Source organism: Staurois parvus, unplaced genomic scaffold (genome assembly GCF_062004578.1).
Source record: "Staurois parvus isolate SC_StPar_1 unplaced genomic scaffold, SC_StPar_1.0 ptg000824l, whole genome shotgun sequence".
NCBI classification, from domain to species: domain Eukaryota; kingdom Metazoa; phylum Chordata; class Amphibia; order Anura; family Ranidae; genus Staurois; species Staurois parvus.
The window spans coordinates 42501-163266 of record NW_028318620.1 but is presented as its reverse complement, the minus strand read 5'-3'; the positions used below and the strand labels follow the sequence as shown (position 1 = coordinate 163266).

At 47.3% G+C, this 120766-nt stretch overlaps 2 protein-coding genes and 2 pseudogenes across 2 annotated transcripts; 2 read left to right on the top strand and 2 right to left on the bottom strand.

The window, feature by feature from the left end:
* Window positions 1-6631: 6631 nt before the first annotated feature.
* OXTR (oxytocin receptor) lies at window positions 6632-66860 on the top strand. Its single transcript, XM_089655135.1, has 2 exons — window positions 6632-8102; window positions 64111-66860. Exons 1-2 carry the CDS (start codon window positions 7199-7201, stop codon window positions 64359-64361), a joined length of 1155 nt encoding a protein of 384 aa, XP_089511261.1. The 5' UTR covers window positions 6632-7198; the 3' UTR covers window positions 64362-66860.
* On the bottom strand, window positions 17328-17429 carry LOC149443925 (U2 spliceosomal RNA; annotated as a pseudogene).
* Window positions 66861-86181: 19321 nt separating the features above from the next.
* Window positions 86182-105550, bottom strand: LOC149443923 (caveolin-3-like). Its single transcript, XM_089655134.1, has 2 exons — window positions 105359-105550; window positions 86182-86724 (listed from the first exon to the last, which is right to left on the bottom strand). Exons 1-2 carry the CDS (start codon window positions 105548-105550, stop codon window positions 86383-86385), a joined length of 534 nt encoding a protein of 177 aa, XP_089511260.1. The 3' UTR covers window positions 86182-86382.
* Window positions 105551-115374: 9824 nt separating this feature from the next.
* On the top strand, window positions 115375-115489 carry LOC149443922 (U2 spliceosomal RNA; annotated as a pseudogene).
* The last annotated feature ends 5277 nt before the right edge of the window (window positions 115490-120766 follow it).

Below are 120766 nucleotides of genomic sequence, written 5' to 3'. Positions count from 1 at the left end.
TAAGAGCCTCGTCTCGGCACCGTCACCCTCAGTTATTTTCTCCATATGCTATTTTCACCTTCAATATTGGAGGATCTCAGATGAGCCTCGTCTGGATGGTGACAATTGTAAGAATTGGTCTTCTTGATCTCTAACTCTTCCTCTCAGTGAGTTGATCTTTTCCCCCCTTGTCACAATTCTGCCAGAGAATCTTAAAATAATGAGCCATCACCTTTCCTCATCCTGAGAATTCTTATATTTTCCATTTCAAAAAAACTTCAGGTTACAGGATAATGAAAAAAACCTCGGAGGTATTGCAGGCTGCGGCTCTCTAGTGGCTGAGGAACTAGAAGTCTTCGCAGGTCTTTGGCTTTGGAAGGGACATGGGTCACCGGTGGAAGACAGCAAGTGAGCTGCACAATGGAAAATATTGTTTCCCAGCAAACAGAACATTGTCCAAGGGCCCCAAACTCTGACTAGATAAAATCCCTGGTGGTTTTGGGCACTGCGGAGTTGACGTGCCATGTACAACCTCCAATACAAGTAAATGGCTCAAAGCAGCCGTACTTGGGCTAAGGGCTTCTGGAGCCACATTTACCCAAGTATATGCATACAGTACTTCTACCCAGAGGCAAAAGTGGCGCATCCAAGGATAAGCTCTGTATGCGCATGCATGGGTGAACCCCATCGCGGCAAACATTGGCATTTATCTGAGCACAACATTCACTTTGGTGGCTAGTGCCAGTAAAAACTCTAAATTTTGGAATTTCCTTCACAATTTAATACTCAAATTATTTTGTAAATGTGACATTTATAGTGCCCTTATGGGGCTTCTGAATATTAAGCGGGCAGCTTCCAAGCACCAAGGAGTTATACAATCTCTTCAGATAGTGAAGGCTGGACTTGGATCTGGGAACTGAAATGTATGAGTTCAAAATGAAGTTGTATTCTAAACACAGATTGAATGCCAAAACCAATGCGTTTCGGGGGCCAGGCATTGTCTCCTTTATCAGGGCTTAAAGGGTGTGGAGTTAGAATGAAAGAGCCGCGTATGTGTCAGCTTCAACAGAGCCTTAGTTGTCAACTTCGACATATTTCAGCAGCTGGTTGGTACTCTATAAGCCACAGGTGTCAAACACAAGGCCCGTGGGCCAAATCCGGCCCTACAGGCCATTTCATGTGGCCCTTGCAGCTCTCCTGCAGGTACCCCCTTGTCTCCGCCCCCACCTTGTCTTAGCAGTCGGCAGTAGAGAGGAGAACTCCTCTACCAAATCCTGCACCTCTCAGTGCATCAGCAGCACCCCTTCATTTCTGCCTCCCCTGGTCTCAGCATTCAGCAGACTCTGGTAACTAACTCCACCTTCCTCTGGTCCTCCTCCAGACCCCTGCACCTTCTGCTTTCCAGCTCTGCCCCCAAAGGTGTAGGATTCCTTACATCTGATTTAATGAGGGTGGGGTGCTCTGGACATCTAGTCTTACAGATACAATTGGCGCTTTGACGCCAACCATAATGCTGATATGGCCCGCGATGAAATGGAGTTTGACACTCCCGCTATAAGCTCTGATGAAGGAGGGGCAATAAGTTGCCAATTTATGTTTGTAATAAAACTCCACTCCTCCTCTGGTCCTCTTCCAGACCCTGCACTTTCTGCTTTCCAGTTCTGCCCCCAAAGGTGGTGCACGGTGATGTTAGGGAGGGTGTGGGATTCTTGACATCTGATATAATGGGGTGGGTGGGCTGCTCTTGACATCTTGTCTTGCAAATACAACCGGCCCTTTGAGGGCAATCATAATTCTGATACGGTCCGCGATGAAATGGAGTCTGACACCCCTGCTATAAGCCCTGATGAAGGGGGGCAGTAAGTGGCCCCGAAATGCACCCATCTGTATCCAATTTATGTTTGGGATAAAACTTCCTACATTTTGACGTGGTGCTTCAATCCCCAAATTCAAATACAGCATTAAAAAGTCGTCAGAAGACCAAACCCCTTCCCAGTCTGTTAAAACTAAAAGCCAACCGGCTGGAGCTGGGTTGGCAGCCATGTTTGGTCTATCAGTGGAATTCATGCCATGACTGCAATTCGACTTTCTCAAAGTTATTCCGTGACGAAGATGTACGTTTCATTTAGAAAGCTCTAAAATTTTAATTGCCGGCTATATAGCTATCAACATCCTAATAAAAGGGTCCAGGGTGACGTCGCTGCATCTGACCTCTTCCGTACTGGCCGGGACCTCGGCGCAGACAGGAAGCCTCATCAGCAAATTGGATTTTGTCAGATTGTAAGTTATCAGTGGAGAGAACGAAATACAGAAGCAAAAAGACGTTCTCAGGACTTGTCTACCATAAAACGTTCAATCCATGGGGCTCTTAAAATGCTAAGCTCTCCATTGTGCTCCATGCTGGAAAAGCTGGGGGGGTGGGGTATGTGGAGGGGGCTGGAGGTCACTCCAGGAGGCTGGGAGAATTGTAGGGGCAACTTGGGTGACTGGAGGGCAATAAAGGAATTGGGGGGCACTGTGGGACACTGTTAGGGTACTATGGGCGGCTGGAGGCTCTGCAGCAAGGTAGGGGGCACTGCAGGAACCTGGGAGGCACTGTGGGAGGTTGGTGGCTACTGAGACTCTTAGGAGGTACTGTTAGTAATTTTCAGGCGTCATCTTTCAATCCCTGGTCATCCTGCTAGAAAAGACCTTGTTCAGGCACTTCTTGATATAGGGTAACAACACTGTCCCTGTCTCCCTGATAGGCTCCTGTGTTGTCACCTTGTCACAATTGTCACAATTGTGTGCTATTTCAGCACACATCCCACAAGCTTGGTCTACTGTTGTCACCATCAGGAAACCCGCCCTGAGAAATGCCATGCAACCATCCCTGGAATACATGTAGACAGGAGCGCCATCTAGATTTGTGGTTCTCAACCACTGGGCTGGGGCCCACTGCTGGGCCGTGGCCTCCCTCCTCCCAGACCTCCAGTTAGAGTTAGACCTCTAACCTCCCACAGTGCCTTCCAGCACCCACAGTGTCACCCATCTTCCCATAGTGCTCCACAGAGCCCCTGAACATCCCACATTGCTTTCAGGCTCCTAAGAGCCCTAAGTTCCCACAATGCCACCCAAAATCCCGAAGTGCTTCCTAGCCTTCTGCAGAGCTTCCAGCCCCCCATAGTACCCTCAGTCTCCAGCACTGCCCAATAATGAACTCATCTACAGTGCCACTGGAAAGCCCCCAGCCTCCTGGAGAAACCCCTCAGCCTCGATCCTGCACAGATGTCCCCAGAATCCTGCAGATGAAGACTACAAGCGGCTATTTTAGCACACATCACACAAGCTTGGTGGACTGTTGTCACCATCAGGAAACCCGCCCTGAGAAATGCCATGCAGCCATCCCTGGAGTACATGTAGACAGGAGCGCCATCTAGATTTGTGGTTCTCAACCACCATGCTGGGGCCCACTGCTGGGCCGTGGCCTACCTCCTCCCAGACCTCCAGTTCGAGTTAGACCTCTAACCTCCCACAGTGCCTTCCAGCACCCATAGTGTCACCCATCTTCCCATAGTGCCCCACAGATCCCCTCAACCTCCCACATTGCCCTCAGGCTGCTAAGAGCCCTAAGTTCCCACAATGCCACCCAAAATCCCGAAGTGCTTCCTAGCCTTCTGCAGAGCTTCCAGCCCCCCCCCCCCCATAGTACCCCAAGAACTCTAAAACTGCCCCACAGAGCCCCTGGAAAGCATCCAGCCTCCTGGAGAAACCCCTGCACAGATGCTCCCAGAATCCTGCAGAAACCTCATCCTCTACAGGGGCACCAAGTCTGCAACCCTCCATCCCCAACCCCCTCAAGAACCCTCTACAGTGACACCCAGCCCCATCTAGAGTCTTCAAGCACTTCAACACATATTTTTTCCCATACTTTTATTGTGAGAGTATAAACTCTTTTTGCTGTTGTAATATTTGGTACAAAGTTATGAGGTCCTGATCTCTGGAAGGACCTCTGGATTAGAAGGCTTTCGAGGTTTGAGGTGGAGTGATCTATCCGTGAAATGTGCAGCAAAGGGCTGAGCAGATACAAACCCCGAGAGGAATCGCCTGGACGGGCTTTATTTAGAGGCTTATTTATCCTCGGCTTCCTTCCACCACATCCAGATCTTATCTGAGAATGTACAGATGTTGCATAACTTGGCTCTCCATACATCTTACATCTGAATTCTAGCCAATATAAGGTGAGCCTGCAGGTGTGTGGAATCCTGCACTCTGGAATGTGGTGACCCATCACCCCCCCCCCACCCCCGTCCATATGGGAAACATCTCCTCCCGTGCCCCGCTCCTAACACGCCATGCACAGTTGGAGGAGCATCTTGTATAAATGAATCTTTGGCTTCTGTTCAACAACTTCACCGGAGGAAGAGACGCCGTGCTGTCACGCAACCCTCCACCAATTGCCAGATTGACCGGCCCTCCCGTGGTCATACATTGCCTCTTTAGCAGAGATCTGCAGAAGACAAAGCATGGGTATAAGCCGAGGGTCGGTGCCTTCAACATCTAGAAGGGACCGTTGGCACATCTGGGCATGCAATCGCTTTCTTCATTGCTCCCAAGACCTCCTGCTCTCTATCTCCTTTGTCACCTCCTCCCATGCTTGCCTCTGAGACTTCTCCAAAGCCTCACCCATCCTCTGGAACTCCTAAACCCCTAATCTGACTGACTATCTTTTACTTTGACCACATTCAGGTGATCCCTGAAAACCCTTCCCTTTAGAGAAGCCTACCCTACCCCCACTTTTTTTTTCTCCATCAGCTCATCCCCCAGAGGTAGTACCCTTTGTATCACTAGACCCTCCCTTTTAGATTGTAAGCTCTAAGGAACAGGGCTCTCTGATTCCTCCTGTATTGCATTGTGTTGTAACTGTACTGTCTGCCCTCATGTTGTAAAGCACTGCGCAAACTCTTGGTTCTATACAGGCCCGAACTGGCCATAGAGCACACCAGGCAATTGCCAGTGGGCCAGGGCCAGCTGGATAGGAGGGGTGGCTGGGTGGCACATCTTCTGCTGCCCTGGGCTCCTGTATGCTCCCCCGGTGGTCACCCCCCCTCATTCCCTCCAGCACTGCTGCCGGGTTCCCCCCCTCCCTGCAGCTGCTGCAGGGGATCTGTCTGGATAGACTGCCCCCAGTGCTTACAGTTCCCCCACCACCACAGATCGGAGAGGAGAGAGAAAGCTGGTTCTGCCCCGCCCACCCTCCCTGGTAGTCTTGTGCCTTCTCTCCCCCCTTCCTTCCTTCCTTCCTTCCTTCCTTCCTTCCTTCCTTCCTCCCTTCCTTCCTTCCTTCCTTCCTTTCTTATAAAAGTAAAAATAATACCAATATTTTGAATAACGTTAATACAAAGAATAATAATAGAAATAATAATAATACATGTAAATGTGAATGTACAATATATATAAATATATAGATATATATTTATTTATATATATATCTATATGTAAAGTGCTGCGTAAATTGACAGTGTTATATAAGTACCTGTAATAAATAAATAAATAATACAAATATTAATGATAATACAAATGATTATACTAATGATATGAATATTGATATTACAAACAATAATTATAATACGTATAATATGAATAATGATAAAACTTATAAGATGAAGAATGACAATACAAATATTAATGATAATGCAAATAGTAACAATACAAATGATAATAATAATATGAATAGTGATAAAACAAATAATAGTATTTTAATTAATAATAATAATGCAAATAATATGAATAATAATAATACAAATAATATTACAAATAAAAATATTATGAATAATGGTAATACGAATAATTATAAAAATAATATTTCCTGGTTAAAATGTCCTGATAAGAATAAATATATAAGAAAAATATATCCAAAAATAATTAAGTGTAAGCCACACACTATGCAGTCCAATTATACAGGGGTGCTCACAATGATCGAATTTTATTTATTTATGTAAAAACTTTATCCCAAAAGGAAAAAAAAATAAACTTGCTGTTACTGCTGAAAAAGTGTTATCCGGACTTCAGCTTTACGTGGTTATTTACTAATATAAAGTCCACCTAAATCTACTGGTCCATCCAGCACCGCCCCCTCCACTGACTGACAGAGCTGCGGTCCAAGTTGCTCCTCCATAGATGCAGTGGAGGAGTTGATGTCGCCCCCCTAATGCAGGAGGTGTGTTAATGGCCTGTCACCAGGTGAAAATAGAGAAACAAACACCTGGAGAAAAAAAAAAGAAGAAAACTGATGCAGCCAGCACATCTAATGACTGGTAAGCTGCAATATTTGACATTTTTTATTTTGGGTTTAGTTACGCTTTAACATCAACTGTAACAAAGAAGGAAAACAGCACGGAGGGATTTGTATCCTGAGGATGAGAAGCGTGGGCTCTGGATTTGGCGGTGATGGTGGGTGATCTCCTCCTGCGCCCCCCTCCAGCAGGAGTGTATCAGCTGTGATAAGACTTTTCTGCATCAGCACCACTCAACTGTCCATCCAGCTGCATAGACACAAGCATATCCTGGGGCGACATCTTGTGACCGGCATGAGGAACTGCATGCTGGCTACTCACCCCCCCCACATCCCTCCTGGCAGTTTTATTCATTAATCCTTATGTGAGTTGTCAGAGAGTGGTGTGGCTGCTGGGACTGTCTCCTCCTCACTCTCTGCCGGTCTGCCAGCCGGAGTGCACCTTCCATAGCAGGCTCTGGGTGCTGCCCTCTGCTCCCTCCTGGGTATGAATTGGGGGGGGGCTGCACTATTCTGCCACAGGGATGAGGAATGTCTAATCTAACTGAGGCTGGGGACTCCAGGCACAATTCCCTCCCCTCTCAGATTACAGGCACTCTGAAACTTGGAGTTTCTCATTGCACCTCCTTGCACAGGAGATACGAGCTGGGCTGCACAGCTGGTCCTAGATGTGGATTATTGGAAGATCTGCCCCTGGACTGGGAACCTTGACCTAGCGCATGCATGCAATTTTGGATTATTATCACCAGGAAGAAAGATACTTTTGGATATTTTAGGAAGAGGGAGGGGGGTCTACAAGTTCCTTGGAAGGCGGAGGAGCTGCCAGAAACTCACAACAGCTTTGGTTCCTCAGCCAGCCGCCTACTGGCATCTTCTACCTGAGGCTCCATAGGCACTCATAGCGAGATGGTATAGCTTTTTATTGAGGACCTTGATTGCGGGATCATGGAGGGCTTTGGCAATGAATGTATGAATAACTCATGGGGGAACTCCAGCCTGGAGAACAGGAACCAGAGTGTGAACATCACCAGGGACCCTCTGAAGAGGAACGAGGAAGTGGCCAAGGTGGAGGTGGCGGTACTGGCCATCATCCTGATCTTGGCCCTGGTGGGGAATATTTGCGTCCTGATAGCAGTTCACATCAACAGGCACAAGCATTCTCGCATGTACTTCTTCATGAAGCACCTGAGCATTGCGGATCTGGTGGTGGCCCTCTTCCAGGTTCTCCCCCAACTCATCTGGGACATCACCTTCAGGTTCTATGCCCCGGACATCATGTGCAGGTTGGTCAAGTATCTGCAGGTGGTGGGAATGTTTGCTTCCACCTACATGCTCCTGCTGATGTCCCTGGACAGGTGTCTGGCCATCTGCCAGCCCCTGAGGTCCCTACATAGACGGTCTGATTGTGTCTATGTCCTGCTCACCTGGATCATCAGCTTCCTCCTGAGCATTCCCCAGATTGTCATCTTCTCCCTCACGTCGGTGGGCAATGGGGTTTATGACTGCTTGGCTGACTTCATCAAACCTTGGGGTCTCAAGGCTTATATCACCTGGATCACTTTGTCCGTCTACATCATCCCGGTCCTGATCCTCAGCGTCTGCTATGGGCTCATCAGCTTTAAGATTTGGCAGAACATTCGCCTGAAGACAGTCTGTGAGAGCAACCTGAGGCTGAGCAGCAGCAAAAGGGCCACCCTGTCCCGGGTCAGCAGTGTCCGGCTTATCTCCAAAGCCAAAATTCGCACAGTAAAAATGACATTCATCATAGTGCTGGCTTATATTATATGCTGGACCCCTTTCTTCTACGTCCAGATGTGGTCGGTCTGGGACCCTGAAGCACCCAAAGAAGGTAAGGGGTGACTACTGAACCCAGGGTTGGGATATGGTCCTTTGGTACCCAAGGCAAAAAGGCTAAAGTGTTCCCCACCTCAATGAAAGGTGTAGCACCTTAGATTCGGTTGCAGGCTTTTTGATCCCCTCTGATAAAAAGGTCCCAAGGCAGCTGCCTTTCTCTCAACTCTTCAGCCTGGCCCTGGTTCCACCATCATTAGAATTTGATTGCACAGTCCACAGCATTCATGGGCAGATCTCTCACCAAGAGTGATGGGCAACCAATGAGCGCTCTTACGAACTGCTGAACTTGGCAGAACTTTACCTCCATTGGGCTGCTGGAACAGTGCCATGTACTTGTCTCTATTTTTATGGAGAAAAGTAATGGGAAAAAATGGTAGATAGCCTATCCAACCCAACCATCGCTAGTTTATAGAGCAGCAGTTCACAACCTTCAACACAGAGGAACCATTGAAATGGCTTTCCAGTCTCAGGGAACCCGGCTACAAATGGTTATATCTACAATTCATGATACATCAGTATGATGGTCAGTGGGAAGAATGCTCCTTACATTGGTGGTCAGTGGGAAGATTGTTCCTTACATTGGTGGTCAGTGGGAAGAATGTTCCTTACATTGGTGGTCAGTGGGAAGAATGCTCCTTACATTGGTGGTCAGTGGGAAGAATGTCCCTTACATTGGGGATCAGTGGGAAGAATGTCCCTTACATTGGTGATCAGTGGGAAGAATGCTCCTTACATTGGAGGTCAGTGGAAAGAATGTCCCTTACATTGGTGATCAGTGGGAAGAATGTCCCTTACATTGGTGGTCAGTGGGAAGAATGTCCCTTACATTGGAGGTCAGTGGGAAGAATGTCCCTTACATTGGGGGTCAGTGGGAAGAATGTCCCTTACATTGGAGGTCAGTGGGAAGAATGTCCCTTACATTGGAGGTCAGTGGGAAGAATGTCCCTTACATTGGTGGTCAGTGGGAAGAATGCCCCTTACATTGGAGGTCAGTGGGAAGAATGCCCCTTACATTGGTGGTCAGTGGGAAGAATGTCCCTTACATTGGGGGCCAGTGGGAAGAATTCCCCTTACATTGGTGATCAGTGGGAAGAATGTCCCTTACATTGGGGGTCAGTGGGAAGAATGTCCCTTACATTGGTGGTCAGTGGGAAGAATGTCCCTTACATTGGGGGTCAGTGGGAAGAATGCCCCTTACATTGGTGATCAGTGGGAAGAATGTCCCTTACATTGGTGATCAGTGGGAAGAATGTCCCTTACATTGGGGGTCAGTGGGAAGAATGTCCCTTACATTGGGGGTCAGTGGGAAGAATGCCCCTTACATTGGTGATCAGTGGGAAGAATGCCCCTTACATTGGAGGTCAGTGGGAAGAATGTCCCTTACATTGGGGGTCAGTGGGAAGAATGTCCCTTACATTGGGGGTCAGTGGGAAGAATGTCCCTTACATTGGTGGTCAGTGGGAAGAATGTCCCTTACATTTGGTGATCAGTGGGAAGAATGTCCCTTACATTGGGGGTCAGTGGGAAGAATGTCCCTTACATTGGTGATCAGTGGGAAGAATGTCCCTTACATTGGTGGTCAGTGGGAAGAATGTCCCTTACATTGGGGGTCAGTGGGAAGAATGTTCCTTACATTGGGGGTCAGTGGGAAGAATGTCCCTTACATTGGGGATCAGTGGGAAGAATGTCCCTTACATTGGTGGTCAGTGGGAAGAATGCCCCTTACATTGGTGATCAGTTGGAAGAATGTCCCTTACATTGGTGGTCAGTGGGAAGAATGTCCCTTACATTGGTGGTCAGTGGGAAGAATGTCCCTTACATTGGGGGTCAGTGGGAAGAATGCTCCTTACATTGGGGGTCAGGGGGAAGAATGTCTCTTACATTGCTGGTCAGGGGGAAGAATGTCCCTTACATTGCTGGTCAGGGGGAAGAATGTCCCTTACATTGCTGGTCAGTGGGAAGAATGCCCCTTACATTGGTGGTCAGTGGGAAAAATGCTCCTTACATTGTCAGTGGGAAGAATTACCTTCTTACAAATAGCTAAAGCGATGAATGGTGTCAGTGGGAATTTACGTGAGAGGCAGATATTGCTCATTGCTTAAGGAACCCCTAGCAACCTCTGGAGGAACCCTAGGGTTCTATGGATCCTGCTTGATAACTGGTTGCTCTAGAGAATGCAGCAGAAGGAGTGAGACTCCAGGGAACAGCGAAGAAGCATTAGCAGAAGATCTCACCAGAGTCTCACCAGCAACTAGGGAGAGATTGGGTTTGCCAGCTGTCGATTATACAATCTTCTGACCGATCTGTACAATCTGGTAGCACAGGGTGGATGAGCTATTCCTCTTATGATGCATTCAGGGGGGTATCTGCTGGTTGGGGGTTACATTGCTGGGTCTTTGGTGCCTACACACATTACAATATCATCTTGCTGGGAATTGTAGTTCTTCCACAGCTGGAGGGATCCAGGCTCCCTTTTCATTGTGTGAAGACTTGCTGGGACTTTTAGCTCTTCAGCAGCCGGAGGGATACAGGCTGCCTAGTCTTTGTGGGTAGAATTGCTGGGATTTGTAGTTCTTCTACAACTGGCGGGATCCAGGCTCCCTTTTGTTTGTGTGAAGATTTGCTGGGACTTGTAGTACCTCCATGGCCAGAGGGATCAGGTTGCCTATTCTTTGTGGGAAGACCTGCTGGCACTTGTAGTTCTACCACATTTAGAGGGGTCCAGGCTGCTTATTCTTTGTGTGAAGACTTGCTGGCACTTGTAGTTCTACCACATTTAAAGGGATCCAGGCTGCCTAGTCTTTGTGGGTAGAATTGCTGGGATTTGTAGTTCTTCTACAACTGGCGGGATCCAGGCTCCCTTTTCTTTGTGTGAAGATTTGCTGGGACTTGTAGTTCCTCCACAGCTGGAGGTATCTAGGCTGCCTATTCTTTGTGGGAAGACCTGCTGAGAGTTGTAGTTCTACCACATTTAGAGGGATCCAGGCTGCCTAGTCTTTGTGTGAAGACTTGTTGGGACTTGTAGTACCTCCATGGCCAGAGAGATCCAGGTTGCCTATTCTTTGTGGGAAGACCTGCTGGGAGTTGTAGTTCTACCACATTTAGAGGGATCCAGGCTGCTTAGTCTTTGTGTGAAGACTTGCTGGCACTTGTAGTTCTACCACATTTAGAGGGATCCAGGCTGCCTAGTCTTTGTGAGAAGACTTGTTGGGACTTGTAGTACCTCCATGGCCAGAGGGATCCAGGTTGCCTATTCTTTGTGGGAAGACTTGCTGGGAGTTGTAGTTCTACCACATTTAGAGGGATCCAGGCTGCTTAGTCTTTGTGTGAAGACTTGCTGGCACTTGTAGTTCTACCACATTTAGAGGGATCCAGGCTGCCTAGTCTTTGTGAGAAGACTTGTTGGGACTTGTAGTACCTCCATGGCCAGAGGGATCCAGGTTGCCTATTCTTTGTGGGAAGACTTGCTGGGAGTTGTAGTTCTACCACATTTACAGGAATCCAGGCTGCCTATCTTTTAATAATCGTGTACAGTATATTATCTGTTCTACATCTAAGCTCCTTGTAATATTCGGCACGCCGTTCCGCTCGCTGCGCCCCGCGCTGGGTTATAAATGATTCTATTATCATGAGCATTGCTGACAATTCATCTCTCGGTGTCCAAGTTCTGCGCCTATTATCGGAGTCCGCCGGCTGCTCCTTGGATCAGATTCCGTCCCGCAACCTTTTACAGCATACGCGTAGCGTGGAGTTAGGCTGGGAGCGCCATTCTCCTTGGGGGCGTATTGATAAAGAAGTGAATTTTCCGTGTTCAGAAAATACATCAGACACCCGCGTGCGATTAATCGGAGTTTACAAGAGTGCCGTTGCGTGCAACCATTCACCCGTATGGCGGGCTGTACGCACGCACTCCCCAAAAGCGCGGTAAAAATGCATTTTTGCTGTGTTTTTGCGGCTTATTAGTGTGAAAGTAGCCAGTGTCAGAATGCCCGTCGAAGTCCCGCTGTAGGTCGCTGATCGCCACCATTACTAGTATATGCGATTCACTGGGGAACATTTATCAAGCAAGGTATTATTATTATTATTACAGGATTTATATGGCGCCAACAGTTTGTAATATAAAGGAAGGCAGTACAGTTACAATACAATTATTATTATGAACTAATAATTATTCTATTATATTAATATTATATATTATTATTATTATTGTTGTTATTATTAATAATAATAATAATAATTTTTACATTTTTAATTTTAATATTATTATTAATAATAATATTGTTATATTATATATGTTATATTAATTATTAATAATTATTATTATTACAGGATTTATATGGCACCAACAGTTTGCAATATAAAGGAAGGCAGTACAGTTACAATACAATTATTATTATGAATTAATTATTCTATTATATTAATATTATATATTATTATTATTATTATTAAATTTTTATTTTTAATATTATTATTATTATTATTAATAATAATATTATTGTTATATTATTATATATATTATATTAATTATTAATAATTATTATTATTGCAGGATTTATATGGCGCCAACAGTTTACAATATATAGGAAGGCAGTACAGTTACAATACAATTCAAACATCAAAAATGCGTTTAGAAAAACGCAAAACGAACTGCGAAAAGCACTGCAAAATGGACAAAAGGCAAACTGCATAGGTGTGAACGGAGCCTTAGTGAATGAAGTTAGGGCAGCACAGTGGCTAAATGGTTAGCACTTCTGCCCGGCAGTACTCGGTCGTTGGTTTGAATCCCAACCATGGCACCACCTGCCTGGAGTTTGCATGTTCTCCCTGTGCCTGTGTGGGGTTCCTCCCCCACTCCAAAGACATGCTGGTAGAATAATTGGCTCCCGTCTACATTGTCCCTGTGTATGTATGAATGTGAGTTAGGGACCTTAGATTGTAGGCCCCTTGAGGGTTAGGGACCTTAGATTGTACGCCCCTTGAGGGTTAGGGACCTTAGATTGTACGCCCCTTGAGGGTTAGGGACCTTAGATTGTACGCCCCTTGAGGGTTAGGGACCTTAGATTGTACGCCCCTTGAGGGTTAGGGACCTTAGATTGTACGCCCCTTGAGGGTTAGGGACCTTAGATTGTACGCCCCTTGAGGGTTAGGGACCTTAGATTGTACGCCCCTTGAGGGTTAGGGACCTTAGATTGTACGCCCCTTGAGGGTTAGGGACCTTAGATTGTATGCCCCTTGAGGGTTAGGGACTGATGTGAATGTACAATATATATGTAAAGCGCTGCGTACATTGACGGCGCTATATAATTACCTGAAATAAATAAATAAGTGAAGCTCTGCTGACTTCCACCATCCAATCATGTGCAAGCAAAATACTGTTTTTGTTTTTTTTTCCTTGCACATGATTGTTAATTCTCTGCGAAGTGAACAGCGGGCAGCACAGCAGCTAAACGGTTAGCACTTCAGCCTGGCAGTACTGGGGTCCTTGGTTCAAATCCCAACCACAGCACCACCAGCCTGGAGCTTGTAGGTTCTCCCTGTGCCTGCGTGGGTTTCCTTTGGGTACTCCAGTTTCCTCCCACACTCAGTAGCGTATTTAGGTTTTGTGCTGCCCTAGGCAACACAAAAATCGTCTGCCCCCACAGATACCGACGAACACCCCCCCTTCCCCCTCCCGTGGAGAGAGACTGACATTGCTGACATTGACCAACAACACCCTTGCCCCCCACCCAGGACAGCCTTCCACTACCCCCCCGGCGATAGAGAAAAAGACACTCATCTTCACAGCTCCGGACATCCCCAGGAAGGAAAGTCAGGATCTACATACACCATCAAGCAGCCTGCAGCCTCCCTCTGATCCAACCTGGTTCCCATGGTGCACATGTTCCTTATTCTGGGGGGAGGTGCTGCTCCCCTGAAAACTGCCACCCGGGTGCCCACTGCGCATGCGCGAGAGGAGCTGCGCTTTGTGAATGGCCCCGTAGTCTTCTGGGACCAGTCACATGTCCCAGAAGACTATGGGGGGAGAGGACAACTTCCGTTTCCGATCGCCTAGGCATCGCAGCGGAAGTAGATGCGGGTACCTGTCAAATTCGCCCGCTCTCCAAAGGTGCCAAAGGTACCAATCCTTAATGGGGAGTGGGGAACAAAGGCTTAAAGCGGAACGTCCCCTTTTGGGTGGAGCTCCTCTTTAAAGTCGACAAACCAGAGACATCGGGTTCACATTACAGTTTGTCTCTTCAAATCCCATCTTCTTTCAGCTGTCAGGTTGTAAAAAATGTTGGTGGAACCTCCGTTCGTGTCATGTAGAACAGTGATGGTCATCTCCATCTAGCAGACGACAAGCACACTACTTAGTTCAGTGTTATCCCATCAGAGCACGCATGAGAAGCCTCCTGTGAAAGGGGCCCCAAGGTTTCGACTGCCTAGAGGCCCCCCCACAGAGTTTAATCTGGTACTAATAGGGCCCATATTGGGTATTACCACCATTAATACAGAAGTATGGAGATTTAGCACCTCTTCTGATGTACATACATGTACTTCTGATGACAGTACATGTATGTAGGCATGTTAAAATAATTCTACAAGTTATGTGTGAGTTTGTGTTTCCGTATGTTTCTTCATCGTGTTCTCTACCTTCCAACTGGCACCTTTCCATGTTTTCGGAGCAAACGGTGATATATTTATAAGTGGGTCATTCAGGGCTGTGGATAAGGGGGTACCACCAGTCCTCCTGTACGGGGCCCAGGCCAGCAAGGGGGCCCAGGCAGCTGGATAAACTGGATGTGAGCAGGGAGGGTGATTGGCACGCCAGAAGTGGCAGGGCAGTTACTGGAACCAATCCCTACATCCCGTGCCCCCACCCTCACAAAGCTGCCGGCTTCCTTCCTTTCTTTCCCCCCGGCAGCTGCAAGAACACAATGGGATCCTTTAGGATGGAGAGTGGGGGAAGGTCACATTTACCAGCTCCTTCCTTTCCTGAATAAGCACAATGAGTGATCGTACCAATCACTCACTGTGTTCGTTCATAACTGAAGTATAGAAACTGTGTTTTATTGGGGGAGGGGCCTGTCAGGCTGGCTGTATGGGGCCCCGTGGTTTCTAACAGCAGCCCTGGTGACATGTGAAGTCAACATCTGATGGTCTGTTATCACATTGGGTCCCTAAAGTCTTTACAGACCTTGTCCTCACCAGTGCTAGGCAGCAGAATGTGTTTCTATTACTGTTGCCATAAAAACATTGTTTTGCTGAGCTGAACCACTAAAATTTGGGGGAACCAGTGGATCACCCTTAGGGTCCTTTCACATGGGTGGTCCGATCAGATCCACCTTTCAGTTTTTGAGGTGGCTCTGATCAGAAGCTCAGTGTTAGTTACCTAAAAAAGCATAAAAGGTTTGCGTCCTTTTCTGTTTTTTTGTTTAATCTACACGTGATGGATCCGAGGTCAAAGGATGTATATGAACCAATGTTTGTTTACATCACCTGCCCATATGGGGCTGGTTTTTAGGCTGGAGGAAAAATCTGACATCTTTTCCATGCTGCTCCACAGGAGAACGGAGTGCAGCAGAGGATATGTTCACAGATCATATGATGACCAAAATGGGTGCTGCCCTTGTTAAAGGGGCCTCAAGGCTAGACTACAGGGGGGATTTGAAACTTACTCTGCTCTGAGATTTGGCCACTTGCTGACAGCCAGCAGCCATTCTCAACTAGGGTTTTGCAGAACTCTAGGGTTCCTTCAGAGGTTGCTAGGAGTTCCTTGAGATGTGGCCAATTGATCTCCTTTCAAAAAAGTAGCCTTTAACACCCAATAACTTTTTTTGCAGTCTGTAAGGAGGGCATTATTCCCATTGACCCCCAATGTAAGGATGCACCTCTCCATCTGACCACCAATGAAAGAGGGTCCATCTCCCAATGTTGGTCAATATGTGAAGGCCCTTCTCCCACTGGTGGTCAACATGAGAAGTACTGTTCTCCCACTAGTGGTCAATATGATAGGACCCTTCTCCCACTTGTGGTCATTATGATAGGACCCTTCTCCCACTACTGCTCAATATGATAGGACACTTCTCCCACTGGTGGTCAACATGAGAAGTACTGTTCTCCCACTAGTGGTCAATATGATAGGACCCTTCTCCCACTTGTGGTCATTATGATAGGACCCTTCTCCCACTACTGCTCAATATGATAGGACACTTCTCCCACTTGTGGTCAGCATGAGAAGGACTGTTCTCCCACTAGTGGTCAATATGATAGGACACTTCTCCCACTTGTGGTCAGCATGAGAAGGACTGTTCTCCCACTAGTGGTCAATATGATAGGACCCTTCTTCCACTTGTGGTCAGCATGAGAAGGACCTTCTTCCACTGGTGGTCAATATAAGACCAATCCTTTCCCCATTTGGTTTTTTTTTTTTTAAGTCCGTAAGTGATCACAAAAAAAGTGCAAGTGCGAACACCACACGAAAAAGTGCACTTAGGGGTGTTCTTGTCCTACCCCCGAAGGGGTTGAACGGTTACCCTGATCCCCCGTGGCACGAAGCTCCTGACAGGGACAAGGTTCCCATTTGGTCCTCCTGGCCAAAAGGCCTGGTGGACCACCGTTCCTTATGCCCAGCCAAAGCCGGACATCCAGTACTAGGTCAGGGGGTTCTCCCAAAGAGAAAACCCCCTAGGGATCAGGGGAGGAAGGAACCAAAAAGGCCACACATCCTCCCCCTAGACTTCAGGGTAGGCCCGAGGACCCACACCCTCCATCCGTGAAAAACACACACATAAGTAAAGCAAAAAGTGACAAGATGTGGGAGTGCATAATAAATAAATAAATAGAAAATAAAAAAGTGGTACCGTGCCAAATTGTGCACAGACCAGGCCCTGAGGCCCGTAGCAAAAATTGCCCTGGACTTAGCCAAAAGACCTGGTCCTTAGGGCGCTGTGCAAAAAGAGGTGAAAAACAGTGACCTTGTGCCATCTTCACACCGTGGGGTCCCACACCCAAGTGTTACTAGTGACACCCCTGAGAGCATCTTCCCCAGGGGGCACTGAGTTTGCGGACTTTTTGCGTCCTCAGCCCCAGGCCAGACCAAGGCAGACCCGTCCAAACCAGGAGGTACTGGGTCTTTCCAGCTTTCCCAGAGGAATTACTCCCAAGGCCCCAGAACGAATCATGGCGCTCCCTGGTTTCTGTCCCTCCGGTCCAGCCTTCCGGACCCCCATCATACCAGTGAGGGTACTATACAACAGCCAGAATGGCCGGTAGCACCCCCACTGGACACTGATAAGAACAGATACTACACTTGATCTTAGCCAAAAGGCCGAGAAGCGGCCCACTGGTGGTCAATATGATAGAGCCTTTTTCCTGCTTGTGGTCAATATGATAGGACCCTTTTTCGACTGTGGTCAATCGTCTCCCAAGGGTGGTCAACATAAGGGGACCTTCTGCCACTGACCACCAACATAAGAGGTCACTTCTCCCACTGATTACACTAATGTACTGGGATTTTATATATAAATTTAAGCATGGGGTTCTCCAAGGCCTGAAAATTATTGCAAGGGTTCTTCTAGGGTAAAAAGGTTCAGAAAGGCTTCCCTGTGGCACTAGGAACATGTAGTAGCATCTTATAGAGATAAATTGCACAAGATTGGAGCATTTTGATACAAACTCTCAGCACCTGAGTAGTGAAAAGGACAATCTTGCTATTCAACTACGTCTATTCAGAGGTCATTCATATGTTGTCATATAAGCAGGTGATGATATCTACAGGATGGCAGCTCTCTCTAGACTGTGAAATCCTTTACACAATCTTATAGGACAGAGGTGATGCGCTTTCTCTCTGTTCTGTACTGATATGATTGAAGCATTGTACAATAATGCTAGATGGATGTTATTTCTGTAGCTGTCACCTACCTGGTTGGAGGCCAAAGTGACAAGAGAGCTCCCTTTGTGGCTATGGTCCAAGAACCCCTGGAGGTGATGACAGGGAGTGCAAGGCTCAAAGAAGCAAGGGTATAGAGGTTTGCTGATGGCTGCTCCAGGATTGACCCAACTGGAATGTCTTTAGACTGGTGGACAAACGCGTTAGCAGATACAGAAGGAAGACCAGTGGTAGGCAGGTCAAGCTTCAGCAGTGGACGGTGTGATGCCACCTGTGGACAAGGACGTAGTGATAAAGTGGTCAGAAGCAAAGCCAGGGTCATACACGGTAGGACAGTAGGATGGAGTTAGCAGAGCAGTCATGAGTCAAGCCAGGGTCATACACAGTAGATGGAGTTCTTAAAATGAGTAAAATGAGCCGATTTCACAACCAGAAGTCAAGCAGAAGGAAAATAAAGACAAAGGGTGAGTCGGTAAAAGGAAATGAGGATAAATGCAGAAAACACAGTTTGTGGAGCTAAAACTGGCCATACACGGATCAAATTTTAGATGATTCCTGTTCAATCAGTTGAAATTTGTTCTGTTGATGTCCCTGGTGGCACCACCTGGCTCCAGAAAAGTGAGTTTCCAATTTACTTGTTGTAGGAGTCGGGTGGAAAATGCTTGGTCGAAGAGTGCCTGCATCTCTTGTAGCATACCTGCAGTCTCTGACCATCTCCTGTAGCATACCTGTAGTCTCTGACCATCTCTTGTAGCATGCCTCTAGTCTCTGACCATCTCTTGTAGCATGCCTCTAGTCCGTGACCATCTCCTGTAGCATACCTGTAGTTTCTGACCATCTCTTGTAGCATACCTGTAGTCCCTGACCATCTCTTGTAGCATGCCTGTAGTCCCTGACCATCTATCGTAGCATGCCTGTAGTTCCTGAGCATCCCATGTAGCATGCCTTTAGTCCCTGAGCATCTCTTGTTGTATGCCTGTAGTTTCTGACCATCTCTTGTAGCATGCCTCTAGTCTCTGACCATCTCTTATAGCATGCCTCTAGTCCCCGACCATCTCCTGTAGCATGCCACTAGTCTCTGACCATCTCTTGTAGCATGCCTGTAGTCTCTGACCATATCTTGTAGCATGCCTGTAGTCCCTGACCATCTCTTGTAGCATGCCTGTAGTCCCTGAGCATCTATCGTAGCATGCCTGTAGTCTCTGAGCATCTCTTGTTGTATGCCTGTAGTCTCTGACCATCTCTTGTAATATGCCTGCAGTCTCTGACCATCTCTTGTAGCATTCCTGTAGTCCCTAACCATCTCTTGTAGTATGCCTGTAGTCTCTGACCATCACCTGCAGTCTCTTGACAGCTTCTTAATAGCATTACATCCACTGAATATTATGTGCTGCCCTTTAATGATGTCTGGGGTCACGCCTAAGGTCCCTCATATCAAACAGGTTAAGCACTAAAGAGTTACTCCACTTAGCATTTTAGAAGAAGAAGGGATAGGACATGGAAAATTAATAATTATGTTCCACCTGTCTTCAGTCTGTTGATTGACATATTTTGCTCCAAACTCCCCATCCCCACACCCTTTGTGCCAAAATCCTCCTGCTGAGCAATGTAATGAAACCTACTGACGTTCATGGAATGATTCTAGAATGTAGCCGGAGCATGTGACCTGGGACTTTGACCTGGCAGATAGACGCAACATGGAACATGTAGTATTCAAGTGCTACAGATGAGAAAACCTAATTCAGAGGAAGGTGCTATAAATGAACAGGTGTGACTTATATCTGAGAAGGCTCACCATAGATTTATGGTATACACAAACCTATTTTTTTTTAAGAACATGTCTGTCCATGTAGACAGTGCCATGTTTGCTCTCGAAGATTGTAGAAGCCCAAACTTAGGTCCGCTCAGACAACATCACGATAATCCCGTAAATTTGGTACTAGAAGGAAAAAACCTTCTCATGTAGCTAAGGTGGCTGCCAGGTGGATTTGAAGGTACTTATAGGGACCATAGGATCTTTAGCAAAGAATTCATTCTGAGGAAAAGATGTTTTATTTAGACAAATATTAAAAAAAATCAGTCCATTGGGAATTCATTCCTAAATACCCTACAGTACCTTGGAGTACCTTCAACATCCACCTGGTGAGTGCCTCTGCTACATGAGAAAAAAAACAAAGACGAATTTGTCCATGTAAAGAGTGATGCCATCACACTTGAGGATTGGAGGTGCCCAAACCTCGGTCCAATCAGAGGATGTAATGATGGTAAAGTAAATTTAGTAGTAGTAGGAAAAAGGATGGAGGATTCTCATGTAGCAAAGGTGCCCACCGGGCGGATTCTGAAGGTACTTATAAGGACCATAAGGTATCTAGGAAAGAATTCCAAATGGCTGGAGTTTTCTTGGGAAAGAATATCTTTTTTAGACAAATCTCTGTCCACTGGGAATTCAGTCCTAAATACCCTACGGTCCCTAGGAGTACCTTAAAAATCCCCCCCGCCGAGTGCCTCTGCTACATGAGAAGAAACCTAAGAAGAATATAGTATGTCTGTCCATGCAGAGTGACACAGTTGCTCTCGAGAATTGGAATCACCCAAACCTAAGTCCAATCAGAGGATGTAATGATGATTAAGTAAATTCAGTAGTAGTAGGAAAAAGGCTTGAGGTTTCTCATGTAGCTAAGGTGCCCACCAGGTGGATTTTGAAGGTACTTATAAGGATCATAAGGTATCTATGAAAAAATTTCCCATGGATAGAGTTTTTCTTGAGAGAGGATATCTAATTTCAATAAATAGATAAATCTCTATCCAATCGGGATTTCTTTCTTATATACCCTACAGTCTCTATGAGTACCTTCAAAATCCACCTAACGATTGTCTCTACTACATGAGAAAAAAAAACATGAAGAAGAGGATATAAATGAATAGACATGACTTACATCTGGTGAGACTGCAAGTGACTATCAATTTATTGTATACACAACCTCATTGTGGAGTATGTGTAGAACATGTCTGGCCATGCAGTGAGTGCGGCAGTTCCTCTCGATGATGGGGGGAGCCCAAACCTTGAAGACGTAATGATGACCAAGTAAATTCAGCACTAGTCGGATAAATCCTAGAGGTTTCTAATGTAACAAAGATGCCTACCAGGTGGCTTTTGAAGGTAATCATAGGGACCATGGAGAAGATGTCTGTCCATGTAGGAGTGTCGCAGTTGCTCGCAAGGATTGAAGGAGCCCAATCTAGGTCCACTCAGAGGATGCAACAACGACCAAGTACATTTGGTATTAGTAGAAAAAGGCTTGAGGTTTATCATTTTGCTAAGGTGCCTGCTGGGTGGATTTTGAAGGTACTCATAGGAACTATAGGGTATTTAGGAAAGAATTCTCCATGGAGAAGATATCTGTCCATGTCTGTCCATGTAAGATCCTCGCAGTTACTCTCGATGATGGGGGAACACAAACCTAGGTTCACTCAGAGGACCTAACGATGACCAAGTAAAATCAGTACTAGTCGGATAAAGCCCAGAGTTTTCTAATATAATAAAGGTGCCCGCCAGCTGGATCTTAAAGGCACTCATAGGGACTGTAGGGTATTTAGTTAAGAGTTCCCTATGGAGAAGATGTCGGTCCGTGTAGAGAGGGTCACGGTCACTCTCGAGGAGGTGCCCAAACCTAGGCCTCCTCAGAGGATGCAACAGTGACCAAGTAAATTTGGTACTAGTAGGAAACGGGCTTAAGGTTTCTCATTTAGCAAAGATGCCCACCAGGTGGATTTTGAAGGTACTTATAGGGACCAAGGGTATTTAGGAAATAATTCCCCATGGATAAAGTTTTTCTTGAGAAAGGATTTTTTATTCAGATTAATAGATAAGCCTCTGTCTGTCGAGAATTATTTCCTAAACACCCTCCAGTTTTCAAAAGTATCTTCAAAATCCACCTGGCGGGCGCCTGTGATACCAGAGAAACCTCAGGGCTCTTTCCTACAAGTACTGATTTCACATGAGCGTCTATGAGTCTTTCTCTGCCCAAAAGTGTAGATGGAGTTACACTTTAAAGAGGAGCATCACTAAGAACGGCTTGCACCTAAACCCATGACATAATCCTGACAGCATTTTTTAAAAAATGGCTTTAATGGCAAGCGTTTTCATTTTCGGTCCTGTGTGTGGCCACTCTTCCTCTTCCGCATCACAGCTAAGCAGCAATGAACCAGGAAAAAGGATCTTTTCAGAGTCCTCTGCCAGTCAGTGACTTAGTGGTGGTGGTGGTGGGATCCTGAAGCCAGACATAGCCGGGAATTTAGCATTTTTTTGGAAGTCAGCAATGGCGGCCTGTTTCCAGTTTCCTTTAAGCTGTAGTTCTTAGTCAATGGCTTTCTAATAGTTTCTATAAAACGATAGGTCAGTACAAGTTTGATTTGTTGCTGCATTCATGCCACTGTATGTTGTTGCACCTATTAGGGGATATGAGTGCTGCTTCAGTGCTTCGCGATGCGGTAGTGCTGCCGTTCCGTTGTAGCTGTCACATTTGTGTCTTGTCACCATTTCTCAGCTGGAATCAACATAATGACAGTCTGCTCCATATGTTTAATTACAGCAACATTCAATGTACGCAGCAGAATGTAAACTTTCCATCTGCAGGGTCCCGAGGAATATGATGGCGGGAGGAGGGGAGACTCCACTGAGTCCTTCATTATTCTCACTATAGGAGCTTTTCGCTGTACCACGACGGCAGCTCCCATCATTGTATACAGCACACTGGCCTGGCAAGGCATGCTGGGACCTACAGTACACTGGTACCTCACCCTTTAATAATCCTTATTGTGGACCTTCACCCCTTTTCTGATGTTCCTCTCTCCTGCCTCCCTAGAACACAATTGCCAAAAAAGTAAAAAAAAAAGTAAAGTGTAGCACCCCTCTAGATAGCTAGTTACATTTTTTTTTAGTTACAGATGCTGAGTAGCAGCCTGGGGTCAAATTTGAGTCAGGGCTGAGAGGCTCTGCAGGTCAGTACCTTGTTACCTCCGCCTGCTCTAGAATCTTGGAGAAGATGCTGGAAGCAGTGGGCAGGGGTGAGGAGGATCTGGCCTACACACTCAGGGCACTTTGGCCAGTCCCAAAGCAGGAGGCTTGGCATGGGGCCAGGGCAGCCTTTAAGTGTGACTGAGCCTGCTCAGCAGCAGAAGAGTTCGGGTGGAAGATGTAAGAAAGGCTGAGATGCAGGAGCCTGACAGGGGGACCAGTGGGAAGAAGCCTACCTACAGGCTGCGATATGGAAAGGAGGATCACTCAGCCCCATCGGTGGAGCCAGGGAAGGAGCCAGCCCAGAAGACCTGAAGGTCATCAACTCAACCAGCTCACAGGCAAGGACTAAGTAAGTAATCCTACACCCCCTAGGCCAGTAAAGGGGAAAGAGCATTCTGGTAGGAAATCTGACTAGCTTCTTACCCGGGACTTTTTAACTTACAGTGTCAGTCAGTGGATCTTGCCCAGGGATTCCTCCAGACAGCTGGGTAAAGGAGAGGATTTATCGGGGTCTAGGGTGGTTCACCGGGAGACTTGAACTTGTATATAGTTACCAGGAAGTTGTCCTCAGTTTACTGTTCCTTGGGCATCCCATACACCCCTTACCCCATCCAAGTTCAATACCCCTAATAAAACAAACAATAAAACAAGCTCATGGACTGTTTACTGTCTTCAGAATGCAAGTCTGTGGAACATGCGTGTTGCCTGGCTGTGCACGACAATAGAGGGACCCAAAACTTCAGCAACTCCTAAGGGGGTAGTGTTACAAAAGTAAATCCTGTTTTTTTCCCCTAAAGTCCAGGTCCTTAATTCTTGCCTAGGTGGGATGACGCGCCCAGACCCCAAGCGTGCGCAGGAACGATGCAGGTCACTCTGGGATCTCATGCATGTAGGTGGTCCAACCATCTGTCTCTTAGGATTTCAAAATCAAACATGCCAGCTTGTGGGATCTTGTGCATGTGCAGAAACATCGCACGGGAGCTCGGAGTGAATTGCGGTGTTCCTGCATATGTGTGGTGTAACGGAACCGGACCCCGACTGCGCTAGGGTATTTCCGTTAGACTCCCGCTTCCCTGTCCGAACATTATCCACGGACACCACCGCTGACCACACAGGAAATAGACAGCACCAGACAGGAAGTAAACTGTTTATTTTAACACAAAAACAAGATATATACACAGGGCGGGGAAATACAGACAGGAACAGGAAACACATCAGCAGGACGTCCCATCAGGGGGAAGGGCTGCCGGAAACACCCCCCACCAAACCAAGACACACAATAGAACAATGGGATACACCATGTGGCAGTAGACAATACAGGAACACATACATCCCATAATAGTTTGCTGGCAAGCAAGACACAATAGAACAATGGGATGCAGCACCTGGCAGTGAACAATGAACTATCCCCACATGTCCACACAATACTAGGACAGACCACCCTGTACCCCTAACAGGCACAGGGTGGCTTACACATAAGAGGAATATGAGGAGATGATACAGGGGTCCCCCCACCCCCAAAAGTCACTCCCATCACACGTGGGGTCTGAGTGTGTCCGTCCCACCTAGGGGAGAATTAAGGACCTGGTCTTTAGGGGGGAAAAGTATTTTTTCCAGGTGGATGATGTACTTGGACCCCACGCCTGCCAGTTTACCGGCGGGGCCCACGGTGCGTCTGTGTAGGTGTAAGGGTTCTGCTGCCTGTGCAGACGATCTGCAGTTATCTACCAGGTTTTATAGACAGTACAGATCTCCCTAATGTCAGCTTAGACATGCTGCTTTCTATCTCTCAGCACAGCAGAGAGATACAAATCAGCAGGCCTGTTTAGTAAAACAGCACATACTCAGTGCTAAAAGTTCCCCCCCAGTGTCAGAATGGCCGTCGCAGTCCCGCTATAAGTCTCAGATCGCCGCCCTTACTAGTAAAAAAAATAAATAAATAAAAATTCCAGTAAATATACCGCCATTTGTAGACGCTATAACTTTTTTTTTTAGCACAGATATGGAGCAGAATACATATTGGCTTAAATTTATGACATTTTATTTTTTTTAATTTTTTTTATTGGATATTTATATACCAAAAAGTCAAAAATACTGGGTTATTTTTTTTTTCAAAATTGTCTGTTTTTTTGTTCATAGCGCAAAAAATAAAAACCGCAGAAGTGATCAAATACCACCAAAAGAAAGCTCTATTTGTGGGGAAAAAATGACATAAATTTCATTTATGTACAGTGTCGCATGACCGTACAATTGTCAGTAAGGTAACGCAGCGCCGTATTGCAAAAGATGGCCTGGTCAGGAAGAAGGGTATATCTTCCGGAGGGCAAGGGGTTAAAAAAAAAAAAAAAAAAGCAGTATATTCCTTTTAGGAATTATAACAGAAATTAAACTCTGTAGCAGTTGATGTCGGTAATTTATCTTCAGTCTCTGTGGAGACTTATGGGAAATGCGGTGTGGCAATCATACATGCAGAAAATGTGATTACTGGGGGCATTCTGCGTACTAAGAGGTTGCCATAGTTACAAGGAAGGTTTTCTGAAGTTTTAGAAAATTTGTTTTTTTTTCTATTATATACATAATTGTGTTTTTTGTTTTTTGGCAAAAGTGGTGTTTTCCATTAAACAACCCTTATGTTCACCTGTGTGTTCCTGCAATGGTCATGCTAACTTTTTCCAGTTCAGCAAGTGTCATTACCTGAAAGCTTTCTTTTGTTAAACTGCCTGAAAGTTAAAATCAGACTTGCAGTTGGGAGGAAAATAGTGGAGATAGGTAGATTACTGAAGTTGGAGAGCTCAGGGTGGTTGTAACCAGTGTGGTGATGTTGATAGTGGACCAGAGAGAAGACAGGAGTCCGGCCAGTCCCATAGAGTGTGTATGTGGTTAGTTAGATCAGTGGTTCTCAACCATAGGCCCATGGCCCACTTCCAGGCCGCGGCCTACCCTCTCCAGCCAGCTGCAGATTCCTTAACTCCCATAGTGCCCCCTCAAGCTCCCATACTGGCTCACAGTTCCTCAAGGCACCCTGAGAGCCCTTGGTTTCCACAGTGCCTCCCATAGTGACCCAAATTGCCCCCAGGCCTCCTGAGAACATTTGGCTTCCACTGTGCCCCCCCCCCCAACCTCCTACAGTGCCATCCAGCCTCCCATAGTGATACTCAACCTCCCTGAGTGGCCAACAATGCCCCCAGGCATGCTATGAACACTTGTCCTCCACAGTGCCCCCCAGCCTCCAACAGTTGTCCCCATCCTGCTGAAGAGCCTCCAGCCCTCCATAGTGCTCTCAACTCACCATTAGTGTCCCACAATGCCCCCAACCTTCCACAGTGCCATCCAGCCCCCCATAGTGACTCTCAACCTCGCTGAGTGGCCAACAATGCCCCCAGGCATGCTATGAACACTTGGCCTCCACAGTGCCCCCCAGCCTCCAACAGTTGTCCACATCCTGTTGAAGAGCCTCCAGCCCACCATAGTGCTTTCAACCGACCATTAGTGTCCCACAGTGCCCCCAACCTCCCACAGTGCCCCCCCAACCCCCTCCACACACCCCTTCCCAAGTGACACCCAGGCCCATCTAGAGCCTTCAAGCATTTGAATACATATTTGGTATCCTCATACTTTTATTGTGTGAGTATAAACTTTAATTTTTTACTGTTGGAGCATGGAAGGTTTTCCAAGAACTTACCAGGCCCTGGTCCCTGGTTGAGAACCACTGAGTTTAGAGGACTCACAAGACTCTCTGTAGAGTTACCCTGTAGCCTACACCTCTTTCCCTGCAGTAAGTGATATACTGTATCACTGTCACCTGACTAATGTTCTTCCCTTGCAATTTTTGGGTTTGAATCCCAGTTGAGACACCTCTTGTGTTAAGAGTGCAAGTTTCCTCTCATAACCCAAAACTATACAGGGAGGTTCATTAGGTCCAGGTTCAGCTGGAGGTTCATTAGGCGCAGATGCAGCAGGTCCTAGAATATACAATATATAGATAAAATTATTGGGCCCCGCCCTCCAAATCATGTGATTCAGGTGTTGCAATCCCCTCCAAATCATGTGATTCAGGTGTTCCAATCCCCTCCATATCATGTGATTCAGGTGTTCCAATCCCCTCCATGGACACAGGTGTATACAATCAGCCCCTAGGCATGCAGACGGCTTCTACAAACATTGGTGAAAGAATGGGTCACTCTCAGGAGCTCAGTGACTCCAAGCGCGGTCCCGTGATAGGTGGCCACCTGGGCAATAAGTCCATCCGTGACATTTCCTGGCTACTAAATATTCCACGCTCCACTGTTAGTGGGATTATAACAAAGTGGAAGCCGCTCTCCCACAGTACACACAACATGGAAATGCAATTATTTTAGTAAATATAAACTGCTAAATACCTTTTCTCATCAGCAGTATATAGCAGTCTTGTGGCTTCTATCAGTGTCCAGCAGAGCACTAGATAAAGCTTGTAGGAGGAGTTTTCTTTCTGCTCTAGGAGGATGCAGAACCCCTGACCTTTGTCTGATCAGTGGTGGACCCTGCACTGATCCCAAGAAAAAAAAATACCTCTCTAGCAATACACATCAAACTGAGGATGTGCAAAATGCCTACGGTTCAGTCTGTCTTATCAGGAGATAAGAGGTAATTGCTTGAAAAATGGGAGGAACAGGGAAGACAGGATCAAACAGCTTTTTTACAAAATGCAGAGGATTAACCCCTTAGGTTCCACAGTGAGTACAACAAGCGTGCGTCACTGCATCTACAGACTGATTGTACTGTTGTGGGTATAGTAACACGTTAATGCTTCTGGGATCAGAGAAAGTTGCTCATCAGTTGTAATATAAAGGTCCTACAAGTGAGGAGAAGGGCTCAGCTGACACCTCCATGGTGTTGGGGGAGGGGAGATGAAATGGCGGGGTGCAGCTTTTCCTGTGTGTAGCTCTATAATGGAATTGTCTGTTTTTTCACTGGGATGGGAAATTCTGCGCCTTTGTAAATTGGAAGCTGACAACTTATCCCGCGTATCACACTTCTGGCAATTTAAGTGGAGGAGACAATCCATCGGTGTCACATTTTCTTGTTAGCGATCCGTCAGCGCTGGGTACGCGGAGCGTTGTCACCTCTTTCCTGAATTCTCTGGATTATGGGAGAAAAAATAATGGCTATGCTTGCAAGAAACAAAGCGCATCCCGAAAAGGTCTAAATATAGAGACTCCACGTTGCGGGATGCAGAGCGGTGTCGTTACGCTGAGATTCGCTCCTCAAATTTGAGGTTCACTTCCCTGCAGAGATGAAAGTAGAGAAACTTACACTTCTACTTTGTATGGAGTTGAAAGATTCTAGCAGATCCTTAGCGGATGGTGGTGACGCACAGGCACAGGGTGGCTTATGGGGGTGTGCATGGTTGCTGTTAGAAATAATGGGGCCCCATAGAGCCTGTCTGACAGGGTCCCCCCTTGCTCATATAGCCTGCCTGACAGTGCCGGCCCCCCACATGGAGGAGGGACTTTAAATACCTCATTGTGAATGCACAGTAACCCCGCTAGCCGTGGCTCCCAGCGGTTATGAAAGGTCCCGGAGCTGCATCAGTTCAGAAGCAGGGGCCAGGCACACAGAGGAGACCATTTCCTCATGTTATATAATAATCCTCTGTGCCACGGCTTTTTGGGAGCAGGAGGAGTAATCCTCTGTGCCACGGCTGTTAGGGAGCAGGCAGAGTAATCCTCCATGCCATGACTCCCAACAATGTAATTTACGTTTCAGCCTGCCATTGGGGATATTATAGGCGAGGCTGTAATGTTAACTTAATTGTTGACATGGAAGATTACTCCACCAGTTCCCATAAAACCGTGGCAAGGAGGATAACTCCGCCTGCTCCTGAAAAGCTGTGGCGCAGAGGATTACCCTACCTGCTCCCTAACAGCTGTGGCACAGAGGATTACTCTGCCTGCTCTCAAAAAGCAGTGGCACAGAGGGTTACTCTGCCTGCTCCCTAACAACTGTGGTGCAGAAAATTACTTCGACTGCTTCTGAAAAGCTGTGGCACAGAGAATTACTCCACCTGCTCCCAAAAGGCCGTGGCACAGAGGATTACTCTGCCTTCTCCCAAAAGACTGTGGCACAGAGTATTACTCTGCCTGCTACCAAAAAGCCGTGGCACAGAGGATTATTCTGCCTGCTCTCGAAAAGCCATGGCACAGAGGATTACTCTACCTGCTCCCGAAAAGCCGTGGCACCGAGAATTACTCTACCTGCTCCCTAAAAGCCGTGGCTCAGAGAGTTACTCCACCTGCTCCCAAAAACCCATGGTACAGAGGGTTACTCTACCTGCTCCCTAACAGCTGTGGCACAGAGAGTTACTCAGCCTGCTCCCTAACAGCTGTGGCACAGAGTATTAATCTTCCTGCTCCTGAAAAGCCGTGGTACAGAGTATTACTCTACCTCTTTGTCCCAGGCCCTGCTGGTAAACTGAAGGTGCCTGAGGAACTTTTATTTAATCATTAGAAGCCACAGCCTGTGGTATTACTGTTCATGAGGCCAAAGGTATTTAAAGAGTCCCATCTCTGTCCTTGGACCCCCTGCTGAACTGATGGGGCCCAGACCCATTACAGGAGGGCCAGCTTAACCACTTGATTCCGGGAAAGGCATTGAGATATGGGCTAGTTCCACCACCCAGAAACATTCTGGACTGCAGCCTCACCACATAATTGCCTGAATGTCCTCTCCCTGCGGCCGGCTCACCCACCTGCCCCTGCTGCTATTATCCTCAAGAAAGGGCACAACATTTGAGGTGCAGCAGGTCTGTCCCATTCATAACATCGCAGTACTCCTCCCTTCCCCCACCTTTCCACACCGTCCTACCTTATTCACACAAGATGGGAAGCATGGCAGGTCTGGACATAGGAGGGACTTTTCATGTTAGGAAGCAAGTGATTGGTTGTGGGTGATTGGTTGCAAGGCAGCAGGGCAATCCAAGCAATCATTCATCCGCCTTTAGCATGTTTTGCCTTTCATTTCTATTTTTAAACTAAATTAGCCATTTTACGAGGTAGAGGGTCACATATGCTTCAAGGCAAGGGTGTCAAACTGGCGGCCCTCCAGCTGTTGCCAAACCACAAGTCCTATCATTCCTCTACCTTTGGGAGTCATGCTTGTAACTGTCAATCTTGCAATGCCTCATGGGACTTGTGGTTTGGCAACAACTGGAGGGCCACCAGTATGACACCCGTGACTTAAGGTCAGAGCACTGGAAAATGCTCTCCGATTGGATGCTGCTGCTGAGAAAATGGCCGTACCCAAAGAGAATGGTACAATCTGCGTAAAACTTGTTGCAGATGCTGAAGGACTTGGCAAGAACGTTGTATCACCAATAAATCTCCATGCGCCCAAGCTCTCCCATCTTGGTGACAGATTCCCTTGAAAATGGAAAAATTCCTCAACAATGAAACTATTAAAGAATTACTCAAAAATCCTTTTTTTTAAAAAAAAAAAAAAACCCAACGTGCCACCTCGTGTGCCATGTGAAATAATCACATCGGAGCCATCACATCCCGAGCACACAATCACAATGGTATGCCCTCCTGTCTATGGAGGATTTAAAACAGAACAGAGCTGTGGGAGTGGCCCAGAAGGCCCCGCCCACTACAGAAAACCCCAGAAGGGGTGGAGACAAGGCCAGTCACTCTACACAAGAAAACAGAACAGAGCTGTGGGAGTGGCCCAGGAGGCCCCACCCACTACAGAAAACTACGGGGGCGGAGACAAGACCAGTCACCCTGCACAAGAAGAGAGAGCAGAGCTGTGGGAGTGGCCCAGAAGGCCACAAATAGATGCACAGTTACATATTTACATTGTTACATAATACACTGTAAAATGAGGGGTTCACTTTTACTGCCATGGACACCAATACAGGAGGGATGGGGGGTAACACTTTCACTGCCATGGACACCAATACAGGGGGGATGGTGGGTAACACTTTCACTGCCATGGACACCAATACAGGAGGGATGGGGCGGGTAACACTTTCACTGCCATGGACACCAATACAGGAGGGATGGGGGTAACACTTTCACTGCCATGGACACCAATACAGGGGCAGTGAAGGGAACACTTTCAGTGCCATGGACATCAATACAGGAGGGATGGGGGGGGAAACACTTTCACTGCCATGGACACCAATACAGGAGGGATGGGGGGTAACACTTTCACTGCCATGGACACCAATACAGGAGGGATGGGGGGTAACACTTTCACTGCCATGGACACCAATACAGGGGCGGTGGGAGTAACACTTTCACTGCCATGGACATCAATACAGGAGGGATGGGAGGGTAACATTTTCACTGCCATTGACACCAATATAGGAGGGATGGGGGGTAACACTTTCACTGCCATGGACACCAATACAGGGGCGGTGGGGGTAACACTTTCACTGCCATGGACATCAATACAGGAGGGATGGGGGGGGTAACAATTTCACTGCCATGGACACCAATATAGGAGGGATGGGGGTAACAATTTCACTGCCATGGACACCAATACAGGAGGGATGGTGGGTAACACTTTCACTGCCATGGACACCAATATAGGAGGGATGGGGGTAACAATTTCACTGCCATGGACACCAATACAGGAGGGATGGGGGGTAACACTTTCACTGCCATGGACACCAATACAGGAGGGATGGTGGGTAACACTTTCACTGCCATAGACACCAATACAGGTGCGGTGGGGGTAACACTTTCACTGCCATCTCTCCCATCTTAGTGACAGATTGCCTTGAAAATGGAAAAATTCCTCAACAATGAAACTATTAAAGAAAAAATCCTTTTTTTTTTAAAAAAAAATTCCCAACTTGCCACCTCGCGCGCCTTGTGAAATAATCGCATCGGAGCCATCGCATCCCGAGCACACAATCACAATGGTATGCCCTCCTGTCTATGGAGGGTTTATTGTTTAATAATCACACACGGTTTATGTGTCAGTCAGCGCAGCGATGATACGGCTCAGATATAGATGGAGATCACATTCCACACATAGCGGACATTCTTCCCTCCGATGGAGGAGAATGGACTCAGCAAGATCAGACACGGTTCTTACGGTCCATCCAGTTCTTAAGGTCCATTTATGGTTGTAATAAAAGGCCGCTTTGGGCCATTAGCTCCATTTTGTTGTCTGTGTGGTTACTTAGGTTTAAGGGGGGTGGGGTAGGTCTTGGTTCAGTGGGACTGGATCCAGCCATCTTTAGTCCCCTGTTCATGTATTTTTGGGCAATTGTATGATCGTATCGTATGATCTAGTGTCGTACAAGAAAAATGTTGTCACTTGCCCCTTCGGTTGTCATCGCCTGAACTGTTGTGATCGGCTCTTGAAAGCTAACGTTCAGGTTATCATACGATCGCTCCTCGTACAATTTGTTTATTGTGTGTATGGGCCTTTTCTCTACACGTATCCATAAATCTCTGACATGTCCAGGGGCGGACTGACCATTCGAGCACTCGGGCACTGGGTCAAGAGGGGGCCCCATGAAATGCCCCTGGTACCTTTTGTAGGCTTTTTTGGGTGTGCTTTGAGTGTGGGCAAGGACAGAGGGGCCCCATGATCCCCTATTGCCCGGGGGGGCCCCATGAGTTGTCAGTCCGCCCCTGGACATGTCACAATATGCAGCAACAGGAACATTTCTCAGGAAGGTTCCACCTTTCGTCATTAATAAGTCATCCCTGGGCTCCTGTCCGCTGACTTGGCCTAGGCTGAGATGATGGAGGGGTTGTCCACAGCTCAACGTTCTCTTGATTCCTCCCACAGACTGTGAACACCAGACCACATCTGGAGGGATTTCGGTTTCCCATGCAGCTGTGAGTTACGTATTTCAGTAACAAATTATCGTCTCAATGTGTATTTGGATACACGCCAATTCAAAGCCATTGCGGCTACAGACTGTTCGGTGATTGTGGTGGGGTGTCAGATCCCAGATTATTTTCTATGGAGGGGCTATGAAGTCTTAAAATATATCCAAAGCCAAAACTTTATGTTCAGTTTTGGATGGAATAGGGAAGGGTTAGAACCCCCGGCAAGCTTTTATTGTTCCACTTTTTCCCACTCAGAGTCACTGGGACAGAAAATGATGGGAAACAACATTTTACAGTTGTCACCTGAACGGGAGGTGAGAGGCAACTCACTAAGAGGGGATTTCCCTTCACTTTGGGAAGATACACATAAGAAGGGAAATTAAATATCCCCAATCAGATCTTTACTGTGGGGAGGGCTTGGTGAGGGAGAGCTCTGTACTGGGGGGGGGGGTGCTCTGTACTGAAGGGGAAGGTAGGGGAGAGCTCTATAATAGGAGGGAAAAAGTGGGGGGAGCAATGAACTGCGGGGGGGGGGGGACTCTATACTGGGGGTGAAGGGGAGGCAGGGACTCTGCACTTATGGGGAAGGTGGGGGGAGAGCTCTATACTGGTGGGAAGGTGGGGAGAGAGATCTATACTGGGGGGGAGGGGAGGAGGGGGGGGGCTCTATACTGAGGGGGAAGGTAGGGGAGAGCTCTATGACGCTGGACGTCCCCCAGCCAGGAAATGAGGACGGAGCTCTATCTGACTTGCTGCAGCTTCTAATGCACATTGTGAGCCGCTCAGAGTGTGCAGTGACATCAGAGGAAGTAATTTCACTCCAGGAAAGGAGCCGGTACACCTGTGCAAGACTGAATGGGAGGAGCCGGTACACCTGTGCAAGACTGAATGGGAGGAGCCGGTACACCTGTGCAAGACTGAATGGGAGGAGCCGGTACACCTGTGCAAGACTGAATGGGAGGAGTCGGTACACCTGTGCAAGACTGAATGGGAGGAGCCAGTACACCTGTGCAAGACTGAAGGGGAGGAGCCGGTACACCTGTGCAAGACTGAATGGGAGGAGCCGGTACAACTGTGCAAGACTGAAGGGGAGGAGCCAGTACACCTGTGCAAGACTGGAGGGGAGGAGCCGGCACACCTGTGCAAGACTGGAGGGGAGGAGCCGGTACACCTGTGCAAGACTGAAGGGGAGGAGCCAGTACACCTGTGCAAGACTGAAGGGTGCGCTGGAGGTCATGTTTAGGCCCCAGTTCACACCTATGCGGCCGTACGGGCCACGTTTTGTGCGGACACGAGAGCCCGTTCATTTGAATGGACTCCCGTGCCCCGGGATACGCAGGGAAAGAAGTCCCTGCACTTCTTCCGAAAATGCAGCCTGCATGGGTACCTCGGTTCCTGGTACGGTTGTGTTTTCCAGTGCAGGCGGCGTTCCATTAGAACTAATAGCACCCGCGGGTCCGCATTCCTCTGTGCGGGTGGTGCAGCTGCACGGATAATAGAGGAAGGGTCATGATTGGCTCTCTTGGAGTAGCGGTAAGTTTGTCGTTTCGGCTTTTCTCTGCCCAAAGCACAGTTTGCCTTTTTTTTGGAAGTCAGGCAATTAACCTTCCACTCGGCTCTGACAGTCGCAGTGTGCGTCCGATCCCGCTGCCAGCCTTTCCTCCATTAATCTGGCTGCCCGCTAAGGATCGCTGCTGATCCGCAGAGAGGGATGTAATGAAAGGGGGGGGGGCACTCAGCATGATTGGTGGGCAGCTGTTGCAGCAGGTAATAAGGTGCTGGAGCCGTGCCGCGGCGGCTGCAAACAGACTTTTCGCTGAGTGCATCATTGGCGTCAAACGCAGGTTTGTAACATCCTATTTATCAGACATCCGCTGCGGGAACATCGGAATACAGGAAACATGGAGATCCTGATGTTTATTTAAAGCTGAACTCCGGCCACAAAAACTTTCATTCAGCTTTATTCCTCAATAGCTGCCAAGGATATAAATCCACTCTGCGCGCATCGAATGCCTTTGCAAACCCAGATGTTACCTTGTAAAAGTAGCAGTGACATCATCATCACTGTGCTGTATGTAGACTGTACACAGAGCAGAGCTTTAGGAGGGGTCCAGCAGGCTCCACCCATTACAGAAAACTACAGGAGGGGGTGGAGACAAGGCCAGTCACCCTGCACAAGTAGAGGGAGCAGAGCTGTGGGAGTTGCCCAGAAGGCCCCACCCACTACAGAAAACTAGGGGGGCGGAGACAAGACCAGTCACCCTGCACAAGAAGGGAGAGCAGAGTTGTGGGAGTTGCAGAGAAGGCCACAAATAGATGCACAGTTACATATTTACATTGTTACATAATACACTGTAAAATGAGGGGTTCACTTTTACTGCCATGGACACCAATACAGGAGGGATGGTGGGTAACACTTTCACTGCCATGGACACCAGTACACAGAGGATGGGGGGTAACACTTTCACTGCCATGGACACCAGTACACAGAGGATGGGGGGTAACACTTTCACTGCCATGGACACCAGTACACAGAGGATGGGGGGTAACACTTTCACTGCCATGGACACCAGTACACAGAGGATGGGGGCTTGATTTGCAATCTTTTGGCGATGGAGAGGTTCCTTTGTGTTGCTCTGTACACATTGTGACAGTGTGGTGATCAGTCACCCGGGATTCTCAACAATGCAGGTTGAGGGGCTCCAGGGTAAGTGTTTGATATGGAGGAAAGTGGCTTTTCACTCTCCTTTGTTTCTAAGGTCTGTTTTGGGAGCTGGAGCCTGGAGATTTCAAAGAGATCTGGGAGGGATGAAATCTCCAATCCTGGGACCAGGTTTTGGGAATGGCCAGGAGACTGATGGCACAGGTGTGTGCAGGCCTCTTCATAGAGTCAGGACCAGAGTTCTGGGCTCCACCCCGGCAGCTAGGAGTCAGCAGGGCTCCACCCTGGCAGACGGGAGGTCTCTGCCTTGGAGTCAGGTGGAAGACAGACTAGCTGTGTGCTAGTGGCTATAATTTGGGAAGGGTCTGCAGGAGACTGACAATGAACTGTGTGTCAGCCAGGAGGCTGAATCTTTGTTTTGTTGGTGGATACCCCTGCGTGGGAAGCATTATGTTTGAACTTTCATTTAAATAAAAGTGGGCTAGAAAGGCCCTGAAAAAGAAAGCGAGTAGCTGTTTGCGTTTCAAAGCTCTACCACGTTGAAGCGAGTTCCCACAACATATACAATGATTTTCTTCATCTGTAGAATGAAACTGCCGGTGGGCATGAATCGCACCGTCACACCTCTATATACGGGTGTCAGTTGTTTGTAGAAGAACCGGTATGTCTGTTCTCCTGACGTAACACTTTCACTGCCATGGACACCAATACAGGAGGGATGGGGGTAACACTTTCACTGCCATGGACACCAGTACATAGAGGATAGGGGGGTAACACTTTCACTACCATGGACACCAATACAGGAGGGATGGGGGGTAACACTTTCACTGCCATGGACACCAGTACATAGAGGATAGGGGGGTAACACTTTCACTGCCATGGACACCAATACAGGAGGGATGGGGGTAACACTTTCACTGCCATGGACACCAGTACATAGAGGATAGGGGGGTAACACTTTCACTACCATGGACACCAATACAGGAGGGATGGGGGGTAACACTTTCACTACCATGGACACCAATACAGGAGGGATGGGGGGTAACACTTTCACTGCCCTGGACACCAATACAGGGGCAATGGGAGTAACACTTTCACTGCCATGGACACCAGTACACAAAGGATGGGGGGGGTAACACTTTCACTGCCTTGACCACCAGTACACGGAAGATGGGGGGGTAACACTTTCACTGCCATGGACACCAGTACAGGGGGAGTGAGGGGGGTAATACTTTCACTGCCATGGACACCTATACAGGAGGGATGAGGGGGTAACACTTTCACTGCCATGGACACCAATACAAGAGGGATGGGGGGTAACACTTTCACTGCCATGGACACCAATACAGGATGGATGGAGAGTAACACTTCCACTGCCATGGACACCAATACAGGAGGGATGGGGGGTAACACTTTCACTGCCATGGACACCAATACAGGATGGATGGGGGGTAACACTTTCGCTGCCGTGGACATCAATACAGGAGGGATAGGGGGTAACACTTTCAGTGCCATGGACACCAATACAGGAGGGATGGGTGTAACATGTTCACTGCCATGGACACCAATACAGGAGGGATGGGGGTAACACTTTCACTGCCATGGACACCAATACAGGATGGATGGGGGGTAACACTTTCACTGCCATGGACACCAATACAGGATGGATGGGGGGTAACACTTTCACTGCCATGGACACCAATACAGGAGGGATGGGGGTAACACTTTCACTGCCATGGACACCAATACAGGAGGGATGGGGGTAACACTTTCACTGCCATGGACACCAATACAGGAGGGATAGGGGGTAACACTTTCAGTGCCATGGACACCAATACAGGGGCGGTGGGGGTAACACTTTCAGGGCCATAGGCACCAATGCAGAGGAGGAGGGGTTAACATATACTTCCATGACCTCCAATACAGGGGGGTTGTCGTACTCCACCTTGTCAGTATGCATTGCGATACTCTGCAGCAGGACCGACAGTTTTGGGCATTAAGGTGAGAAAATGCGTCACTCTGGAAATGTCGGCGAGCGCACTTGAAGCCCTCTATCACTTTCCAGGTGACCACCACTGCCATAGACAATGTTGGGGATTCTCTGGTCATTGGGAATGGGGGCTTCATTTGCAATCTTTTGGCGGTGGAGAGGTTCTTTTGTGTTCCTCTGTACACAAATACAATGATTTTCTGTAGAATTAAACTGCCGTCGGGCATGAATCGCACCATCACACCTCTATATACGGGTGTCAGTTGTTTGTAGAAGAACCGGTATGTCTGTTCTCCTGACGTCTGACACGGCACGCAATTCCCCATCTTTGGATGTTTGTAGAAAGGATTAGAAGGCTCGTTTTCATTCAGCGGCTCGCCCCGTGTAATTTTGTGCCCTCCAAACCACAAATCCCAATATTTCTGGAGCTCTTAAATCCGACTTCTGTTCAGCACAGGAAGTTCCCAGACCTCATCGTTTTTCGGTGTCTCAAAGACAAGATTACCGACAATCCGGCAAAGGTCTCGTCCTCATAGTCGGCGCAGACGTCCGTCAATTGCTCTAACCTTTTCAGGATCCAGAAATATGTTTGTCACGTAGGCCGGGGTCTCTGACCTCAGACGCTCCAAATCAGCGCACAGAAACACTTCTTTATCCTTTAAAGCTGGTCTCCAGGTATGATCTGTATAGTTCTGTTCGTCCAGCTTGGCACGGTGCAAGTATGCACATCTCATACCTGATGGGCCACTGCGGAAGGTGATAATCACTGTCGTAGACCATGCTACATGCAGCGATAGCTGCGATCTTTTGCATCCTTTGCCGAGGAGCTGCACTTTCAGAACGTGGGGGGGCTCTAGCTCCACACTGCCACCGTTCACAGAATTCCTTGTCCGGGGTCAGTAGGGGGCCCCATGAGATGCCCCTGGTACCTTTCATAGGCTTTTTTGAGTGTGGGCGAGGACACAGGGGACACAGGGACCCCATGATCCCCTATTACCTGGGGGCCCCATGATTTGTCAGTCCACCCCTGGACTTAAGCATTTACAAAAAAAAAAAAGAAGTTAATTGGTTTCTATGCAGAGCTGCACCAGATTTTGCACTTTCCAGTTTTAGTAAATCAACCCCACTGTCTTCTTACAATTGAAAAGACTGTGAAAACATCCTCTGTACTGTGATTATCTAAACTTCAATTGCATTGGATTCAACCTCTGTGTCTTTCATGAAGAGTTAAGCTGCCTGTGGATAGTGCCAAGTCAGCAAGTGCCTACACTGTTTGGACAGACTGGATCTAAGGAGGTATGTCAATGCATACAGTGGATTTTGTTTTCAATGAATAGGTGTACTCTGATTCAGTGGTGTATTCAGGTTTTGTGCTGCCCTAGGCAACACAAAAATTGCCCCCCCCCCCCTTCACGGAGAGACCTGACAACAACCAACACCTCCTTCCCCCATGAATAGAGCCTGACACCTGAGAGAGCCTTCCACTACCACCGCCCCCCATACATTGGCAACCCCCCACCCCGGGAAGAGATCAGACACTCAGCTTCACAGCTCCGGAAGTCCCCAGGAACAAGAATCAGGCTCTGCATACACCTTCAAGCAGCCCGCAGCATCTCTCAGATCCCACCTGGTCCCCGTGCTGCGTGTGCCCCTTCTTCCATCCCTTCTTTCAGGGGGGCGGTGCTGCCCCTCGAAACATGCTGCTGCTACCCTGAAAAATGCCGCCCTAGGCAAATGCCTTGTGGTAAATACACCCGTGCTCTGATTGGACAAGGAGGAGTTTTTGACATCACTGCCCCTCTCCACCTCATCCAATCAGACAATGCCTCATATTCATTAATAAAATGTTCCTGTGATTGGCGGCAGTGCCAAGCGAACTACCCTCAGTGGTCAGTGTGTAAAGGGGAAACCGCCAGGCTAAGGACCCGGAAGATTGTGGCTATCACTGTAGTAGCCTGAGGAAGGGGACACGTCCCCGAAACGCGTTAGCGTGCCGACTCCTTTCAGTCGTGAACTCTGCAACCACGTTGGACGATCCCCAGTGGCTATTTGCCGGCTTTTATTCTGTTGTTTGTTTGGGTTTGCGCCCCGTGTGTTCTTTTCCAGTTTGTGGCTTGATCTCCCTGTCGGACGAGGGCTGCATCACCAAGATCATGTTCCGAGAGCATTTGCACTTTTGATGCCTCCACCGGTACACTAGTGATTACCCCTGTGCAGCGCCGGAGACGTGGTTTCCTGTTATCACTGTAGTAGGGCTGACTACTACAGTAATGATCAGCTTCCCCAGCTGCCCCTCAGGTATGAGATTTGTATATGAACATGGGGCCAAGCTGGTCCAAGGTGTGTATGCAATACAGGCCATAGCGGGAGGTCACCATTAAAAGGAACCCGATTGCCCAAGTGGGCTTTGCCTTCTTCTCTCCACAAATACCCGGTGCTGTGGGGTACGGGGGTGCATGTGACTTCCCCTCCTACCTTCCCTGTGGCAGTGTTGGTGGTTAGTGATTGGCCGCTCAAGCAGCCACAACTGTCACTTGGGGGTAGGAAGCGTGGACTGAGAGCTCACCTTCATGTGACTCCACGGGGGGGGGGGGGCTCTCCTGCTATTCCCGTCTGGCAGCCAACTGAGTGGCAACAGATTAAAAGCCACAAACAAAGCACAGGGTCCGTGTACAGTCAAATGCCTCCATATCTAAGGAAGTATGTGTGAGCGGACAGCGAGCGCCGGGACCGACTGTGAGATCCATCCACAAATCACAGTCTACCTGCAGAGATGTCAATGCCTAAAGCTGTAACTAAATCCCAACTATACTACCAGGAAAAAGAAAGACGGGGGGGGGGGGGGGGTGGGAGAAAGGATGGAGAAAGAAAGTAGAGAAGGAAGAAAGTAAGGAAAAAGGGGGGGGAGGGGAGATGGGAAGGAAGGGAGGAGGGAGAATGATAGGAAGAATGGAAAGAGGGAAGAAAGAAAGGAAAAGGGGGGGGGGAGAGAAGGAAGGGAGGCAGAGTATGGAAGGAAGGAAAATGGGAAGGAGGGAGAAAGGAAGGGGGGGAAGAGAAGGACGGGGGCAAGAGAAAGGAAAGGGGGGGGGGAGACGGGAAGGAAGGGAGGGGGGAGAAAGATAGGAAGAATGGAAAGAAGGGGGGAGGGAGAAAAAAAAAAGAGGGAAGGAAAAGGGGGGGGGGAGAGAAAGAAGGGAGGCAGGAGTATGGAAGGAAGAAAGATGGGAAGGAGGGAGAAATAAAGGAGGGAATGGAGAAAGGGGGGGGGGCGAAGAGAAGGAAGGGGGCAAGAGAAAGGAAGGAAGGGGAGGGGGGAAATGGGAAGGAAGGGAGGAGGGAGAAAGACAGGAAGAATGGAAAGAAGGGGGGAGGGATAAAGAAAGGAAGAAGGGAAGGAGGAAAAAAAAAGAGGGAAGGGAGAAAGAAAGGGGGGGAGGGGGAGAAGGAAGGGAGGCAGGAGAATGGAAGAGAGATGAGAAAGAAAGGAAGGAGGGAGAAAGAAAGGAAGGGGGGTTGAAGAAAGGGAAGGAAGGGGGGATGGAGAAATAAATTAAGAAGGGAAGGAGGAAAAAAAAAAGAGGGAAGAAAGGAAAAAGGGGGGGGAGAGAAGGAAGGGAGACAGGAGTGTGGAAGGAAGGAGGGACGGAAGGAGAGAAGGAATGAAGAGGGTTGGAAGGGAATAAAGGAAGGAGAGAGTGAAGGAAGGAAGAGAAAAGAGGAGGAAAGAAATAATGAAGAAAGAGCAAGAAAAGAGGGAAATGATGAAGAAAGGAAGGAGGAAAGAGAGGGAGAGAAGGAGGAAAGGAAGAAGTAAAAGGAGGAACGGAGGAATGAAGAAAGTAAACAAGAAAGGAAGGAGAGAAGGAAGAAGGGAGGGAATGAAGGAAAAGGGGAAGGAAGCAACAAAAAAGGAAAGGAAGATTTAAGCAATGCATTTTTTGTCGGATTGGACAATGTCTGTGTGTCTGTTTGTGTGGCTCAGGGTAGAGCGGTGGCTCGCTCCTCGGTTTGAACTTCCACTCACAAAGCCTTTCTAAGCTGGAAATGTCTGTGAAGAGAAGCGTAGACATAGTGCTGTAGAGCGAGCGATATGAACACTGTTCGCTTTTCTTCCTTCTCCCATCAGCCGGCAGAAAAATCATAATTTGTTTTCCGTTTTTTGTGATTTCTTGTGTATCACATTGTATTGGTATTGTTCTGTCCCCCTTTGTAATGTACAGCGCTGAGCGAACTATCGGCGCTTTATAAATACTGTATAATAATAATAATAATTTATTACTTTACTGAACGGCTACTTCCAGAAAAACTCCTGAAGATTAAACTTGTCGGAGGAATTACTTTTCCTTGTATACATTGCTAGTTACTGTACTGAGGCCATCAAAGGTCCCACCAGGAGGTTCTCTACAGACCCTCTGGCATCACGTGGTGGATCGCTTTTCAGAAGCATTTGACAGGCGGTTCAGAGGCAATATGTTGCCTCCTCACTGCCTGTTTTAACCCTAGAAAGGCCGCAGCACTGCAGCACAGCCATGTTCATTACAGGCGGTGGCAGGGCGGTAGCACCACAGCCCCGTTTACTTGAATGGGTCACATTTGGCGGTGGTACTGACTGCTGAACGTGCAGTATACTTTTTGTTGTGCCAACCACAGCCATGGCTATAGGTACTAACATGGCAAGTGGTCATGGTAGCTCATAACTGAATGGTTGGGAGAGGAGAAAAACCATGGTCCAACCTCTTATTTTTACCCCAACCCCCCCCCCCCGCTTTCCCTAGTTGTCCGTGTCCTACACCATGACCAGGTCTCAGAACGTGGAGCACGCGCTCCTAGTCCCGCAACGGAATGTAGACTATTATTCCCTTAGCTCAGGACACGGTTCTGAGGAATGCTAGTCTACAGATTGCAATCGGGAACATGGTGGCCATTAAAGACATAGGAAGGAAGCGGGACAGTTGCATGGTTTCTGCAGAGTTGGCTTCTAAATGTTACTAATTGCAAACAAAACATGTTGTGCAATCAGGATGTTGTTAGAAGTAATATACAGAGACGTCACAATATAACAAAAGCACCTAAAATGATGAAAAGATACATTAGCGGGGAGCCACGATAATTGTGTACGGTAGGTCACTAACTGGCTCACTTAAAATCAAATAAACAAAAAAGAATTGGCGCGGAATATACAGAACTAATTATATGTTCTGATGAATGATCAGGAAGGGATGGGAGAACATCACCCACTAGAGTAACAAAGACAACAAAGAGCCAGCACAAGAAGATCAAAAGAACAATGTTCCAATTATCATAGCCAACTATCAACAAAAACAAACAAACAAAAATACCCAGAACAATAAAATATTGTACCTTTCATTAAAAACCGCATGGGAAGAGGCTGGGCTAGGAATGTGGTCTAGCAGCTCCATTAATTAGTGACCTTTCTCAGGTCAGAGGGCCTGAAGTTGGCGTTGACATGGCCAGGAGTGGAGGGAGATTTGGAATACAGTGTGCATAGTGGGGGGACTGGGGATATGGCATGGCCATCAGTGGGAAGGGGGAGTACTGGGAACATGGACTGGACAGTAGTGGGGAGAACTGGGGATATGGCATGGCCATCAGTGGGAAGGGGGAATACTGGGAACATGGACTGGACAGTAGTGGGAGGAACTGGGGATATGGCATGGCCATCAGTGGGAAGGGGGAGTACTGGGAACATGGACTGGACAGTAGCGGGGGGAACTGGGGATATGGCATGGCCATCAGTGGGAAGGGGGAGTACTGGGAACATGGACTTGACAGTAGTGGGGAGAACTGGAGTATGGCATGGCCATCAGTGGGAAGGGGGAGTACTGGGAACATGGACTGGACAGTAGTGGGGAGAACTGGAGTATGGCATGACCAGTGGTGGGAGAGGGAGGCTAGAAATATGGTCTAACTGGTGTTGGTGGAGAATGACTAGAAACATGGTGTTTTCGGTAGTGAGAGAAAGAGAAGAAGAAAATGGGGGCTGGAAATATGGCATGCCCAGTAATAGAAGGGGAATGTGACATGGCTTGGCCAGTATCTGGAGCTAAGAGTATGGAATTGGCAGTGCTGGAAGGGGTGATCCGTCATATGGCACAGCCATCGGTCAGAAGGGGAAGACTGGGAACATGGAGTGAGCAGTGGAGGGGGAACAGGAGTATGACATGACCAGTGGTGGGAGATGGTGACTAAAAATATGGTGTTACTGGTGGTGGGGGAGAATGACTAGAAATATGTTGTTGCAGGTGGTGGGGGAGAATGACTAGAAATATGTTGTTGCAGGTGGTGGGGGAGAATGACTAGAAATATGTTGTTGCAGGTGGTGGGGGAGAATGACTAGAAATATGTTGTTGCTGGTGGTGGGCTGAGAATGATTCAAATATGGCGTTGCAGGTGGTGGGGGCGAAAGACTAGAAATATGTTGTTGTTGCTGGTGGTGGGGGAGAATGACTAAAATATGTTGTTGTCAGTGGTGGGAGAAAGGGAAAAGGAATATGGTGCTGCTGGTGGGAAACAAGGGCTGGGTATATGGTATGGCCAGTAATAGGAGGGGAATGTGACTTGGCCAGTAGCTGGAGGGGTGACTAAGAGTATGGATCTGCCAGTGGGGAAAAGGTCAACTGGTAATAAAGCATGGCCATCAGTGGGAAGAGGAAGCCTGGGAATATGGAGTAGACAGTGGAGAAGGAACAGGAGCATGGAATAATCAGTAGTGGGAGAGAGTAACTAAAAATATGGTGTTGCTGGTGGTGGGGTAGAAGGACTAGAAATATGGTGTTGTCGATGGTGGTAGAAAGGGAATAGGAATATTATGCTGCCGGTGCTGGGAAACGAAGGCTCAGAATATGGACAAGAATAACCCCCTATGGGACTTTAATGCAGCAAACATATCATTACACATTTACTCAAAAAGAACTCTTTTGGACCTTCGGGAAGAGCAGCCAGATACTCAATTTTTCACTATGACTTTGGGACAAACAGCCAGATACTCGATTTTTTGCTATGACTTTGGGACGAGCATCCAGATACTCGATTTTTTGCTATGACTTTGGGACGAGCATCCAGATATTCGATTTTTCACTATCACTTTGGGACGAGTAGCCAGATATTCCATTTTTTGCGAAGGCTGAGAATATGGCTTGGCCAGTAGCTGAAGGGGAAACTAGGAGTATGGCATTGTCAGTGGTGAAAGGGACAACTGGTAATATGGCATAGCCAACAGTGATAAGGGGGAACTGGGAACATGGAATGGATAGTGGAGGATAGAATAGGAGTACAGCATTACCAGTGGCGGGAGAGGATGACTTGAAATATGATGTTGCCAGTGGTGGGATAAGGGGAATAGGAATATGGCTTTGCTGGTGGTGGGAGACAAGGACTGGGAATATGATGGGACCAGTACTGGGAGGGGAGCGTAACTACGAATATGGCTTGGCAAGTAGCTGGTGGGGGCAGGGGGGACTAAGAGTATGGTATTGCCAGTGGTGGGAAGGGGGACTAGTAATATGGCGTAAGTGTTTATGCAGAGAGTTGGGAATATGGTGTGCTCAGTACTGGTAGGGAGGAATGGAAATACAGCCTGGTCAATGGGGATGGGGTGGTGGAAGGGATTATGGTACTGGCAGTGGTTGGAAGGGGGACTGGATATACAGCGTGGCTAGTGAACGGACTGCAAATATGGTGTGGGCAGTGGCCCAAGGGGGAATAGGTATACCCGCTAGGTCTGTCTGTGAACTCTTTGGACAAAGTGATAGGTTCCCTTTAATGCCTGAAAGCCAGGATGACCCCGTCAAAGAGGCCTAAAATGCCATCCCCGGTCAAGAACAGGTTATAGTATTTATGACCTCATAGCCAAGATCAAGGAAACCCAATCCAATGAAAGTGTTTCCGCCATCTGTGGCCCCTGGGGGTATTTTCGTCACAAACAGACATGTGTGTTTATATCCCGAACTCAATACATTTATTTTCATACATTTTGTTGCGTTTTGTTTAGGTCATTTTGGTAAAAGAGCGAAAAAACGTTTCAAGACTTTTTCTAAACACCTCCCAGAGTTATTCCAAGTGCTTCCAATAATTATCAGATACCATCTCCAAAATCAACACTTCCCTTCTGGATAAACAAACGGGCTCCTTTCTGCCCCTTGTGATCTTTTCACTGCCGGAATTTCCACTAAGCCAGCAGAATCCACTCAAAAGGCTTCAGATGCCAAGCGTTTCACAAGCGTTCGACCAGCCCAGGGGCGGACTGACCATTTGGGAACTCAGGCACTGCCGAGGGCCCGGGGTCAGTAGGGGGCCCCATGAGATGCCCCTGGTACCTTTTTCATAGGCTTTTTTGAGTTTGGGCAAGGACACCGGGGCCCCATGATCCCCTATTGCCCGGGGGGTCCCATGAGTTGTCAGTCCGCCCCTGGCCCAGCCATTCCGAACTATGGCCACAATGTGCTCAATGCGGTGGATCCTCAGCCCCATCTAGTGGCCATAATGCAGGATTTTTCCTTATTGAGGTTTTTTTAGGAATAATACTGCATTTTGGCCACTAGATGGAGCTGACAATCATAGGAAATCTCTGTATAAAAGAGGATTCCCCCCCCCCACAAAAAAAAATTAAATCTACAAGTTGGATCGCACCAATGGGGCAGCACAGCGGCTAAACGGTTAGCACTTTCACCTGGCAGTACTCGGGTCGTTGGTTCGAATCCCAACCCCAGCACCACCTCCCTGGAGTTTGCATGTTCTCCCTGTGCCCGTGTGGGTTTCCTCTGGGTACTCCGGTTTCCTCCCACACTCCAAAGACATGCTGGGAGGTTAATTGGCCCCAGTAGATGTATGTATGAATGTGAGTTAGGGACCTTAGATTGCACACTCCTCGGGGGCGGGCACTGATGTGAATGTTCAATATATATGTAAATTGATGGCGCCATAGAAGTACCTGAAATAAATAAATAAACCAAGGCAGACATATTTATAGTCAACCATGAATCCCTCCATAGACACAATTGGGGAATGAGCATAGCCATCTGGGGATGGGAAGTATGCTAGGAGGAGGAAAAAAGGGGGTGGCCAAAAAAGAAAACTAATGCAGCCACCATATCTAAGAACCAGTAAGCTGCGATATACGACGTTTTTACTTTTGGGTTCAGATACACTTTAAGCCCCCCCGCCTGCACAAAATCGCTAATATCTCCCGCGCCGGGGGAACCAACGCTCAGAGCGAGGCCTGGGAAAATCGTAGCCATACCCCTTGACAGCCTCATAAAGGAAATCTGACAGTAATTGCGCCGTGCCTTGGCGCTCAGGTGTAACGGTGGAGGTAAGAATGGCGTAAATCCATCTAATTATCGCTCAACATATTTTTGCCGTCCCACCTCCACCTTTCTCCTCCGCTGCTAAAAATACTCAAAGGAGCCGTGACGTCAGTGATGGTCTTTCAGCGGCTTATGAGGAGCCCCCCGGGAGAGATGTGAGGCTGAATCGGAGCAGCCGCCTTTCACGCGAGCTGAGGTTACATTTCAATGGCATGTTTCATCTGTGGGCGCTCGGCGGGGCGGGGGGGGGGAGCTTAAAGGAGAACTCCACAGGCTTCGTTTTACCTGTTAGGGACAGTATTAAACCTAAAATGTAACAAATTGCATCTTACCCATCGTTAGATGTGGCGGCTGCATTTGTTTTCTTTTTTTCTAGACTCTGTTTTCACCTGGTGATCTGGCCGGTAACACACCTCCTGTATTAGAGCGCCCCCACTCCGGATGAAGGAGTACAGGAGGCACCTTTGGACAGCAGCATTGGTGATCTGGCCAGTAACACCTCCTGTATTATAGCGCCCCCACTCCGGATGAAGGAGCACAGGGGGCACCTTTGGACAGCAGCATTGGTGATCTGGCCGGTAACACACCTCCTGTATTAGAGCGCCCCCACTCTGGATGAATAAGCGCAGGGGGCACCTTTGGACAGCAGCATTGGTGATCTGGCCGGTAACACACCTCCTGTATTAGAGCGCCCCCACTCCGGATGAAGGAGTACAGGAGGCACCTTTGGACAGCAGCATTGGTGATCTGGCCAGGAACACACTTCCTGTATTAGAGCGCCCCCATTCTGGATGAAGAAGCACAGGGGGCACCTTTGGACAGCAGCATTGGTGATCTGGCCGGTAACACACCCCCTGTATTAGAGTGCCCCCACTCCGGATGAAGGAGTACAGGAGGCACCTTTGTACAGCAGCATTGGTGATCTGGCCGGTAACACACCCCCTGTATTAGAGTGCCCCCACTCCGGATGAAGAAGCACAGGAGGCACCTTTGGACAGTAGCATTGGTGATCTGGCCGGTAACACACCTCCTATATTAGAGCGCCCCCACCCTGGATGAGGAAGCATAGGGGACACCTTTCGACAGCAGCATTGGTGATCTGGCCAGTAACACACCTCCTGTACTAGAGCGCCCCCACTGTGGATGAAGGAGCACAGGATCCACCTTTGTAGAGCAGCATTGTCAGTCTTGGGGGAGTCATCTGCCCACTATGGCCAAGACCAGGCACAACCACACTGACCTTAACCAAATAGTGGGCCCTTTTTCTTTTTTTTTTTTTTTTTCCCCATATACCACTCCTTTTGTTCTTGCATATTAGGGAGAGTGTTCTAACCCAATTGCAAAGAACCATGGTCACCCTAATTTGCATACCAAGACCCATTTAAAAGCCTTTTTTGTGTTTAATTTTTCTTTTTTTTTTTCAATGTTTCTTTGGTTGTTGCATATTAGAGAGAATGTTCTGATCCAATTGCAAAGGATCGTGGTCACCCTCATTTGTATATTCTGGTTGTACGTTAGGGAGAGTGTTCTGATCCAATTGCAAAGGTCATCGTAATTTGCATACTCCCTCAGGATGTGTGGAATTATTCAAAAATATGCAAATTTGTCTGACACATTCCCCAACCAGAAAACCCCTACTTTTTCCCAGATGCCCGCTCGGTTTGTTGGATTGGACATGCACTGATACAATGGATCGCCATCACTCACTTCCACCAATAATGATGATGTTTGACCATTCTATTTTAACTTAGGGAGAGCATTGTATCTAATTAGCATATTTGCTCTCTCTCCTTCTGAAATCCTGCTCTAGACAATGCTGGAGGTCCTCCAGCCAGGAAATGAGGAGGAGCTCTGTCTGACTTGCAGCTTCTAATGCACATTGTGAGAAGCTCACAGTGTACAGTGACATCAGAGGAAGCCATTTCAGTCCAGGAGAGGAGCCGGTACAACAGTACAAGACTGAAGGGAAGCATGAAGCTGTTTTAATTCAGTGACTGCCAGTGAAGGTCAGGTACCCATGAGGGGCATTCTCCACCATTAGGGGGGGGTGTCATCTGTCTACTGATGGCAGATATGCTGTCTGGGTTCCGGTCCAAGATGAGGACATGGGGGGATGGGGTACATGCTGTCTGCTCTCAGAAATGCATCCGTTTAGGGAATGCCCAGCGGCCGGCAGGTTACTCTGCAGATGTGATTCTGGTGCAGAGAGAGGCAATTCTCCATTATCTGTATTCCTGGTGCTCAGCTCTAATGAACCGCCAAGGTTTTATCAGTAGACCGCTGTCATTACTGGAGGGAAGGGGGGGTGGAATGTCCAACTGTTGCCATTACAAGAATCACCGCACGAATAGATTGAGTTTATTTGTGAGTCCCTGTGGCCAAATTTCTTCATTGATTCTAATCCCGAACTCTGTACAAGAAGGAGGACTTGTCAAGCTTGCCGCAAAGAGAGGAAGAGCATTTGAAGAGCAAAGTTAAAAGTCAACTCCATCAAAGCGGGTTTAGAGTATTGTACCATGATAGTCATGGATGATGCAGAACGTTTTAGAGCTTGGATGATTTCCTTTAAAGGCTAACCTATTAAAGATGTAAGATTTCAGGGGAACTTAGGGTTCCTCAGGGATCCAAAAGGTATAACGTGTGATGAAGGGATCTAAGTTATTCCTCATATTAGGTCAGTGATGCCACAATCGATTGGCTTGGCACTGACAGCTTCCTCCTGGGTTTGGACAAACATGGGTTCACATTGAAACCAAGCTCACCCATACGTATTATATCTCTCAGAGTTACTCAAAGAGTAGGATATCTCCATCAAAATTTCAATTTCCTCCCAACTTACCAAAGCTGTGCTCTGATGTTCAATGAATCCATTCAGGTAAACTTAGGGTTCCTCAGGGATCCTAAAGCACATTTGTGAGGTCAGGCACTGATGTCGGGGGGGGGGAGGCCTGGCTCACAGTCTTCGCTCTAATTCATCCCAAAGGTGTTCTATGGGGTTGAGGTCAGGACTCTGTGCAGGCCAGTCAAGTTCCTCCACCCCAAACTGGCTCCTCCATGTCTTTATGGACCTTGCTTTGTGCACTGGTGCGCAGTCATGTTGGAACAGGAAGGGACCATCCCCAAACTCTTCCCACAAAGTTGGGAGCATGACATTTTCCAAAAGGTCTTGGTATGGTGACGCCTTAAGAGTTCCCTTCACTGGAACTAGGGAGCCAAGCCCAACCCCTGAAAAACAACCCCACACCATAATCCCCCAAACTTTACACTTGGCACAATGCAGTCAGGCAAGTACCGTTCTCCTGGCAACCGCCAAACCCAGACACGTCCATCAAATTGCCAGACAGAGAGCGTGATTGGTCACTCCAGAGAACATGTCTCTACTGCTCTAGAGTCCAGTGGTGGCGTGCTTTACACGCATCCGATGCTTTGCATTGCACTTGGTGATGGAAGGCTTGGATGCAGCTGCTCGGCCATGGTAACCCATTCCATGAAGCTCTCTACGCACTGTTGTTGGGCTCATCTGAAGGCCGCACCAAGTTTGGAGGTCTTTAGCTATTGACTCTGCAGACAGTTGGTGACTTCTGCGCACTGTGTGCTTCAGCATGGCACCCTCAGCATGGCCTTGGATAGGGTGGTTAATTAGATATAAAATAAAAGTGTTATTAAAACATTGGCACTGGTAACAATATAACCAATATAGATCATACTAAATCACAATTCAGCCTGCTGTCTAGAGCAGTGGTGTAACTAGGACCTTCAGGGCCCCGATGCAATAAACTATGAAGTGCCCCCCTGACCCACGGTCAGAGCCCTTCCCTCCAAGCCTGGTGGTGGAATGCCAGGGCCCGGTCACAAGTGCAACCTTTGTGACCCTGTTAGTTCCGCCACTAGTGTCAGTAGCTTTTTTTTATTTTTTATAATAAATAAAATATTTTTTCATTTTTTAAATTTTTTTTCACAATTTTTTTTCTTTCCAGTTTTTTGGAGCCCCATTGGGGGAACTTTGGTAAGATATATGGGGTCTAAACAGACCTCTGACATCTCACCTTTGAGACAGAGAAAGGAGAATGAGAACACAGCCCTCAATCTCCCTCTGTGCAGCCTCAGCTGCACTGAATGAATGGATAGGAATAGCTTTGTACAGAGCTTCCCATTCATTCACAAACTGAAACATAGTAAACACATTTAAAGAGTGAAGGAGAAAAATGCTAAATAGGAGGAGCTGCGCATATAGAGGAAACGATCTCTCCATGTTCCTCCTGCAGCCGCCGAAAGCCTATATAATATTTTTTTTTCTTCTTTTTTTGTTGGTCTTGGTAGTTGGCAGTAAAGAATATCACTTACTCTCCATAATTTCTGCCTATATACATCCATGTAAATGTAGGACCACCAACTTTACCTTCTTGGACCTCCCAGAAGTGTTCTGTTATTGGATTTGAAAGTCCAATTTCCCCCAATGGCATCCATGAGTCAGATATTTAATATTATTATTTTTTTCTTCTTTTTTGTTGGTCCTGGTAGTTGGCAGGAAAGAATATCACTTACACTCCATAATTTCTGCCTATATACATCCCTCTAAATGTAGAACAACCAACGTTACCTTCATGGACCTCCCAGAAGTGTACTGCTATTGGATTTGAAAGTCCAATTTCCCCCAATGGCATCCATAATGAGTCAGCTATTTAATATCATTTTTTTCTTCTTTTTGTTGGTCTTGGTAGTTGTCAGTAAAGAATATCACTTACACTTCATAATTTCTTCATTTATACATCCCTGTAAATGTAGGACCACCAACTTTACCTTCATAGACCTCCCAGAAGTGTTCTGCTATTGGATTTGAAAGTCCGATTTCCCCCAATGGCATCCATAATGAGTCAGCTATTTAATATCATTTTTTTCTTCTTTATTTGTTGGTCTTGGTAGTTCTTCCTCTGTCGTCTTACACGTTTTATTGAATCCTGCTCCGATACGTTGTGTCTAGGGTACAGTCATAACATTATTAGAGCAGGACTCAAGCTCGTAAATTGACGTAAAGTGACGAAGGAAGAACTCCTGGGACCAACAAAAAAAAAAAAAAGAAAAAAAGAGAATGATATCAAACTGGTGACTCATTGTGGAAGCAACTGGGGAAAATTGAAAGCTTTACTGAAGAAACATTGGCATCTTTTAAGATTACATGACAATATAAAGAATATTGTTGGCCCACCGTAGGCACTACAATTTCAAAGGATTCATTGGTCCACAGTGAAATTACTTCTTCAATGAAAAAAGAAAACAACCTGGCCGAATGGGAAGGCATCTATATGGATGAATCATCTACCATGGATCTCAACTTATTTGTTGAGCTCCATGATATTGTAACAAAATACGATAGACTTGGATCCTTTTTTTCTTGATTTTGGAGCTAGAACTCACCAATATTTGGCAAGCCTGTATCTCATACATAGATGAATGTTTCTGTCTCTTTGAATGCTTTATATTTAGGCCTCATTTACACTTGTTTTGAAATGTGGCATTGGGTATGTTTACTTAAAGCACTCTGAATGCCATTGAAAGCCCCTCTCACTAACTAAATGGGCGCTTCGCTTCAAAAATGACACTCCATGTCACTTTCTTGGTGCTCCAAAGCCTCCATAGAAGTCTATCACAACACTCACCTGCAACATTTGAGAGGCTTTTATTCCGAGTTAGCTTTGCTTTGTTTTGGAGGTATTGTAGGTATGAGATATCCCAGGATCAGTGCCGTCCCTAGGCGGGTGCGGGGGGTGCGTGCCGCACCGGGTGACACTGGTCCCTCTCCACGAGCTCCACAAAAAGGAAAGTATTAAAGGAAACTGATAATCCCCGCAAGATAAATCTGCATATTGAGCATAATGGATTGGAGTCCGATCCATTATGCTGCCCAGTCCACAGATCCAATCCATCTTGTGGGGATCGTCGGCTTGCAACCTATACGGGGTTAACTGATCTAGGTAAGGCTGTGATAGCAGGACCCTCCTCCATCTGACATCACTTCTCGAGCATGTGCAGACCGGACCGGTGTGGAAAGATCAATTAACCCCGTATAGGTTGCAAGCCGATGATCCCCACAATATGGATGGGTTCTGTGGATTGGGGAGCATAATGGATCGGAATCCGATCCATTATGCTCAATCCGCAAATCTGATCCATCCTGCGGGGATCGTCAGAGGGGTGACACCAACCCTAGGGAAGCCCCTGCCCAGGATGCGCTAGGAAGCCAAAAAGCGAACTGGATAGTTATCATCAGCAGTCATTTATGGTTCATATGTATATATTCTGGGAGTGTTGGGAGCAGACATCATATCTGGTGTGGAGCAGCAGGAAGGTAAGCGGGGTACAGACTGGAGAGGAGCAACTAGTAGACAGCACATGTAGTGTGCAACATGGGAATGTTATAGCAGAAGGTGAGCGGTTATCGAAGAGAGAGGGCATTGGGGTGGAGGATCAGCAGAGCTGGGGGACCTGAGGAGGAGAAACTAGCAGATGTTGCATGTGGTACGCAGCGTGGGAGCAATATAATGGGAGGTAAGCCGGGACCAGAGAGAGGAGACTCAGTAAACCTAAAGATCAGCAGAGTTAGGGGTTACTACTGAGCGGGGAATCAGCAGAGCTGGGGGTTACTACTGAGCGGGGAATCAGCAGAGCTGGGGGTTGCAACTAAGATGTCTTCTGAACGAGAGTGCTAATAAGCTGGGGACCTGCTGAATGGGGGTACTAATGAGCTGGGAATCATCATCAGCAGTCACTTCTAGTTCATGTGTATATATTCTGGGAATGTCTGGTGCAGATGTCACATCTAGTGTGCAGCGTGGAGCAGCAGAAAGGTGAGCAGGATCCGGATCAGAGCAGAGAAACTAGCAGATGGCACATGTGGTGCGCAACATGGGCACGCTATAGCGGAAGGTGCGCAGGGACCAGAGAGAGAGGACTGAGCGGCAGGGGATCAGCAAAGCTGGGGGAGCAGAGTAGTAGAAGCTAGCAGATGTCACATGTGGTGCACAGCAGTGGAACAATATAACAGGAGCTGAGCGGCAGGTACCAGACAGAGAGGAGGATCAACAAACCTGCGGATCAGCAGAGCTGGGGGTACTACTAAGTGGGGCTATCAGTGGAGCTGTGGGTACTACTGAGCGGGGCATCTGTTGAACAAGGGTACTAATGAGCTGGGGATCATCATCAGCAGTCACTTCTGGTTCATGTGTATACATTCTGGGAGTGTCTGGTGCAGATGTCACATCTAGTGTGCAGCAGAGCAGCAGGAAGGTGAGCAGGATCCGGATCAGAGCGGAGCAACTAGCAGATGTCACATGTGGTGCACAGCATTGGAGCAATATAACAGGAGCTGAGCAGCAGGTACCAGACAGAGAGGAGGATCAGCAAACCTGAGGATCAGTAGAGCTGGGGGTACTACTGAGTGGGGCTATCAGTGGAGCTGTGGGTACTACTGAGCTGGGGATCTGCTAAACAAGGGTACTAATGAGCTGGGGATCTGCTGAACGGGGGTACTAATTGAGCTGGGGATCTGCTGAATGGGGGTAATAATGAGCTGGGGATCTGCTGAATGGGGGTATTAATGAGCTGGGGATCTGCTGAATGGGGGTACTAATGAGCTGGAGATCTGCTGAATGGGGGTACTAATGAGCTGGGGATCTGCTGAATGGGGGTACTAATGAGCTGGATATCTGCTGAATGGGGATATTAATGAGCTTAGGATCTGCTAAACAAGGGTACTAATGAGCTGGGGATCTGCTGAACAAGGGTACTAATGAGCAGGGGATCTGCTAAATGGGGGTACTAATGAGCTTGGGATCTGCTGAACAAGGGTACTAATGAGCTTGGGATCTGCTGAACAAGGGTACTAATGAGCAGGGGATCTGCTGAACAAGGGTACTAATGAGCAGGGGATCTGCTAAATGGGGGTACTAATGAGCTGGTGATCTGCTAAATGGGGGTACTAATGAGCTGGTGATCTGCTGAACAGGGCTACTAATGAGCTGGTGATCTGCTGAGCAGGGCTACTAATGAGCTGGTGATCTGCTGAGTTGGGGTACCACTGAGCCAGGATTCTACTGACCCCCTTTAAAACAGATAGAAAACAACACACACAGGGCATTTTCCAAGTTCAATAAAGCTTGTTGAAATACAATGTATATGGTTCAGCTGGACTATGATTGTTTTTTTAATCTCAGTAAAACTCGGGTGACACTTTATCGGAGTAGAAGAATAGTCTATTATGCCATGTCGCCAATTAAGCCCTTTTTTTTTTTTTACGATGGATACGCAAATAAAGGTGGGGGAAGGGGAGAAAGAGTTGCTTGTTGCCCAGTTCTTGCCTATCTTTGCCGAATATCTAGAATCACCCACCCAGCCCTTTCGTGGGAAACAGGACATCTATTCTGATTTCTATTTAAAGCCATCCATGTTCCAAACCAGCCCTGGCTCCGAGCCTCACACACCTTATCAGTCAGTTATTATCAGTTCCTATTCAGTCGTATTGTTTCACTTATCACCCCTGATATTGTTAGGGGGTCGGAACTCATGGAAGTCGTAAGATCTTTATAAGATTGGACCTTGTGTTTTTGATATCCTATTTAAAAAGGATGACGGCAGCCAATGGGCAAAGTCCTGATTCATGTCGCCCTTCCTTCCTTCAGGTCACATAGGGTCACTGGGTACTAGGACAGTAATAGATTCTGCACTACAGAATGTATTTTTTTAGGTGCGTCCCTCATAAAATGCATCTTTTTTATTGTCCTATAGTTTATATAGGTGAGCAGGGGCGGACTGACCATTCGAGCACTCGGGTACTGCCCAAGAGCCCGGGGTCAGTAGGGGGCCCCATGAAATGCCCCTGGTACCTTTTTATAGGCTTTTTTGAGTTTGGGCAAGGACACACGGGCCCCATGATCCCCTATTGCCCGGGGGCCCCATGAGTTGTCAGTAGGTGAGCATACTATATATTATTCTTTTGCCTTTGTCCTTCCTTTTCCACGTCATTGGCAAGCAGTTGGAATACTTCCACATGTCCTTGGCAATTGATAAGAACCTGAGCAGGGTTCTAGCCCCACACCACTCCTCCATTTTCATTTTATAACCCTTTTTATCATGGATTTTCAGCTTTTTAACCATAGCATCTTGACTCTTTATCTCAGAATCCTGACGTAGAACTCTACTTTTATTGATTTCCTTGGTCGGGGGTGCTACACTTTCCGTATGTGTTCTCTAAATGTGTCTAAAAACCAGTCGCCAGCCACCACATTATCACCTCGCTCCAGTTTATTATGCTCCTCATTTGTCCGCCTCTGTACGTGATTATTAGTCTGCGTTCTGCTTTATTGTTATTAATTATGTGGTTAAATATTCATATGTGGAAATCGTGCGCCGTAGAATTCCCTTCCATTTAATGCTCTCTCTGAACTCCCTGTTGGCACTTTGGAGATTAAAAAATAAAGTGCTTGAACCTCTGTGTGTGGAAATGCACTGCCATCTACAGGGCACTGACAAGGGAGCGTCAATGTTGAGGGCTGTTGATGACAGTCAACTTATGGAGGGTAAAAAGACTTGTTCACAGTGCATTAACCCATAACAACCAATCATATTTCAATGAACAGATTATTTCTGATTGGTTGCTGTGGGTTGGTTGTCTTTATGCTACTATATTGAACAGGTTTGAATAATTTTCTAAAAATCGTTCACCAAACACTCAAGCTTGTGGACACCCGACCACCACTCCTACCAACATGCAGTACATGACAAAAAGTCTGTAGGTCCCCCTACAAATGATGAGGTTCAGGTGTTTCCAGTGAAGGGTACTCTTATGGCTACATCATACAAAGACATTTTAGAAAATTGTGCTCTTCCAATTTGTGGTAGAACCTTTTTTTTGCCCTGGTACATAAAGCCAGCTCCATAAAGACATGGTTTGACCAGTTTGGTGTGGAGGAAATTGAGTGACCTGACCTCAGCCCTACTGAGCGCCTCTGGGATGAATGAGGAGTGCTGGTTTTGAGCCAGGTCTTCTCTTCTTTATATGCAATTTAAAGGGAGTCTGGGCTTTGCTTATGCAGGGCAGCACGTTCCTTTAAATCCTGCAAACTGCTCATATTGACCTTCACTTTTCTCCTCTTCTGACCTTTTTGTCTGCTGGATTGAAGTCTTAGAGCCCTGTTGTAGCTCAAGTTGGAGCCTGCAAAGCTCCAAGGACACTCTACCTGCCCCCATGTAAAAGCACTGGGTTGTGGCAATTGGCTGCTCAAGCACCGTTGACTGTAGGAGGGAAGAGTAATGAATAATATGCTGTCCATATCTTCAAGTACTAGGTTTATCACACCACTCTGGTGCAGTCTTTCTCAACCAGGGTTCTATGGAACCTTAGGTTTCCTTCAGATGTTTCTAGGGTTCCTTGAGCAATTCACAATGTCCACCTCTTAGTTATGCAAACATTGACACCAAATATCTTGTTTTCTATCCATAAGAGGGGCATAACCTCTTCTGACCACTCTTGATAAGCTTAGATTTGATCTGAAACCAAGTTCATCCAAACATAGAAGTTAGCTGCCATTTCTCATTGACCTAACACGGGCACGTGGCCATATTAGATCAACATCGCCAACCTAATAGGGTCATGTGTCCACATTAAGTAATTCATATCATGAGCTCCAAGGACCCTCTACCTGCCCCCACATAAAAGCCCTGGGTTGTGGCAATTGGCTGTGAAGGCACCATTGGCCGTGAAGGGAAGAGTAATAAGTAATAAACTCTCCATATCTTCAAGTATTGGGTTTATCACATCACTCTGGTGCATCATTTCTCATCCAAGGTTCTCCAACCCTCGTTCCCCAACCAGGGTTAGGTCAATGATATTAGGAGCATCCCCACCCAGGGAATCTTCAGCTCACAGCTCATTGGCCCAGCAATGACAGCTTACTTCTGGGTCCAGACTGAACCCAAGCTCAACCCTACTGACCACCAATGTAAGAAGAACTCTTCCCACAGACTATATCAGACTATTTACATTAAGCTGTAGATAGAAATTATTGTCAGGGATTCCATGAAACCTGAAAGTTATTTTAAGGGTTCCTCCATGTAAAAAACGAAGGTTGAGCAAGGCTGCTCTAACGGAAGAATGGAATGGCAGGGAGTAAAATGAAGGTGAGTATATACAGGGGGGCATTTAGGTGAACCGTGAGTAGGGGTGTATTTACCACAAGGCAAACAAGGCACTTGCCTAGGGCGGCATTTTTCAGGGAAGCAGCACCTCCCCCCAGAAGAAGAGATGAGAGAAGGGACACATGCTCCAAAGGAACCAAGTTGGATCCAAGAGAGGCTGCGGGCTGCTTGATGGTGTATGTAGAACCTGACTCTCATTCCCGGGGATGTCTGGAGATGAAGAGGAGTGTCTTTCTCTCTATTGCCGGAAGGGGGGTAGAGGGTAGTGGAAGGCTCTCCCAGGTGGGGGGCAGGCATGTTGTTGGTCAATGTCAGGCTCTCTCCACGGGAGGGGGGAGGGTAGTGGAAGGCTCTCCCAGGTGGGGGGCAGGCATGTTGTTGGTCAATGTCAGGCTCTCTCCACGGGAGGGGGAAGGGGTTGGTGTTGGGGAGAGGGTAGTGGAAGGCTGTCCTAGGTGGGGAGCAGGCATGTTGTTAGTCAATGTTAGGCTCTCTCCACGGGAGGGGGAAGGGGTTGGTGTTGGGGAGAGGGTAGTGGAAGGCTGTCCTAGGTGGGGAGCAGGCATGTTGTTAGTCAATGTTGGGCTCTCTCCACGGGAGGGGGAAGGGGTTGGTGTTGGGGAGAGGGTAGTGGAAGGCTGTCCTAGGTGGGGAGCAGGCATGTTGTTAGTCAATGTTAGGCTCTCTCCACGGGATGGGGAAGGGGTTAGTGTTGGGGAGAGGGTAGTGGGTAGTGGAAGGCTGTCCTAGGTGGGGGGCAGGCATGTTGTTGGTCAATGTTAGGCTCTCTCCACTGGAGGGGGAAGGGGTTGGTGTTGGGGAGAGGGTAGTGGAAGTCTGTCCTAGGTGGGGGGCAGGCATTTTGTTGGTCAATGTTAGGCTCTCTCCACGGGAGGGGGAAGGGTTTGGTGTTGGGGTGAGGGTAGTGGAAGGCTCTCCTAGGTGGGGGGCAGGCATGTTGTTGGTCAATGTCAGGCTCTCTCCATGGAAGGGGTTTGTGTTGGCCGGTGTCCAGTGTCTGTGGGGGCAAACAATTTTTGTGTTGCCTAGGGAAGCACAAAATCTAAATACACCACTGACCGTGAGCCATGCATGGGCAAATCACAGGTTGACTTACAGGAGAAGCCTAGCCAACCGTTGTTTACGTGAAATTTTATTCTTGTAACCTTTTCACATTAGGGACCAAAAGATTATCAGAGGACCGCCTGTGCCCTGCATTTCCTGGATCTCATAAGATAAGAAATGTTAATGCTTTCCCAGGGCAGCTAATCTGATGCAAAGTTTTATTGTCCCTTTTCCATTGTTCAGGTTTGTATCCACCTTTGGGCCTCACGTGTGGTTTTCACGATGGCCCCTTCGATAAAGGAGGACAGCACATGTGCACGACGCCCATAAATCTTCCTGCATATCGCTCAGTCTAATCCATGTGCAGATTTATTATCACCATTCTTTAATGCCTCCTAATCTTTGTGCAAATTTAAAGCCCCGGAGCAACTATAACTGCAAATATTATCTGCTCGTTATATTCAAACTTTCCCCTGGAGGGTTGTATTTCTAGGAAGAGTCTCTGCAGATGGCTGACCTCGGACATGTTTCTACAAGCAGTACAGTCTCTGTTTTTCTCTAGACTGAATGTAGATCTTATTCCTGCCGTACGTAATGTTGTGTACCTGTAATTATTATTATTATTATACAGGATTTATGGCGCCAACAGTTTTCTCAGTACTTTACAATATAACGGGAGGCAATACAGCAACAATACAGTTCAATACAAGAGGGTTAAGAGGGCCCTATAATGGTCTTTTGTCTTTGGTATGCGTCTTTAAAAGAAAAAAAAAAAAATCAATTCCACTTAGTGAAGCTGGTCATGGAACTGTTGGACCATCTCACAATTATTATTATCATTATAAAGGATTTATATAGCACCAACGGGAGAACCAGTTCAGGTACAAAACAATTCAACACAAGAGAGATCAGAGGGCCCTGCCCTGTTAGAGCTTACCATCTAAAAGGGAAGGTCAAGTGATGCAAAAGCTGGCAGGGAAAGTTATAGTTAGGATTGGCCTCCTTGAAGAGATAGGTTTTCAGGGATCACCTAAAGGTGGGCAGAGTAGGAGATTGCTGGATAGGTTGGAGTTAGGAGTTCCAGAGAGGCTCTGGAGAAGTCCTGGAGCATGGGAGGAGATAACAAGGGAGGTAGGTGGCGGGAGGTCTTGGGAGGAGCAGAGAGGACGGTTTGCTTGGTATTTTGAGACAAGGTTGGTGATGTATCTCGGGGTAGAGTTGTGGATGGCTTTGTAGGTTGTATTTAGTATTTTGAATTTTATGAGTTAATGAGTGGAAGTCACTGGAGGGATTGGCCGATGGGGTAGCGAATACTGAATAGTTGGTAAGGTGAATGAGTCTGGCAGCAGGATTCATGATGGACAGAAGAGGGGATAGTCAGTGTAAAGATAAGCCAATGTCTAGTCCAGTGTCTTGTGACCCAGATTTGTCCATAAACAGGACCGAGCAAGGTGAAAGCTTGGGTTCTATGTCTCGGTGAAAGTTCTCAGTCATCCTGGCCATGGCATAGCTAGTAATAGTCATGTTCAGTTGGACTTGTGCAATCTTGAAGATGTTTTGTAGCTTCTCCGAATCCCTTCTACAATTCCAGTGTAAAGATAAGCCAATGTCTAGTCCAGTGTCTTTTAGCCCACATTTGGCCAGGACCAAGCAAGGGGAAAGCTTGGGTTCTATGTCTCGGTGAAGGTTCTCAGTCATCCAGGCCATGGCATAGCTAGTAATAGTCATGTTCAGTTGGACTTGTTGTGCAATCTGGAAGATGTTTTGTAGCTTCTCCGAATCCCTTCTTCAGTTCCACTGTAAAGATAAGCCAATGTCTAGTCCAGTGTCTTTTGGCCCAGATTTGGCCATAAACAGGACCGAGCAAGGTGAAAGCTTAGGTTCTATGTCTCGGTGAAGGTTCTCAGTCATCCAGGCCATGGCATAGCTAGTAATAGTCATGTTCGGTCTTACTTGTGAAATGTTGAAGATGTTTCGTAGCTTCTCCGAATCCCTTCCACAATTCCAGTGTAAATCTTGAACCTGAACCCTTCTCCATCCCGTTGTTCCACACTGTCTTTAAGGTCCAATATAAATATTTGTACAAATACATTTAATGACAATAGATATATGGATTTACCAAGAGGCCCATTGCCACCGGGAGAAAGATGATAAGAAATCCAACATTTTTTTACGGTTGTCACCAAAAAGGCAAATCTTTGAATAGGGACCCCGGTTTCAGTGATAACTGTCTATGATGGGCTTTAATTTCACTTTTGAGAAGATATTTCTTCTCAATGAAGCTTTCAGTGAAGGGAAATTTCCCCAAAGGGACACAGACAGCAATAAATTCACATAGCTGTTAACATCTGCTGCTATAACCCCAACAAAAAAATGAATTGGTATAATTTAAGAGCTCATTTACATTGGTGGTTGAGGATGCAGGAAAGGTGGTTGAGACACATTTTTACTGCCCCTTGACTACTATACTTAATCTGCAAAGGCAGCTGAACGGGGATTGTACCAGGGGCAGACTGACAACTCATGGGGCCCCTGGGCAAAAGGGGATCATGGGGCCCCTGTGTCCTTTCCCAAACTCAAAAAAGCCTATGAAAAAGGTACCAGGGGCATCTCATGGGGCCCCCTACTGACCCCGGGCCCTCGGGCAGTGCCCGAGTTTCCAAATGGTCAGTCCGCCCCTGGGTTGTACACTTGCAGCAAAAAATGAACCGCCCTGTTACATCTGGCAGGCATTACTGCCGCCACACACAACCCATTCAAGTGAATGGGGCCACGCATCAACTCTCTGCAACATATCACCTCCTCACCATCTGTCAAATGTTTCTGAAAGGTGATCTATTGCAGGTCGCTTTTCAGAGAGGAAGCAAAGACTGTCTCATGTGTAAACTAAGCCTTTGAGATAGATAGAGGGAAACAGAGTAACAGCACTAGGCCATCAAGAGCGCCATCAAGTGGATAATATTCAAAGCTCTATATTTAAAGGATAAGTTCACCTTCGGGAACATGTATGTTCCACCCGTTTTTAGCATGTAACATGTTTCCTTTCCTGCAGTGAATTCCGCACCGCATCAGAATCGCACCCCATTCATGTGAACCGCTGCTGGTGTAACACCCCAAAATCGGTCCGCAGAACGCAGTGCGATGTGCAGAATCAGATCACATAGGTGTGAAAACCCAATCCGATTCTAGTATGGACCAAAAAAAAAAGGGTCCTGCACGTTTTTGGTGCGGTGCGACTTGAGGCATACAAATGTCCGGCTCCGATCGCACCGCACACAAATCGCATGTGATCTGTACAGGAATGGATCATATGTGGATCATATGTGATATACCGCACCACATGTATGTGAACCCGGCTAATTCTTTCCTGCAACTATTATTTAAGCTGAAAACAATGCATTTCGGTTCTTTTTGGATGTAGGACCTAAAGGTGGAAAACTGACTTTCAATAATGCATGGGGTCTCCAAACGTTTGAGTATGAGGGCCACACACTATATTTATAAATATTTATGGGCCAAAAAAAAAACACTTAAATAAATGAGTCCCCTTTTACATTGGAATCTGATTGGAGTCCCCCCTTACAGCAAGGTCCCAATCAGAGTCCCCCCTTACTTCAGGGTCCCTATTAGTGTTCCCCCTTACATTTTTGTCCCCATTGGAGTCCCCTTTATATCAGGTACCCCATCAGAGTCCCCCCCCTTACATTAGGGTCCCCATCAGAGTTATCCCTTACATCAGGGTCCCCATCAGAGTCCCCTCTTAAATCAGGGTCTTCATCAAATTCCCCTTTACATCAGGGTCCCCTTCTGAGTTCCCCCTTACATCTGGGTCCCCATCAGAGTCCCCCCTTACATTAGGGTCCCCATCACAGTTTCCACTTACATCAAGGTCCCCATCAGAGTCCCTTTTACATCAGGGTCCCCAGTGGAGTCCCTTTTACATCAGGGTCCCCATTGGAGTCCCTTCTTTCATCTGGGTCCCCATCAGAGTTTCCCCTCACACCAGGGTCTTCTTCATTGTCCCCCCCTCTTACATCAGGGTCCTCATCAGAGTCCCTTTTACATCAAGGTCCCCATCGGAGTCCCTGCTTACATCAGGGTCCCCATCAGAGTCCCTTCTTTCATCTAGGTCCCCATCAGAGTTTCCAGTCACATCAGTGCCCCCCCCTCACATCAGGATCCCCATCAGAGTTCCCCCTCACATCAGGATCCCCATCAGAGTCCCCTTTATATCAGAAAGGAAAAATGTCACCAGCACACCTAGGATCACCAATACGGGTCCAAAGGTTTTAATGAACGATCACATAGTTACAGCAAGGCAACGTTTCGGAGTCTCGCAGGACCTGGTCACATGCCTGATGAAGGGGTCCTGAGAGACTCCGAAACGTTGCCTTGCTGTAACTATGTGATCGTTCATTAAAACTTTTGGACCCGTATTGGTGATCCTTGATGTGCTGGTGACATTTTTCTTTGCTGATTCTGTTCGGTTCCAGCCGACGGTCGCTGCAGCACCCACTTATACACACAGACATCTTTAACGCAGCAACGTGTGCGTTTGGACTATACACTTACTTCCCTTTATATCAGAGCCCCCCCTTACATCAGTATCCCCATCTGAGTCTTCCTAACATCAGGTCAAAGCAGAGACCATAGTTAGCCTCTGCTGACCTCAATCCCTAATTAGTGCCCATTGAGGATACCACACTGACCCTAGCTGGGGGCTGGATAAAACGTTGCAGTGGGCAGGATGTGGCCCGCGGGCCATAGTTTGGAGACTCTTGCAGGGGCGGACTGACAACTCATAGGGCCCCCGGGCAATAGGGGATCATGGGGCCCCTGTGTCCTTGTCCAAACTCAAAAAAGCATATGAAAAAGGTACCAGGGGCATCTCCTGGGGCCCCCTACTGACCCCGGGCCCTCAGTTTCCAAATGGTCAGTCCGCCCCTGGACTCTTGTATTAATGTAACATGATACTTATTTGAAAGCCAAGTCACCTTGCTGTACCTTGCCTCACCCAAACGTATTCCCTTTCTCTGTTTCCCGCAGCCTCGTTGTTCATCATCGCCATGCTCCTGGGGAGCCTGAACAGCTGCTGCAACCCTTGGATCTACATGCTGTTCACCGGACACCTTTTCCACGACCTCTTGCAGCGCTTCCTCTGCTGCTCGGCGCGGTACCTGAAGTCCAAGCAGCAGGGCAGTGACCTGAGCGCCAGCAGGAAGAGCAACTCCTCAACGTTCGTCTTGAGTCGGAAGAGCTCCAGCCAAAAGAGCATCACTCAGCCATCCACAGCGTGACCCCCCCACCCTCACTTTGTACCAGGTTGGGTTTTCTCCAGGTGGTGCCAATGATGGACACAACAGAGGACAAAGCCTTGGGGACACTGTGGGTTATCGTCCTTGCTATGGAGTTGATGGTGACCCCAATCCAAAGAGAGGAGACTAAAAGAGTAGAGTGTATGGACAAGTGCACCTTCTGGATGAACACTCAATGCGACTCTTGTGTGGCTTCTTGTTGTTTCAATCGATGCCAGCAGCTTACAGTCTTGAGAATACATTTCTCCTGTTATACATACCAGGAGGTCCCCGAAATCCCAGCCAGAAACACAAGGAAGCCATGGGCGAATGGAGAGGACACTCACGGAGTCCAGGTGTCATTAGAAAGAAATTATTCCGGTCTCCCTTTAGATGTGCATGTACCTTCCTAATTCTTGATGCCCATTGGTCATAGCTGCTAGGCGTTCCTGGTTTCTAGGCTTTGAAGATCTGAAGGGGTCCCGGAATGCCAACAAGTACGAAGAGAATTAGAATCATTGCTTTGGGGTAGACATGTGCGATTTCTTTCACAACGAATCAATTTTTGGCCGAAAATGTGATTTTATGAGTTTCGGATGTATATGAATCTCCGAATAGACATAGGAACGAATGTGAACAAAGCGTTATAAATTAACAAATGCGTTTGTTCCATTCGGATGGCATCGCATGCTGCAAGTAGTTTGGGTCCACGGGGAAATGAATTCAGTTTTGGAATCCGTTCAATAATTTGGATTCGAGTAAATTTGAATTTGCAATTGTCACAGTCAGTTCAGTTCCACGGTCGAATGCATTTCTTAGGTTTGAAAAATTCGAAGTTATCGTTATTTGATCCTTTGCGTCCAAAAATATTGAATCTTTTCGAATAGTTTTGATGTATGAATGTCGAATCCGCCTGATATATCAAAACAGAAAACTAATACGAGGTGGCTTCAAAAAGTTTCGAGGTTAGTTTTGTAACACGCCAACAGATGGCAGCACAAGGCTGTACGTCACAGGGAGCACTGACCTTCATAAGTCAGTGTGCCAGAAGACATCGTCCTGTGTACATCGGGAGCTGTGCAACTGGTGCTATTCTGACCACACGCGTGGTTATGTCTGCTATTTCATCATGGCAGCAAGTCAGAACAAAGAGAAAGCGTAAAATTCTGCATGAAACTGAGCAAATCGCTGGATATCCGCAATGTTGTCAAAACGGAGACCTTTGAGCTGGATCTTCATCTCCAGGAGGACAATTCCAGGGGTTGAGCTCGTTGAAGGTCTTCCCGATCTCTCATCATCTTTCAGAATTGTACTTACACTCTTGAAGCGCACGTGCCACTCAAAACACCTCAAAACGACTCATTTCAGCATCGCCGTAAACTTGCCGAATCATGGCAAACGTCTCTGCGGCAGATTTGCCCAGTTTTGTGCACAATTTCACGTTTGCTCTTTATTCTAACTTGCTGTCCATGATGAAATAGCAGACATGGTAATGCACGTGGTCAGAATAGCACCAGTTGCGCAGCTCCTGATGTATGCGGGACGATCTATGTCTTTTGGCACACTGACTTTTGAAGGTCGATGCTCCCTGTGACTGTGGGTGTAGCCTTGTGCTGCCATCTGTTGTTACAAAAGTAGTCTCCAAATTTTTGATAGCACCTCCAAAAAAAGCTGTAAAATCTTTCAAATCCACCCGGACCAAAGAATATACGAAATGAATGCTGAAGATATGAAACAAATTTGGCTCAACATAATGGATTTGACTAAACGAAATTCTTCAATGAACGAACGCATCTGAAACTCAACAAAATGAAAATTTCTGGTGTGCACATGTCTACTTTGGAGTTAATTCTAACAATATAGTCCAGCCTTTCTCAACCTTTTTAATAATGGAGTATCTCTTGAAATAACTTGCCGGTCTCAGGGAACCCCTACTAGTAATTGGTACATCTAAGCTCACAGTACTTGATGGTCACCAGGGGTATTGTTCCTTGCAATTGTTCTTATTGGGCATATCCTCCATTACAAGACGCCAGAACAAGATGATTGGTACCAGCGGTTACTTATCTAAGAGGCAGAAAATGCTCATTTCTCAAGGAACCCCTAACAACCTATGGAGGAACTCTAGGATTCCATGGAACCCTGGTTGAGCAAGGCTGATAGAGTACATCAACATGTAAAATGTAACATCAAATATTACCTTCTGGTAAACACTACACTCAAAACAGAAGCTTCACATATTTCTACAGAAGCAGGTTTTATGATTTGATAGAACATAACCAAAAGACAACTCCAAGCATGCACATCTAAAAGGATCCCCGGGATATGTTTCTCATCCAACTACACTTGTGTTCGTCAGCCACAAGGCAGGAAAGTTGAACTGAAAGACATTTAAGAAATTCTGGTACTCTCAGGGGACAGATGGAGAAAGGGAAAAGTGAAAAAGCTATATTTGCAAATTTGCCTGCATTGCCAGGATATATTAAAGGATCTAAAAATGCGGTTATTCCTTCAAATGATTGGTGTTCAGCACAAGGTGAAGGGGCCTGTTAGATTGGGTGGACCTGTGTCTGAGGTAGCAGTGAAATCACTGGCTGAAAAAAAAATGAATGGCCTGAAGTTTGGCTCTATTGGCAAAATAATCGCAAAACTTCTTGGTTGCCACTAGATGGGTTCAGTTACCTCCAGGGCCAGACTGACAACTCATGGGGCCCCCAGGCAATAGGGGATCATGTGGCCCCTGTGTTCTTGCCCACACTAAAAAAAGCCTATGAAAAAGGTACCAGGGGCACCTCATGGGGCCCCCTACTGACCCCGGGCCCTCGGGCAATGCCCAAGTTTGCAAATGGTCAGTCCGCCCCTGGTTACATCACGGGTCGCTAGAGCAGCCTTTCTCAACCTTTTCACCCTGAAGGAATCCTTGAAGAAATGTTCAAATCCCTAGGGAACCCCTACTAAAATGTATATCATAGTATATGAATGTGATCAGTAAATGGTAAGAGAAATGATCAAAAATAATGGCCAGAAAAGAAGGGTTCTGGAGAAGTACCCTTTGTCATTATTGGTCCATTGAAGAGTTCCCCCTTACATTGCTGGTCAGTATAGAGGTGACCCCTTTACATTGGGTGTCAGCGGAAAATTGCCCTCTTTACATTGATGGTCAGTAGAGGTTGTAGATCAAGGTCCATCAATGTCCAAAGCTGAAGGAACCCCCTTCAACCTCTGGAGGGACCCTGGTTGAGAAAGGCTGATGAAGAGTTCCCACATACGTTGCTGGTCAGTATAGAGGTGACCCCTTTACATTGGGTGTCAGCAGAAAATTGCCCTCTTTACATTGATGGTCAGTAGAGGTTGTAGATCAAAGTCCACCAATGTCCAAAGCTGAAGGAACCCCCTTCAACCTCTGGAGGGACCCTGGTTGAGAAAGGCTTGTGAAGAGTTCCCCCGTACGTTGCTGGTCAGTATAGAGGTGACCCCTTTACATTGGATGTCAGCGGAAAATTGCCCTCTTTACATTGAAGGTCAGTAGAGGTTGTAGATCAAGGTCCACCAATGTCCAAAGCTGAAGGAACCCCCTTCAACCTCTGGAGGGACCCTGGTTGAGAAAGGCTGGTTAAGAGTTCCCCCGTACGTTGCTGGCCAGTATAGAGGTGACCCCTTTACATTGAGTGTCAGTTGAAAATTGCCCTCTTTACATTGATGGTCAGTAGAGGCTGGAGATCAAGGTCCACCAATATCCAAAGCTGAAGGAACCCCCCAGCAACCTCTGGAGGGACTCTGGTTGAGAAAGGATGCCCTAGAGGGTTGTTCAGGGGAACAAGGGAGTTCAGGTAACTTTTCTAGTCAAGTGACATCTACTATTTCTCTATTAGGCTGTCACTGGTTCCTGGGGAATTGACAGGGTACAGTCTTAGTGATGTCACTAGTACCTACGACAGTCTTTCTCAACCTTTTTAACATGGAGGAACCCTTGAGATAATCTTCTGTGCTCACAGAATCCCTGCTAATAATTAGTGTAGTTACAGCTCACAGTATTAGTGTGATGGTCACTGTGAAGAAGTCTCCCTACATTGGTGGTCAGTGGGAGGAATGCCCCTTACATTGATGGTCAGTGGAAAGAAATCTCCCTACATTGGTGGTCAGTGGAAAGAAATCTCCCTACATTGGTGGTCAGTGGGAAGAATGCCCTTGCATTGGTGGTCAGTGGGAAGAATGCCCTTGCATTGGTGGTCAGTGGGAAGAATGTCCCTTACATTTGGGGTCATTGGGAAGATTTCCCACCTTACAGATAGCGAAAAAGATCATTGGCGTCAGTTGAAATTAATCTGAGAGGCAGAAGTTGCTCCTTGCTCAAGGAACCCTTGCCAACCTTTGGAGGGACCCTAGGGTTCCAAGGAGCTGTGGATGAGAAAGGCTGCCCTAGAGTATGGACAGTATAGTCTCAGTCTTGCCCCTAGGGTTCAGGGAAATGACATCATCTGGTCGTAGCACTCTCTTTTTCCCAGTAAATCCTCCAAGATGACCTCATAATTGCTAGTCCACTGACCATAAAAGGCTGCCATTTATCATAGTGTCATGGCATCAGGTGCCTACCCAATGGACGGTCATTTATTATTAGTAAAACATTTCTTGGATGTTGCCGTGGCAATAAGCAATTGAAAAAAAACCTATCCCTGCACCATCCCATCTGCTGTCAGTTTCCGGCATCATATGTCTCCATGTATAGGACGTATAGAAAGTCACGTCTTAAATACGGCACCAACACCTTTCCACATGTAGTCCTCACACCACCGATATCACCAGATTTCCTTCACCTGCTTTGTATTTATTGGACACGTTCCTTGACAGCCACCGGCAGCACTGAATGACACAACGCAGATCTCACGTGACAAGGATCGTTACATTTCCTTTTTAAAAAAATTATAATTTTTGGTTATAAACTAATTTGGGTTATTTTTTTTTTTACTAAAAAGATAACTGAATAAATTTTGGCCAAGATTTATGAAGAAAGATTATTTATTTGCAAAATTTTATAAGAAAAACACTTTTTTTTCAAAATTTTTGGACTTTTTCATTTATAGAAAAAAAAAAAAATCCCAGCGGTGAATAAATACCACCAAAATAAAGTTTTATCTTTCTCAAAAAAATGCTAAAAATTCATATGGGTACAGTGTTGCATGACCGCACAATTGTCATTCAAAGTGTGATAGCGCTGAAAGCTGAAAATTGGCCTGGACAGGGAGGAGGTGAAAGTGTCCGGACTGGAAGGGGGTTAAAGCGTCCGGACTGGAAGGGGGTGAAAGTGTCAGGACTGGAAGGGGGTGAAAGTGTCTGGACTGGAAGGGGGTGAAAGTGTCCGGACTGGAAGGGGGGTGAAAGTGTCCGGACTGGAAGGGGGGGGGAAGTGTCTGGACTGGAAGGGGGTGAAAGTGTCCGGACTGGAAGGGGGGTGAAAGTGTCCGGACTGGAAGGGGGTGAAAGTGTCCGGACTGGAAGGGGGTGAAAGTGTCCGGACTGGAAGGGGGTGAAAGTGTCCGGACTGGAAGGGGGGGGGGAAGTGTTCGGACTGGAAGGGGGAATGAAAGTGTCTGGACTGGAAGGGGGGAAAGTGTCCGGACTGGAAGGGGGGGAAAGTGTCCGGACTGGAAGGGGGGGAAAGTGTCCAGACTGGAAGGGGGGTGCAAGTGTCCAGACTGGAAGGGGGGGGGGTGAAAGTGTCCGGACTGGAAGGGGGGGGAAAGTGTCCAGACTGGAAGGGGGGGGGGGGGTGAAAGCATCCGGACTGGAAGGGGGTGAAAGTGTCTGGACTGGAAGGGGGTGAAAGTGTCTGGACTGGAAGGGGGGGGGAAGTGTCCGAACTGGAAGGGGGGTGAAAGTGTCAGGACTGGAAGGGGGTGAAAGTGTCCGGACTGGAAGGGGGGGGGGGGAAGTGTCTGGACTGGAAGGGGGTGAAAGTATCCGGACTGGAAGGGGGGTGAAAGTGTCCGAACTGGAAGGGGGGGGAAAGTGTCCGGACTGGAAAGGGGAGAAAGTCTCCGGACTGGAAGGGGGTGAAAGTGCCCGGACTATAAGGGGGTGAAAGTGTCCGGACTGGAAGGGGGTGAAGGTGTCCAGACTGGAATAGGGGGGGGGGAAGTGTCCGGACTGGAAGGGGGGGTGAAAGTGTCTGGACTGGAAGGGGGTGAAGGTGTCCAGACTGGAATAGGGGGGGGGAAGTGTCCGGACTGGAAGGGGGGGTGAAAGTGTCTGGACTGGAAGGGGGGGAAAGTGTCCGGACTGGAAGGGGGGGAAAGTGTCCGGACTGGAAGGGGGGTGAAAGTGTCCAGACTGGAGGGGGGGGGTGAAAGTGTCCGGACTGGAAGGGGGTGAAAGTGTCCAGACTGGAAGGGGGGGAAAGTGTCCGGACTGGAAGGGGGGGAAAGTGTCCGGACTGGAAGGGGGGAAAGCATCCGGACTGGAAGGGGGTGAAAGTGTCCGGACTGGAAGGGGGTGAAAGTGTCCGGACTGGAAGGGGGGGAAAGCGTCCGGACTGGAAGGGGGGGAAAGTGTCCGGACTGGAAGGGGGGGAAAGTGTCCGGACTGGAAAGGGGAGAAAGTCTCCGGACTGGAAGGGGGTGAAAGTGTCCGGACTGGAAGGGGGGGAAAGTGTCCGGACTGGAAGGGGGTTAAAGTGTCTGGACTGGAAGGGGGGGAACGTGTCCGGACTGGAAGGGGGGGAAAGCGTCCGGACTGGAAGGGGGGGAAAGTGTCCGGACTGGAAGGGGGGGAAAGTGTCTGGACTGGAAGGGGGTGAACGTGTCTGGAATGGAAGGGGGTGAACATGTCCGGACTGGAAAGGGGGGAAAGCGTCTGGACTGGAAGGGGGGGAAAGCGTCCGGACTGGAAGGGGGGGAAAGTGTCTGGACTGGAAGGGGGTGAACGTGTCTGGAATGGAAGGGGGTGAACGTGTCCGGACTGGAAGGGGGGGAAAGCGTCTGGACTGGAAGGGGGTGAACGTGTCCGGACTGGAAGGGGGTGAACGTGTCTGGAATAGAAGGGGGTGAACGTGTCCGGACTGGAAGGGGGTGACAGTGTCTGGACTGGAAGGGGGGGGGAAGTGTCCGGACTGGAAGAGGGTGAAAGTGTCCGGACATGAAGTGGTTAAAAAACCACCTATGGATGGAAAAAATTTGGTAGGCATATACATGAAAAAACATATAAAATTACAATGAACAAAGAAAAAAAGGTCGTGGTAAGTCGTGGCTGATGTCCTAGACGGGGATCGGCCGCAACAAAACAGGGACAGAGAAACTATGGGAATAGTAAATGAAAATGTATGGTTAACAGTAGAGACATAAATGGTATTGAGACCCCTAAATTGGACAACGTCATAGGTGGGGCTAAACAAGTAACTGATTGATATCCACTTGAGACCATGTGATGTGTTTTGCTTGTAAATTCCAACGCGTTTCGTGGGATACAACCCACTTCTTCAGGGAACAAAACAAAACATAAAACCCTGCAATAAACCAAAACAAAAACCAGAAACATATACTCGATAAGCAATCATACAGAAATGATATAAAACATAATAAACACAAAGACAGCGATTACCAGCCGATGACACCGGCACACTCCTGGATGGCTCCTGCTGGATACAGATCAGTAGCCTCTGGATGAGTAAGGAGAGACCTCCAACAACCATAAGAAGTGGTCATCAATTGAGCAAAGGTCCAAATATATTTGAAGACAAAGTCATCATTCTAGGGCAGGGGTAGGCAACCTCTCTAGCTGTTGTGGAACTACATTTCCCATGAGGCATTGCAAAGATTACAAAACTGACAGTTACAGCTATGACTTGCAGAGGCATGATGGAACTTGTAGTCCTGCGGCTCTCAGGTTTCCTACCCCTGGTCTACGGGATCATAAAATGCATCTGATCACAGAAACAAAAGAAAAAAAGTAAAAAAAAAAATGGTCACAGTTCATGGATCGGAGTCCGATCCATTATGCTCAATCCGCAGATCCGATCCATCCTGCGGGGATCGTCGGACGGGGTGTCACCAAGTGTTACTGCACCGGGTGACACCAACCCTAGGGGCGCCTCTGAATTGGCCTCTAATCATCCGTGATCTCCTACAGCCACAATCCTTTTGCCTCCCCAAATGCCTCCAATGCATTTCTCTGACATGTTGGACATTTGGGCAGAATCTGTTCATTCTGCACATTCCAAAGTATGACAGTCGGGGAACCAGCATTTCCAGAAAGGAGTGGTGCTGTTCAGGGGCGGACTGACAACTCATGGGGCCCCCCAGGCAATAGGGGATCATGGGGCCCCTGTGTCCTTGCCCAAACTCGAAAAAGGTACCAGGTACATCTCATGGGGCCCCCTACTGACCCCGGGCCCTCGGCAGTGCCCGAGTTTCCAAATGGTCAGTCCGCCCCTGGTGCTGTTAAAGCCGAACTCCAGGTACAAGAACTGTCCCGCTCATTCTCCTGTTCCCTCCATACTGGTTCTTTTTTCTGGAAGCGGGTATCTTTCTCCGACAGGTACCCACTTCAATTTCTACAACTCTGGCCAAGGCCTGCATCCTCCTGGGGCATGTCACACGTTCCAGGGGGCGGCGGGAACAGCCGTAGGGCTCATTCACACTTGCTTCGACTTTACCGATACTTTTTTGCAGCTTTAATGAAGCTTGGGAAATGCCCTGGGTGTGTTGATTTTCTATTTGTTTGTAATGGGGCCCAGTAGAAACCCAACTCAGTATTACCCCAACTCAGCAGATCCCCAGCTTATTAGTACCCTCTTTCAGCAGATCCCCCACTTAGTATAACCCCCAGCTCTGCTGATCCCTCACTCAGTAGTAACATCCAGCTCAGCTGATCCCCCACTCAGTAGTAACCTCCAGCTCAGCTGATCCCCCCCACTCAGTAGTACTCCCAGCTCTGCTGATCCCCCCACTCAGTAGTACCCACAGCTCTGCTGATGCCCCCGCTCAGTAGTAACCCCCAGCTCTGCTGATCCACCGCTTAGTAGTATCCCCAGTTCTGATGATCCCCCTGCTCAGTAGTAGCCCCAGCTCTGCTGATCTCCCACTCACTAGTAGCCCCAGCTCTGCTGATGCCCCATTTAGTAGTAATTCCCAGCTCTGCTGATCCCCTGCTCAGTAGTAACCCCAGCTCTGCTGATCCCCCGCTCAGTTGTAACCCCAGCTCTGCTGATCCCCCATTCAGTAGTAGCCCCAGCTTTGCTGATCCCCCACTCAGTAGTAAACCCAGCTCTTCTGATCCTCCACTCAGTAGTAGCCCCAGCTCTGCTGATCCTCTGCTTAGTAGTAGCCCCAGTTCTTCTGATCCCCTACTCAGTAGTAGCCCCAGCTCTGCTGATTCCCTCACTCAGTAGTACCCGAGCTCTGCTGATTCCCCGCACAGTAGTAACCCCAGCTCTTCTGATCCCCCACTCAGTAGTACCCCCAGCTCTGCTGATCCCTCACTCAGTAGTACCCCCAGCTCTGCTGATCCCCCACTCAGTAGTAGCCCCAGCTCTGCTGATCCCCCGCTCAGTAGTAACCCCAGCTCTTCTGATCCCCCACTCAGTAGTAGCCCCAGCTCCACTGATCCCCCACTCAGTAGTAGCCCCAGCTCTGCTGATGCCCCACTTAGTAGTAACCCCCAGCTCTGCTGATCCCCCGCTCAGTAGTAGCCCAAGCTCTGCTGATCCCCCGCTTAGTAGTAGCCCCAGTTCTGCTGATTCCCTCACTCAGTAGTAACACCAGCTCTGCTGATCTCCCACTCAGTAGTAGCCCCAGCTCTGCTGATTCCCTCACTCAGTAGTAACACCAGCTCTGCTGATCCCCCACTCAGTAGTACCCCCAGCTCTGCTGATCCCCCACTCAGTAGTAACCCCACCTCTGCTGATCCCCCACTCAGTAGTACCCCCAGCTCTGCTGATCCCCCACTCAGTAGTACCCCCAGCTCTGCTGATCCCCCACTCAGTAGTACCCCCAGCTCTGCTGATCCTCTGGTTTGCTGATCCTCTTCTCTCGCACTGCTCACACATCATATTGCTACCATGCTACACACCACATGTTACATTGCTAGTTTCTCCTGCTCCGGTCCCCCAGCTCTGCTGATCCTTCCCTGCTCAGTCCTCTCTCTCCGGTCCTCACTCACCTTCCGCTATAGCATTTCACACCACGTGTTCCGCCTGCTAGTTGCTCCGCTCCAGTCCGGACCCCGCTCACCTTCCTGCTGCTCCACACTGCCCACCAGATGTGACGTCCGCACCAGACACTCCCAGAATATATACACATGACCCAGAAGTGACTACTGATGGCATCTTTCTGGTTCGCTTGTTGGTTTCCCATTGCATCCTGGGATATCTCATACCTGCAATACCTACAAAACAAAGCAAAGCGAACTGAATAAAAGCCCCTCATAAGCTGCAGATGCTGTTAGTGAGCGTTGTCATGGACATCTATGGAGACTTTGGAGACACTTTGAAAGTGACATGGGGTATAATTTTTGAAGCGAAGCAAATGCAACAGTGTGAACAGGACTGTAAGGTGAGCACTTTATTTAGTGACAGGGGCTTTGATTGGCATTCAGAGCGCTTTAAAAAAAAGCGAGTCCAATGCCACATTTTGAAGTAAGTGCAAATGAGGCCTTAAAGTGCCACGGGATTCCACATGTGCACATTAGGTAGCTGGCTGTGATCCCTCAGGAAGGCTCAGCCGTCTCCTGAATCCAAAGATGGCGGCTCTGGAGTCCAGCAGTCAGTTCTTCATGCCTCGGTGGGACCATCTTGGATGTGTGCTGGACTCTATGGAAACTCAAACTCAACATCTACAGTATCTGCAGCTGCTGACTTTAACTTTTTTTTTTAAATACACCCCTTCATAGCCACAAATGATATAAATCCCTTTTGTGTGGACCTAATCCCTTTAAAAACCCAGATATTACCTTGTAAAAGTAGCAGTGACATCATCACTGTGCTGTACATAGCCTGTGCAGAGGGCAGAGCTGTGGGAGGGGCTGTGCAGGCCCCACCCACTAGAGAAACTATAGGAGTGGGGGGGAGAACAAGACCAGTCATCCTTATATAGGCTGTAAAAGGAGAGAGAACTGAGCTGTGGGAGGGGCCAAGCAGGCCCCACCCACAACAGGCCGCCTGCAGAAAACTACAGGAAGGGGTGGAGACAAGACCAGTCACCCTGTACAAGGAGAGAGAACTGAGCTGTGGGAGGGGCCAAGCAGGCCCCACCCACAACAGGCCGCCTGCAGAAAACTACCGAAAGGGGCGGAGACAAGACCAGTCACCCTGTACAAGGAGAGAGAGAGAACTGAGCTGTGGGAGGGGCCAAGCAGGCCCCACCCACAACAGGCCACCTGCAGAAAACTACCGAAAGGGGCGGAGACAAGACCAGTCACCCTGTACAAGGAGAGAGAATTGAGCTTTGGGAGGGGCCCAGAAGACCCCAGGGCCAACAAGGCATTTGCCTAGGGGAGCATATTTCAGAAGGCGCCTAGGGAAGCACGAAACCTTAATACACCACTGGTAGACCCCACCCACAACAGAAAACTACTGGAGGGGCGGAGTCAAGACCAGTCACCCTGTACAAGGAGAGAGAGAACTTAGCTGTGGGAGGGGCCCAGCAGGACCCAGGGGAATATTCACCGCAAGACAAACAAGGCATTTGCCTACGGCGGCATATTTCAGAGGGGGGGCGCCAATTTTTCTGTTGCCTAGGGAAGCACAAAACCTTAATACACCACTGTTAGACCCCACCCACAACAGAAAACTACTGGAGGGGCGGGGTCAAGAACAGTCTCCCTGCACAAGGAGAGAGAGCAGAGCTGTCGGAGGGGCCCAGCAGGCTCCACCCACTACAGGCTGCCTGCAGAGAACTACAGGAGGGGGGGAGACAAGATCAGTCCCCCTGCACAAGGAGAGAGAGCAGAGCTGTGGGGGGGGCAAGGCTCCGCCCACTACAGGCTGCCTGCAGAGAACTACAGGAGGGGGCGGAGACAAGACCAGTCCCCCTGCACAAGGAGAGAGCAGCAGTGAGCGGTCTTCATTGCAGGAAGTCTCCCACTGCACAGATCTGGAAGGAATACACACGGTGAATGGATTTAGATGACATTTATTGATCCCGGAGTTCCTCTTTAACAATGGTCTGTGTAGAAATGAAAGCCGCGCTCTGAATCCCGCAGAGAATATCCCGCACAGACCCCTCGGGGGCCGGATAACGATTATTAACAAATCAAACAAATTGCAGAACATTAAAACAATATGTTTCTTCTATCAATCCCACATTCACGTACAGCCGCGGCACGCCGGAACAATTTCCATGTCTCTGTGGCGTATCGCCCCTGGAATTAATTGAAGGGGGAGGGGTCAGCGAGCAAAGCGCTGGGGGGGGGGAGGGGGGAGGAATCTCAAACTAATGGAGTTTGTAACTAATAATGACAAGGAAGAACAATGTATCATTTATCATCTTCCTGGAGTAAGGAAGCGCTGGAATGTGACCGCTTCCAGATGTTGCCTCCAGACGCTCGCTGCGTTTGTGGGTGTCAGTGACAGAACCGCTAAATGTACCGCAAAGGATCACAGAAAAAAAAATGGTTTCAAAAATTTGTATGTTTAACGTTTTCCTGAACCCACAACAGTCCAATCAGTCTGTAGATGCAGGAAAGCATGCTTGTTATACTCACTGGGGTTAATCCTCCACATTGTGTAAAAACGCTGTTTGATCCTGTCTTCTCTGATCCTCCCCTTCTTCCAGTGTCCCCCTCTTATCTCCTAATAAGACATATCGTATGGAGTCACTCTGCACATGCTCAGTTTGGTGTGTATTGCTAAAGAGTTTTTTTTGCTTCTTGGGAGGGTGCATGTGTTCAGCACAGGACCAATTAGCACTGTCCAGACAGAGGTCAGGGGTTCTGCATCCTCCTAACTTTTCAAACAAAGGGCCAGTTTACTGTGCTTCAGACTTTAGGGGGGCCGGACTGTGCCAAGTGGAAGTAAACAATGGCCCATCTTTGGTATTTGGAGGAGAAATAGTTGGTATCAGTGGGAGGAATAGTGCCCCATCATTGGTGTCAGTGGGAGGAATAGTGCCCCATCATTGGTGTCAGTGGGAGGAATAGTGCCCCATCATTGGTGTCAGTGGGAGGAATAGTGCCCCATCATTGGTGTCAGTGGGAGGAATAGTGCCCCATCATTGGTATCAGTGGGAGTAATAGTGTCCCATCATTGGTATCAGTGGGAGGAATAGCGCCCCATCATTGGTATCAGTGGGAGGAATAGCGCCCCATCATTGGTGTCAGTGGAAGGAATAGCGCCCCATCATTGGTGTCAGTGGGAGGAATAGTGCCCCATCATTGGTGTCAGTGGGAGGAATAGCGCCCCATCATTGGTATCAGTGGGAGGAATAGTGCCCCATCATTGGTGTCAGTGGGAGGAATAGTGCCTCAAGGGCTGGGTAAAGGTCAGCATAAGGACACATCTGGTGCCCGGGGCCGCAATTTGGAGACCACTGTCGCAGAGCAAAATGAAAACTCTTTCTACAAGCTTTAACTAATGGTCTGCTGAAGTCACAAAACTGCTATATACTGCTGATGAGAAAAGGTATTTAGCGGATTATATTTACTAAAATAATTGCATTTCCATGCTGTGTGTACTGTGGGAGAGCGGATATAGTGAATGCAGGGTCCGGGGAGAGCGGATATAGTGAATGCAGGGTCCGGGGAGAGCGGATATAGTGAATGCAGGGTCCGGGGAGAGCGGATATAGTGAATGCAGGGTCCGGGGAGAGCAGATATAGTGAATGCGGGGTCCGGGGAGACCAGATGTAGTGAATGCAGGGTCCGGGGAGAGCGGATATAGTGAATGCAGGGTCCGGGGAGAGCGGATATAGTGAATGCGGGGTCCTGGGAGAGCGGATATAGTGAATGCGGGGTCCTGGGAGAGCGGATATAGTGAATGCAGGGTCCGGGGAGAGCGGATATAGTGAATGCAGGGTCCGGGGAGAGCGGATATAGTGAATGCGGGGTCCGGGGAGAGCGGATATAGTGAATGCAGGGTCCGGGGAGACCGGATATAGTGAATGCGGGGTCCGGGGAGAGCGGATATAGTGAATGCAGGGTCCGGGGAGAGCGGATATAGTGAATGCAGGGTCCGGGGAGAGCGGATATAGTGAATGCGGGGTCCGGGGAGAGCGGATATAGTGAATGCGGGGTCCGGGGAGAGCAGATATAGTGAATGCGGGGTCCGGGGAGAGCGGATATAGTGAATGCGGGGTCCGGGGAGAGCGGATATAGTGAATGCGGGGTCCGGGGAGAGCAGATATAGTGAATGCAGGGTCTGGGGAGACCAGATATAGTGAATGCGGGGTCCGGGGAGAGCGGATATAGTGAATGCAGGGTCCGGGGAGACCAGATGTAGTGAATGCGAGGTCCTGGGAGAGCGGATATAGTGAATGCGGGGTCCGGGGAGAGCGGATATAGTGAATGCGGGGTCCTGGGAGAGCGGATATAGTGAATGCGGGGTCCGGGGAGAGCAGATATAGTGAATGCGGGGTCCGGGGAGAGCGGATATAGTGAATGCGGGGTCCGGGGAGAGCGGATATAGTGAATGCGGGGTCCGGGGAGAGCGGATATAGTGAATGTGGGGTCCGGGGAGACCGGATATAGTGAATGCGGGGTCCGGGGAGAACGGATATAGTGAATGCGGGGTCCGGGGAGAGCGGATATAGTGAATGTGGGGTCCGGGGAGAGCGGATATAGTGAATGCGGGGTCTGGGAAGAGCGGATATAGTGAATGCCCCAAAACACCACATGAGTCAAAGCGCCCGTGTACCTGAGCCCCCCGGCTGCGTTCACTCCTTTGCGTTGCGGTAACTGATGTGCGTTCCTTCCCGCGTTGCCGTGCGCTGTGTTGGGTCGGCCATTCATCATTCCTATTATTATAGGATTTATGCCGCATCAGCTCTGATTCTTCGTATTTCCCCCCTGGGGGCTCATTCACATGTGTGGAAGCTCTGCGCTTTGTGGGAACGGTTTTATTGCCGAGTTTTCTCATCCTTTGTGTCCAGATTTGTGATATATATCTGTAATAATCCGTGTTCTTTCCGCCCCCCCCCCCGTGTGAATTATTAGCGCTTTATATTTTTTGTGTATGAAGCCATTTATCCTCCGCCGGCCGGTGACACCTCCATGGGAAAAAAAACTCACATTAAAGGTGTAAGCAGAAATATTGCTCTGAAATAATGGAGCGCCATGCCAGGAGGACGGGTCATTTCAGCAGAGAACCAGGTGGGGGTCGGGTGGGGGGTGTGAACGTGAAAGAAGACAAAGGCTGACATTGGTACACCCTCCTAAAATACCTCATCATGCTGATCCGAAGGCTTCATTAAGTCACAGACTTGGAGTGATTGTGCAGACTAGGCGGTCAGGCAGGTAGCATTTTCAGGAGAAGATCGGCAATGGAATCCTGTGTACCAGGGGCGGACTGACAACTCATGGGGCCCCCGGGCAATAGGGGATCATGGGGCCCCTGTGTTCTTGCCCAAACTCAAAAAAGCCTATGAAAAAGGTACCAGGGGCATCTCATGGGGCCCCCTACTGATCCCGGGCCCTCAGGCAGTGCCCGAGTTTCCAAATGGTCAGTCCGCCCTTGATATGTATTTACCCCCTTCACTGTCAGAGGCGTTTTTTCTTCTTTTTTTTTTTTTGCAGACATCTGAAGATGACGCAGGACCCCCAAACATGATGCATTTTCTGAAGGCAGAGACCCTGGAGATTAAAATGGCGGTCGTTCCAATTTTTTACATCCCACGAGATTGCCGCAAAGGTCCAGGAAACGCAAAACTGCACAAAAGTGGATTTTAGATCCAACAAACCCAATAAATGACCCAAATTGTTGGTAAAATAGAAAAGACGAGGTCGTGCCGAGTACATAGATACCCCACATGGCAAACCTTAACCCCTTCACGCCTTGACGCCGAGCAGCCGCATATTTGCGTTCCATTAAAAAATACATGTGCCCCCTGTGCGCTCCCAGCCAGGGGCGGACTGACCACTCATGGGGTCCCTGGGCAATAGGGGATCATGGGGCCCCTATGTCCTTGCCCACACTCAAAAAAAAGCCTATAAAAGGTACCAGGGGTATTTCATGGGCCCCCCTACTCACCCCGGGCCCTCAGGCAGTGCCCGAATGCTCAAATGGTCAGTCCGCCCCTGCTCCCAGCACGTATGTCCGCTACTCCCAGAAAGGTCCCAATCTCCCCTTTCGAAAGGGACCTTTTCCGATCATGTGATCACCGTGATGGCGAATCACGGCAGTCACATGACCCTACAACCCCGCCCCGCCTCTAGAAACTCGTAAAGGGCCAGGAGGCGGCGGCGCCAAGAGGTTGAATTTGTGTGCGGCTGTGAAATGACGAGAAACTTCAGTATATTTTCTATAGGCGACGCTTCAAAAGCCCCACTATAGGTCACCAGCAGGGGCGGACTGACTATTCGAGCACTTGGGCACTGTCCGAGGGCCCGGGGTCAGTAGGGGGCCCCATGAGATGCTCCTGGTACCTTTCATTGGCTTTTTCATAGGCTTTTTTGGGTGTGGGTGTGGGCAAGGACACAGGGGCCCCATTATCCCCTATTGCCCGGGGGCCCCATGAGTTGACAGCCCGCCCCTGGTCACTAGTTGAGTGTCGCAGAGGAGGTCTCGTGCCGGAATTATCGCTCTCGCTCCGACGCACGCGGCGATACGTAACATGTGCAGGGGCAGTCTGACAACTCATGGGGCCCCCGGGCAATAGGGGATCATGGGGCCCCTGTATCCTAGCCCACACTCAAAAAATCCTATGAAAGGTATCATGGGGCCCCCTACAGACCCCGGGCCTTTGGGCAGTGCCTGATTGCCCACATGGTCAGTCCACCCCTGAACATGGGTATTGCAATCGACGGTTTTACACGTACATTTGTGCATGCATACGTGTGTGGGGGGGGCTCAAATTTTTTTTTTTGGGGGGGGGGGGATGTTATGTGTTTGGGTGTAACTTTATTTTTTTGCCAAAAAAAAACTTTTACGCAACGTTTTTTTTTTTTCCATCACATAGGGGGACACAAATGTGATGCTTTTTAGGTGACAGGTTCTCTTTAATGAGATATATGAGCACCTGAATGGGACCCGCTATCAGTCTCTTGACTCTCTGGAGGGTAGGAGGGGGAAGCAGCACAGCCAGCCAATCAGCTTATGCGCTGACAAGAAGCATGCTGATAGGAGGAGAGAGCAGAGTGACAGAGAGATGAGCATGTTGAAGGAAGTATTTCTCCCTTCACTGTCCATTCACAGGCTTGGGGGGGAGGGGGGGCAGTCTGGGGTGACCTGGGCTCAGAGGAAGTGGTGTGAATGACTCTGGCCATCAGACTGAGGACATCTAGTGGCAGAAAACAAAAGTACAGAGTATGGAGTAACAGTGAGTATTGCAGCAGTCTAGGATTCTGCTTTACCTCCTGAAAATGGAAGAAATAAGTACATGGGGGTTGTAGACGCATGGAGGCTGCAGCCATTGGGTGCCTGGACCATCAGGACTGCACTGTGGGGCGGGGCTGTGTTCATTCAGGACTGGATGGACAGAAATACAAATCCTTTGAAAGGTAAAACAGCTCCCTGTTCTGTATTCCATCCATTGTCCTGGAGGAGGAAAAGGAGAGGAGGGGGGTGTCAGTGGAAGGGATAGTGGGGTCATAATTCCTTCCACTGACACCAACAATGGGGGGTATAATTCCTTCCACTGAAACCAACAATGGGGGCGTAATTCCTTCCACTGACACCAACAATGGGGGGCGTAATTCCTTCCACTGACACCAACAACGGGAGCGTAATTCCTTCCACTGACATCAACAACGGGGGGCCTAATTTCTTCCACTGACACCAACAATGGGATTGACACCAACAATGGGGGCGTAATTCCTTCAGTTGACACCAACAATGGGGCATAATTCCTTCCACTGACACCAACAATGGGGGGCATAATTCCTTCCACTGACACCAACAATGGGGGCGTAATTCCTTCAGTTGACACCAACAATGGGGGCGTAATTCCTTCCACTGACACCAACAATGGGGGGCGTAATTCCTTCTGTTGACACCAACAATGGGGTGCGTAATTCCTTCCACTGACACCAACAATGGGGGGCGTAATTCCTTCTGTTGACACCAACAATGGGGCGTAATTCCTTCCACTGACACCAACAATGGGGGCGTAATTCCTTCCACTGACACCAACAATGGGGGCGTAATTCCTTCCACTGACACCAACAATGGGGGCGTAATTCCTTCCACTGACACCAACAATGGGGGCGTAATTCCTTCCACTGACACCAACAATGGGGGCGTAATTCCTTCCACTGACACCAACAATGGGGGCGTAATTCCTTCCACTGACACCAACAATGGGGGCGTGATTCCTTCCACTGACACCAACAATGGGGCGTAATTCCTTCCACTGACACCAACAATGGGGGGCGTAATTCCTTCCGTTGACACCAACAATGGGGCGTAATTCCTTCCACTGACACCAACAATGGGGGCGTAATTCCTTCCGTTGACACCAACAATGGGATTGACACCAACAACGGGGGCATAATTCCTTCCACTGACACCAAAGGATCCATCCAGTTCTGAGATTTACAGAGCTCTGTCACAATGTAACTTCCAGGAGCCGGGACAAGGAGCTTACACTCTAAAACATGATCCGGCGTCCAATACGTCCGCCTTCACCTTCCTGGGCCCCCCGATGGCTGACACATTCCTCATTGCTCTGGGAATACTGGAAGCCGGATGGTCTCTGAGCGGCCCTGGAGTCATTATATTTCATGAATGCGGAACAGATGATTTGTATCAACACCAGAGACAACCGTCCGCAGCGCCCCATACACAGCGCCCCATACGCAGCGCCCCATACACAGCGCCCCATACACAGCGCCCCATACACAGCGCCCCATACACAGCGCACCATACACAGCGCCCCATACACAGCGCCCCATACACAGCGCCCCATACACAGCGCCCCATACACAGCGCCCCGCGCCATCTGACGTCAATCCTCGCTCACCGCGTCATCTTCCCGTCCCATGTGCCTCGTGTCCTGCGGATGGAGAACGTGCCTCCTGGAGGTGCAGCACACCCCGGGGTCACCTCTGCTCCTGCTTACTGACAGATGTGTACACCTGGATCTGATCCATCCGTCAGACACAGAGAGGGGCGGGGCATGCCGCATGTCCGCGGGGGAGAGAGGGACTGACACGCTCTAAGATCCCTCACTAGAATTGGTACACTTAAAAAAAAAAAGGAAGAAAATAAATAAAAATTAGAACAAAGATAAAATATATTATTATTTCTATTATATGAAAATTAGATAAAATAGTTTAAAATAAATAAAAATAATATTAAGATAAAATAAATACATTATTATTATTATTATTATTATTAATAATAATAAAAATAATAATAATAATATATTAGTTATTATTTCTATGATATAAAAATCATGTCCACAGAGCAGAGAGGGACTGACACGCTCTAAGATCCCTCACTAGAATTGATACATTTAAAAAACTAAAAAAAAGGAAGAAAATAAATAAATAAAAATCAGAACAAAGATAAAATATATTATTATTATTTCTATTATATGAAAATTAGATAAAATAGTTTAAAATAAATAAAAATAATATTAAGATAAAATAAATACATTATTATTATTAATAATAATAAAAATAATAATAACAATAATAATAATAATATATTAGTTATTATTTCTATGATATAAAAACCATGTCCACGGAGCAGAGAAGAACTGACATGCTCTGTAAGATTCCTCACTAGAATTGATACGTTTAAAAAAATGTAAAAAAAAAAAAGGAAGAAAATAAATAAATAAAAATCATAACAAAATAAAATATGTTATTATTTCTATTATATGAAAATTAGATGATAATAATAATATTAAAAAAAGTATCACATTAGTACTCAATTGTTTCTGTTGCAAATGCAGTAATACGGCTACAATCACCTCAATGAAAATTAGATAAAATAGTTTAAAATAAATAAATAAAAATAATATTAAGATAAAATAAATACATTATTATTATTAATAATATATAAATGATTATTTCTATGATATAAAAATCATGTCCACGGAGGAGAGAGGAACTGACACTCTCTGTAAGATTCCTGACTAGAATTGATACGTTTAAAAAAAAAAAAAAAAGAAAATAAACAAAATAAAAATCATAACAAAGATAAAATATATTATTATTTCTATTATATGAAAATTAGATGATAATAATAATAATAAAAAAAGTATCACGTCAGTACTCAATTGTTTCTGTCGCAAATGCAGTAATACGGCTACAATCACCTCAATGAAAATTAGATAAAATAGTTCTAAATAAATAAATAAAAATTATATTAAGATAAAATAAATACATTATTATTATTATTATTATTAATAATAATAATAATAATAATAATAATATATAAGTTATTATTTCTATGATATAAAAATAATGTCCACGGAGGAGAGAGGAACTGACACGCTCTGTAAGATTCCTCACTAGAATTTTAAAAAAAAAATGTAAAAGAAAAAAAAGTTAGAAAATAAATAAATAAAAATCATAACAAAGATAAAATATGTTATTATTTCTATTATATGAAAATTAGATAAAATAGTTTAAAATAAATAAATAAAAATAATATTAACACAAAATAAATACATTATTATTATTATTATTATTATTATTAATAATATATACGTTATTATTTCTATGATATAAAAATCATGTCCGCGGAGAAGAGAGGAACTGACACTGTAAGTTTCCTGACTAGAATTGATATTTTTTAAAAATTATTATTATTAATAATAATAATAATTAAAAATAAGATAAAATAATTGATAAAATAAGTAAATAAAATTAAAATAAATAATAATAATAAGATAAAATAAATTATTATTATATAAAAATTAGATAATAAATCATTTTTAAAAAATCAAATAGAAAAAATAATGATGATGATGATGATAATAATAATAATATAAAATACAAAGGACAGAGCATTCAGAAAAATCCCCCCACCCCCCATACAGACTCCCCTTCCCAGTGTAGACGCCTCCCAGTTGTCCCAGACAGACTTGGGGGGGATCTGTCCTAGGGGACAACTGTTCTGAGGCGTCTACACTGGGAAGGGGAGTCTGTATGGGGGGTGGGGGGATTTTTCTGAGTGTTCTGTCCTTTGTATTTTATATTATTATTATTATCATCATCATCATTATTTTTTCTATTTGATTTTTTAAAAATTATTTATTATATAATTTTTATTTAATAATAATAATAATAATAATAATAATAATATTTTTTTTATCTTATTATTAGTTTTATTATTTATTTTAAATAACAAACCCATCAGAACAGTGACCCCTCAATACAGACTCCCCTCCCCAGAACAGACCCCTCAGGTTAGTCACCCACCACCAGTACAGACCCTCCAGGGCAGACAACAGACCCCCCCCCCCCCCCAGAACAGTCAGCCCCTCCTTCCCCAGTACAGACTCCCCTCCCCAGTACAAACCCCTTAGGACGGTCTTCCTCCCCCAATACAGACCCCCCACAAATGTGAATGGACCCTGAAAGAATGATCGATATGATGCCAGCCGATCCAGCTGATAGGGAGACACAACACAAGCAGTTGGATTGGATTATATTTTCCAAAAAGAGACTCCTGATTGGCAGGCTGACAGGTGAATTGACAAACTTAAAAAAAAAGCAATCAAATAAAATAAATTCCTTTTTTTTTTTAATTTTCATTCAAATTAGACAAAACACTGAAAACTGAAGGAACATTTTTTTTCACAAAAGCTTAATTAGTGGAAAATGTGGAAAATGGTTTAAAAAAAAAAGCCTTTAAAATGAAAATGAATCTTTGCAGTTTTTGCTCTTCGCTGCGTCTGGCGTGGTCTTCGCGGTGAGATATAGGCCACGGTCAAACCTGTTTCTGCATCGTGACTTTGATGGCGCTGAAGGCCCTTCCCAAGGCTTCGAACAGCGGGTCGCAGAAGGTGTGGACGCAGAGGGAGAACGTCCTGCCGACGCACTGGATCTCGATCAGGTAGCTCTTGACGCAGGGCACCACCGTCCAGATGTGGCAGAATGAGATCAGGGCGAAGAGGACCCCCCAGAGGATGGACAGGGGGATGCCGATCACAGCCGAGAGCAGCCGGTAAAACCAGTACTTGGTGACGGTGAACGTGGTGTAGCTGGCCTTCCAGACGCCATCAAAGCTGTGAACGCCGTACGGCTCTGCGATGACGTCTTCAAAATCTACCTGGAAGGAAAAAAAAATCACATAAACTGATCGCCTATACTTTCAAATTCAGCATACAACTGTCATATATGATGTAGTGTAGGGTGACCAGATGTGTGGGTGTCCCCAGGAGAAAGTGTCCCTGAATTTGTCCCCATTTCTCTGATGGGATCCCTGACTCATGGACTGCATATAATCTGCCTGGCTACAATTTGCTTGGGAGGCACTTTGTGCTTCACTGACTTTTGACCTTTTGCTCCTTGCATTACTTACTCCTGACCTCTGCACTTGGTGGATATTTTACTCCTGACCTCTGGACACAACGCATTACTTACTCCTGACCTCTGGACACAACGCATTACTTACTCCTGACCTCTAGACTTTGTGTGTTTTCTCTCCACTGATCCCCACTGAGCAAGTGGATGACATCTTGCTGTTTTCTATGGGGAGGTCAGATGGAAATGGTCCCCCTGTCCGCTTCCACCCAACTGTCATCCAATCCAAACCACCAATGGATGGGCAACGGATCCCCATCTGTCTGTATTTAGCTTACAGGATTGGATCAGATGCCGGAAGGTGTCAGTGGACACATGTTTGCTGACACCCATTGGTCCATAGAGAGCTATGGATGGTCCAACTGACAGGTGGACCCAATCGGACTGTCAGTGTGAAGGGGGCCTTACTCCCCTCCCTGGCACTCTGCATTACTTACTCCTGACCCCTGCACTCTGCGCATTACTTACTCCTGACCCTGGCACTCTGCACATTACTTACTCCTGACCCTGGCACTCTGCGCATTACTTACTCCTGACCCTGGCACTCTGCATTACTTACTCCTGACCCTGGCACTCTGCGCATTACTTACTCCTGACCCTGGCACTGGTGCATTACTTATTCCTGACTCTGGCACTCTGCATTACTTACTCCTGACCCTGGCACTGGTGCATTACTTATTCCTGACCCTGGCACTCTGCGCATTACTTACTCCTGACCCTGGCACTCTGCGCATTACTTACTCCTGACCCTGGCACTCTGCGCATTACGTACTCCTGACCCTGGCACTCTGCATTACTTACTCCTGACCCTGGCACTCTGCATTACTTACTCCTGACCCTGGCACTCTGCGCATTACTTACTCCTGACCCTGGCACTGGTGCATTACTTATTCCTGACCCTGGCACTGGTGCATTACTTACTCCTGACCCTGGCACTGGTGCATTACTTACTCCTGACCCTGGCACTGGTGCATTACTTATTCCTGACCCCTGCACTCTGTGCATTAATGACTCCTGACCCTGGCACTCTGCATTACTTACTCCTGACCCTGGCACTCTGCATTACTTATTCCTGACCCTGGCACTGGTGCATTAATGACTCCTGACTCTGGCACTGGTGCATTATAAACTCTGGACCCAGAGCAGAGTATCTTAAGGAATTATTTGACCATACCCCTTTAGGTCCCCTCCCACCCAATAAATGTAGGTGTGGTCAGTAAAGCGTCGCCAGACTTCATTTTGACCATCTGGTCACCCTAATCTAGTAATAACATAGGATTCCAGAACAATACACACAATGAATGGATTTGGACCAGGGGTGCTCAACCCTATAAGGACCCCCTATAAGGACCAGGACCCATTAAATTCTTTCATAATCTTCCATGCCCCAACAGTAAAAAAGTTAATATACAATAAAAGTATGGGAATGCAAGATATGAAATAGTGGACGGCGCTGGAGAGGGCTGGGTGTCACTCTGGAGGGTGGGGTTTCTGGAGGGGGCTAAGGGATTCTGTAGCAGACTCGGTGGCCCTGTAGAGTATCAGGATTCTGGAGGGGGCTGGGGTCTCTCTGGGAGGCTGGAGGATTTGCAGGGATATTGTGGGAGACTGGAGGGCTCTGTGGGGGCTGGGAGGTGCTGTGGGATACTGTTGGAGGTTGGGGGCTCTGCACAATACTGGGGGTCACTCTGGGGGTGGGGCTTCTGGAAGGGGCCAGGGGACTCTGTAGCAGACTCTGTGGCCCTGTAGACTGTGAGGAACCTGGAGGAGTATGGGTCTCTTTGAAAGGCTGGAGGCTTTGCATGGGTATTGTGGGAGACTGGAGGGCACTGTGGTGGCTGGGAGGTGCTGTGGAAGGTACTGTTGGAGGTTGGAGGCTCTGCACAAGGCTGGGTGTCACTCTGGGGGTGGGGCTTCTGGAAGGGGCCAGGGGACTCTGTAGCAGACTCGGTGGCCCTGTAGAGTATGAGGAACCTAGAGGGGGCTGGGGTCATTCTGAGAGACTTTGCAAAGGTACAGTGGAAGACTGGAGGGCACTGTGAGGCACTGTGGGAATTACTGCGGGGCACTGTGGGAATTACTGCGGGGCACTGTGGGACTCACTGCGGGGCACTGTGGGAATTACTGCAGGCACTGTGGGAATTACTGCGGGCACTGTCGGAATTACTGCGGGCACTGTGGGACTTACTGCGGGGCACTGTGGGAATTACTGTGGAGCACTTTGGGAATTACTGCGGGCACTGTGGGAATTGTTGTGGAGCACTGTGGGAATTACTGCGGGCACTGTGAGAATTACTGCGGGGCACTGTGGGAATTACTGCGGGGCACTGTGGGAATTGTTGTGGAGCACTGTGGGAATTACTGCGGGCACTGTGAGAATTACTGCGGGGCACTGTGGGAATTACTGCGGGGCACTGTGGGAATTGTTGTGGAGCACTGTGGGAATTACTGCGGGCACTGTTGGAGGCAATATAGGGGTGGAGGCTCTCCGCAGCATACTGGGGACACTGCAGACATTCATGGGAGCTGAGAAGCACTGTAGTTGGTTATGAAGGAGAGGAGGAAGGCCAGACAACAGCCCAGTGGCTGAGAACCACTGATCCAGACAATCTTTGTTTTTCCTGGGGTTCAGCTTTAAGTCCTCATTACACCCATAGTGGCGCCAAGACATCTCTCTTCTATCCATGGAATTCACCTCTAATATGCACTTTTATGACTTTTCTGAAATAAAACTTTCATAAATAGTAGAATGAAGTAAAGAATAAAACCCTCCACCCAAAATATTTACTTCCCAACATTCCAAAGAATTTATTTGGATTTTAAAAACTCTAAAGATTTGTTTTCATGAATTCCGGAGTAGCCCCAAGCGGGAGCAGATGTGTCTTGTAAGTCCCGCCAGATTGATTGTTGGGCAGCCATGGTGGTAAGGCGGCAGGTTTGCCGTTCTATGGACAGGGAGGAACAGAAAGGGAAAACCTGCATTGATAGATGGTTATTTTTCTACCGGATTTCTGTATATTTTTATTGGAAACATCTGTATGTGTTCACGTCTAGATTACAGGTGCGCCTTGACGTCTAACGCCTAGCAGTGATAGGACGTCAGCCGCGTGCAACACAGATGGAGTGTAACAACAAGGCCTCCACCGCGGACCCGTGCCAGGCACAGCCGCAATCATCACATCTGTTCAGAAAATCAAAGATGTGTGTGGAAGCAGGTGAAATGTGCCGATCACATGTGACTAGATACACAGCAAATAATAATGTCATTAACAGACGGGGGAATCCTGTACAAGGATCAGAGCCAGAATACATCCCTATAATACAAGCTGAATGTCTGTTCTCACTAATGGGACACAGACTACGAGAGTACACACAGCTGGAGGGATGGAGAGAGGGAGAGAGAAGGAAAGACAGACAGAAAGAGAGAGAGAGAGAGAGAGAAGGAAAGATAGAAATAGAGAAAGAGAGAAGGAGAAAGAGAGAAGAAGTGGGAAGAAAGGAAAGAAAGAGCGAAAGAGAAAGAGAGAAGACACAAAAAAAGGAAAGAAAAAAGAATAAGAAAGGAAGGAAGGAAGGAAGGAAGGAAGGAAAGAAGAAAAGAAAAGAAAGAGGGAAAGAGAAAGAGAGAAGACACAAAAAAAAGGAAAGAAAAAAGAATAAGAAAGGAAGGAAGGAAGGGAGGGAGGGAGGGAGGGAGGGAGGGGGGAAGGAAGGAAGGAAGGAAGGAAGGAAGGAAGGAAGGAAGGAAGGAAGGAAGGAAGGAAGGAAGAAAAGAAAGAGGGAAAGAGAAAGAGAGAAGACACAAAAAAAGGAAAGAAAAAAGAATAAGAAAGGAAGGGAGGGAGGGAGGGAGGAAGGAAGGAAGGAAGAAAAGAAAGAGGGAAAGAGAAAGAGAGAAGACACAAAAAAGGAAAGAAAAAAGAATAAGAAAGAAAGGAAGGAAGGAAAGAAAGAATGAAGGTAAAAGAGAAGGTGAAAGACAAAGAGTGAGAAAGAGGAGAAGTGGAAAGAAAGGAAAGAAAGAAGGAAAGAAAAAGAAGAGAGAAAGAGAAAAAAAAAGAAAGAGAAAAAGAAAAGAAAGAGAAAAAGAAAAGAAAGAGAAAAATAGAGAGAAGGTGCAAGAGAAAGAGGGGGGAAAGAGAGAAAGAAAGAAAGAAAGAAAGAAAGAAAGAAAGAAAGAAAGAAATAGACAGAGAAAGAGAGCGAGAGGAGAGAGAAAGAAAGAGAAAAAGTAAAGAAAGATGGAAAGAGAAAGAGAGAGATAGAAAGAAAGAAAGACAGAGAGAAAGAGAGTGAGAGAAGACACAAAAAAAGAAAGGAAAGAAAAAAGAATAAGAAGGAAAGGAAGGAATGAAAGAATGAAGGCAAAAGAGAGAATAAGTGGAAAGAAAGAAATAAAGAGAAAGTAGAAAGACAACTAGAACATTAAATACAGAGAAGGAGTGAGAAGAAAGAAAGAAAGTAAGAAAGAAAGAAAGAAAGAAAGAAAGAAAGAAAGAAAGAGAAAAGGAAGGAAAGAAAGAAAGAAAGAAAGAAAGAAAGAAAGAAAGAAAGAAAGAAAGAAAAGGAAGGAAAGAAAGAAAAGAAGGAAAGTGAAAGAGAGAAAAAGGAAAGAAAGACAAAGAAAGAAGGGTGAGAGAGAGGGAAAGAGAAGAGATGGAAGAGAGGAAAAGAAAGAAATAATTTTCGGCTATAGATTTATTATTTGCAATAATTTTGTCATTATCAGATGGGGAATCCTGTATGAGGATCAAAGATAGAATAAATCCTTATAATATGAACTATATGTCAATTCTCAGTAATGGGACACAGAGTATAGGAGTACTCACAGATGGAGAGCGAGAGAGAGAGACAGAGAGATGGAGGGAGAGAAAGAGAGAAAGGTAGCGCTACCCCCGAAGAAGCCACTTGGTAATTTGGGTTCTGTATTCTGCGCCTCGACTCCAAGAACAACCTCAGCCCCCCACACACCTGGCTGAATGAAAGGCACTGTAAGCACTGATAGAAACATGAGCAGAGATACCTTTAACTTGGTTGCCAGCTAATACCAGGAAATGGACACAAGACGGTCTAGTGGTAAATGAAGTCAATGTATTGGAATAGATGAGGATAAATGAGCACACAGAGCAGAGATTCGGACACAGTCTGCTGGACCATGCAATCTCTACGCCAAAGTAACTTTGAATAATGTTCGGTACCACTAGACTGAAATCACTCATAAATCAGCAGGATCAGTATTAGTGCATGTAACAGAACCGACCCCGACTGCACTTGGGTATTTCCGTTAGACTACCGCTTCCCCGTCCGAACACCGACCACAGACACCACCGCTGACCATACAGGACTAGACACCAGTCTTGGAATAAAACCAGGAAGTAGACTACATTATTGTAACACAGATACAAGATATATACACTCAAGGGAACAATTCCCCCTCCCTGCATAATGACACAGGGCGGGGCAATCTACCTTTAGTAACAAAAGACACACCAACAGACAGTCCCATCAGGAGGGAGGGCTGCCGGAAACACCCCCCACCAAGCCAATACATAAACACATACATCTCATAATAGTTTGCTCCCAAGGAAGACACACAACATTACAATGGGATGCAACCACATGGCATTAAACAATCCACAAACCCCACCTATCTCCTAGACATGTCTACACAATATGAGAACAGATCACCCTGCACCCCTAACAGGCAAAGGGTGACTTACACATAAGAGGGATATAGGGAGCTGAGACAGGGGTCTCCCCACCTCTTCAAAGTGAGCTGTGTTCCATGGGCCCCCCACCCAAAGTGATTCCCGTCACAGTGCAGATAAATAACTTGTAGTGTGAACTAAAAGAATGGCTACAGTCCTGTGCAATATTCCCTGAGAGGTACCTCTTAATCAAGCAATCGGAAAAGGTTTCAGTGTAGTAACTGAAAATGAGTCTTTAGTCCTGAATCTTCCGCTGGCTAACGTTGGGGCTCAACATGTACTGTTGGTGCACATGAGAACATAAGGTTTGCAGGCAGTAACAGAGCTATAAACAGCTGTGTAGTCAGTTCCTATGATCTCAATCTCTCTAGGGGCAACAGGTCATGGCCTCTCACCAGAACCAGCAGCAGTGGTCTCTCCGGTTAGATGTCCAATTTCTCTGGCTTGCCTGGGGTGACTCCAGTCCTCAGCACAGCCTGGAAGAAGCTTAGTACCGGAGAACACTGGTACTCCCTGGATATAGGCACAGCAAAGGGTTCTCTAGCAACACAGTTTCTCTCTGTGTAGCCTCTGACATAGGAAAGAGCTCTGCAGAAGGTCCTTGCACCCTCATGCCCCACACTGCTCTGTCCTCTCATCAGTAAATTTGCTCGGGAAAGTTCTCAGTTTTCCTCTTTCCCGGCTCTGAGGGTGCTGTAGTTCAAGCTCCAATTACTCTGCTTTGTACAGAGCTCCAAAATGGACTACATATCCCATGATCCTCCTCCAACTTCCCCTGATTGGTCCACCGCCCCTGCCTGCCAAGAGTGAGGGGGAGCAGGAGACTTTTACACAGAGCTACCACTGAAGCTACACAGTAGGGAAGCGCAGGGTGAGAGGAAGTGGCTGCACACACAGCAAAGGGAATTGAGGGGGAGAGCGGGCGCACAGCCAGCAGAGGCTACAGAAAGAAAGAAAGTATGTTAGAGAGAGAGAAAGTTCCCTGTCTATAGACACATAAGAACATAAATACCTACAGTGGGTGTGAAAGCGTAAGAAAACAGTGATTGTACTACAAGTGATACATATCATCACAAACACCGAAGTGAAAACATTAATTGTGGGGCCGTCATTAATGGTTAACTCTAAACCAGGGGGTGCCAGACAAAGGGCCAGTTTACTGTCCTTCAGACTGTAAGGGGGCTGGACTCTGCCCAGTGGGAGTAAACAATGGTCCATCTTTGGTATTAGGAGGAGAAATAGTTGGTATGAGTGGGAGGAATAGTGCCCCAATCATTGGTGTCAGTGGGAGGAATAGTGCCCAATCATTGGTATCAGTGGGAGGAATAGTGCCCCATCATTGGTGTCAGTGGGAGGAATAGTGCCCCATCATTGGTGTCAGTGGGAGGAATATTGCCCAATCAATGGTGTAAGTGAGAGGAATAGTGCCCCATCATTGGTATCAGTGGGAGGAATAGTGCCCCATCATTGATGTCAGTGGGAGGAATAGTGCCCCATCATTGGTGTCAGTAGGAGGAATAGTGCCCCATCATTGGTGTCAGTGGGAGGAATAGTGCCCCATCATTGGTGTCAGTGGGAGGAATAGTGCCACATATTTGGTATCAGTGGGAGGAATGGTGCCCCGTCGTTGGTGTCAGTAGGAGGAATAGTGCCCCATCATTGGTGTCAGTGGGAGGAATAGTGCCCCATCATTGGTGTCAGTGAGAGGAATAGTGCCCCATCATTGGTGTCAGTGAGAGGAATAGTGCCTTATCATTGGTGTCAGTGGGAGTAATAGTGCCCCATCATTGGTGTCAGTGGGAGTAATAGTGCCCCATCATTGGTGTCAGTGGGAGGAATAGTGCCCCATCATTGGTATCAATGGGAGGAATAGTGCCCCATTATTGGTGTCAGTAGAAGGAATAGTGCCCCGTCACTGGTATCAGTGGGAAGAATAATGCCCCATCATTGGTATCAGTGGGAGGAATAGTGCCCCATCATTGGTGTCAGTGGGAGGAATATTGACCCACTGTTGGTTTCAGTGGCAGGAATAGTGCCCCATCATTGGAGTCAGTGAGAGGAATAGTGCCTCATCATTGGTGTCAGTGGGAGGAATAGTGCCCCATCATTGGCGTCAGTGAGAGGAATAGTGCCCCATCATTGGTGTCAGTGAGAGGAATAGTGTCTCATCATTGGTGTCAGTGGGAGTAATAGTGCCCCATCATTGGTGTCAGTGGGAGGAATAGTGCCCCATCATTGGTATCAATGGGAGGAATAGTGCCCCATCATTGGTATCAGTGGGAGGAATAGTGCCCCATCATTGGTGTCAGTGGGAGGAATAGTGCCCCATCATTGGTGTCAGTGGGAGGAATAGTGCCCCGTCACTGGTATCAGTGGGAAGAATAGTGCCCCATCATTGGTGTCAGTGGGAGGAATAGTGTCCCATCATTGGTGTCAGTGGGAGGAATATTGTCCCACTGTTGGTTTCAGTGGCAGGAATAATGCCTTTAAGGGCCAGATAAAGGCAAGCAAAGGGCCACATCTGGCCCCCGGGCCGCAGTTTGGAGACCACTTCTCTAAACCGAGGACCCGTACAGGCTTTTAAAGCGATGCTTATGGCCAATTTAGGAGACTGAAGTTTGTTGCCATTTTAGGGTCATAATCAATTTTTCAAGCTTGACCCGTTTGGTATCCATTTGCTTGTTGTAACCTCATCAAAAAATTTGGGTAAAATTTGAAGTGTTGTACATGTGCACCAATGTCATGTGACATAAAAAAAATGTAACTACCACCATTTTATTTTTTGGGGTCTTTGCTTTTAGAAAATATATACTGGCTTGGGGCACGGGGGGTTTAACTAATCTTCTGGCCTAAAACGTGCGGTTTAACATGCGTGCGACAATGGAAAAAATGGGCGTGGCAGCCAAATGGTTAACAGCCAGAAATACACACTGCGATTAGGAATGTATTTCTTTTGGGGGGGGGACTGAGCTGGCTGGATCGGGTTCCGGAGGGAATACTGTATATATGAAGTAAAGATTGGCGCTGCGCGTTTGGAGTCAATAATCCCTCTTGGTGATCAGTGGCGGCGTCCTCGGGGACTCGCTTTGCGCTCTCATCTGACAGCTGGCGGCTCTTTTATTGGAACGGCCGGCTGAGTGAAATCATACGTGTAACAGGCGCCGAGCTGGAAAGAAGATGTTCTCAGAAAATCCAAACATTTGACAGATGACGGAACCCTGGTAGACCAGCCGCTGAAAGTGGAAGTGCCCTCTAAGACACGCCTCTATTTAAATAGACCCCGCCCAGCAACTTGGAGGCACCTTTGAACTTCCTAAAAAATTTGGCTTGGTGTCAGTGGGAGAAATAGTGCCCCATCATTGGTGTCAGAGGTAGAAATAGTGCCCCATCATTGGTGTCAGAGGCAGGAATAGTGCCCCATCATTGGTATCAGTGGGAGGAATAGTGCCCCATCATTGGTGTCAGTGGGATTAATAGTGCCCCATCATTGGTGTCAGAGGTAGAAATAGTGCCCCATCATTGGTGTCAGAGGCAGGAATAGTGCCCCATCATTGGTATCAGTGGGAGGAATAGTGCCCCATCATTGGTGTCAGTGGGAGGAATAGTGCCCCATCATTGGTGTCAGTGGGAGGAATAGTGCCCCATCATTGGTGTCAGTGGGAGGAATAGTGCCCCATCATTGGTATCAGTGGGAGGAATAGTGCCCCATCATTGGTGTCAGTGGGAGGAATAGTGCCCCATCATTGGTGTCAGTGGGAGGAATAGTGCCCCATCATTGGTATCAGTGGTAGGAATAGTGCCCCATCATTGGTGTCAGAGGCAGGAATAGTGCCCCATCATTGGTGTCAGCAGCAGGAATAGTGCCCCATCATTGGTGTCAGTGGGAGGAATAGTGCCCCATCATTGATGTCAGTGGGAGGAATAGTGCCCCATCGTTGGTATCAGTGGGAGGAATAGTGCCCCATCGTTGGTATTAGTGGGAGGAATAGTGCCCCATCATTGGTGTCAGTGAGAGGAATAGTGCCCCATCGTTGGTGTCAGTGGGAGGAATAGTGCCCCATCGTTGGTGTCAGTGGGAGGAATAGTGCCCCATCGTTGGTGTCAGTGGGAGGAATAGTGTCCCATCGTTGGTATCAGTGGGAGGAATAGTGCCCCATCGTTGGTGTCAGTGGGAGGAATAGTGCCCCATCGTTGGTGTCAGTGTCCCATTGTTGGTATGAGTGGGAGGAATAGTGCCCCATCATTGGTATGAGTGGGAGGAATAGTGCCCCATCATTGGTGTCAGGGGGAGGAATAGTGCCCCATCAGTGGGAGGAATAGTGCCCCATCATTGGTGTCAGGGGGAGGAATAGTGCCCCGTCATTGGTGTCAGTGGGAGGAATAGTGCCCCATCATTGGTATCAGTGGGAGGAATAGTGCCCCATCATTGGTATCAGTGGGAGGAATAGTGCCCCGTCATTGGTGTCAGTGGGAGGAATAGTGCCCCGTCATTGGTATCAGTGGGAGGAATAGTGCCCCATCATTGGTATCAGTGGGAGGAATAGTGCCCCGTCATTGGTGTCAGTGGGAGGAATAGTGCCCCGTCATTGGTGTCAGTGGGAGGAATAGTGCCCCGTCATTGGTGTCAGTGGGAGGAATAGTGCCCCATCATTGGTATCAGTGGGAGGAATAGTGTCCCATCATTGGTGTCAGTGGGAGGAATAGTGCCCCATCATTGGTGTCAGTGGGAGGAATAGTGCCCCATCATTGGTGTCAGTGGGAGGAATAGTGCCCCATCATTGGTGTCAGTGGGAGGAATAGTGCCCCATCATTGGTATCAGTGGGAGGAATAGCGCCCTTAAGGAAGAGACAACTCCCTAGCAAAGTTTCCTCCCTCCTAGCATGTCATAGCCCTCTCCTCTTCTGGGAGTGTCTAATTATTGTCTGTGCTGGCCCAGCTCCTCCATCCCTCCCCTCACCTCCCTATATAACCTTTTATGTAGCTGCCATGGGAGGAATACTATAGGGTGTCACTTGGGTGGGTCTGTGTTTGGTGGGTCTGCTGACACCACATCCAACGATGGCAGCGCCCAGCCAATGTCTGTACAATGGAGGATCTGACTGATAATTAATAGGCATATCATATGGTAAAGGCACATACATCCTTATGTGAAGAGCTGGGCTGGTGACAGGGTCTCTTTAACGGTCGGTTGTGGTGTGTTTTCAGTACTGGCCCGTATTTTGAAGTTTATGTATCAGCACAGGGATGGCGGGGCACTTTGTGTCGGACCTCCTGTGTTTCGGGGTGTAAAGTTTCAGAAGAAACGTTCGATCAGCCTCCTGTATAATGAGGGACGAGCTCTGTACATAGCAGGACTCTACAGCCCAGCTCATGTTTCTGGAAACTGTTAGAATGGAATGTGTAGAATGGAGCAACTTAATGGTGGGTGTCTGGGGGGAGCAGGGGGGGGGCACATGGGGGTTCAAACTCATTAAAAAGCAACTCCAGCCCCCCCATGGACCAGAACGATTCTTACATTCTGACATTTCCCCCATGGGCCTGTTTCAGCAGTAATTGGCCATTCTGTACGATAACATAGTAATATATTTTATTACAACAATGTTTCCATTTGGTATATTGTGCGGAAAAAAAAAAAGAAGAAATGTATGCAATCCAAGCAATTTAGTTCAGTTTTTGCTAAAAAATATAGTTATTATAGATAAAAGTGATATTTTTTATGATATAATTTGTTCTCAGTGCCACTGACATTATAGTTCTGGTGCGAATCATTACAAAGTTGTTTCAAAATAAAAGAATGTTTTTTGTTTTTCTTTTTTTTACAATTTTGCAGTTATTTTATTACGACATACAAACAAAAACCTAACAAAATAATAAAGAAATAAACAATGAAATAGTGGAAAACACAAAATGTAAATGGTAACGGTGAGAAAAATGTAAATGGTTAAAAAAAAAAATCAGCAGGAAAATAATAGGTGGTGTGGGGGGGGGGGGGAATAGGGAGAAGGTGTTAATTGGGGCTTATTAGAGTTGAGTGAAGGTTAATAAGGGGTTAATTAGGAACACATTTTATTTTTAAAAACTTGTAGGTTGCTTTAGCTGACACCAGATTGGAGCTCATCCCTTAGATTTGCAGATGAATAAAACAGAGTGAATATAAAAACAATGTTACTTTGTATCTCTCTATCTCCCGTCTGATCGATGTTTATAAACAATGTTACTTTGTATCTCCCGTCTGATCGATGTTTATAAACAATGTTACTTTGTATCTCCCGTCTGATCGATGTTTATAAACAATGTTACTTTGTATCTCTCCATCTCCCGTCTGATCGATGTTTATAAACAATATTACTTTGTATCTCTATCTCCCGTCTGATCGATGTTTATAAACAATGTTACTTTGTATCTCTCTATCTCCCGTCTGATCGATGTTTATAAACAATGTTACTTTGTATCTCTATCTCCCATTTGATCGATGTTTATAAACAATGTTACTTTGTAGCTCTCTATCTCTCATCTAAACAATGTTTATAAATAATGTTACATGGTATCTATCTTAAATCTGAACAATGTTACTTTGTATCTCTATCTCCCGTCTGATCGATGTTTATAAACAATGTTACTTTGTATCTCTATCTCCCGTCTGATCGATGTTTATAAACAATATTACTTTGTAGCTCTCTATCTCTCATCTAAACGATGTTTATAAATAATGTTACATGGTATCTATCTTAAATCTGAACAATGTTACTTTGTATCTCTCTATATCCAGTCTGAACAATGTTTATAAACAATGTTAGTTTGTATCTCTCTATCTCCCGTCTGATCAATATTTTATAAACAATGATACTTTGTATCTCTCTATCTCTCATCTGAATGATGTTCATAAACAATTTTACTTTGTATCTCTCTATCCCCCATCTGATCTATGTTTATAAACAATGTTACTTTGCATCTCTCTATCTCCAGTCTGAACAATGTTTATAAACAATGGTACTTTGTATCTCTCCATCTCCCGTCTGATCAATATTTATAAACAATGTTACTTTGTATCTCTCTGTCTCTCATCTGAACGATGTTTATAAACAATGTTACATGGTATCTATCTCAAATCTGAACAATGTTACTTTGTATTTCTCTATCCCCCATCTGATCTATGTTTATAAACAATGTTACTTTGCATCTCTCTATCTCCAGTCTGAACAATGTTTATAAACAATGGTACTTTGTATCTCTCCATCTCCCATCTGATCAATATTTATAAACAATGTTACTTTGTATCTCTCTATCTCCAGTCTGAACAATGTTTATAAACAATGTTACTTTGTATCTCTCCATTTACCGTCTGATCAATATTTATAAACAATGTTACTTTGTATCTCTCTATCTCCAGTCTGAACAATGTTTATAAACAATGTTACTTTGTATCTCTCCATCTCCCGTCTGATCAATATTTATAAACAATGTTACTTTGTATCTCTCCATCTCCCGTCTGATCAATGTTTATAAACAATGTTACTTTGTATCTTTCTATCTCCCGTCTGATCAATATTTTTAAACAATGTTACTTTGTATCTACCTCTTATCTGAACAATGTTTATAAACAATGCTACTTTGTATGTCTTTATCTCAAATCTGAACTATGTTTATAAACAATGCTACCTTGTATTTCTCTCAGTAGCTTTTTGGCTGAACATCAGCCATCTTTCTTCTTAGATTCCTTTATTAGGATCTCACTGTTATTTGTCTCTGTGACCTCAGTTATGGCTGCTTTGCCTCTATCTCCCATCTGAACAATGTTTATAAACAATGTTACTTTGTATCTCTCTATCTCCCACCTGATCATTTTTTACAAACAATGTTACTTGGTATCTCTCTCAGTAGCTATTTGGCTGGAGTTGCACTTTAACACAGCCGTCTTTCTTCTCTATTAGGATCTCAGTGCTATTGCAGTGACACATCTGACACAGGCTGACTTCAAGCGGGAGGCCGGACAGCTTGGCATGGGTTTTCTATAAGCCCCTATTAGACATTGTTATCCCACTGAACACACATGGTGCTGCATTTTGCTACTTTCATTACATTCGCCCTTCTGATTGGTTCGGCGTTGTTCGGGTCATTAAGGTTTTTTGTGGTTCTCATTAGTTTGGCGCAGCTCTCCAATGGAAGGGAATCTCTAAAGCCGTGCCAAGGTGATCGCTGCCATTATTTCCCCGGATTTATTATTCCGAACTCATCTACCTTCTGCTATTATCTGGGCAACTGCAGGACTAATAATAGAGAAAAAACATGTCAAAGTCAATAGGCAGCACTGAGCCCAAAATCCAAATTACAAAATGATTCTTGAAGATATTAAACTTTCTGGAAGATTCGATTGTTTTCCTTCTATGGACTCTGAAAAATACAACAAAGTGAAGCTCTTTTTTTGCATTATCTACCTATCTGTAACCTCCCCAGCGGTCTGATTATGTCAGTATTTCTGTGCTCAAAGCGGTACATTTTTTTGCATGGAAATATGTATTTTTTTTATTGTAGGCCTGTAATTTTTAGGAATAACTCACTGAAATCTGTCCGGACAAGAGTCTAGTAAACATCCCGGGTATGATAAACTTTGAAACAGGAAATCATAAATTATAATTTAATAAATAATCATAAAAAATAATAATATAATAATAATAAATGTAATTCAATAATATAATCAAACCAAAAACACTGAAATGTGAAATATAGCGCCAAGTTCGCACATCGCTGAGCAAAGTCGCAGAATCGTTTTCAGTGTCTGATGAGGAATTTCCCCCACGAATCATTATCACTCAATTCTGCAAGTGGTTCTGATTTACTATCGCTGTTCTCTAGCCGGTCTAAAACCGCGTCTGACCTAAAGGGACGCTTTTTGGACGCCATGGACATTTCTCAGTTTCCAGGCAAAAAGAACAGTAAAAATGCAGGCAGGGCGCCGGACAAAGCACTCGGGACAAAATGTATGTGAAATGGTTTGATACAGGAATGTTATACTATGTGATTTTAGTGGATTTAGTGAATGTCACTTTTTCACATTTTTGAATTTCCCACCAGTTCCGTCCCCCGTACGTCCCGACGTCGCAGGGAACGGAACCCAGAAGCCCGATGCCGGCATCGGCCGGAGGACATTACAGGGGACACTGCAGGGGGGACATCGCGGGAGCGCAGGACAAGGTAAGTGCAGAAGAGATCCCGGAGCAACGATGCAGTGTATTCCCGAGTGTAGCTCGGGGGGGGTTACCGCTTGTGGTGCTGAAACTTTACCCCGAGCTACACTGATAAATTGATAAACAAGTGCAACCCACTAAAAGAAAATCTCCACTATCATGGAAAGAAAATACAGCAGACAGGCCCGGATTGGGGCACAAAATAAGATCGGCCAATTTAGACTGATCAGCCAATTTCTCCAGGGACCCGGGCGGGAGGGGGGAATGGGGTCGGGCATTCGCAGGGGTGGTTGGTGACAGAATTTTCACAGAGGCGGTCCTCCTCACTGTAATGTAAAGGGGCACTGCGATATAAAGGGGACTGCACTGTAAAGGGGAGTCCCCTTTATATCAAGGTGCCCTTTACATTAAAGTGCTCCTAGGGATCACATATATATTCTGCAAAGAGACATCCCTATCCAGCAAAGAGACAACCCAGTCCAGCAAAAAGACACCCGACTCGAGCAAGGAGACAGTCCAGTCCAGCAAAGAGACATCCCCATATAACAAAGAGACAGCCCAATCCAGCAAAGAGATATCCCCATTCAGCAAAGAGGCATCCCAATTCGGCAAAGAAACATCCCAATCCAGCAAAGAGACAGCCCAGTCCGGCAAAGAGGCAGCCCAATCCAGCTAAGAGACAGCCCAATCCAGCAAAGAGACAGCCCAATCCAGTAAAGAGACATCCCTATCCAGCAAAGAGACATCCCAATCCAGCAAAGAGACAGCGTAGTCCAGCAAAGAGACATTCCAATCCAGCAAGGAGACAGTCCAGTCCAGCAAAGAGACATCCCCATATAACAAACAGACAGCCCAATCCAGCAAAGAGATATCCCCATTCAGCAAAGAGGTATCCCAATCCGGCAAAGAAACATCCCAAACCAGCAAAGAGACAGCCCAGTCCAGCAAAGAGACAGCCCAATCCAGCTAAGAGACAGCCCAATCCAGCAAAGAGACAGCCCAATCCAGCAAAGAGACAGCCCTTCCAACATAAGAGACAGTTCACTCCCCCTACCAGCAACAATTCTTTGGGATCGCGGCAGAATTGCTGTGACCACAAAATGTAGGTTCAGGCACCATTATTTTCAATGGCACCTAAAACGTGGTGCGGTTTTGACGTGATTGACGCGTGGCAAATCGCATCACATGAAGTCCCGGGTGCTGTCGATCTATGCTTCACTACAAAAAGCTGGCTCCTAGATTCAAAACAAATTTGTCAAGCCCTGCCTCCCTCAACAGTAGATCCTTCCCTACAACAACTGACACCCCCCAGCAACAACAGAACCCCCTCCAACAACCATAGACCCCTCCACGACAATAGATCCCCCAGCAACCAACATCAATAGACCCTCCAGCACCCCTTGCCATTACATACGTTCAGTGCTGGAGGTGGTGGAACTGCGTTCCCTCCACGTTTTCCGCTGAAAGAAAGCCCCGTTGGTTACTAAACTGTTGCAAGAAAATTGTCCTGTACCAGATTTCCTCCTGCATGAGGACCTGAAAACAGAGACTTCTTGGCACTACTATTATTCTTTTATCGAAATAAAAATAATTAAAAGATTGAAAAAGAAAAAACAATGGCAAACTGGGCTTGTGAAAGTGATCAGGGACACCCCCCCCCCCCAAAAAAAAAATCCAAAACCCAAAATACAAATTCAGCTGTCCCTGGGACTAGGGGTCTCCCACCAGGGGTGCTCAAACCTTCTGGAGAGCGGGCGGCCACTTAAGTGATTTGGTAGCGGGTCGTGGGCCACAATGAAGTGAAATGGTTGACAATTGCAAAGTTTTTTATTTACAATAGCACAATGAACGTTTTCCTCCTGCAGCCTCTGAATTCCGGCGGGAGGGAGAGGAGGAGAAGCTGGATTTCAGCGGTTGCAGGAGGAAAATGGAGAGGATCGGTTCCTGTATCTGCTGCCCCAGCCGTCCAGTCTGTCCGAGTGTAAAGCTGAATTCGGCAGAGAGGCCCTCTGGGTCACCATTGAGACCCCAGATTCTACACCAGTGGTTGAGGAGGCTATGGTAAAAACACATCTCAACTATGGGGTTTTATTGCCCCCAAAACTGCGAATGTAAAGTCCTTTGTGTCCTGAGACCCTCATAAAGCTGCTTTCCTGCGGGTTAGCTGCACTTTGCCATAGACTTCTATTATATTTTGCAGGGGTGGTGCACTTTTTGGAATTCGGGAGTTTTGGGGCACCTTCAGAAGGCACCCCAAACCCGCAGGGTATAATAGAAGTGGTTTCAATTCGAGGGCCATGTCAGAGGATTCTGAGGGCCACATGTGGCCCATAGGCCACAGGTTGAGCACCCCTGCTCTACACTGTCTACCCCAGTTGTTAGCAATTTATATGCTAGAGGGGGCCTCCAATGTGGCCCCTGACATCACTGATGGGCCAACATACCCACATGGAAGAAAAATATATTTGAAATGGTACAATTGTGGCCGTATTCAATATATTTCAATAAATAAATAAATAAATATACATACATACATACATATATATATATATATGTAATGTAAAGCAATGAGCAAACTGTTGGCGCTTTATAAATATTGTATAATATATATATATATATATATATTCATACATACTGTATATATAAAAATATAAGTATATACATATATAAATATATATATATATATATACACATATATATATATATATATATATATACTGCTGTTGAAATATTTATTACAAAATATGTGAGATATATTTAAAACATTTTTTTTTTTTTAAATATATTCTTCAGATTTTTTTAACATAAAAAAAAGTCATTTTAACATATATTTTTACACATATTTATAAATGCATTCCAAAAATGTAGATTTGTATTTTTAAAGACAGTATATTTGATATGTATTTTTAAAAATATTTTTCAGATATTTTGTAATAAAAACGCATTTCAACATACAGTGTATATATATATATATTGAAATATATTTAGAAATATATTGACTATGGCCAAAATTGTGGTATTTCAAATATATTTCAACATACAGTATATATATATATATATATATATATACTGTATATATATATATAGAAATATTTTTTGAAATGTATTGAATATTGTAGTATTTTAAATATATTTCAAAGAATATTTTAAAAATATATTTCAAATATATTTTTCTTCCATGTGGGTAATGCTCAATATATGTAATGCTTGGGAGGAGTGTCAGAGACTGCCGACCTAACAGAGGAAATGAGGGTCAGAGAGTGAGGAGAGGATACATTGTTGGCTGGGGATATGCTGCAGAAGACGATACGAAGCTGGGAACATGGGACATGAGGCTGGTAGGGACCAATAATATTACCCTAGTCAATGTTCCCACCACAGACTGCTGAGGTCTGAGGGCCACACATCTTACCAAAGGGCTGCATGTGGGGGGCACTAGGGGTCTACACCAATAGGCACACCACAAGCAGGGGAGAATAGACAGACCTTCACCACGTCCTGGTTGATCTTCTTGGGATCTCGGTCCACCAAGTCGATTTCTTTGGCCAGAATATCCTTGGAGATCTTCTCCTCATAATAGGATTGTTCCTCAGCCATGGTCCTGGAGGAGCTTTCGACCAGCTGCGTTGGACGGGGAAGGCTGGACGCAGGGCGCTGGATGTCGGGTATCTTTGTCATATGGTTTTGACATCTGAAGGCCTCTCGGGATGCCAGGGAACAGCTGCCTGACATAGCTGAGCCGCTGTCAGTGTCATTTTTGACCACACGCTATTTCACGGCTGAAACCCAATCTCCGGATCACTCCGGGACAAGCAGCCCCCTCCTGCTCCCACCACCTCCGAAAAACAGGCAAAGAAGTACGGAGGAGCCCATTCACATATCACATATTTGGTGGGCCCTTCAGGTTCACAACCAGGGGTGGACTGACCATTTGGAAACTTGGGCACTGCCCGAGGGCCCGGGGTCAGCAGGGGAGATGCCCTTGGGGCAGATTCCCTTGGTACCTTTTATAGGCTTTTTTGGGTGTGGTTTGAGTGTGGGCTAGGACACAGGGGCCCCATGATCCACTATTGCCCGGGGGCCCCATGAGATGCCCTTGGTACTTTTCATAGGCTTTTTTGGGTGTGGTTTGAGTGTGGGCTAGGACACAGGGGCCCCATGATCCCCTCTTGTCCGGGGGCCCCATGAGTTGTCAGTCAGCCCCTGGGTGATCCATTTATAATAATGGGTGGCGTTGAGCGCTCATTAAATACATTTTTAACTGTGATATTTTTCTCCAAATGGAGCTGAGGATGAACATTTTGCCGTGACCGCTGGCATCCGCTGGGCTTTGTGAGATCGTTGCCGTGCTGTAATTCTCCTTCACACATCAGCTGAGAGTTGGGAACGGTCCCAGGAAAAATATTGGCTGTGAGCTTCACATTATTTGCCGGCTTTCTGCCGCTGATAAGAGATGGCGCTGGATGTGGGAATGAGGCAGGAGCAGGGGTGGACTGACCATTCGAGCACTCGGGCACTACTCAAGAACCCGGGGTCAGTAGGGGGCCCCTTGAGATGCCCTTGGTACCTTTCATGGGATTTTTTGGGTGTGGTTTGAGTGTGGGTGAGGACACAGGGGCCCCATGATCCCCTATTGCCCGGGGCCCCATGAGATGCCCTTGGTACCTCTTATAGGCTTTTTTGGGTGTGCTTTGAGTGTGGGCAAGGACACAGTGGCCCCATGATTCCCTATTGCCCAGGGGCCCCATAAGTTGTCAGTCCGCCCCTTGGCAGGAGAGGCTCAATCTGGCGTCAGGCAGGTAATGGGGGACTTAAGGCGCATCTTCCACCTTTTTTTCCACTGGAGATAATATTACTATTTACCAAGATTACAGAATTGCATGTTATTATTTTTGTTGTACCGGATTTATAGAACCCCAATACAGTTCCAATAAAGAGGGACCAGAACTATCAGGGGGTGATGAGTGCAGTAATAGGGAGAGGAGAGGATGGGGGGAAATACATGAGCTGTGGTGAAGGAAAGAGGGTTACTGGTGTGGCGGTGATCAGAGACACTGGGACTGGTGTGGGGGTGATCAGAGACACTGGGACTGGTTTGGCGGTGATCAGAGACACTGGGACTGGTTTGGCGGTGATCAGAAACACTGGGACTGGTGTGGGGGTGATCAGAGACACTGGGACTGGTTTGGCGGTGATCAGAGACACTGGGACTGGTGTGGAGGTGATCAGAGACACTGGGACTGGTGTGGCAGTGATCAGAGACACTGGGACTGGTGTGGGGGTGATCAGGGACACTGGGACTGGTGTGGCGGTGATCAGGGACACTGGGACTGGTGTGGTGGTGATCAGGGACACTGGGACTGGTGTGGCGGTGATCAGAAACACTGGGACTGGTGTGGCGGTGATAAGAGACACTGGGACTGGTGTGGGGGTGATCAGGGACACTGGGACTGGTGTGGAGGTGATCAGAGACACTGGGACTGGTGTGGCAGTGATCAGAGACACTGGGACTGGTGTGGGGGTGATCAGGGACACTGGGACTGGTGTGGCGGTGATCAGGGACACTGGGACTGGTGTGGCGGTGATCAGAAACACTGGGACTGGTGTGGCGGTGATAAGAGACACTGGGACTGGTGTGGGGGTGATCAGGGACACTGGGACTGGTGTGGGGGTGATCAGGGACACTGGGACTGGTGTGGGGGTGATCAGGGACACTGGGACTGATGTGGCGGTGATCAGGGACACTGGGACTGGTGTGGGGGTGATCAGGGACACTGGGACTGGTGTGGGGGTGATCAGGGACACTGGGACTGGTGTGGCTGGGTCTGTATTCTCTGAAAGGGGGGTGGAACCAAGGATCACCAAAGCTTACTAAAAGCTGGCCACCAAATACTAGGTCAGGGGGCTCTCCAGGGGGAGAACAAATATGCTAATTAGATACAATGCTCTCCCTAAATTAAAATAATATGGTCCAAACTCATCATTATTGGTGGAAGCAGGGCATGGTGGTCCATGGGGTTAGTGTGTGTCCTATCCAACAAACTGAGCGGGCATCTGGGAAAAATTAGGGGTTTTCTGGGAGGGGAATGTGTCAGACAAATTTGCATGTTTTTGAATAATCTGAGGCAAGGACAGGAGTATGCAAATTAGGGTGGTCCTTTGCAATTTATCCTGGGGGATCAGGACACTCTCCCTAACTTGCAACAAGAAGGAAAGGAGTATGCAAAATAGTATGTAAATTAGGCACCCATAATCATTTGCAGTTGGATCAGAACGCTCTCCCTAATGTGCAGCAACCCCATAAAAAAAAAAAGAACTTGGACTGTCTTAGTTATGCAAATTAGGGTGGCGATGGTCGTTTACAATTGGATCAGAACACTCTCCCTAACAAAGGAATATGCCTTATTTGGTCAGTGTGACTGTCTTATCTTGGCTATAACTAACAACTGGTGGATTGTTTTTTTCAAAATTTTTTTCAAAATATGTTTTTTTTTTTTGAGAGCTCCGCCTCTTTTCATGGCTGGAGGACACCCAGCATCATCTAGAGCAGTGTTTCTTGGTGCTGTGTTGCTTTAAGGACGCTTTATGGTGCGCCAGGAAGCGCCTCATCCACCAGCGGGAGAGGATGTCCATTGAGGACTGCCGCAGACTGATCCTCAGTCTGCTCAGAGACTATTCCTTGATGGACTTTAAGGAGGAAGAGGACGTCTGAAGATTTCCCCCTTCCCCATACTCCCCCTTGCGTGTCTTTGTCTTTTCAATAAAGCTTCGGGCCTGTGTTTCCCCCTCCCCCTCCCCTTCCCCCCCCCCCGCACACCCGATGCCTATTGTGAATCGTGATTTTCAGTTTATCGTTTTTCTGCATGACATAGTGACTAGGAAATGTATATTGTATTAGGATGCTACAGTTTTTGGGGTAAGCGGCGTCATGCAGGACGTGGTGGTCCGGGGGATTCATCCTCCGCGCACATCACGTCAGGCATCATACCGCTGAGCGAATGTATTTATTTCTGAATGTATTTATCGTATGCCTGGAACTGTATTGCTATGTGGTGCGCTGCATCGCAGTACAGGGTGAGATGTACCCCGATTACAAGTAACATGTTGTTTTTGATGCTTCTGCAATAAAGTGTTTCTTCCAACATCGCTTCTCGGCCTTTTGGCTAAGATCAAGTGTAGTTTCGGCTCCTTGATCCTTGGTCAGAAGGTGCCTGGGGTACCCGACGGTCGGCCTTGGGGGGAGCGTCCCTTTTCGGAGGGCCCCCCCTTGCTGCTATTGGCCGGAGGCTTAGTCCCCAGGCAACGGGTTGCGATCCCTACACCCACTCTCCCCGTGTGGATTGAGTGTGGTGAAATGGTCACAGGATGGCTGCGGTAGCTCCTGATGTGCCTAACACAGTGCGGCTGGTTATAGGTGAGGCTAGAAGGGCGGAGGTTGGACTGCACTTTGTGCAGAAAACGGTGGTGGAAGAGGTCCTGGGTATGGCACGAGATACCATTTTTTGTGTGCAGTGTTTCCCGTCAAGTGGCTGCTATGATGTGACTTTCTCCTCCAAGGCTGACATGCAGACGTGCTGGTTGCGGCAGGCGGAGAAAGCGGGGGACCCGGTTTTGAAGGACGTGACATTTTTGTGCAGAGAAGATCGTCAGAGGGTGCCACTGCATGTACATATGTATAACCCTTTCGCTCGAAACGAGGAAATTAGGGCCTTTTTGCTTCGCTATTGCGAAATGGTGTCTGAGGGGGTGAACCAGACTAACATTTTTGGAACCTTTAATGGTCATAGGAAATTTTGGGTGAGATTTAAGCCAGATGTTGGGGGTATTGGCGGGACTTTGCATCCTCCCCAGACGTTCTCGATAGGATCTAACAGAGGCTACCTTTGGTATCCTGGACAGCCGGTGTTCTGCAGGTTTTGTTATCGATTTGGCCATACTAAGGAGCGATGTGAGGTGGGAACGGTGTGTCGGAACTGCTACATGCACACTCACACGACTGCAGACTGTCCAGAGGGGCGGAGATGCCACATTTGTGGGGAGTCGGATCACTTGGCGAGGCAGTGTCCCTCGGTGCACCGGCAGGGTGCGGCAAATGTGGTGCCGGGTCAAGATAGCTCCCGAGGGGGCGGAGCAGATGCAAATGTTGTTCCTCCGGAGAAACCGGCCTCCTATGCAGAGGTGGCGGGGAGCAGGGGCGTCAGTAGCGACCCCCTGGAGGCCTTGGGGCAGGCCCTTGCTGCCATGGTGGAAGAGGTGCCAGAGTCTATAGACCCCGAAGTGGTCCCTGATGAGGCTGGGGTGAGTAGGGTCTCCTCAAGTGGAGGTGTTCCCGAGACCATGCTGGCTGAGGGGGAGTGCTTGAAGGAGGATACTGTAGAAGCAGGTGCTGGTCCTAGCAGTGTGCTTGAGGAGGAGGTGGAGGAGGCTATGGACCAAACTTTGGGCTCCCTGAAGCGGAAAATGGGAAGCCCTGAGGCCCTCTCTCCTACTGGTAACATTGAGGAATCTGAGAGCACAGCCTCTCTTGTTGACTCAATTGAGGAATCGGACAGCTCTATAAAGTCTTTTGCTAGCTCTGGCCGAGTGGAGGATCTGCAGGCTGTTATGGGATACCAGGGGGGCCAACCAAGAACGTCTGGGGGTAGAATGAAGGGAGTTGGAAGGGAGGTTTCCCCTAAAGCCAAAAAGGCCTCAAGAGGGCGGTCCCGGGGGAGGGGGAAGAAGGGTGGTGAGACTTAGCACCTTGGTTTATGGTTTGTTTCACCCCCTCCTTTTTTTGAGGTTTTCTTATGAAGTTTGGTGTAGCTTCTCTAAATGTTCGCAGTCTGAGATCTGCATGGAGAAGGGCAGCAATTTTTAAGCTGTTTGAAGCTAGCACATGGGATGTTCTATGTGTCCAGGACTGTAACCTGGAGGAGGAACCAATAACTGCCAAATGGGAGAAAGGCCAGGCTGTATGGTCTTTATGTAGGGAGAGGAATCGGGGGGTTGCGGTGCTGTTTAAGGGGAATAGATTTAAGGTTACTAGGGTGGTGCACATTGAAAGGGGAAGGGCGGTGTTGGTTTATTTTGAGGAGGGTGGGGTGGTTTTTAAATTATTTTGCGTTTATTTATCTACCAATAGGCAAGAAAGAGTTACCTTGCTTGAAAAGTTAAAATTGTATGTTGGGGGAAGGGAACCTACGTTTTTGATGGGGGATTTTAACTGTATCACTAGGGAGGGGGATAGGAGTGGGAGGGGTGGTGGAGGGGGTGGGGGGGGGGTGGATAAGTCCGGGAAAGCATTAAAGGATATGGTGGAATTGTTTAAATTGGTGGATGTGGGAAGGGAAGGTGGCTCTACGTTTTACAGTGGTAATGGGAATGTGGAATCTCGAATTGATTTTATCTTTGCTTCTAGGAATCTGAAGGTGGAGGATTTCTCAGTCAGAAGGGAGCCTTTCACGGACCATGGATGGATTGGATGTATGGTGAGTATTGTTGATGGGAGTGTGTTTGGGAGAGGGGTGTGGAAATTGAATGTGAGTTTGTTGGAAGATGAGGAGGTGAGGAAGGAGTATGTGTGTACTTTTGAGAAATTAAAAAGGAGGGTGGGTGACTTTGAGAATGTGGTTGAATGGTGGGAGTGGGTGAAAGGCTGTACGAAAGTGTTCTTTATTAGGAAAGGGTGTGAGAGAGCAAGGAGAGAGAGAGAAATGTATGAAGGATGGCAGAAGAGACTGGAATATTTGGAAGAGTTGAGAAAGTTGGGGGATGAGGTGGAGAACGTGTTGGTAGAAGCTAGAGCAAAAGTGAATGAATGCATGCAGAAGAGAGGGAAGAATTTGTTAATACAGGCAAGGATGGTGGTTCGTGAGAAAGATGAGACTTGTTCGAGTTTTTTCTTCAAAAAGGTGTTTGATGGAAGAATGGACTTGAAAAATGTGCTGGACAAGGATGGGAACATGGTGAGTGGGAATGAGAGTGTGAGAAAAGTGGTGGAAGACTTTTATACTGGATTGTACGTTGGAGGGGGGAGGGATGAGAGGGTTGAGAGGGAGGTGCTAGATGAAATTAAGACACGGTTGGGGGTGGAAGAGAGGGAATGTTTAGAGGAGGATGTGAGCATGGAAGAAGTTGAGAGGTGTGTGAGGAGTTTAAAAAAAGGTAAATCACCGGGGAGTGATGGGCTACCGGTGGATTTTTATGTTGCTTTTTGGGATGCGATTGGTAAGGATGTTTTTGAGGTCTGTAAGAAGGTACTGGAAGATGGAAAGTTGGCAAGTTCAATGGGGGAGAGTGTGATTGTGTTGCTTTACAAGAAAGGGGACAAATGTGATTTAAAGAACTGGAGGCCTATTTCGCTTTTAAATACAGACTATAAAATTATCACTAAGATGATGGCTGATAGACTAAGGCAGGTGGTGGATGGATTGGTGGGTGAGGAACAGGTATGTGCGGTTCCTGGGAGGAGTATAACTGAGAGTTTGGTTTGTTTAAGGGATGGGCTGTGGTGGTGTAAGGAGAGGAAGCAGAAGATGGCGGTTTTGACAGTAGACTTTGAGAAAGCTTATGATCGTGTGGTGCATGTGTATATGTTTAGAGTTTTGAAAGAGATGGGGGTGCCTGACAGGATGATTGGATGGATTAAGTGTGTGTATGCCGGGATGCGGGGGAGGGTTTTGGTGAATGGATGGTTGACTGGGGAAGTAAATATTAAGACAGGCGTGAGACAAGGGTGCCCATTGTCTCCGGTTTTGTTTGTATGTGCGATAGAGCCTCTGTTGAGAATGTTGGGGAGGGATAAATTGGTGAGGGGGATAGAAGTGCCTGGGAGTGGGGGAAAGTTTCTTAGCGTGATTGGATATATGGATGATGTTACGGTGATTTGTAAGAGTGGGGAAGGATTGAGGAGAGTGAAACTATTGCTGAATGTGTTTTGTATGGCTAGTGGGTTTAGTGTTAATGAAGGGAAAAGTGTGTGTAAGTTTTTTGGAGAATGGAGGGATGGGAGGCAGTGGGGGTGGAAGGAGTGTGCGGGTGGAGTAAGGGTGTTGGGTGTGAAATTTAGTAATGACTTGTTTGGATTGGAGAGTTGGGAAGATGTGCGAGTGAGGGTGCAGAGGAAGGTGTCCTTTTGGTCCCTGAGGACATTGTCCCTGGAGGGGAAGGTGCTAATAATAAAGGCTGTGATTATGCCTATCCTGTTGTTTTTGTATTTAGTGTTTCCGGCACCAGATAGGGTGCTGAAGAAGATTATTAAAACCTGTTTTACCTTTTTTTGGTCATCCAAAATGGAAAAATTGAAAAGAGAGAAGGTGGTGAAGATGGTATTGAATGGAGGTAAGGGGATGGTGAATGTTGAGAGGTTTCTGGTGATGAAATATATTGGTTGGTGTGTGAAAATGGCTAAAAGGGAGAGTGTGGCTGGAAGTATGCTGCGGTATGTAGGGGGAAGTGTGCTGAGAAGGTGTAAATTGGGGGAGTGCGATTTGCGAAAGCCTGTGTGCTTTAATGGTCCTTGGTTTTACGGTAGGATCGAGAGGGGCTTGAGGAAGTATGGGTTGGAGGGAATAAGTAAGGAAGTGTGGTGTGAAGGTAAGAAAGTGATGGGGCTTATGGATAGTAGGGAGGACATGGAGTTGATCGGGGGTTTGAGTGAAGTAGAGTGCAAGAATGTTTGGAAGAGAGTGGGTAGCAGAGATTTGGTGAATCGGCAGAAGGATGTGGCGTGGATGGTGGTGCACGGGTGCCTGCCGACGAGGGTTTTTCAGAGAAGAAGGAGGATGGTCGATAGCGAGGTGTGTCCGAGAGTGGGGTGTGGGATGAATGAAAATGTGTATCATCTGTTGTGGGAGTGTGGTTTTGTAAGAGAGGTGTGGAAAAGCTTGTGGAAGATGGTGGAAGGTTTGACGGGGTTAAAAAAACTGACGTACGAGATGGTGGTGTTTGGTACATGCAAGTTGGCGAGGGAGGAAGCTAGAGTGTTGTGGTTGTTAGTGAACTGTGTGAAGGAGAGTGTGTGGGATGTAAGGAATATTTTGGTTTTTAGGAAGGAAGTTGTGGAAGTGAGAGAATGTGTGGCCATGGTTCGTGGAAGGCTCTACTTCTATGCGTATTGGGACTGCAGACGTATGGGGCATTACAAGGCTAATGCTGTATGGCGGTTATCCCAATGGAAACAGTGGGCTGTGACATGAGAAGTATTTGTAATGCTTCTTTAATGAGTGAACTCCTAACGGATCTAGAAATGATGCAAATGATGTCTTCAATATCTTGATGTGCTAACATTTTGTTCTTCTCTTGTAGATAGAACGATGGCGGGAAAGGGGATATTATTGCCATGTTTGTGGCTTTTCTGTATTTCCACTTGTGGATTTTGGTGGGGGTGGGGATATGCTAATAAAGGGGTTGCTGGGGAGTTTTGATGTCCTTTTCTTTGTATTTGCATATGTAAATGTTTTGGGGGTGGGTGTGATGTCAAATGCTAATGAAGGGGTGGGAGGGAATATGTTAATGTGTATTTGATGCTGTTTATTTTTGTAAAAATTGAATTGATGGAAATGTTCTGTACCTTTTTTTTGAAACACCTTTTGTTTCAAACGCTGTGACTGTAACATGTGTTGCTTTTATGAACTTTTAAATAAAAGAATTAAAAAAAAAAAATGTGCAGCAACCCCATAAAAAAAAAAAGAACTTGGACTGTCTTAGTTATGCAAATTAGGGTGGCGATGGTCGTTTACAATTGGATCAGAACACTCTCCCTAACAAAGGAATATGCCTTATTTGGTCAGTGTGACTGTCTTATCTTGGCTATAACTAACAACTGGTGGATTGTTTTTTTCAAAATTTTTTTCAAAATATGTTTTTTTTTTTTGAGAGCTCCGCCTCTTTTCATGGCTGGAGGACACCCAGCATCATCTAGAGCAGTGTTTCTTGGTGCTGTGTTGCTTTAAGGACGCTTTATGGTGCGCCAGGAAGCGCCTCATCCACCAGCGGGAGAGGATGTCCATTGAGGACTGCCGCAGACTGATCCTCAGTCTGCTCAGAGACTATTCCTTGATGGACTTTAAGGAGGAAGAGGACGTCTGAAGATTTCCCCCTTCCCCATACTCCCCCTTGCGTGTCTTTGTCTTTTCAATAAAGCTTCGGGCCTGTGTTTCCCCCTCCCCCTCCCCTTCCCCCCCCCCCGCACACCCGATGCCTATTGTGAATCGTGATTTTCAGTTTATCGTTTTTCTGCATGACATAGTGACTAGGAAATGTATATTGTATTAGGATGCTACAGTTTTTGGGGTAAGCGGCGTCATGCAGGACGTGGTGGTCCGGGGGATTCATCCTCCGCGCACATCACGTCAGGCATCATACCGCTGAGCGAATGTATTTATTTCTGAATGTATTTATCGTATGCCTGGAACTGTATTGCTATGTGGTGCGCTGCATCGCAGTACAGGGTGAGATGTACCCCGATTACAAGTAACATGTTGTTTTTGATGCTTCTGCAATAAAGTGTTTCTTCCAACATCGCTTCTCGGCCTTTTGGCTAAGATCAAGTGTAGTATCTGTTCTTATCAGTGTCCAGTGGGGGTGCTCCCGACCATTCTAGTTTACGGGGATGGTTGTTGTATAGTACCCTCACTGGTATGATGGGGGTCCGGAAGGCTAGTACCGGAGGGACAGAAACCAGGGAGCGCCATGATTCGTTCTGGGGTCTTGGGAGTAATTCCTCTGGGGAGACCGGAAAGACCCAGTACCTCCTGATCTGAACATGCTACCTTGGTCTGGCCTGGGGCTGAGGAGGCAAAAAGTCCGCAAACTCAGTGCCCCCTGAGGAGACGCGCTCAGGGGTGTCACTAGTAACACTTGGGTGTGGGACCCCACGGTGTGAAAATGACACATGGCCACTGTTTTTACACTCTTTTTTGCACAGCGCCCTAAGGACCAGGTCTTTTGGCTAAGTTCAGGGCAATTTTTGCTACAGGCCTCAGGGCCTGGTCTGTGCACATTTCGGCACGGTACCTTTTTTATTATTTTTTTACTTTATCTTTTACTTTATTTATTATGCACTCCCACGTTTGTCACTTTTTCTTTGCCTTATGTGTGTGTTTCACGGATGGAGGGTGTGGGTCCTCGGGCCTACCCTGAAGTCTAGGGGGAGGATGTGTGGCCATACGGTTCCTTCCTCCCCTGATCCCTAGAGGGCTCTTCTTCGGGAGAGCCCCCTTGCCTAGTACTGAATGTCCGGCTTCGGCTTGGCATAGGGAACGGTGGTCCACCCGGCCTTTTGGTCAGGAGGACCAAGTGGGAACCTAGTCCCCGTCAGGAGCTTCGTGCCCCGGGGGATCAGGGACAGCGGTCCAAGCCCCTTTCGGGGTAGGACACAGCACACCCCTAAGTGCACGTTTTTCGTGTGGTGTTTTGCACTTGCACTTTTTTGCGGACACTTACGGGTTTTTTCGATATAGTTGCACGTTTGCGGACTTAAAAAAAAAAAAAAAAAAAATATGTTTTTTTTTTGATAATTTAGCAAAAAATAAAAACCTCGGCGGTGATTAAATACTACCGAAGGAAATCTCTAGTTGTATGAAGAAAATGATAACATTTTTAGTTTGGGTACAATGTTGTATGACCGCGCAATTGTCATTCAAAGTGTGAGAGCGCTGAAACCTGGAAAATGGCCTGGGCAGGAAGGGGGAAAATTGCCCGGTATGGAAATGGTTAAAGTAACGCAGCGCTGTATCGCAAAAAATGGAAGGGGAGGAAATTGTCAGGAGGGCGCGGGGGTAACGCGGTCTAACACCCACACTACAGCTCATTAGCGCCTGTATGGGCGCAGGCGTTGGAATAAAACGATGTAGGAAGGAGCGCCGTCATGCAATGTTGGGAGACGTTGGGAATTCAGTTGCGATCCCCCTTAGAGCGCCATCACTTGTCGCTGGCAGACCGGACGCACAATCCAGGGTAATGATGTCACAGCGCCAGAAATTCCCCCAGTCACACGAGTGCGTTCGCTCTTTCATTTTATTGCGTTCCCGTTGAACGGGGACTGTGCGTGGTATTGGATGTGGCGAGGGAAGGATCGACGTTGCAGCTGCTGCTCGGCACGCATCCGACGGGCTGAACCTCAAAGCCGCTGACCTTCATGTCTCCATGGAACGGCTCCAATATAGACGGGTGCCAGGAGGGGACGGTCAGCGAGCGTCGTCTGCGCCCGAAATAGACGCATTCCAGAGTCCGCACACGTGCAGGAGGAATAATCGCAGCCTTGTGACCTTCCTCAGTTCAGGGAGCAGAAACCTCTCCGCAGAAAAAAGAATTGTGGACGGGATGTGCAGCAGAAACATCGGAACTTTGGACAGTCCAATCGAATCATTGGAGAGGGGAGACTGAGGAAATGCCTCCTCCTCCTTCTACAAAGTTACAATGTACAGTCGGATCACCGGGTGAGGGGAGACTGAGGAAATGCCTCCTCCTCCTTCTACAAAGTTACAATGTACAGTCGGATCACCGGGGGAGGGGAGACTGAGGAAATGCCTTCTCCTCCTTCTACAAAGTTACAATGTACAGTCGGATCACCGGGTGAGGGGAGACTGAGGAAATGCCTCCTCCTCCTTATACAAAGTCACAATGTACAGTCTGATCACCGGGTGAGGGGAGACGGAGGAAATGCCTCCTCCTCCTTCTACAAAGTTACAATGTACAGTCTGATCACGGGGGGAGGGGAGACTGAGGAAATGCCTCCTCCTCCTTATACAAAGTTACAATGTACAGTCAGATCACTGGGGGAGGGGAGACTGAGGAAAGGGCTCCTCCTCCTTCTACAAAGTTACAATGTACAGTCTGATCACCGGGTGAGGGGAGACTGAGGAAATGCCTCCTCCTCCTTATACAAAGTTACAATGTACAGTCGGATCACTGGGGGAGGGGAGACTGAGGAAAGGGCTCCTTCTACAAAGTTACAATGTACAGTCAGATCACTGGGGGAGGGGAGACTATGGAAATGCTTCCTCCTCCTTATACAAAGTTACAATGTACAATCCGATCACCGAGGGAGGGGAGACTAAGGAAATGTCTCCTCATCCTTCTACAAAGTTACAATGTACAGTCTGATCCCTGGGGGAGGGGAGACTGTGGAAATGCTTCCTCCTCCTTCTATAAAGTTACAATGTACAGTCTGATCTCTGGGGGAGGGGAGACTGAGGAAATGCTTCTTCCTGCCTGCAGCAGACTGATGACATCATCTCAGCCTAGGCAAAGGCACTGACTGGAGCTTTGTAATGATAAAAGGTGGACTGAAAATGGATCCAGCTGCTGTATATTGTCAAGGAATTTATTCACGGAGACCGGGAAAGTTACTGACAGGTCCCCTTTAATCCTTGTCATTTAGACACTGAAAGGGGCGGAGCCAGGAACAGTCAGGCTGGGGAGGAAAGTACTAGATGACGATGGGCGTCCTCCAGCCAGGAAATGAGGCAGAGCTCTATCCGACTTGCTGCGGCTTCTAATGCACATTGTGAGAAGCTCCCAGTGTGCGGTGATATCAGCATAAGCCTTTTCAGTCCAGGGGAGGAGCCGGTACACCTGTGCAAGACTGAAGGGGAGGAGCAGGTACACCTGTGCAAGACTGAAAGGGAGGAGCCGGTACACCTGTGCAAGACTGAAGGGGAGGAGCCGGTACACCTGTGGAAGACTGAAGGGGAGGAGCCGGTACACCTGTGCAAGACTGAAGGGGAGGAGCCGGTACACCTGTGCAAGACTGAAAGGGAGGAGCCGGTACACCTGTGCAAGACTGAAGGGGAGGAGCCGGTACACCTGTGCAAGACTGAAAGGGAGGAGCAGGTACACCTGTGCAAGACTGAAGGGGAGGAGCAGGTACACCTGTGCAAGACTGAAGGGGAGGAGCAGGTACACCTGTGCAAGACTGAAAGGGAGGAGCAGGTACACCTGTGCAAGACTGAAGGGGAGGAGCAGGTACACCTGTGCAAGACTGAAAGGGAGGAGCAGGTACACCTGTGCTAGACTGAAGGGGAGGAGCAGGTACACCTGTGCAAGACTGAAGGGGAGGAGCCGGTACACCTGTGCAAGACTGAAGGGGAGGAGCTGGTACACCTGTGCAAGACTGAAGGGGAGGAGCCGGTACACCTGTGCTAGACTGAAGGGGAGAAGCAGGTACACCTGTGCAAGACTGAAAGGGAGGAGCCGGTACACCTGTGCAAGACTGAAAGGGAGGAGCAGGTACACCTGTGCAAGACTGAAGGGGAGGAGCCGGTACACCTGTGCAAGACTGAAGGGGAGGAGCCGGTACACCTGTGCAAGCCTGGAGGGGAGACCAGAATCCAGATTTAAAGGGCGACTCCAACCAAAACCTTTCATTTTTTTTGTATAGGCAACAGTTGCAGCACATCTAAACAGAATGCTAACAACTTCCCTTTTCTGCTTTGAATTGTTTGTGCTGCGTATTGCTTTCTCTTTTCCTGCTCCCTGGAGAGGCGTCTCTTGCCAACCACCAGTAAAGAAATGCAGGACGCCTAATCAGTATTTGGTGTTTGAACAATGGAAGTGCGCTAATGACCTCCCCCATTACCCCTGTAACTGTTCACAACTCAATCTGTTGACAATGATACTGCTTAAATATGCAGGAGGCATGCAGGCAGGGAAAAAACATTAACATGCTAATTTTGTCCTTGTCATACTTCTGTACCTTCCCCAGGTGGAGCAGCCATGTGGAGACCGGAGGCGAAAAGTAAACAGAAGAGAGTGAGGATCCATTGCGCCTCAGCAGGAACTGTCGTCTGATGATTATTCTCATTTTAACCATTTCATCTCTAACCTCTCTACAGCTCCTATGTCCCTGACAAGTATTTACATTTGTGCTATTGTCCTGTTTATTCAGTAAAAACTTTGTTGTTACTTAAAGTAGAGCTAAAGCCAACACTTTTTTTTCCATTTTAGGATAGTGTTCTATTTTAAATGCTACTTGGGAAGCTCAAGGTAAGAGGCAAAAGCCAGATGGAGAGGAGGAAGGTGGAAGTGAGAGGAGGAAGCTGGAGGTGAGAAGAGGAAGCTGGAAGTGAGAAGAGGAAGCTGGAGGTGAGAGGTGAAAGATGGAGGGGAGAGGCAAGAGCTGGAGGTGAAAGGTGAAATCTGGAGGTGAGAAGAGAAGCTGGAGGTTAGAGGTGAAAGCTGGTGGTGAGAGGATGAAGCTGGAGGTGAGAAGTGAAAGCGTGAGGCAAGAGGCAGGAGATGGAGGTGAAAGGAGGAAGCTAGAGATGAGAGGTGAAAGCTGAAGGCACAAGGAGGAAGCTGGAGGTGTGAGGAGGAAGCTGGCGAAGAGAGGAGAAAGCTGGAGGTGAGAGGTGAAACTGGAGGTGTGAGGAGGAAGCTGGAGGTGAGAGGTGAAAGTTGAAGGTGAGAGGAGAAAGCTGGAGGTGGGAGGTGAAAGCTGGAGGTGAGAGGAGGAAGCAGGAGGTGAGAGGAGGAATCTGAAGGTGAGAGATGGAAGCTGAAGACATGAGGAGGAAGCTGCAGGTGAGAGGTGAAAGCTGAAGGCACAAGGAGAAAGCTGGAGATGCTAGGAGGAAGCTGGCAAAGAGAGGAGAAAGCTGGAGGTGAGAGGTGAAAGCAGGAGGTGTGAGGAGGAAGCTGTAGGTGAGAGGTGAAAGTTGGAGGCAGGAGCTGGAGGTGAAATGAGGAAGCTGGAGGTGAGAGGTGAAAGCTGGAGATGATAGGCAGGAACTGGAGGTGAAAGGTGAAAGTTGGAGATGAGAAGAGGAAGCTGGAAGGTGAGAGGAGAAAGTTGGAGGTGAGAGGTGAAAGCTGAAGGTGAGAGCTAAAATTTGGAGGTGAGAGGAATTTGAAGGTGAGAGATGAAAACTGCAGGTGAGAGGAAGCTGGAGGTGAGAGGAGGATGCTGAA

Excerpts from the sequence above, each read along its gene's own strand:
- OXTR (XM_089655135.1), top strand. The coding sequence starts at position 7,199 with ATGGAGGGCTTTGGCAATGAATGTATGAATAACTCATGGGGGAACTCC. Across the intron at positions 8,103-64,110 it reads CCCTGAAGCACCCAAAGAAG|CCTCGTTGTTCATCATCGCC; the intron begins GTAAGGGGTGAC and ends TGTTTCCCGCAG.
- LOC149443923 (XM_089655134.1), bottom strand. The coding sequence starts at position 105,550 with ATGACAAAGATACCCGACATCCAGCGCCCTGCGTCCAGCCTTCCCCGT. Across the intron at positions 86,725-105,358 it reads TCAACCAGGACGTGGTGAAG|GTAGATTTTGAAGACGTCAT; the intron begins GTCTGTCTATTC and ends TTTTCCTTCCAG.